This window comes from Heteronotia binoei, chromosome 2 (assembly GCF_032191835.1).
Source record: "Heteronotia binoei isolate CCM8104 ecotype False Entrance Well chromosome 2, APGP_CSIRO_Hbin_v1, whole genome shotgun sequence".
Classification (NCBI taxonomy): domain Eukaryota; kingdom Metazoa; phylum Chordata; class Lepidosauria; order Squamata; family Gekkonidae; genus Heteronotia; species Heteronotia binoei.
In genome coordinates, this window is record NC_083224.1 from 141930995 (window position 1) to 142075173 (window position 144179).

Consider the following 144179-nt stretch of genomic DNA (forward strand, 5'->3'; position numbering starts at 1 on the left):
AACGTGGAAAAGAAAGGGAAACAAAATCACCTGCAGTGGAAATGGAGTTTCTGGTTAATGTAGCTTTCACATTCATGTTATAAATTGATTGGATTCCCACAGGTGCAGGAAAATGGAGGGTGGCTATTTTTTTTTTGCTGATATTTTAGAGTAGAGGAATGGGTAAAGGCTGTTTGGCCCCTTTCTTCCAAACATTTCCCCACTCAAAAGCCTTCCCCAAGCTGGCTGGGGACCATACTTCCCCTTGCCATGGATGGTGATTGCTGGCTACAGAGGAATGAAGCAAGCAGCCCTTTCCTGATATTCCCCTATTCATATCTAGATCTTCTTGCGACAGTTTTGCACTAAGGAAAAAAAGAGATTTAGTTGGCAGCTCTTGCTCATCAATACCAGGCATACAAGACAGGTACATCCAACACAAAGGAATGGAGGAAGCCCTTGTAGAAGTATTATAAACTTCCTGTGACATCATCTTCATCAGCAGAAGCAGCAAATTAAGCACTCTCTACCATTAGACCCTAGCACCTGCATTATCCTGGAATATTAGGCACAAAGGTGCAGGTAAGCATAGACCTGCTGGGTTCAACACTGGTTTGTGGAAGATGGTCAAGAAAAATTACACCTTCTATAAGAGCAGGTCATAAGGCCTTAGGGAGACTTGCATACACAAAATTAATATGCACCTAACCACTGTAAAGTCTTAAGATCTGGGTCAATCAAAAGGAATGCTAGAAGTGGCCCACACTTCTAGTTTCTAGATCAGTTTCACATCAATTATATAAACCACTAAACATCATAATGATCTTCTGTTAGGCCAGACAAACATGCTGCAGAGTCCTTTTACTTCAGAAAAACAAACAAACCCATATGCACACTTTAATTACCATCTAAAGGGGCACCATTGTAAACAAAGGTTAGTAGCACAGTGGCACAGTAGATTGTCAAGAAAACCAATAAAAGTGGATACAGATTCATCTACCTTGCAGGTACATTATTGCCAGTTACAAGGGAGGGAGTCTGTAAATTCATAATTCTGAAGTTTTGTTAATAAGGACAGAAGTACAAGTGAGTGATCCATCTATTTTTTCTAGCTCTGTACAGGCTATAGGGATCATCATGTGGTCCTTCAGTTTTTCAAAGACCTATTTAGGAAAAGAAGAAAAAAAAGGAATTATAGATGTGAATAAATGTTTTAAAATAGATTGCACTAGTACAATTTTGCTTTTGCCTCAGATTAATTAGTAACTCGCCAGTGATCTTATTTTGGAAGTCCATATGTGCAGGCATGAATGCATACACAAATATACCCCTACCTACAATATATTTCAGTCTGAAAAGAGGCCTTTGGAAGTATCTTTAGCAGACACAGGGATGTGCAATTTGTTTTAATTTGGTATTTTTCAGTCCAGGTCTATTGGATCTGTGGGGAAAAAATAGTATTTCCAAAAAATCCTGAATCCCAATACCGGTATGGTGTTCAGATCTGGGATTCTTTTTTAATCCCAAAATGTTGGGGGTCCAATAGACTCAAGAAGAAAAATACCAGATTAAAAAAAAGCCAGCTCAATCCTGAGGTTGGCTTGGCTTCTCCTCCAGCCTGGTTTAAACCACACCGCAAGAGAAGCCAGATCCAGGATCTGCAGCCGTCATGGGGAGATCATTCTCTGAGGCACATGGATGCTGGCTGGGACAGCTTCTCTTTCAGCCTGGTTTAAACTATGCTGCAGAAGGATCCAAACTCAGGATCTGTGTGCCTTGGGGGATCACTTCCTGAGGCACACAGATCCAGGTGGAGATGGCTTCTCCTGCAGCCAGCTCTTGGATCTATGTGCTGCAGGGAGATCGCTCCCCAAGGCATGCAGATCCTGGTTGGGATAGCTTCTCCTGCAGTGATGTTTAAAGTATGCTGCAGAAGGAGCCAGACTCAGGATCTGCATGCCTCAGGGAGATAGCTCCCTAGGGCATGCAGATTCTGGCTGGGATGGCTTCTTGTACAGCCTGGCTTAAATCATGCTGCAGAAGGAGCCAGATCCAGGATCTTCATGCCTGGGGAAGATTGTTCCTTGAGTCATGTAGATCCTGGCTGGGACAGCTTCTCCTGCAGCCTGGTTTAAACAGGACTGCATAAGCTGGCTATCTTCTGCAGTCCCTTTAAACAGCAGGCTGTCTTCTGGACTGCACTAGAAACCCAACAAACAGAAAACCTATTTTCAGATCTACCCTGATCTATATATCAGGGATTTGGAGTGGGATTTTTTTTTCTAAAAAAACCCAAATACATTTGGGATGCCAAAATATACTCAAAAATACCAATTAGATGTTTTTTGGTTTTGTTTTGTTTCATGCCCCTAGAAATTGGTATGGGCAGAAAATTAGCAAAATTATTCCACATTCAGATAAAAGGCACACACACACACACATGCTGTGGAGTAGACTTGACAGAGAAAATTATAAGTCACCATCCAATCTAGAACAGGCTCAAAAGACTGAAAATTCTACAGCAGCAACCAGTATTCCAGCATATGATGTGAATCCCCCGATCTAGAGAAATGCAGAATTCTAGCAAAGAACTAGAAAAAGTATGCCTGTTTTCTGTGCTGTAACTATACAGCCAAATGAATGGGACTGCCTTTTTAAGATCAGCAGCCGAGGGACCTTTACATGAAGCAGCTTAGGTTCCTCAACAAACAGCATAAGCTCCATCAACTAGAACGCTAGCTGCACATACGTTCCCGCATCACTAGGCTTCATCTGATTTCTCCTTTTCTCATTTGTACATAACAGTAGTGTTATATACTGCTGTCAGTGTTTGAATAGCAGGATGATAATAAATTCTCTCCTATCCCTCATATCTCTTCTGAAATGTAGAATAGATTGGTACCTTATAGAAACAATGTCTCATTAGTGTTGCTTATACCTTTGCACTTTCTGGATACTCCTCAGGGGCTCGGTGCAACAAAATATGGCCTTTGCTGGGAATGTTTAAATATACACAGTTCGCTGCACTGTCATCGGGAATTGTAAGCTTATCATAGCGGTGATCGCTCATCTGCTGCATGGTCTGTAATGGAATTTAAATCAGAGAAATCCGTATGGTTAAAAATAAAATCACACAAAAAGAATACTTGCTCAATAGAGGTTGTTAATTCAAACTAGGAAGCCTCTCACCTTTCAGCAGCATTTCAAATGGAGGACATCTTAGTACACAGTGAAATAGCAATCAGTAGTACAATTTAGGACAATGTGTAAGATATCTATATGATATTGGATGATAAAATAACAAGAATAACTGTTTTTCCTCCTTGAAGATGATCTCAAAATGCTAAGCATCTCTGAAAATCAACTGTGTTAGGCTCTGGAACAAGTCAATGCTCATTCATGAGTTTAAAAAGAAAAAAACCCTGAATTTTTAGAAGTTTAAAGTAGGAAGGTTGCTTTAAATCTAAGTATTTTTTGAATTGTTTATCTGAACTATTAAAGTACATGCTAATAAAGTCACTCTGCAATTTAAAAACACTCTGTACAGTTGCTTGAAATGGGAAACTTTGGAGTGCTTTGTTTAACCTTCCCCAGCTGCAGGAAGATGAAGAGTCACAGGCGGCAATGAATGGAGACGCACGGAGGGGAACATGTCTGAGGGCTTGAACCAGGTTTTCATTGGCTAGTGTGTTCATACCTTATTTGAGTAGTGAAGGAAGGCTTGCTATGCAGCTGAAGTATACGTACATCTTTTTATATTACATTTCTCTTTACCCTGAATGTACTTGTGAAATTATGTCAGCATATGTGTATGCAAATGAATCATAAAATCACAGAGTTGGAAGGAGCCAACACCCTGCCCAGTGCAAGACAGATGTATGTATTCTAAGAAATCATCTAAAACCAGTTTGCCTTGCTATATGAGGTTATTATTATTATTTATTATTATTTATTTATTATTTATTTATTTTATTCGATTTATATCCCGCCCTACCCCACCGAGGCGGGCTCAGGGGTTCATTATCAGGCCTCAGATTCAGCAGGAGCTCACAAGAGCACAGCTCCTGAACCTTTCTGAGGGTTCCCCCTCTTCCTCCCCACCTACCTTGTCCATTGAATAATAGGTGCAGCTACATAACAATCCTGGGATCAGGAGAGTGGGCAGCCAGCCAGCCACCAGGAGTTTTGCCATACCTTCAGCAGCCCTCATTAACCCCTGGAGAAGCCTGCACCACCCTTTCTCCACTTCTTATGTGATTTTGGGCAGTGGATGGCTTGCTAGCCTTTTGACTGGGGGGGAGGGACGGCCAAGGAAAGTCCCAAGTGAGCAAGACCTGCTTGGGCTGGCTGGATCTCTAGCCAGCCCAAGCAGGCCTCGCTTGCCAGGGGTTCTCCTTTCTTGCATCGGGTTGCTTTTGGCTGGGGTGGGGCGGCATATGCTAATGAATTATGCTAATAAGCTCCACCACCTATTTTTATACAAAACGACTCCTGTTCATTACGAACATATTATAGGATTATGATTTTTCTTCTGCATCCTTAACAGGGTTTTATCTGTAGAAAAAGCCCAGCAGGAACTTATTTGCATATTAGACCACACTCTCTGACATCACGATTGTTTCACACAGGGCTTTTTTGTATATTAGGCCACATACACCTGATGCCAAGCCAGCTGGAACTGCGTTCCTGTGAGTTTCCGCTAAAAAATGTTTTTTTGGAGGAAAAAAGCTCTGATCCTCAACCAAAAGAACAAAGTTTTCTTCTTTTTAAAAACATAATCACCGGACCCAAACTATAGCTGTTCAGGATTTTTGGCTATTAAAACAGTAAATGCCACTGCTTTGGGTTTTTTCTTCAGTATTTTGGAATAGTAGTTGTTATAATGAGCACAATCAGACCCATTGTGAGAGTTAACATACTAGTTTTCAAAATAGAAACGATTGTATCAATTTATTAATACATGTGGTTTAGTCACTGGCTTTCCCCCACAAGTGCAGAGCAAAAGGTTGGAACCCCTTATGCTACTGCAAATAACTTCTGCTTGTACTGAGGGGATTCCATCCCCCAAATGTACCCCCACAAGCCTCATCCCACACCATTCACAAGGATTGGGAGGGAATGCAGCAGGAAGAAGTTCTGCAAGTGGAACTCTACTATGGTTCTCCAAGTCCTGCCCGCTATTAGCATACTTCTTGCTATTTATTTCTTCAATAATAAGTGTTTCATGTTACATAGAGCTGCTTTATACTGAAACAGACCGCTGATCTACTTACATCAATACTGCCTGCTTGGACTAGCAGTGGCTCTTCAGGGTTTCAAGTCTAGGTCTTTCACATCACTTACCTGACCCTTTTAACTGGTGATGCCAGGGACTGAACCTGGGATTTTCTGCATATAAAGCAGATGCTCTACCACTGAGTCATGTCTCCCCTGAGCTCTTGCATATTTTTTGTTCACTTAAAAATGTGTCGCCCCTAATCAAAAGAATAAATATACTCAGCTTAATCTCCTAATTTACAGAATACATAGTTTAGAGATCAGCAGCTGAACACTGTCTCTTTACTCATTACTTGTCTCTAAAGCTAAACAATTGGCCTGCATAATGGAGCACTGAAAAAGAATCTAACTGACAGCAGGGTCCCCCAAAGCAGTGCACACATCTCTCAATAGTTCTTTGGTATGTCTGACTACAAGAGACATTGTACAGCTGACTCATAAATATGAGTATAAATATTAAGTGAGTAAAGAATGTCATGCATTTGTAGGGAAATGTCGTCATTGTTCTTTGAAGAAGACCCTATGGCTGTCTGGGGTCATTTTTGTTTCCTTCGTAGAACAAATAGCTATTGCTAGAATACAAGACTACTTTGTAGGAAAGCATGTACAGATATAAATGCAAAAAGATTTAAAATATCCCTATTTATTTGATTTATAATTTTCTCTTCCAAATCTTTGTTGAAAGCATTTACCAATACATCCGTATATAGTTAAAAGCACAAATCCTAAAAATAAAAGTTTCAGAGCAATGGATAGCTAATGCAAATGTTAAAATACTATAAATAAAGATGCTTCAGATAATTTCAGTACCAAAGAACTGGAAAGTAGCTAATGTTATACCAATTTTTTAAACAGGATCCAGAGATGATAATTGTTTTGGGTAAATTATTCCAAATGTTTATTAAAGACCGAATTATTAAACTTATTTATTGTATTTATAATTTAGATTTATAATTTGCTCAATCCCTGAATATTCAGGGCTCTGAGCGATGAACAACAATAGTAAAACATATCATCCAAAAACTAAAACAATTTCACAAATAATAGTATTCATATGGCACTAAATACATCTAATTTCAACTGTGTCCTCCTCTCATGGGTGGGTGGTGGGGGTAGAAGGGAGGTAATGGGGGGAGAGCCAGCCAACTTGTTGAAGAATAAAGCCTGCTAAAGAAAAATGAGTATGGCTTCTGCAAATGAAAACCCTTCCTACCTAACCCTTTGGAGTTCTTTAAGAAGGTTGACAAACATGTTAAGAAAGCAATTCCTAAGACGATATAACTGGATATAAATTGCTGAGCAGACAGGTTAAAACGGATAAACGGAAGTACTTCTTCACCCAAAGGGTGATTAACATGTGGAATTCACTGCCACAGGAGGTGGTGGCGGCCACAAGTATAGCCACCTTCAAGAGGGGTTTAGATAAAAATATGGAGCACAGGTCCATCAGTGGCTATTAGCCACAGTGTGTGTGTATATATAAAATTTTTTGCCACTGTGTGACACAGAGTGTTGGATTGGATGGGCCGTTGGCCTGATCCAACATGGCTTCTCTTATGTTCTTATGATTTCCAAAGGCTTCTAATAAGGTACTTCACCAAAGACTCCAAAATAAATTTTGCAGTCATGGAAGAAAAAGATGGGTCCTCTTATTGATGAAAAATTGGTTAAACAACAAAAGTAGGAATGATGCATAATTTTCACAGTGAATGGAAATAAACAGCAGGGTCTCACAAGAATTAGCACAGCGACCAGTGCTATTTAATCTTTTCATTAATTAGCTGGAATTAGGGGTGAGCATGAACAGATGAAGCTACTTTACATTGACACAGACTGTTGATCTGTCAAGGTTAGTACTGTCTACTCAGGCTGGCTGGCAATGGTTTCCAGGGTCGCTACTGCCAACGCCAGATCCTTTTTCTTGGAGATGCTGGGGATTGAACCTGGTACCTTCTGCATGGCACATAGATGCTCTTCCATAGAGCCAAGTTTACAGAGGATACCAAATTATTCAGGAAAGTGAAGACAGCCAACATCCTTCGGTAAACTGGGAGATGTGGCAACATAATGAAAAAGTTCGCATTCTTAGTCCAATATCAATCATCTTGAAAGCAAGATGATTGACATTGGACTAAGAATGCGAACTTTAAATATATTTTAATAGGGTCAAAATTGGTGGTTACTCAGAGGTTAAGAGATCATAGAGTAGTTGTGGTACCTTGGCGAAAATGTTGACTCAGTGTGCTGCAGTGGTGGAAAACGCAAATGCCATGTTCGGGATTATTAGGAAAGAAAATGAAAATAAAATGGCTGATACTGGAATGCCCTTGTATAGATATATATTTACTTATTAAAAACATTGATATGCCTGCTTTTCTTCTGAACATCTCAGATAGCTATATGCATTTTTAAAAAGATGTTGCATGTCTGAAGAAAATACATCACCTTGTTCTCATATATACTAAACTTCATTCATTCAGGAAGAATCTGGGACTTTTCACTAAGGGAGAAAATGGGATTTCTTAAATTCTGCAGGGGATGGAGAAATTGGACAAAGAGAAGCTCTCTTCTAAGATTACAAGTAAGGGGGGGTGTCATCCAGTGAAGTTAAGATTCAGGAGGGACAAAACATCCTGAATACAATAACTGAGTACATAAATTATGACATTCAATGTCAGTGGATGGAGAGTTAGCCATAAGCATAGAAAATTTAAAAGTGGAGGATATTCATGGAGGATAGGCCCATCTATGGCTACTACATCATGGGATAGCCTTAGTTTCTATGTTCTGCTTGTTGGCTCTGCAGACAACTACAGGATAAGAACATAAGAGAAGCCATGTTGGATCAGGCCAACGGCCCATCCAGTCCAACACTCTGTGTCACACAGTGGCAAAAAAAATTATATATACACACACACTGTGGCTAATAGCCACTGATGGACCTGTGCTCCATATTTTTATCTAAACCTCTCTTGAAGGTGGCTATACTTGTGGCCGCCACCACCTCCTGTGGCAGTGAATTCCACATGTTAATCACCCTTTGGGTGAAGAAGTACTTCCTTTTATCCGTTTTAACCTGTCTGCTCAGCAATTTCATCAAATGCCCACAAGTTCTTGTATTGTGAGAAAGGGAGAAAAGTACTTCTTTCTCTACTTTCTCCATCCCATGCATTATCTTGTAAACCTCTATCATGTCACCCCGCAGTCGACGTTTCTCCAAGCTAAAGAGTCCCAAGCGTTTCAACCTTTCTTCATAGGGAAAGTGGACTATTATGTGTATTATTTGTCTAATCCAGAAGGGCACCTCTTTTGTTCTTATTATATTCATCCATGTTCCCCAAGGCAGTATTCTTTTAATTTTCAGGGTATATGGCACATTACATAGGGGGGATATTTCTATTATATCCTGCATGTGAAACATCTGGCTGCCCACTATGGGAATCAGCATATTGGACTTTATATACCTTGAATCTGGTCCTGAAATGCTGTTTCATATCCAATAACATTTAACACTAGTAAAACAATCACATAATTCAAATAATCTGCAGAAGATGAAGTTACATACAAATTTGCAAATGAATACAAATGTTTTTCATTTGCATAATTTATCAGCTATTTTAATTCTCCTTGGCACAGAATGTGGGTTACCTTAGTGAAGTGTTATTCCAAATTACATTAGCTCTATTCACAATGAATTAATTCATCTAGCTTCCATCTTTATGTATATCAAATAATTATAGTAGCATAAAACTACTGGTATTCGTGAAGAAAGAACTAAGGACTAGTCCAGTCTAACGCAGTAGGACTTCTCAATCTTGTTGGAAAAAAGTAAATCAAACCTGCTATTGTAATTTTTATGGAAGCAGTTGCTCAGCTCTCAGGAATGTATTTTGATTCAGTTGCAAAAGATCATTTAAACAGAAGGCACAGAAACCAAACACCTTTTGCTTTTGTTTACAGTATTCAGTGCTTCTTTGGAAAATATAACCCTGTATTAAGCAATATCTTCCATGGTACGTAAGGCCCCAAGTGCAACAGCAACTTAAACCAAGACCAAACACAGGAACAAAGGATGGCAATAATTAGAAAGCAAATTTAGACCTATAAAATGTGTAGATTATGCTCATGTTAATCCAAGCAGAAAGAACAGTTGAGTGCTATCCCAGTGGACAGGATGTGGATCTATGTGTCTTTGGAAGAATATTAAGCCAACAAGTTTGAAAACTGTTTACTATCTTAATTACTACATTCAATGGAGGTTGGGGAAAGGAATCAAAATTTTCTTGGAACACATGATCTGAAGAATATCTGATCTATTTAACCTGTGAAGTATCACAGTTCTGGCTAAAAGGGTAAAAAGAAGGAAATAAACCTCACTGGTCAACAAAACCTCCTTGCACTAATAAGTCAAAACAGATGAGATGTTACCAGCTGAACTTAAAAGTCTGCTAGCAATCAAGAGATCTGCTCTTATTGCATTCAGACTCACGTTTGCTTCTTACATGGCTGTGCAGGAACTTGATACAACACAAAGAAAAAATTGTAAATTGTCTATGAAGATGCCCACATCATACCACATGATAACTTGTAGGTTTGTGAAAACATTAAGCACTCACATTTCCCAGCCATACCAATGGAGGGAGGCAAAACACATCAGCTCAGCCTTCCTAAAATATAAATTTCCACAATCTTTTGCCCTAATCTGCCTCTTCAAAATCTTGGGATTGGGCTGCGGTTTAGCAGTTGAACCTCAGCTTTGTATGCAGAAGATCCCAGTTTAAATCCCTGGCATCTCCGATAAAAAGAATCAGATAGTAGGTGTTGGAAAGATCTCCATTTGAGATCCTGCTTGGCTTCTTCCAGTCAGAGTAGACAATACTGACTTTGACAGTCCAATAGTCTGATTCAGTATAAGGCAGCTTTATGCATTATGTCCCTTGTCTACATTTATAGCTTTCTCAGTGTTTCAACCACTGTGAAACAACAATCTTTTAAATATGTGCTTGTTGTAGAATAAAAAATAGCAACAAAACAGAAAACTATTCAGAATTTTTGCTAATATTCACATAATACTTTTTGAATGAGTAGCTAACTATCTATGCTTGCAACAGTACTTGAGGGACCACATGACAGGAAGATAATATATTATAGTTTGTTTGTTTTAGCCACTATTTTGAGCCTTCAAAATAGAAAATAATATACACTGAAGAAAAATACTATATTTGCAGTTATTACACAATAGTCCAAAGGAAGGTAGCCTCCTCTATTCATCTGTATGGTAACTGTCTAGCAAAGACTGCTTGGCTAGCTACCTGCTCTTTCTTTTCCTGCCAAGCAAATGGAGACAGAAAAAGGCAAACACTTAACAGCAAACAGCAGTACCTTAAATGTACTATGACAACCCACAAGTCTATGCAAGAGGAGCCATGGCCACATGGTACAGCAATGGCTCTATATATGGAATAATAATAACACTGTCATCCCAACCTGATAGCACATCAAGCTGCAGGACAGATATGGGTCACTGCCAGTGTTCCCTCTAAGCTGAGTTAGTGTGAGCTAGCTCACAGACTTTTAGCCTCCAGCTCACACATTTTTGTCTTAGCTCAGGAAGGATGACCCCAGAGCACACTAATATATGCAGTAGCTCACAACTTTAATGCCAGTAGCTCACAACTTTAATGCCAGTAGTTCACAAAGTAAATTTTTACTCACAAGACTCTGCAGCTTAGAGGGAACATTGGTCACTGCATAGAAAGCATGGGCCAGATGTGCAGGTAGACTTGAGAACAATCTGCTAAAAATTAAGTGCAGCCAAGATTACAAACAACATGACCATTTGGGGGGCTACTAGGGCGAGGAGCCTCTTTTTTTCTGCTGTGGGTATAATCCAGTTTTCCCAAAACTGTACCACAAAAATCCTCCTGTCCTCCAACAGGAAATTCTATTTATCTTCCCTGAAACCTTTCTCCTACTGCCAATAACTTTATTCACTATAATCTTCCTCTTCTACTTCCTGCAGATGGATTTTAGAGGCAGATGATGGTACAGTACCACTGCTTAATTCAGTTTTGTAAAACAGATACAATGGACATTGATTTTGCCAGGCTACATTATGTAAGATGTACTACTGAGAAAGCTTCCTTGTTTATTAAGATTCTAGCAGTCATAAATTCAATTTGTCTGAGTCTGGTTTCCTGCCCAGAAAACCTTTGCCTGACCAGTTATACCAGCGACCTGGCATTTCCTGTATGCCTGATTTTTCTGGGAATTTTGTCCCTCCTGGACAGGGTGATTTTTGCTAGACATTCTCTTAGTCCTTAGTCATGCTTTCTTGATGTCAAACAAAATGATTTCCAAAGGCCACAATCTCCACACACTCCCCCCCCCCCCAATTGCGTTTTACAAAATATACTTCGCCAAATGATGTCTATGGTAACAAGTAATACATTTGAGACTGATTGAAGGCCCAGGACTTAGTAAGGAGAGGTTATGTGGAGAAACACAACAACACAACCACAATATTTTGGCATAAAAACAGGCTACAGCTTTTACTGATTATAGCCCAAGGAGCATTGGTGAAGCATGGGGGCAGCCGATCTTGGCCAACCAAGTGACTTGTCTGCCACTCAATAAAAACATCCCTCAACCCATTTGTGGGGAAAACCCAAGAGTAATAAATATTATTGGTATCACAAGGGCAGCTGCCACTGGGATGAGCCTGGGCATAGCTCCTGAACTGCCCATACTACATGACGGCTCAAAACCCCAGACCCCATAAGGGAGTCCTCAGAGGGAGGGAGGATACAGACACACAGGCCCTTCTCCCCCAAAAGGATCTGCCCAGATGCGCAAAACTGCCCAGCTGTGACAGTTAAAGTACACACACAGAGAAACCCAAAATCTCAGTAAGGATGGAGACGGATCCAGGCAAAAAGAGCCTGCCAAAACTTCTCACGCTTCAGCATACGTTATCCAGGCCCATGGATAACGTATGATGGCCAGTGTGGTGGCCTGAGGCTCCTGCCTTTGCTGCTGATGGACTAAGGGTGGAAAAGCCTCCTCCAGATCCCTCCTGGGTCTGTGCTGCAAACCAGCCATGTTAGGTGAGTCACAGCCATGCTTAGCAAAGACCAGGGCCAGTGCCAAGATTTTTGGTGCCCTAGGCCAGGTTTATTGGCGTTGCAACTGGCCTGGGGTGGAGCGAGGAGAGGTGGGGATCCTTGCAGCTCAGCCACAGGGGGAGGGGTAGGTTCGGTTAGCGCGCCCCTGGCACAGGCAGGCCCCCCACCCTCGGCTGCCTGTCTGCCTCCCTTCGCCTCTGGCCCAAGTCACATCCTGCTTTGCACAACCCCAGTCAAAAGCAGGAAGGTCCTGGCCATGCTCCTCCCCACCCCCTGTGCCCAATCCAACCTCTCCTTCCCCCTCAGGCATGGCACCATCCAGCCTCACCAAACACCCAAATGTGCTAGCTGCCCAAGACCGACCCTGGAGCTAGGGTTGCCAAGTCCAATTCAAGAAATATCTGGGGACTTTGGGAGTGGAGCCAGGAGACTTTGGGAGTGGAGCCAGGAGACATCGGGGCAGAGCCAGGAACAAGGGTGTGACAAGCATAATTGAACTCCAAGGGAGTTCTGGCCATCACATTTAAAGGGACCGCACACCTTTTTAAATGTCTTCCTTCCATAGGAAATAATGAAGGATAGGGGCACCTTCTTTTGAGGCTCATAGAATTGGATCCCATGGTCCAATCGTTTTGAAACTTGGAAGATACTTTGGGGAGAGTCACTAGATACTATACTGAAAATTTGGTGCCTCTACCTCAAAAAAACAGAGAGGTTGAGAATCGATCTCCATATAGAGAATAATGAAGTACTCAGCAGACTTCCCCCCCCCATTTCTGGCAATACTGAAGGGGGAGTGGCCTCTCTACTCACGAGTTGCTGCTAACTTCTTCAAAGTAACACAGACACCCCATCCCAAGAGGAAGCCTTTCAATCAGCGACTGAAGCCTCCGGAGGTAGAAACGCACATGGTCCTCTGGGGGCGGAGCTCCCCCCCCTCCGCCGGTCAGACTCCCCGAGGAGATGCCTATAGCAGCTGGAGAGGATGCAAGGACTACGAGTCCCAGCATGCACCTCGCGAAGGGAGGCCGCGCCGTTTCCCCCCACCCACCCCTCCCGCTTCCACATTTTTGGAGATCGAGGGAAAAGGCTGCTAATTCAGGGGTCCCCCGGCGGGGCGGGGGGGTTGGGAAGCCTACCTGGAGCACCCATGGCCCCCTGCTGCAACTCATCAGCAGAGGCATTGGTGCGGCCTGCAATTTAGGTCCATTGATGCATTGGAGTTTTAACAGCCTCCTTTTCTCTCTGCCAGTGTTTTGTATAGCTAAATTGTCTTTTCAGGGGGATTCAAAGGGTATTATGAATGCCACTGGTCTCAAAGGTGAGGATGGTCTGATTAAACCAAGCATGGGGAAGAAGTCAAAGAGGCACCTGCTGAAGATGTGCCAGCAGTCAGCAGCCTTGGGATATCACTTGGCTCCCCCCCCCCCGCCCGCTTTGGCATTTGAACATAAATCACTGGGTCTGCAGAGTGGTGAGGCACATTTCTGTGCACAGAAGGGGAGGAGCCACCAGGCAAAGGCAGTGGCAGGCAAGGCACACAGAAGCTGTGACCAGCATCCTAACCAGGCTTGGTTTGAAGCAGCTGAGCTCCACAAGAAGAAAGGGAGCAGAAGCAGAAAAGAGTGGAATTATTTGTCATAATCCTGCCTTTCTGCCGCCAAGCAGAGGTTCCTGCCAGTCTGGGGGATGCTTTGCAAAAGCTTTTGGGACCCTGCAGATCTGGTATTCTTTGTCAATGCCAAGATCGTGGTCATTTTCTTAACCCCAAATTCTTTGCCTGGGTTGTTTTAAGAGTAGAAAAGGGTGATGCAGGCCTTTTCTCTTTTTTCCATTCTAGTTCACTCTCAACCAATGAGACTGCAGAGATGGAGAGGGGTGGGAGGAAAGATGCATAATTTATTGCTGTGTAACCCATGAGCCTGAAGGGAGGGAGGGAGCTGATCTATGAATTGTATTATTGTTGTGCACCACATGCCACCCATCCCATTCCATCCCTGCCATGGCTGTCATCACCACCACCTTCTTGGCTGGGCACCAGAACTGCTGCTCCAGTGCCTGGCCTGTGCTCCGCACTGCCTCTCCTCCTTCCCCCACAGGTGGCTGTGCCAGGAGCTTCTGCCACCACCACTCCTGCTCACTGAATCCCCCCTTCCTTGCTGGGCCAGCAGCAGACTGGAGGGGCCAGAGGATGACTGAGGAGGCAAGGAGGGAAAGCAGGCAGTATGAAGGAAGGGAGGCGGGCAAGGGAAGGAGGGAGGCAAGGCTGGCCCAGAGGGAAGGAGAAAGGGGAGGGAACCAGAGCTACACCCACCTACATGCCTCTCCCCACTTTGTGCTTTCTTCCTCCTGCATAGCCAGGTGACTCTGTGCCACCTGCCTACCTGGCCGACTTAGTAGTTCCGGCCCTGGCAAAGACTATAGACAAGACTGAATATTCTTCACTCCTGTGATGTTTTCCTTAGCTGTGATTTGCTCCCTTGCATCATGATCTTTCATCTAGTCCAGCAGTGGGGAACAGTGGCTCTCCAGATGTTTTTTGCCTACAACTCCCATCAGCCCCAGCCATTGGTCATGCTGGCTGGGGCTGATGGGAGTTGTAGGCAAAAATAATCTGGAAAGCCACTGTTCCCCACCCCTGATCTAGTCCAATCACTTCAGAAACTGTAGTCAAGTCATCTGATACTTGGGAGTTGTGTTTGTTTTAATTATCTATGAGAGCCAGTGTGGTATGGTTCTCATAGATAATTAATGAGTAGAGTGTTGGACTATAGTCTAAGAAATTCAGGTTCAAATCCCCACCGCTGAGCAAAGTCTGCTGGCTAACCTTGGGTCAGTCACTCTCTATTTTCCTAATCTACTTCACAGGGTTGTTGTGAAGATATGCAGGAAGAAACCCATATGTGCCATCTTGAGCTCCTTGGACAACTTGATTTGAATAACCTAAGAACTCAACTGAAGTCTTCAGTTCATTTGAAAATATATGCAGGCAAATCTGTAGGAAACCACTCATACATACAAAATATGGATGGATCAGGTGTAGTTCATTAAATACCTCCTTCCAATATGAACTGAACTGAACTCGAACTAACCGTTTTCGAGCTGTTTTAGTAAGAGCATATTTGCAGTCAGTATTTCCACAACACTAATGGATTTTTTAAAAGCACATCAGTGTTTCTTAAAGGCAAAGACCTTTTTCATCTGGCGTTAAACTGGTAACATACCCTGTGCACATATGTACATAATTTGTGCTGTGTATACTTTTAACACGTGCCCATGCTGTGCTACCTCATCTATGACTATATCTCATACTGTGACTGTAGTAGTTATATATTGTTGATAGTAGTTTGTATTACTGTGGTTCTCCCTATATTCCTGTGTCTTGTAGTAGTGATTCAGCATCAGTGTTTGCACAGGAACTTTTACAGATTGCAAAAGCACATATAAGAAAGAGCTCAAGGAAATGGCTCAAATTGTTGCTGCATTGAATAAATGTCTAAGAATTAACATCCTGCCCTCTGGAACATGAACATGGGAATAGAAACTAGTTATGGGGAAAAGCAAGGAAATCAAACAAGAACAATAGCTAAAGAAGCAAAATTCTTCATGTAAATCAGATGGACAACCTTTTCAGTCACAAGCTCTAACTCCTGGAAGTGGACAAAGACTGGATAGTCAAGTGTGTTATTACAGAGGAACCTAGATTTTGTGTAACTCACATTTTTCTTCATTAATTTCTTTCAACTTCCCTTTGCTATCTTTAATGTTATATTTGAAGTGCTTTGGTAAGTAACTAATGTAGCACACCTACAGTCTCCTCATTTAAAATGCAGCAGCAAATTTTCTTTTAAAAATCTCAGAAATCTTTCTAAATTGTGAAGCAATGAAACTGGGTAAGACAACAGCTAAAAACAAACAAACAAAAACCAGGTTTATCCAGCAAACAGCTACTTAAGATAGACCATTCCAAACCAACATATCAAAATATGATGCAAGGATGATGTTGCAGGGAGATGTGCTGAAATGAATAGCCTTTTTAACTTCCTAAATTGTTCTTAATAAAAACCACACCTCAGATTAAGCAGGAGCTAACAGGAGCATAGGTACCTCCTCTTCCTCCCCACTTACCTTGTCCATAGGTACAGCTGCATAACAATCCCTCGATTAGGAGAGCGGCAGCCAGCCAGCCACCAGGGTCTTTGCCACACCCCCAGCAGCCCTTATTAACCCCTGGAAAAGCCTGCATCACTTTCTCCACTTCTTATGTGATTTTGGGCAGCAGATGGCTTGCTGGCCTTTTGACTGGGGGGAAGACCAGGAGAGCCCCAGGCGAGCAAGGCCTGCTTGGACTGGCTGGATCTCTAGCAAGCCCAGGCAGGCCTTGCTCGCCTGGGGCTTTCCTTTCTTGCATCAGGTTGCTTTTGGCTGGGGGGGGGGCAGCATATGCTAATGAGTTATGCTAATGAGCTCTGCTACCTATGTTTCTACAAAACGACCCCTGATAAAAACTAACATGTTGGTCAGGTACAGAAAGGAATACATTTGTCTGCCATTAGAGAGAACTATCAGAAAGAGGAGAGGAAGCCAACACCCAAGCATCCTTCTATTATTTGCTGGTCCAAGTGAAACTGAGAGGCCCCACTGCCCCTGCCTGCATCAGAAGGAGGAGAGGAAGAAGCACCCTCCCCTGCCATTTCAGATGAGAATTACCCCCAGCCCACCCAAAAACGTATATACTGAACTTTAATCTCATTTTAATTATTTTTCATTTCTGTAAGCCTAAGCCTTGTTGGGAAGCAGACTTGTCCAAAAAGTATGACAAAAATAATAAATAAATTCAGTGCAATATACATAAGATGTAATCTTTTGTAGTAGCAAGTGAATGCCATTTACTTGGAAACAAATTCTGAAAGCACTGTGCATTACAGATTCCAATGATAGTTGCCTTCCTGCCAAAGATATCAGAACAGGCTAATAAGAACAGAATATTAAAGAGGAATCACAGAAGACCAAATACAAACAGTGTAATTTTTCAGAGGTTTAAACTGACAGGAGCAAATTTTAATCAGTGACTCTGAAATTCAGTAGAATACATATGCTATTTCTGAGACATTTTAGCTATGGTGGATTAACCCTGATAAGAAATACATATTTCTCTCTCATTGATTACTGCTTGACGTGTGACTTGTGCCTTTACTGATTAATCACTATAGACAGCACTTTCACATCAACATTAAAATATCACTTTAAACATAATACTTTCTAATCAAGACAAAGGCCCACATATATCAAAATGAAAAGTGAACCTACTAAATACATCTGTTAATGTATTTAGTCTGTATTCAGTTAGACTTATAATTGTACTTAAGTTTCCATTATAAGGAACAATAAGCTGCTGCAAACAACTATTAGAACATTAGATGGCATGCATAACTTCTAATATATAATGCTGGGAAATGAGGATGCAGTTTCATGGAAAGCTCTCATTAAAAAACCATTTATCATGTCCTGAAGATTGCTTCCCCCCCCCCTCACTTTTTGTAGCTTGGCTTAAACAGAAATCAGCAGTCACCTCTATCTGCTGATTCTCTATCTGAAGTAATTATTTTTAGCTTGTTAATATCTGAGTATGTGATCATTACAACAGTAACCTACTGTAGTATCATAAATTGAGGAATTATAACTTCTCATAGGGAGTAAGTGGACTCATAAATAACAAGTTCTTAGGGGACTATGAATTCTTGACATCTAGTTATGCAAGAGTATTATGAACAATGATGCTGCAATACTCACAAATAATGTGCTTAAAAATGAATGCACCTTATTCACAGGGAGATCATACTCTAAAATGGATTTGGTCACTATGTGGATGAAAAGGTGTGGATTTTGCCCCTCCCCCACATCAGTACCATTTCTCTCCCACATCTCCTTGCACCACCTACCCACCCCTACACCACCAGTGGTGCCAGCTTTTATTTAAAAAAATGATAGTAGGTATAGCACTGCAGTGTCATAACACTTTAGCAATATTTCTACTGCCAACTTTTAAAAAGGCATATAATTGGGGGTGGGGGAGTGAGGGGATACACAGGGAATAGGACAACCTAGAATCATTACCATGTGGAAGTCGCCTAGGAGGGCGATGTGCCAGTACCAGTACCAGTATTCATTAACTACGGTTAACATACCCTCTGCCTCTAAAAGAAGCTGCAACAGCTTCCAAAATTAATACAGCAACGTGTTAATGAAGTATCTGCTGCTGTCCCAGGATGAAAAGCCTTTGCATGAAGCACAGATCACAATGACAAGCATTTCAAAAACTCGTTTGTCAAAGACCATGTTCAGATGTCTATGTAGCGGCTGTCCTCTTATCTATTCAGGAGATGTTCCCAGCCCTAGTTATCCTTCTCCATATTGCCCCTACTTGTCTTACACTTTTATTGACAAACGCCCTTTTGTGCTAGAGAAACTAGCAACTACAATTTCACCAAACCTTTTGATCATGACCATCTACTCAAAGCTCAATTAAATCCTGTTCCACCTCCCAAACCCCACAAGCAAATGGAGTTATGACTAGTGCACCTCTTGTGTAACACAAGCTTCTAATGCTCTTAGGGCTGCCAATTCCCAGTTGGGGGAAGGAGATCCCCTGGTATGAAGGCCCTCCACATGCTTCAAGGTTATCAATAAGGGAGGGGGATGTCTGCTAAGCACTCCATTATACCTTGTGGAGATTGGAGAATTGATTCATGGGTATCTGGGGCTTGTTTTTTGAGATAGAGGCACCAAATTTTCAGACTAGCATCTGGTGCTTCTCCTCAATCACCCATCCAGGTTTCAAAAAGATTGGACAAGGGGGTCTAATTCTATGAGCCCCAAAAGAAGGTACCCCCGTTCTCCATTATTTCCTGGCATTTAAAAGGAATGCGGTCCCTTTAAATATGATGGCCAGAACTGCCTTCAGAGTTCAATCATGTTTGTTACAACTTTGCTCCTGGCCCCACCCCCAAAGTTCCCAGATATTTCCTAAATTAGATCTGGCAACCCTAAATACTCAGCACTGGAAAAAAGACCACAGGATAAAGGATGTCACTTCTTGATTTCTCTATACAGAAAGTATCTAGGGAACTGGAAATATTTGCTAAGAATTAGCCCAATGAACAGGCATTAATATATATATATAAGATGGCTTGACCCACAAGAAATGCTTCTTTGGCTAGTGGATTCAATATTGAATAAGCCAGTCCCTAGTGCCTACAATAAGCAACACTAAAATATGCTGCCTTCTGCCTGGTAATGCTGATACAAGTTCTACAGGATTATACACAGCCTAGTAGCTGGCCAGCTAAGTAAACAAGTAGAATCTGCAGATCTACACATGAAGGAAAGGATGAGAAGGAGGACTGCATAATAAGAATAAAGTAGGGTTTTGTTCCTTCAGTAATTCCTGGTGGTGATGTTGTCTAGCCTGTGTCCCCAGGGCTAATGAAACTTCAACTGAATTACATCAGAAATAGGCATCATTTCAACTATTGCATCAGCTGGACTCTAAGGGCTGCTAAAAAGTGACTCTAAAAACAAAACACAGGATAGGGAAGCCATTTTAAAGTGTAATGAGGAGATAGACATCTGTTGGCTGAGATAAAATCTATTACACTGAGCATGCTCAAAATTTCAGAGAGCTCAAATTTCAGATGTAACTCAGGAGCACTGTTGGCCAACTGGAATAATATCCAGGAAGACAGTGTGAATTATTGTTATTTTTTCCAGATTAAGTCACATGTGAAGCTGCCTCACACTGAATCAGACTACTGGTCCATCAAAATCAGTATTGTCTATTCAGATCAGCTCTCCAAGGTCTCAGGCAGAGGTATTTCATATCACCTACTACCTGGTCTTTTAAACTGAGATGCTGGGGACTGAACCTGGGACCTTCTGCATTCAAAGCAGATGTTCTCTCACACAGCTACAGTCTTTCCCTGTAGTCAATACAAGTGGAATAGCATCAGTCACTAGAACAGAGCTGGGAGCAAAGACCCCATTAAAGACTCTGCAGAGACAGCAGAGTGCAGTCATTAAAAACACTTTGCTGTGGGTAAGCCTCATTTAATAGACCTGAGCAGGAGTCTGAGTAGAACTACTTAGGATTGTTCTGATAGATTCCTATCTCTTGTAACCCTTCCATTTTCCAACTACAACTAAGGAACATAAGAATCACCACAATGTTTTTTTAAGCTGTAGAGTTGAAGATCTATTAGTTCCATGAACAAACTATTCTGGAAGCCTAATATTAATATAAAGGCTATGGAATCTTAAGAGTCTGTCTTCACAATATGTAGATTGAGTTGGCTGCTTCAGGCAATAAAAGCCTGAACAGTACTAATTTAGACTACAAAGGTTGGTCAATACTTCTGAATACTTCTCTCTGTTCCTCCACTCCCAAAAAAACAATTTTCTTATGCAATGTACTAATAAATCCAAAAGAAAAACACAACAATTTGAACAACAGAACGTCTAAATAATTATAAACAGGAATAAAATGCAGGAACAAAGTAAAAAAAATGCAGCAAACTATTGTCAGCATTCACAATAGACTTATTCAGTTTTATGTGGCTAAGAACATCTGCTCTTCTTAATAGAAACCATTTTATTTTCTGTTCTCAAAGAGAAAAAGGGGGGAAATCTTTATATATTTTTTCCCTGGGAAGTCACTAGATGGAGCTGTAAGTAGTAGTTCTGAGTTCAGTAAATGGCAGATATGCAACCTTTTCATCCTGAGGACCAGAGACCATTATTCAAGCCCTTGCATCGGAGTTTCTGCTAAACATCAAATGCAGAAAAAGCAGAACAGAATCTACCATGCTTGCAGGAAGTGAGATTTCTCAGCCTACATTTCCTTCAGGCACCCTAGACATACTATGTGCATGGGGATCTCCTCCCCATACAATACAGAAAAAATGGAGAAGTCTAGAGATAACATATTAATATATTTAAAACAGAAAAGAGATTTATTTCTGTCTATTTGGGTGTCCCTCAAAATATGACATACTAGGCAACTGCTTAAATTGGCTATATCAGGGGTATCAAACTCATTTGTTATAAGGGCCAAATCTGACATAAATGAGACCTTGTTGGGCTGGGCCACGTATGTCATAAAATGTAATGGCAGGTAGCAGAGATATAAACTTTATAAAGGACAGACAAACACAATTGAAGATTTTTTTTAAAAAAACAACACACCCTAAAATAAAACATGCAATATTGGTCAATATCAAAGTAAGCTCTCCCCTCACCACACTTTCTCCCCAAGAGAGGAGCCTCAGCCAAAGGCTTTGCTCTGTAGCTTCTGTGAAATTGAGAAATCCTGGCAAAGCAAGCTATGACACAGAAAGAAGGGTGTTTGGTAACAGCCTTGCTAACCTAATAAGGAGGGCTTTAAACTAAATTGTAGGGGGAGTGAGACAATAATTCAAAGCCTCGTATGATGCCAGTAACTGGGGATAAGAACATTAAAGATTTGCAAAGAGTGGCGCATATGCTAGGTAATGTGAACTTGCAGGCTTGTGCAGAAACTAAACCCTCGGGATGCATAAAACCTGGATTCCGATGTCTCTACACTAATACACAGAGTATGGGAAACAAACAAGAGGAACTGGAAGTCCTAATAAAGGAAAGATACTATGATATAGATAGATAGATAGATAGATAGATAGATAGATAGATAGATAGATAGATAGATGAATTTATTGTCATTGTTCTCAACAAAAAGAGAGCAACGAAATGAGGTGCTCTTCCACAAACATACCAACACATCAAACACACATATTCATAAACCATTTAAATACATCTAAAACCATTAAACCATTTAAACCATTAAAACCATTTAAATACATCTAAAACGGATAAACATTCATAAAACCATTAAAACCATTTAAACCATTAAATAAACATTCATAAAACCATTAAACATTCATAAAACCATTAAAACCATTTAAACCATTAAATACATCTAAAAGAGATAATCCTTCATAACCCTGCATTTAACCTAACCACAGCACTTGGATAGAAACTGTCCTTAAATCTGTTTGTCCTAGCCTTCAACACTCTATATCGTCTACCTGACGGTAAGATCTCAAAAAGCAAATAGCCCAGATGTGTATGGTCCCTTAGGATCATTTGTATCTTCCTTTTACATGCCATATTATACAGATCCACCAATGAGGGGAGAGAACATCCACAAATCTTTTGTGCTCTTCTCGTCACTCTTTGGAGCACCCTTCTCTCTGCTTCCGTGCAGCTCCCAAACCACGCGCAGAGGCAATAAGATAAAATGCTCTCAATGGAACTACGATAAAAGGCAACCAGCAGACTCCCTGACAGTTGTAGTGATCTTAAGAGTCTTAAGTAGTATAGTCGTTGCTGGGCCTTCTTCTCTAGAGCTAAAGTATTTGCCCCCCATGTTAGATCCTGTTTCATGGTAATTCCCAGAAACTTCCATTCTGTCACCTGTTCTACCATAACACCATCAATATAACACCATAACACCATCAATATAACAGGCCTTACTGAAACTTGGTGGGATGACACAACTGGAATATTAGGATTCAGGGGTACAACTTATTTAAAAGGGACAGGCAAATGAGAAAGGGCGGAGGTGTAGCAGTATATGTGAAGGAGGTATATACTTGTTAGGAAATAAGTGAATCTGAGCATGGCAGCTCAGCTGAGAGTCTCTGGGTAAAAATAAAAGGAGTAAGAAATAACAGTGATATTATTGTGGAGGTCTGCTATAGATCACCAAGTCAGGCAGAGTACTTGGATGAGATACTTCTACAGCAGATTGCAAAGTTCTCCAACAGAAGGGATACAGTGATCATGGGAAATTTCAATTACCCGGACATCTGTTGGAAGTCCAACTCTGCTAAAAATGAAAAGTCAAATAGATTCCTGACTTGTCTTGCTGACAACTTCCTTTTCCAGAAAGTGAAGAAGGAAACAAGGGGATCTGCTATCTTGAATTTGATTCTCACCAACAAGGAAGAATTGATTGAAAAAGTGGAAATAGTAGGCACCCTGGGCAGTAGTGACCATGTGATTTTGGAATTTACAGTCTTAGGGAAGGGAAAAGCTATATGTAGTCAGACTTATAGGTTGGACTTCAGAAAGGCAAACTTAGATAAATTTAGAACTATGCTGGGTAAAATCCCATGGTCAGAAATACTTAGGAGGAAGAGGGTTCAGGAGGGGTGAGAGTTTCTTAAAAGCGAAATACTGAAAGCAATCACAGACGATTCCTATGAGAAGAAAAAATGGAAAAAGCCTAAAGAACCCGAAGTGGCTCCATAAACAGCTCTCTAAAGACTTGAGAAATAAAAAAGACTCCTTTAGGAATTGGAAGGAGGGCCTTATAACCAAGGATGAATATAAACAAATCACCAGCAATGTTCCCTCTAAGCTGCAGAGTCTTGTGAGCAAAAATTCTACTTTGTGAACTACCAGAATTAACGTTGTGAGCTACTGCATACATTACTGTGCTCTGGGGTTATCCTTCCTGAGATAAGACAAGAATGTGTGAGCTGGAGGCTAAAAATCTGTGAGTTAGCTCACACTCCCTCAGCTTAGAAGGAACAATGATCACCAGTGCTTGTAGAGAAAAAGTTAGGAAAGCTAAATCTCAGTACAAGGTTAGGCTGGCCAAAGATGCTAAAAACAACAAAAAAGAACTCTTTTCTTATGTTCAGAGTAAGAAAAAGAGCAAGGACATGGTAGGCCCATTGCGAGGGCAAGACAGTGCAATTGTAACAGGTAATGAAGAGAGGGCGGAACTGCTCAATTCCTACTTTTCCTCAGTCTTCTCTTCTGAAGGAAACAGAGCTCAACATGGCAAAAACAGAACATATAAGGAGGTTATGAAGTTCCAACCTAGGATCAGCATAGGGGTAGTATATAAACATCTCGTTTCTTTAAATGAAACTAAGTCCTCAGGGCCAGATTAATTGCATCCAAGGGTTCTAAACGAGCTTGTGTATGTAATCTCTGAGCCTCTGGCTATTATTTTTGAGAATTCTTGGAGAACAGGAGAGGTGTCGGAAGATTGAAGAACAAATCATGTCAGACTAACCCGATCTCTTTTTTTGAGAAAGTGACTACCTTGCTGGATCAGAGAATGCTCTAGACACCGTTTATCTTGATTTCAGTAAGGCCTTTGATAAGGTTTCACATACTATCCTTGTTGACAAGTTGGTAAAATGTGGTTTGGATCCTGTTACCGTTAGGTGGATCTGTAACTGATTGACAGATCGCATCCAAAGAGTGCTTGTGAATGGTTCCTCATCCTCTTGGAGAGGAGTGACAAGTGGAGTGCCTCAAGGATCTGTCCTGGGACCTGTTTTGTTCAACATCTTTATCAATGATTTGGATGAAGGCCTAGAGGAAATGGTTATTAAATTTGCATATGATACTAAATTGGGAGGGGTTGCAAACACAGAAGAAGACAGAAACAGGATACAGATGACCTTGACAGGCTGGAAAACTGAGCTAAAATCAATAAAATGAATTTTAACAGGGATAAATGTAAAGTTCTGCATTTAGGTAGGAAAAATCCAATGCATGGTTATAGGATGGGGGAGATTTGTCTTAGCAGTAGTATGTGCAAAAAGGATCTAGGGGTCTTAGTGGATCATACGCTGAACATGAGTCAACAGTGTGATGCGGTGGCTAAAAAGGCAAATGCAATTTTGGGCTGTATCAACAGAGGTATAGTGTCTAGATCACGTGATGTGATGGTATCGCTTTACTCTGCTCTGGTAAGACCTCACCTGGAGTATTGTGTTCAGTTTTGGGCACCACATTTTAAGAAGGACATAGACAAGCTGGAAAGGGTCCAGAAGAGGGTGATGAAGATGGTGAGGGGTCTGGAGACCAAGTCCTATGAGGAAAGGTTGAAGGAGCTGGGGATGTTTAGCCTGGAGAAGAGGCGGCTGAGAGGTGATATGATCACCATCTTCAAGTACTTGAAGGGCTGTCATACAGAGGATGGTGTGGAATTGTTTTCTGTGGCCCCAGAAGGTAGGACCAGAACCAGTGGGTTGAAATTAAATCAAAAGAGTTTCCGGCTCAACATTAGGAAGAACTTCCTGACTGTTAGAGCGATTCCTCAGTGGAACAGGCTTCCTCGGGAGTTGGTGTGCCGGGTCAGGCAAAGTCCAGGGGCAGTCCAAGGTCTATAGCCGGTGAGCAAAGAGGGTCCAAGGCGCCAAAACCAAAACCAAATCACAGTCCAGGTATCGCAGGTCAGAGGTTCAGAAGCCGAAGTCAGGGGGTCCAGAAGTCAAAGCCAAAGTCAGGGGGTCCAGAAGCCAAAGTCAAAAGCCGAAGCCGAAGTGGATGCTAGAACGTCAGGTAAGTGACTAGTTGCTTCCACAAAGCCTCCTCCCAAAGCCCACAGCTATATAGCCCTCTGCTGTCTGTTGACCATCTGGGCTAATTGCTGGCTCAGAGAAGCAGCCAGGATCTGCTGAGACTCAAGCATCCTCACTCCTAGAAGGGCCAGAATCCTTTCAAAACTCAGGGCTCAGGGAGCGTCTTGCTCGTGAGCGTGCCGCCCTCCTCCGATCCCTGAGGTCCTGACGAAGGCGGTCACACACACGAGCCACCCGAGAGGGCGAGGCAGGGGGGCTTGGATCTTCTCCAGCAGGAGGCAGGGGCACTGGTGCAGGTGGCAGGGGCACAGTTTCTTCCACAGGCTCAGCTTCTTCTGCAGGGTCCCCAGTACCCATGACACCTTGGAGGTTTTTAAACAGAGGCTAGATGGCCATCAGAATACTGCATCAAAACGTGGAATGTAAGATCTATGAATCAAGGTAAGCTAGATGTGGTCAAACAAGAGATGGCAAGACTGAACATCGACATCTTGGGAATCAGTGAACTAAAATGGACAGGAATGGGTGAATTTAACTCAGAGGATCATAACATCTATTATTGTGGCCAAGAGTTCCATAGAAGAAATGATGTGGCCTTTATAGTTAACAAGAGAGTGAGGAAGGCAGTAATGGGATACAATCGCAAAAATGACGGAATGATCTCGGTCCATATGCAAGGCAACCATTCAATATCACAGTAATCTATGCCCCAACCACTGATTCAATATCACAGTAATCTATGCCCCAACCACTGATGCAGAAGAGGCTGAAGTGGACCAGTTCTATGAAGATCTACAACTTCTAGAATTAACACCAAAAAAAGATGTCCTCCTCATCACAGGGGACTGGAATGCCAAAGTAGGAAGTCAAAAGGTGACCGGAACAACTGACAAGTTTGGTCTTGGAGAACAAAATGAAGCCGAGCAAAGGCTAATAGAGTTTTGTCAAGAGAACAAGCTGGTCATAGTGAACACCCTCTTCCAACAGCCAAAAAAGGCGACTCTACACGTGGACATCACCTGATCAAAGATGGAGAAGCTCCTTACAGTCAGCAAAAACAAGACCTGGAGCTGACTGCGGCTCAGATCATGAGCTACTCATCACAAAATTCAGGCTAAAACTGAAGAAAACTGGGGAAGCCATTAGGCCGTTCAGGTTTGACCTTGATCACATCTCTTATGAATATACAGTGGAGGTGAAGAATAGGTTTAAGAAACTAGAGTTGATAGAGTGCCTGAAGAACTATGGATGGAGGTTTGTGACATAGAAGGCAGCAATCAGCACCATCCCAAACAAAAAGAAATGAAAGAAAGCAAAGAGGCTGTCTGATGAGGCTTTACAAATAGCTGAGGAAAGAAGGAAAGCGAAAGGCAAAGGTGAAAAGGAAAGATTCACCCAATTGAATGCAGATTTCCAGAGAACAGCAAGGAGAGATAAGGAGGCCTTCCTGAAGGAACAATGCAAAGCAATAGAGGAAAATAATAGAATGGGAAGGACAAGAGATCTCTTCAAGAAAATTGGAGGAATCAAGGGAATGTTTCGTGCAAAGATGGCCATGATAAAGGACAAAAATGGTAGGGACCTAACAGAAGCAGGTGAGATCAGGAAGAGATGGCAAGAATACAGAGAAGAATTTATACAAGAAGGATCTCAATGTTCCGGACAACCATGACAGTGAAATCGATGACCTTGAGCCAGACATCCTGGAGTGTGAAGTCAAATGGGCTTTAGAAAGCATTACTAACAACAAAGCGAGCGGAGATAATGGTACCTCAGCTGAGCTATTCAAAGTCCTAAAAGATGATGCTGTTAAAGCGATGCACACATTATGTCAACAACTTTGGAAAACACAACAGTGGCCACAGGATTGGAAAAGATCAGTTTATATTCCAATCCCAAAGAAGGGTAATGCCAAGGAATGTTCAAACTATCGCACCATTCCACTCATTTCACATGACAGCAAGGTCATATTAAAGATCCTACAAGCTAGGCTTCAGCAGTATGTCGCTCGGGAACTACCAGAAGTTCAAGCTGGGTTTCGGAGAGGTAGAGGAACTAGTGATCAAATTGCCAACATTTGCTGGATTATGGAGAAAGCACGGGGGTATCAGAAAAAAGTCTATTTCTGCTTCATTGACTATGCTAAAGCCTTTGATTGTGTGGATCACAACAAACTGTGGCAAGCCCTTAAAGAGATGGGAGTACCAGGCCACCTCACATGCCTCCTGAGAAACCTGTATAAGGGTCAAGAAGCAACCGTCAGAACAGGATATGGAACAACTGATTGGTTTAGAATAGGAAAAGAAGTTCAACAAGGATGTATATTGTCACCCTGCTCATTTAATTTATATGCAGAATACATCATGCGGAATGCTGGCCTGGATGAAGCACAAACCGGAATTAAGATTGCTGAGAAAAACATCAACAACCTCAGATATGCAGATGACACTACTCTAATGGCAGAAAGTGAGGAAGACCTAAAGAACTTCTTGTTGAGGGTGAAAGAGGAGAGCACAAAAGTAGGCTTGAAACTCAACATCAAAAAAACTAAGATCATGGCATCTGGCCCCATCATACCTTGGCAAATAGAAGGGGAAGACTTGAAAGTAGTGACAGACTTCACGTTTCTGGGATCCAAGATCACTGCAGATGGTGACTGTAGCAATGAAATCAAAAGACGTTTGCTCCTTGGGAGGACAGATATGGCGAACATGGGCAGTATAATAAAAAGTAGAGACATCACCCTGCCAACAAAAGTCCGTATAGTCAAAGTGACTGTATTCCCAGTAGTAATGTATGGCTGTGAGAGCTGGACCATAAGGAAGGCCGAGCGCAAAAGAATACATGCTTTTGAGCTGTGGTGCTGGAGAAGAATCTTGAGAGTCCCTTGGACTGCAAGAAGATCAAATCAGTCAGTCCTAAGGGAAATCAACCCAGACTGTTCCCTGGAAGGTCAGATGCTGAAGCTGAAGCTCAAATACTTTGGCCACCAAATGAGAAGGGAGCACTCCCTGGAGAAGATCCTGATGCTAGGAAAGACAGAAGGCAAAAGAAGAAGGGGACAGCAAAAGATGAGATGGCTGGACAGCATAACTGATGTAACAAACACGAATTTGAGCAGACTTCGGAGGATGGTGGAAGACAGGAGGGCTTGGCATGACTTTGTCCATGGGGTTGCAAAGAGTCGGAATCGACTGTGCGACTGAACAACAACAAAGATGGCCATCTGACAGCAATGAAGATCCTGTGAATTTTGGGGGAGGTGTTTGTGAGTTTCCTGCACTGTGCAGAAGGTTGGACTAGATCACCCTAGAGGTCCCTTCCAACTCTATGATTCTAAGCAAGAGAGAGGGAGAAGGAAGCAGACTTGCTTGTGGGCCTGATAGGAGCCCTCTGAGAGCCTGATCTGCCCTCGGACTGCATGTTTGACAAGCCCATGAAATTGTTCCCCACAACAGCAAATTAGCGAACCAAAATGTATTTTAACTGTTCTTCATCTTCTCTCCTCTCATATTTGGCTGAGCTTAGAGCTCCCTAAATTTCAGCTAATTTAAGCTTTCATCTTGCATGACAAGGGCATGCTACAATTCATTAGAAAATTAGTACTTGGGTTTCCCTTTCTACTAAGGCAACTTTAGGTTAAAATAAGAAGGACCAGCCATATTGTTCAGCCCAGCAGTTAAGATCTGGCTTACAAAATCCTGCAGGCTCCCTGAGTCCTTATCTTCAGATGTGAGCTAGGTAACACCACAGAAAGGGCTTTTCAGTAGTGCCACCTCTCCTATGCAATGGCTTTCCCTTTGAAGCTTGCCTGGCACCTATATTTGTCTCTTTCGTCAGGGCAAAATTTTATCAGGTTACCCAGAGCATGCCTTTTGTGCTTTTAATTAAGGGCTTGATGTTTTATCACCAATTTAATCATATGTTTAATCTGAAAACTGGTATTCACTTTATGCTGCTTAATTATCTATGTTTTAATGATCTTTTTAAAATGCTGGCTTTCAATTAGGAATTTTTAATGTTTTTCCATACTTCACCTTGTAAGCTGTATTGGGTTTACAAAAACACAGGATAAAAATTCTTTAAAGAAATAAACAAGAAGGGTTCTGAGCAATTCAAATTGATCTCTCCAGCCACAGTTTACAAAGTTTGCTCTGGAGGAGGGCTGGCCAAACTGCGGCTTGGGAGCCACATGTGGCTCCTTCACACATACTGTGTGGCTTTCAAAGCTCCCACCAGCCAGCTTGGAGAAGGCATTTGTCTCTTTAAACCACTTCTCCAAGCCAAGCCAGCTGGCAGCTTGGAGAATGCATCTGAAGTTAAAGTTGCTTTCTTTCCATCTCTCCAGCCAACCATTTCCCTTCCTTCCTGCCCACCTGCCCCCAAACATCTGATGTTCATGTCTTGCAGCTCTCAAACATTTATCATTTATTCGGTGTGGCTCTTACATTAAGCAAGTTTGGCCACCCCTGCTCTGAAGCTTCCTCCTCCTCTCTCAAAGAATGTGAATGGTGGAGGGGGGAGAGAGAAAGAGAGAGGTCAAAAGTGCACTTATAAACTACCTATAAGCTTGCTTTTTATCTTAAGTATCTTCAAACACAGAAAGTTCAACATCACAGTCATAGTCTGACACATAGAGACAAATGCATACGCAGAATATTGGAAATGGTCTGAGACTACTATAGGGGTGAAAGCATCAAATTAGGGCTGAGGAGCACTAGGTTCAAATCATCCCTCCATCATAGCTTTAAAAATTTCTATAGAATGTTGTTCTTTTTACATTTGATAGGATTTTGTCATTAAGAGAGGATAGGCTGTATTAATAAGATTTATACAAAAGGAAAAATAGCATTTGCTTTGCTATGTATAAATAGCCCCTTTCCTTCAGCCAATCTGGTATTTTTCGTGTTATTAGACGGCAAGGCTAAAAGCTATCCTAGACAAAGAGAATCCTCATAAATAAGTGTATAACATAAACAAATTAATGATCCTGATTATACTTCCTTCCCTTTCAGATCAATTTTATTTTGCTGTATACCATTAAGCAGCACCATTCTATCTGCAGGGCAAAATGAGATAAATTCTTTTACAGTTATATTTGTTTTATGCAGGTATATTTGTTTTATGTTTTCCAGTTCGAAATATATTCTGGTCCAACTTCCTAGCCCACTGAATTTAAGCATGTAAATTGAACAGCAAGAAGGAGGGGCGGGAATGAAAGACGATAACATCAAAGAAAAATATCTACTAGGCAGTGGTTTCTGCAGACAAGATTGATAGTGACATGGGAAATCCAGGATTAGGATCTCCTGAAGTTTTTGATTTTTCTTTTTCAAAGCAGCAATGTGTGGTTATTTATCTGATTTTAGAACCAGTAGTGAGGGAGAAAGAATGTAGAGTTCTCTTGTGTAATTTCCCCCTGTGCAATTTAAATTTGTCCTCCCAGATTAGTATAATCTCCATGGTAGGAGAAGAGGAGCACTTGCTGAAACAGTTAATCATTATTTACTTGATAGTTCAAAATTTACCTTTAATCACAAGGACTGCAAGGACAAATGTTTTAATAAATAATAAAATATTGAATAGGTATGGGGCACTGGGAGGCCTACACAAACAGGTATGGGGTATAAGGCTATTAGTTTCTTCTTTTGGACAAGTCTGTTCTTTGGATGAAACTGCCACCACCCTGCAGTAATCTGCCTTCCCCTTCCAAGGAGGACTCACCTGTGGAAACTTCACTATGAGAATCCTCAGGAGCCTGCCACTGAGTAAGCTTTCTTGCTCCCCGGTCCTTTGGCCATTGAACTAAACCTAGGGTGTGTACTATGTGGCTCATAGTTCTCATCCAAGCAGTAGCACAAGGCTCTTCTAGCTCCTGCTCCATTGAAGCCCCCTTTAATGGACTCAGGCACTTAGCCTGGAAGCTGGGATAGGGTTGCCAATCCCCAGGTGGGGACGGGGGATCCCCCGGTTTGGAGGCCCTCCCCCCGCTTCAGGGTCATCAGAAAGTGGTGGGGGGGGGAGGGAAATGTCTGCTCTAAACTCTATTATTCCCTATGGAGATTTATTCCCATAGAAAATCATGGAGAATTGATCCGCGGGTATCTAGGGCTCGGGGGGGGGCTTTTTTGGGGGTAGAGGCACTGAATTTTCAGTAGAGCATCTAGTGCCTCTTCCCAAAATACTCCCCAAGTTTCAAAAAGATTGGACCAGGGGGTCCAATTCTGTGAGCCCCAAAAGAAGGTGCTCCTATCTTTCATTATTTCCTATGGAAGGAAGGAATTGAAAAGGTGTGCCGTCCCTTTAAATGTGATGGTCAGAACTCCCTTTGGAGTTCAATTATGCTTGTCGCAGCCTTGATCTTGGCTCCACCCCTAATGTCTCCTGGCTCCACCCCCAAAGTCCCCAGATATTTATTGAATTGGACTTGGCAACCCTTAGCTGGGAACATCTTGCAACAATTGGCTTGGACGCAGCCATGGTAACTAAAATGCAGCCAATTGAAGAGGCTTGCAGAAGAAAAAAAAACACCTCAGAGTTTTAGTCTGGAGTTGGAGCTTGAGTACAGAACAGTGTGAAGTTTGGTACCTAAACTGGTCAGTTGTGGTGTGAAGCAACTGGACAAGGAGCTGAGAACAGCCAGTGGGGCTGAGTTTCTTGGTAGACAGAACTGGGTTAAGCTTTTGTCTGAGTGAGAGAGTTACTGAGTGAGGATGTGGCCATCATGGCTGCCCATTGCCCTGCTGGCTCTCCCTGTCATGTGGGACTACAAGCGGGAGACTTCAGGGGCCCCACTTCTAGCACTACAGGCAGACTAACATGGCTACTCATCTTGATCTATTTTAACTGCAACATAGCTTGAAGTGGCTTCAGCCTTATCAGCTGACAAATGTGTTGAATTAGGGCCTAGTCACCACAGAAGGCCAACTTCCAGACTTCTGCAGAGCGCAAGCTTATGCAAATGCTCAGAAAAGTATACTGTAAGTGCACTGAACAGGATTGCACCTGCTGGCTTTGCCTGTACCATCTACACCAGGGGTGGGACTTTGTGGGGCCAGGCCATGTGTGTCATAAAATGTAACATGAGGTAGTGGAGATACAAACTTTATACAGGAAACAGACAAACTTAATTAAAGATATTATTTTTAACCTTAAAATACAAACATGCTTAAAACTCTTGCAATATTTTGTTTAAAATGGAAAGGTGGGGAGATAGGGGGATTTGGCAATGCAATTTTAAAAATAAAACATCAAGAAAAAGCAAAAGTATCACAGCAGAAACTAAAAATATAAAATGCTCTGAGCCTGGGAATTCAATGAAATGGCATTGCAAGCTTCTTCCCTTCCCCCAGGATCTACTCAGATTGGCAATGGCTTTCCAGTGTAATATCCTCCTTTGGCTGTGGGTTCCCAGGTTAGAGTACTCACTAGATGTGAGCAGAGGTCATTCAATTTAATGTCCAACATGTCTTTGAAAATGCCAGGCTTCAGATATTCCCTTTGGCAAAACATGTCTCTATCATTACTGGTCTTTCTACTGATCTGCTACTGAACACCTCTTATTAAAAAGATGAATTGCATATTTTTAAAAAGTAGATGTTTTAAAATCACATCCATCAACTGTAAAAGATCTATGTTTCTGAGGACAATGTACAGTATATATTTATATTTTGATTTTGGGAATAATTTTTTTGCAGTCAATATTCACAGATTTGTCTGTTGATTAAAAATGTTTCATTAATTAAATATCTTCAAAATGTCATTGTTTTTGATATACCAAAAGATTTACTTTAATCAGTTAATTAATCTGTTAAGTAAAAGAGAATTAATTGAGTTAGAAAGCCTTATAATTGATTGATAACTCTAGCAAGTACATATTCTTAAATTCATTACCTGGCTTTATTCCCTGAGTTACTGTTCTCTCTGAGTAGCTTTCCTTTTTGGATATTATGATAACTCTGGTACAGAGCAGCAAAAAAGGTTTATGTATTTGATACTACTACATTAGGCTAGACAGTTTAAAAATTGGTTTCTGTCTCTTTATTCCTTTTCAGGCTTGACATATAAAGATTATTTCACATTCAGCCTACTTACCCTTACGTAAAATAAGTATACTATGATTTATGTGCAAACATTAAACTATATTTTAAATTGCAAAAATGTTCTTGAAAGCAAGGAAAGTAAAAAGCAAAGTGCTACAATTGCAACCGCCAAAATAGATCAGGTAAGAAAACTGCAGGGGGGGGGGGACTCAGAAGCAGGGTTACCAAAAGCAACCATGGGTCCCCAGACTTGCATCCCCCATGTAACCCTGATCCAAACCAAATATCGTAACAAACCAAATAATTTGGTTTGCTGTTACCATGAATCTATAGTAATATGAAAATTGGCTTGTCTGTCCATCTTTTATTGTTTGGTTGATTTACTTTATTTGTTTCCTGCCTTTCTACTCACTGGGAACCCCAAAGCGGCTTACATCATTCTTCTCATCTCCATTTTATCCTCACAACAACCTTGTGAGGTAGGTTAGACTGTGAGTGTGTGACTGGCCCAAGGTCAGCCAGCAAGCTTCCATGGCATAGGGAGGCTTTGAACCCTGCAGAACTGAATCAGATTCCACAGGGCCTGGATCTCATCTTGGAAGGGCATTCCACCAGACTGGGACCATAGCCAAGAAGGCTCTGGCCCGGGTTGAAGCAATATGAATACTTTTGGGGCCAAAAGGTTGTTATTCATAGATAGCAATGCTCTCGGGGGGGGGGGCATACCAGAAGAGACAGTGAAGAAGATTCCTTCATGATAGGCAACATGTAATATAAGAGAGCTTTTAAGCAACCTGTCACATGTCTCTAATACTAAGATTCCCAACCCACCATGAAAGGTTGCTGGATGACACACTCTCAACTAACCCAGACCTACCTCACAGGGCTGTTGTGAGGATCAAATGGAGGCCAGGAGGTCCAAGGGAGTCCAATCTCATCAGATCTTAGAAGCTAAGCAGGACCAACCCTGGCAAATGGGAGACCTCCTTGGAATAGCAGAAGTAGAAGTTATATGAAGAAAGTCTCAAGTCATTTCTCTGAATGTCCTCCCTGACCCAGTAGGGGTTGCCAGAAGTCGCCATGGCTTTCAGACATGCACAATCAGAGACACACACACAAATACAACAACAACAACAACAAATTGAAGGCCAGGAGAATAATGCAGCTTTGGACCCCTACTGGGGAGAAAGACTGCGTATGGTATTTTTTATACTTTTAACTTTTAATGATACTTAAAAGATCACATCATTTGTCACAGAAAAATAGCCTTTACAAAGGGGAAGTATTGGAGCATGTAAAACCAGTCATGCCATGTGAAGGAAAAATCACAAAACTGTGGCTGACTTATTTCACTAGAACTCACTAGAAAAAGCAATTATGCTTGGATTGGTTAGTGGCAAAAGGAAACCAGGCTAGACACCATAAAAGTCGACACTGGCCTGAGCACAGAACAACTGTGAATAGTACAAGACAGGAAAATGTGAAGAGAGTTGGCCCACAGAATCACCAAGAGTCGAACAAAACTGAGTAGTTAACAACATACATACATTAGATCTTCTGCCAGCACAGTTACAAATAACTCAGTGTCTGAATTGGGAGTTCTAACTTCTGTTCAGCATGTTTAACCACTACAGCAAATTAATGTTCCATCACCACACATGATGGAGGGGGTTGGGGGAAGCATCCTTTTACTATTTTGTTAGATCATAAGGAAATATAATTGCTCCCCTCTTCTGGTCATAGTATTAACCAAGGTTTGCTACTATTAAGTACATTCTGTTGCCAAGTAGGGCAGGGACGAGAAGGACTTGAGAGCAAAAACTGAAAATAAATGGGGGGGGGCACAGAAAAAATAGGTGGAGGGTGAGAAAAATGAATCAGGAAAGTGTGAAAAAGTGGGTGTCACAAGCAGGGAAGACCTCTACTGGCTGCCACCACTCTGTTACGGGTCTGTCTGCAAGGGCCCAGAGCACCCACCTGACCTTTGCATCTTCTTTCTTAACCAATACATTTTAATTGTGACCGAAGAGACATGAGGACCCAAGCAGTATAACAATAATAAGTTTATTGTAAGTGCTCAAGACAAACAAATGGGTTTTAATCATTTAGTGCAACAGTGAACAAGGAAAGGTCAGTGAAGGTGCTACAAAGCAGCTAATTAAATATTCCGATTCCAACTGACTCACCCCTTTTTGGATGAGGGAACCCTCCTGCTGCAGCCTCTCTCCAACCCAGCCTTTCCAGAGCAGGCACACTTCCCTCTCTAGCTAGTCCTTTTATTGTTTCTTCCCAGGTCCCACCCCTCTTTTCTTCAATGGGCAAGTTTTCTCTCCAAAACTTCTGCCCGCCCAATCAGAGAGACAGAAGGGATCCTGGGAAATGTAAGCCTGGTTGCTACTTTAACACATGCTTCTAGGGTTGCCAAGTCCAATTCAAGAAATATCTGGGGACTTTGGGGGTGGAGCCAGGAGACTTTGGGGGTGGAGCCAGGAGACATTGGGGCGGAGCCAAGAACAAGGGTGTGACAAGCATAATTGAACTCCAAGAGAGTTCTGGCCATCACATTTAAAGGGACAGCACACTTTTTAAAATGTCTTCCTTCTATAGGAAATAACAAAGAATAGGGGCACCTTCTTTTGGGGCTCATAGAATTGGACCCCCTGGTCCAATCGTTTTGAAACTTGGAGGGTACTTTGGGGAGAGGCACTAGATACTATATTGAAAATTTGGTGCCTCTACCTCAAAAAACAGCTCCCCCAGAGCCCCCAAAACCTCCAGATTAATTCCCCATTATACCCTATGAGAATTGATCTCCACATAGGGAATAATGAAGACGTTTCCCTCTCCTCCTCTCTCCCCCCCCCCCCCTTTCTGGCAACTGAAGCGAGGGACTGGCCTTTCTACTCACGAGTTGCTGCCAGCTTCTTTACAGCAGCAGTCACACCATCCCAAAGTGGAGCCTTGCAATCAAGCCTCCGGAGGTGCAAAGGCACATGGTCCTTTGCAGGCGGGGCTTCTCTCCTCCCCCCCCCCCAGCCAGCTGACTGGGCGCGGGAAGCAGCTTGCGAAAAGGAAGAACGGCTGCTGCAACGGGGCTGGGTGGGAAGGGAAGGGAGGAGGAGAAGCATCGGGCATTGGAGTCCGTCAAGACCCGCCTGCGTTCGGCAGCCACCTCCACCCGCTCGCTGGCGAGCCAGCCTCCCTTCTCAAGATTCCCTTGCCAGGCTCAGCACCTCCTCCCCGGACGACGCAAATGCTCCTTGGCGCCATTCCCCCCTCCTCCCCCCGCTTCCAGAGTTATGGAAAGCGGGAAAAGAGGCTGAAAATCCAGTATTCTCCCGCCAGGGCGGGAGGCTTGGGAAGGCTACATGCTTCCCTGGAGCCTGTAGGCTGCACTAGGCCTAGGATCATGACAGGGGGACAGAAATTAAGGAAAAGAGAGGGGAAAGTTGTTTTATCTTGCTGCAACATCCTACCACTTCAATTGGATGAGCTGAATACAAGGAAAAGAAGAAAGAAAGGCTAGGCTATTACAGAAAATGACCTTGTTCCTCTCTCTTTGTTAGCAGGCTGACAATTACTGTAGCAGCTCTCAGTGCGCTGTCTTGTTTTGCTCCAGTGCTGGCTTGGTTGATGGGCTTGGCATAGGGTTGCCAAACTTCAGGCGGTGGATAGAGATCTCCAGGGCTTTTTTTGTAGCAGGAACTCTGCATATTAGGCAACACACCCCTGATGGAACCAATCCTCCAAGAACTTACACGGCTATTATTACCGGGCCTACTGTAAGCTCTTGGAGGATTGGCTATATCAGAGGTGTGTGGCCTAATATGCAAAGGAGTTCCTGCTACAAAGCAAGCCCTGGAGATCTCCCACTATTACAACTGATCGCCAGGTGGCAGAGATCAGTTTCCCTGGAGAAAATGGCTGCTTTGGAAGGTGAGCTCTATGACAGTATACCCCACTGAAGTCTCTCCCCTCCCCAAACCCTGCCCTCCTCAGGTTCTACCTCCAAAATCTCCAAGTATTTTCCATCCATGAGCTGGCAACCCTTGCATATTAGGCAAGTTTGCTTCAATCTTGGAGAAAGAAAAGTCTAGCCAACAGTAGAGTGCTTTTTCCAGTGCTCAGATTTCCCACCCCTAGTGGCAGCAGCCAGATCTGCATTAAAAATGGGAAGACATTCAGCTGGATGCTTTGGGCCGCTGAATTTTGTCCACCCAGTCTCCCCCTGTCAGCAGCCCTGCTCAGAGTGGAGGCTATGGCTCATATGTTGAGCATCTGTTTTGTATATAGAAGGTCATCCCTAGTTAAAAGAATCAGATAATGGGGAATATGAAAGACCTGTGGTGAGCTGAACTCAACAGATCAGTGGTCTGACTCAATTATAAAGCAGCTTCGTATGTATATAGAGGTTTTCCCTTACAGCGATTCTATAAGAGAACAACTGGGTTTGAAAGAAACATTTTTCAGCACAAAAGATTTCCAGCATGTTTTACCTTGAGGGCTTTCTGTGCAGCTTCACTTGACCCAATAGCAATGAGGTTTGGCCCAGCCATGCTACAAAAACTCTTCAGATGCAAAGCACCATGAACAGGGACTGTAGAGACAGCATAATCCTATATGGAAATTAGGTATTTGCAAAGGAAGTATATTAGACTAGCAATTTCAGATTACCACATTGATAAAACTGTAGTTTCTTGGTAAAGGAATACATGTGTATATCTTAACAACATAAATAGCCTAGATAGGGTTGCCAGCCTCCAGTTGGGGCCTGGAGATCTCCTGCTTTTACAACTGATATCCAGTTGACAGAGATCAGCGTCCCTGGAGAAAATGGCTGCTTTGAAGGGTAGACTCTGGCATTGTGCCATGCTGATGCTCTACCCCTCCCTAAACCTCACCCTCTCCCAGCTCCCACCTCCACTCCAAAGTCTCCAGGTATTTTCCAACACAGATTTGCCAACCCTATAAACAGGGCAGCATCAACTCTAACATAATATTTTTCTCTGCACTTAATTCAATAATACAAATTTTAGAACTATCATTATTTTAGAAGAGAAACAACAGCAATAAATTAATAATGTTTATGGAAAATAAGCCTGAAATCTACTTTAATCTTCACAACAATCCTGTGAGGTGAGTTAGTCTGAGAGACAGTGATAAGCACAAGGTCCAGGATCTGAACCCAGGTATTTCCAGTCTTAATCCAGGATTGTAGCCACTAAACACTGGCACTGCAAGGGTTCTGGGAATTTTACTTTATAGTGTGTGTTCACATGGATGCAAAGTAGTAATTCAGATCAAAATCCACCCCACCCCTGATTTCCCAGTGTTCCCAAAAGTCAGCTGGGACTCTTGATCTACTAGGCACTTCAAGGTAAGAAGCTGCCTCAACGGATTGAAAGTGGCTGAAAGCATACAGAGTTGTAGTAATTTCCTTCATGGGTGTCAGTTGCCTTGAAATGGTTACTAAACAGGTTGCATAGCTGCTCCTTATTCTTGGCTCTTTCTCATGAACACTGTGTAAATACCTAACTGTTTTAACTACTCAGTATGGAGAACAGCTACACATCTACTAACCTTGAAGGTATCTGCCAGAATTTCTGCACCACGACGATTGGTCCGATTTGAAAGACCCACAAAAAATTCTCTTCCTAAGAAATGAAAGGATGGTCAAATTTATGTTCTGGATAAATTTATATATATATTGCACACACACACACTACTGTTGAGTTCACTTACGTCTAAATAATTGAACCAAGTATGGAGATGACCAATAGAAAACACACGATTGTCCAACACTAAGTTTAACTATAGTTTTAAAATGTTACGAATAGCACCTTGCAACATAAACTGTATCACCCTTCCCATTTAAAATTCTGTACTAATCACATCACAACAATACTAGTTGCCCTGCTTTTCTGTATAACTTCCCATTTGAATTTAACTGCTGATACTTTACAGTATTCTTATAAAAAGGCTTTGGATTTTGTAGTTTTAGAAAGGCATGACAAAACATACAGACAGCAAAACCCAGTTCTGAGAAGTTTAAACATTTGTTTGTACGTTCTAATTCAAAAAAGGTAAAGGTAGTCCCCTGTGCAAGCACCAGTCATTTCTGACTCTGGGGTGACGTCGCATAACGATGCTTTCACGGCATACTTTTTACGGGGTGGTTTGCCATTGCCTTCCCCAGTCATCTACACTTTCCCCCCAGCAAGCTGGGAACTCATTTTACCGACCTACCTTGGAAGGATGGAAGGCTGAGTCAACCTTGAGCTGGCTACCTGAACCCAGCTTCTGCTGGGATTTAACTCAGGTCATGAGCAGAGAGTTCGGACTGCAGTACTGCAGCTTTACTACTCTGCACCACGGGGCTCCTTTGAATTCAAAACCGATACATTAAAATTATCATTTCTATTTATTTGGCTTTCTCTGGAATCAACACTATGAAATTGCTCCAGAAACTCTAAACTAAGGATGGCAGGTTGCCCCCACCCATACATAATGGCCTATACCATTGGCAAATTGGGCCTGGACTATGAGTCGTGGATGCTGATGCAGGAAATATCTGGCATTCTAAGTAACTCATGTGTCAGTAGTCAGCATTTTTATACATTCATAATGCAACTGGAGCTTGACCATAGATGAGTATTATTTCCAGAGTTGCTATATTACATACAAAGGGCCCCTGCTTCTTTAACAACCTCTTATCACTGCAGCTTTGTTGCTTGGACTGGACTCCTATTTTATGTATCACTTTGAGTGGCATGGTTATTGCCTCCTCCATGGCTCCTTTCACACGTCTCAGAGCAATGTTTATAAGCCACTGATGTGACTAGAGCAGTTTATAGGTTGGATCCAAACAGTTTCTCTCCTGGTAAGAAGTGTGTGTGTGTGGCGGTGGGGAGCTCTTTGGCCATTAGAAACATTATGTCAGGAATCTGGAGACCTGTACATTCAAAAGTCATGCGGTATGGGGGCTGTAGCTATGAGGGGAATTAGGTAAGATTGAGTGAAGGTGCTGGTTAGATCCAACCATGTGTGATGATTTACCTAATTCTGAAAAATTATCTGTGCACACATGGCTGTTTGCAAGTATCATATTATACCAAGTATAGCAGGGCACTTGTCTACCAAGAGAATAATTTCTTCTTAACTAGCATGTCACACTACAGAATACATTTATACTATGACAACTGATTAAAAGCTAAAGTAAAATAAGCCATGAGTATTAGTTTAACTTTGTTTACTTCTTGTACTTCACTTGTGATTCTGGCCTTAGGGAATTTTTGCATTAGAGCAATATTTCCCATACTGAAAGGCTGTCTGGCAAACAAACAAGCTCATAAAAGTATTATCTCAATAAAAACTGCAGGCAGAAGTTAAACAGTTTCCTATCACAGTGTTTTTCCACAGCCAAACATTAAATGGCAGAGTTGTTTTTTATTACCTGTAAATAAAACATCTCCTCCATCTAAGGTTGCATTTTCATCTGTCATCTCTACAATATTCAGGTTAAGACTTTCAAGTGCTCTCTTCATTGCATCAACCTGTGTGAAAAATATACAATTTTAACTTCCATCGAAGGCTGTCATCGTTAAGCGATGCTTACTTGGGAGCAAGTCACATTATATAATCAAGTCATAACTCATTCTCTGAAATTATTTTTAAAGGTAACAATTTTTCAGATTTTATGAGGTTAGTTTTTTCCCATTTAGTGGATATCACTAAAGATGCTCAAATACCTGCTGGTTTAGTTTACTTCCTGTTTGCCAGTTGTAAGCGCAGAGAGCCAATTGTTTGGTAAGTTGTCTGGATATGTCTGAACAAATTCAGAAGTGCCCATTTCATGCAATTACACTTCTGTCTTGCACATACCAGAAAGTATCATGGCAGTTGTCAACCTCTATCTATATTGCTTGCTGTGTCACCTTTTTTTAAAAAAATGAAATTGCCACTATTCCACCATTCCACTATTTCTACATTAAGCAATTATCCTAGAGGCATGGTATAATCAACCCCACCTGGCTCAAATAGAAGAGGAGGAGAAGGAGAAGAAAGAGTGGGAAGGTATATTCTGCTGGTGTTTACTTACTGAGGGAGAAGTGCTTTTAGCTAACAATCACAGTGCTTTTTTAATGCAGCTGCCCCTCCCCTCCAAATTTTAGAAATACATATTTAAAACATTCAATTTGAATTGAAACTTACTATTTAGGTGTTTCTTATTATTATCAAAAATCTACTGCCCACTTTGTTTTACTGATATTTGTGGAATCTGTGGAATCTCTGCAATTTTTTTTTGTAGCTTGAGTTGATTAGTACTATTATTTTTTTTCATTATAATTATATAATATTATGCCACCTTGGCTGCTGCAAAGTAGAAATGTGGTTAATAAATGTTTTAAATACATACAATAAATAATATCACAACACCATGGGAAACATAGTGGGAGATTTGCCAGAAGAAGGTACTAACGGTCACAGGTTTTTCCCACTTTCTCCTCCTTCCAGCAGTACTGCTGACACCAAGATAGTTAATTCTTGGTGTCAGAGGACCTGCAAGGAGCAATAATGGCGTGGAACAGCAGATGGCAGGGAGGAAGGAGCAAAATCACTCTTCTTGCATCTTCCATTCCATCCCTGCATCTTCCATTACCAATCTACTATGTTGGTATAATAGCCACAATTTTTAAAAAATTATAAAAATTATGACTGTACCAGAACTGTAAGAGCCAAAGAAGCAATTAACTCCTTTAGAATAAGTAGTTATTTCAGGGTTCAAAGCTGTCTGACCTCACCTCACATCTGTTTGAGGAGAAGCAATTTCAACTCCCTCACTCTATCCCCCACCCACCTGTGCCTCCCAATGGGTTCCGGAGCCCTGGGATTGATATCTGCAGGGGTCTTAGAGTGCCACTGCAATGGAGTCCTGCACATTTTGCGCATAGAGTGGAAGGATAATTCCCACTATGCCTTAAACACTGTGCCTTAAACAGTAACCCATATCTCTTTAGTTTAGACAAGGTTTTTGCTGCAGATCTTTCAAAAGGCAACATTAAATTTCAGAATATCTGCCTAATGTTTGTTTCTTATGGATCTCTGAGCAAAAACTTTGAGTATTCTTATGCTACCATACCATTATGCCAGTCCTGACCTAGAAAAAAATGTGACCAAGCCATCATTTTTCTCTCTCTCTGTTAAAAGATGACAGGTACAACAAATAAGTGAGGATACAAAATATACAATAAATGTAATAATCACTCCATTGTTCCAAACTGCCCTCTTCTTGATAAGTAAGGAACTATTCTAATACAGTTTTGTACTATATGAAAGCACTTACTTCTTGATAAACATGAGATACTGAATTTGGTCAATCCCATTGTAAAAAATGTTGAGTCATTGCCCAAGGACAATAAAATAACCATGATGTGTTTATGAAAGATTAAGTGTTTTCAAATGGCAAAGCACCCTGCAAACTTCAGTGAGTATTTATGATCACAGATGTTGCTACAGCTTCACCATGCACATTTAAGATTCTTTGCTATGTGAGTCAATCACTGTGAAAGGACCAGGGAGAAGAAATAAGTGACAAAAGTTTCCACCAGTTTCTTTGGATTATATCCAGTATGTCACAGCTATGGGGATGTGGTAATGGCAACAAGATAAGCAGCTGAGAGGGAAGTAAAAGGGAAGTTTCTGGAATATCAAGATTTATACCAGCACAAAGAGAGCATGTGTATGTGTTGGAAGAGTAATACTACATGAATGAGCTGGGGCTGAGAACAGGTTAGTTTATCTTCCTGGTGCAGAAGAAATAGGGTAAGTTTAACAACCTGATTCAAAGGTAAGAATTGGGGTCAGGAATTAGAAGTGAGGAAGCATGATTTCTTAAACATTTTGTTTTAACCATGAGATGTCAAAGTTTTGTCATCCAGACCCTTTTTTCACTTAACTACACTGTTTAAGATTTTTGTGTAATATGTTAAACAAAAATGTTTCAATATATTGAACATATTTAAAGCAGGCTACACTGAGATGATTTGTTTGGTGCCTATCAGCGATTTGGTGAACACAGATATGTGTGTTTTTTCTAAAATGACTTAAATGGACTCAGAAGGGTGTAATTCTGCTTAGGCTTGCACTGTTGGTCTATAAATGCTCCCTGATCTTCTTTGTAATGTTTTATATCTCAGGAAATGGCTGAATAAAGTTAAGGGGGAGAGTTAGGCAGTCAAAAGCTTTCTAATCTCCAAAATGCTGCACAAAGAAAATTCAGCACAAAATATGCTGATTTAATCAGTTATCAGGGGATTCAATGCTTGCTTCCATATGATGAACTTTACACTGCATTGTAAGCACTCAGGGGGAAAAGTATCAGCTTCTCCTTCTGCTGGCACTGTGTTACCTCCTTTTTAAAATTCTTAAAGCACATACATACTAATCCTTTCACTTCATTAACCAACAAACTTTTTATAGAGAACCTCCAATCTGCTCAAGGGATTTTGAAGGGTGAGGAAAGAGAGATGAAAACAAAAACAGAAGAGAGAACCATCATAGGAAAGAGAGAAACATCATAGGATCTAACCAACAGGCCTATGTTGCCATCTTTGCCCACTCAAACTACATTAGGCTGAAAACCTGCACAACCTTTTTTCTGTTCAAGGGCTGACATTGGTCAGACATGTTGATAAAAGCAGATAAATTGCTTCTACCACTCTTATAGTGGTACATTTTTATGTACAATTCATCTTTCTCAATAATTCCAATTCTCTTCATATATATATTCAAATTTAGATCTGAGAATATAACACTTTTATATTAACTTGTAATCACCAACATATCAAACATAAGCCTTTGTTGCACTGTGCAGCGATTCCTACCCCCCCCCCCCCCAATAAGCACATTCCTGTTGTGAGATGGAATGTATCTAATCCATAATAAATCTGGTTGAAAGACTCTGGGTTTAAGCCAGCTGAGCCATGTTTGAAGGAAAAAGACATTAAATGTGTTTGATGGCATTTATAAAAATCTAGTTTCTTCAGCCTCCAAACTTTAAAAGTAGAACTCATTAGTCTCAATACTAGAGCTGTAGCTCATCAGTTGTCACCGCTGCTCTATGCAAAATAGCCATCCTCTCCATATTCATACCAATGTGCTTTAAATTAAAACCATTTCTTAAAAAGTTATTTATTGGCACTAAGTTATCTTGGCTCTGGCAACAAAACAAATGTTTTTGAAATGAGAACAAGAATGACAGACTGATGAGCAAAAAAGAGGGGAAAGAGACAGAGAAATTGATACTTTGTTTTCTTATCTGTCCAGTGCAAACAGCATGCAACATTTTACATAATAGGCCTGAAGCGAAAATGTTGAAAAAATGTCTTTGATAAAATCCATCTCAAAATATTATAGTTCTGCTTGCTTTGTATGCATCCTTTAAGACGGCCAGTACAACAGCTATATGTAACTTAAACCCACACATAAGCTAAAATGTCATTCAGTGGGGGATAAATTTCTCCCTTCATGTTACTTTGTTTAGCACTTGCTGCAATGTAATCTTTAGAGACAAGTAGGTAAATTTATGCCCTCCCTCCAAACAACCTCCTTTTTTACAGAAACAAATAGTAATGTAGGCAAACATTACTGCCTCTGACAAGAAGAAGATGCTGATACTGGATTCATATCCCGCCCTCCACTCTGAATTTCAGAGTCTCAGAGCGGCTCACAATCTCCTTTATCGTCCTCCCCCACAACAGACACCCTGCGAGGTGAGTGGGGCTGAAAGGACTTTCACAGCAGCTGCCCTTTCAAGGACAACTTCTGCCAGAGCTATGGCTAACCCAAGGCCATTCCAGCAGGTGCAAATGGAGGAGTGGTGAATCAAACCCAGTTCTCCTAGATAAGAGTCTGCACACTTAACCACTACACCAAACAGGCTCTAAATATGTCAAATTATTACTGGAGTAAACAAACTGTAAGAAAAAGCCCCTACTTTTCATACACATGGACATCATGATCACCAGTATGGTTGCCAAGGTGCCTGGAGTTTTCACTCACACACATCTGTTCTAAGAAGTGGACTTTGCCCACGGTTTCTAAGGCTTATGTGGATACTATAAGTCTCAGCTTTGCAGAAGCATTCTACATCTCTGGATGGGTTAGCCAGAACTACAGACGCTTCCAGCCGCTGCTTGCATGCACAATCTCGGCCATTGCAGTGGAAGAAGCCACGCTACCATGAACTGTACAGGCAAACAGTTTCCAATCTGTTTCCATGAACCAAAGGCTAACACCACCAGAATCCATCTTGTTTTCCTGACTCCATTACAGCAAAGCAAGAGACTCATGTATCCAACAGCTGCTTCAACTTCTGCATAAGGCAATCAAGCTTATCTTAGGCGGGGATCCTGCCAGACTGCCTAAGCTTTTGTCCAACGGAACCCGAGACAAAGGATGGTGCTAGCAGAGGAGTAAAGAAGAGGAAGAACAGCTTCACTCAGAGCCATAGTTATTGTATAAATTGGGTGTCACCTTAGTTATCAATCTGGCTACCTATTGTCACTTTTAGATAAGTTTGTATAGCTTGTTTTAATCCCCTCAACTGTCACACTGGAGCCTCCTCCTGCCCATTGTTACCTGGAAACCCAATCAGGTAACCAGGGCCAGGTCCGCTCATTGGCTGGATATGGGCATCCAATCAGGTACCCAGAATAGACTGGCCACTGCCCACCACACAAGTCCAGCCCCTATGGTCACTTCGGAGCCTCCCCTTTTCTGAGGTAATGTACCCTGTGGGTCAGCATCATAAGAACATAAGAGAAGCCATGTTGGATCAGGCCAACGGCCCATCAAGTCCAACACTCTGTGTCACACAGTGGCAAAAAATTTTATATACACACATACACTGTGGCTAATAGCCACTGATGGACCTGTGCTCCATATTTTTATCTAAACCCTTCTTGAAGGTGGCTATACTTGTGGCCGCCACCACCTCCTGTGGCAGTGAATTCCACATGTTAATCACCCTTTGGGTGAAGAAGTACTTCCTTTTATCCGTTTTAACCTCTCTGCTCAGCAATTTCATCGAATGCCCACGAGTTCTTGTATTGTGAGAAAGGGAGAAAAGTACTTTCTCTACTTTCTCCATCCCATGCATTATCTTGTAAACCTCTATCATGTCACCCCGCAGTTGACATTTCTCCAAGCTAAAGAGCCCCAAGCGTTTCAACCTTTCTTCATAGGGAAAGTGCTCCAGCCCTTTAATCATTCTAGTTGCCCTTCTCTGGACTTTCTCCAATGCTATAATATCCTTTTTGAGGTGCGGCGACCAGAACTGCACACAGTACTCCAAATGAGACCGCACCATCGATTTATACAGGGGCATTATGATACTGGCTGATTTGTTTTCAATTCCCTTCCTAATAATTCCCAGCATGGTGTTGGCCTTTTTTATTGCAAACGCACACTGTCTTGACATTTTCAGTGAATTATCTACCATGACCCCAAGATCTCTCTCTTGGTCTGTCTCTGCCAGTTCACACCCCATCAACTTGTATTTGTAGCTGGGATTCTTGGCCCCAATGTGCATTACTTTGCACTTGGCCACATTGAACCGCATCTGCCACGTTGACGCCCATTCACCCAGCCTCAACAGATCCCTTTGGAGTTCCTCACAATCCTCTCTGGTTCTCACCACCCTGAACAATTTAGTGTCATCCGCAAACTTGGCCACTTCACTGCTCACTCCCAACTCTAAATCATTTATGAACAAGTTAAAGAGCATGGGACCCAGTACCGAGCCCTGCGGCACCCCACTGCTTACCGTCCTCCACTGCGAAGACTGCCCATTTATACTCACTCTCTGCTTCCTATTACTCAGCCAGTTTTTGATCCACAAGAGGACCTGTCCTTTTACTCCATGACTCTCAAGCTTTCTAAGGAGCCTTTGATGAGGAACTTTATCAAAAGCTTTCTGGAAGTCAAGGTCTCCTTTGTCCACATGTTTGTTCACCCCCTCAAAGAAATGTAACAGGTTAGTGAGGCAAGATCTTCCCTTGCAGAACCCATGCTGAGTCTTCCTCAATAACCCGTGTTCATCAATGTGCCTACTCATTCTGTCCTTGATAATGGTTTCTACCAACTTTCCCGGTATTGAAGTCAGACTGACTGGCCTGTAATTTCCCGGGTCTCCTCTGGAACCTTTTTTAAAGATGGGGGTGACATTTGCTACCTTCCAGTCCTCAGGAACGGAATGGTCAGATCATGTACCATCTGACCACTTGTCATCCACCCCTGAACCTCCTACCCTCTTAGGGGTCAAGGTAGACTTTATAACCTCTGACCCAACATTCTGCACGTGTGCATCTGACAGTACCCCAGATGTTTAGATACGCCCCCGATACCTTATCAGTTGAGGGTCCCTTCCTACATCTCCCTCATTCGTCACCATTGGAGCCTTCCTCAAAGACTACTATTGGTAATTATCACCCTGTTTGTCCATCCTTGTGTTACCTCTCTATATGTCTCTCTATTTTTATTATTAGGTCTGTACGTGTGTTGTATGTATCCATTATAGGCTTCCCAATCCCCAGGTCCCAGCGGGGGATCCCCCGGTTTTACAGGCTTCCCCCCTCCCCCAGCCAGCTGGCTGGCGGGGGAAGCCCCTCCCCCATAGCCATTATGCACCTCCATGAACAATTCCCATAGGGAATGATGGGGAATTGATCTGTGGGTATCGGGGGCTCGGGGGGGCTGTTTTTTGAGGTAGAGGCGCCAAATTTTCAGTATAGCATCTAGTGCCTCTCCCCAAAGTATCCCCCAAGTTTCAAAAGGATTGGACCAGGGGGTCCAATTCTACGAGCCCCAAAAGAAGGTGCCCCTATCTTTCATTATTTTCTATGGAAGGAAGGCATTTTAAAAGGTGTGCTGTCCCTTTAAATGTGATGGCCAGAACTCTCTTGGAGTTCAATTCTGCTTGTCACACCCTTGCTCCTGGCTCCGCCCCCAATGTCTCCTGGCTCCACCCCCAAAGTCCCCAGATATTTCTTGAATTGGACTTGGCAACCCTAATCCATTACCTTGTATGTGTGTTCTATAGTCTTCTTTAATAAAAGCATAATTATTTTACTTAATTAGTGTCCTTGGTCGATTTAGTAAGGATTTCTGGAAGTAGAATCCTGTATACATAGATTCTAGATCCTTTTGAGCCATAGTTGCCCACCTGTTAATTCCCCAACCTCGTTTGAGGGCATTTTGGCTTACAAAACAGGTCAGACTATCACATTTCTTGCTTCTGTTGCTATGCCTATCCTGATGAACTTCTTCAATACTCTTGGTCAGAACTTTTTTTTTACTGGAAAAGAGGTGCTGGAACTCTCAAGAGGGAAATGAAGGAGGAACACATGGGTGCTCTTCATGAACTTTTAAATATTTTGAAGAAGAAGATGATATTGGATTTATATCCCACCCTCCACTCCGAAGAGTCTCAGAGCGGCTCACAATCTCCTTTACCTTCCTCCCCCACAACAGTCACCCTGTGAGATATGTGGGGCTGGAGAGGGCTCTCACAGCAGCTGCCCTTTCAAGGACAACCTCTGCCAGAGCTGTGGCTGACCCAAGGCCATGCTAGCAGGTGCAAGTGGAGGAGTGGGGAATCAAACCCGGTTCTCCAGATAAGAGTCCGCACACTTAACCACTACACCAAACCGGCTCTCTCTGTTTCCATGAAGATATTCCAGAACTTCATTCTGCCATGTTCTCCTAGCAAAAAAGCCCTGCTCTTGGTCAAATGGGTGCTAAATCAATTGCATGGGCTACAGTTCTGGTCTTTACAAGGAAGATATATATAAAATTCGTACTGTTTTGCAAGAAACAGTAAAACAGGATTCCAGTGGCAATCTGAAGAGTAACAACATTTATTCTAGGATAATTTTGTTAATAAAGTTTGTTAATCTTCAAGGTGTCAAACTAGGATTGCCAATCCTCAATTGGGGGCAGAGGATCCTCTGACTGAGACACCCTCAGGGTTATCAGAAAGTGGGTGGGATGTCCACTGGGCACTCTATTATACCCTACGGAGACTGGCCCTCAAAGGGTATAATGGAGAATCGATCCATGGGTATCTGGGGCTCAAGGGGGCTTCTGGTGCTTATTCTGAAACATGCCCCACCCCCAGTTTCAAAAAGATTGGACTGGGGTCCAATTCTATGAGCCCCAAAAGAAGGTGCCCACATCCTCCATTATTTCCAATGGGGGAAGGCATTTAAAAGGCACACAGTCCCTTTAAATGTGATGACCCGAACTCCTTACAGAATTCAATCATACTTGTCACAACCTTGCTCCTGGCTCCACCCCAAAGTCTCCTGGCTTTTCCCTCAAAGTCTCCAGATATTTCCTGAGTTGAACCTAGCAACCATCTGCTAAAATGCCAATGGACTCCTGTTGTTGCTGCTACAAGCTAACATGACTACCTGAAAATAAATCCAGGTGGGTAGCCATGTTGGTCTGAAGCAATAGAACAAAGTTAGAGACCAATGGTCTTAAAGGTGCCATTGGACTACTTTGCTCTATGATTATCTGAAGTTATTCTCATCTATAAACTTATATCTCTGTCTTATTTGCAACTGAAAGCTCACCTTTCCCCCTAAGGCTGTACAAATGTAGGTTTATCTCTCTGTATACCAACATCATTCATTATTATATATTTTTTCATATATACCACACTTTTCCTCCCAAATTTGTCCCAAAGCAGCTTACTACATTCTCCCTTTCTCCATTTTATCCTCACAACTACTGTGCAAAACAGGTTATGCTGAGAGTGTCACCTATTGAGCTTCCATGGCAGAGTGGGTATTCAAAATCTTGGGTCTCCCAGGCAGTAGCCCAGCATTCTAGCCACTATACCCTACTGGCTAAGCAATTACTATGTCTCTCTCCTTTAATAAAAAAATAAGTATGAAACAATAAAAAAAATCCACATCATTTCTATTCATTTCAATTAGAGCAGAGTTCCTCACTGCTTCCTAAATTACTTTTGAAATTCACCCCCCAGTGTGTAAAGCACCTGACACACAAAAAAGGTGTGAATTTAAAAAGAGTTGCTGATTTAAAAAACAAACAAACTTTGGAATGTATGTGTTGTTATTTGCTGGTGTGCCTATTACACCGATGGACTACAGCAGGGGTGGGGAAACTTTTTTCTGCCAAGGGCGATATGGATATTTATAACATCATTCACGGGCCATAAAAAATTATCAACTTAAAAAACAGTGCTCCACCGAGAGAGAATGATTCAGGCCAGCAAAATTAATGCAAACAATTGTTTTTCTATTTAATGTCATGTGGTGAGAGCCTAATCTGGTGCACACACACACACACCCTGCTCGAGGCCCTAGGCAAATGCCTAGATCCAGGGCTTTTTGGTAGAAAAAGCCCAGCAGGAACTCAGTAGCATATTAGACCACATATGCTGATATTAGGTCACACTAGGCTTCCCAAATCCCCCGCCTGGGCGGGGGACCCCTGATTTGAGCCTCCCCCCCGCTTGGCAAAAATCCAGAAAGTGGGGGGAATGGCGGCCCTTCCCACGCAGCCTAGATCCCAGCAGCTTCTCCTCTCCCCTTCCCACCGATCCCTGATGCTTCTCCTCCTCCCTTCCCTTCTCACCTCGGATCGCAGCAGCTTCTCCTTGCCCCTCCCCTTCCCACCCAGCTCCATCGCAGCAGCCGGAGCTTTCCCAGGCTGCTTTCTGCCCCGCCCCAAAGGACCATGTGCCTTTGCACCTTAGGAGTTGGTGAAAGGCTTCAACTTTCTGTGTCTGTGTCTTTGTTGCAGTGAAGAAGCTGGCTGGTGAGTAGAGAGGCCAATCCCCTACATCAGATTTGCGAGAAGGGGGGGGGGGTGTGGAGGAGAGGGAAACGTCTTCATTATTCCCTATGTGGAATATTTCTCATAGGGTATAATGGGGAATTGATCTAAAGGTTTCGGGGGCTCTGGGGGAGCTATTTTTTGAGGTAGAGGCACCAGATTTTCAGTATAGTATCTAGTGCCTCTCCCCAAAATACCCTCCAAGTTTCAAAACGATTGGACCAGGGGGTCCAGTTCTATGAGCCCCAAAAGAAGGTGCCCCTATCCTTCATTATTTCCTATGGAAGAAAGACATTTAAAAAGGTGTGCTGTCCCTTTAAATGTGATGACCAGAACTCCCTTGGAGTTCAATTATGCTTGTCACACCCTTGTTCCTGGCTCCGCCTCCAATGTCTCCTGGCTCCACCCCCAAAGTCTCCTGGCTCCACCCCCAAAGTCCTCAGATATTTCTTGAATTGGACTTGGCAACCCTAGGTCACACACTCATTAGTATATTAGGCGACACCATCTGGGATAATCAAGTGCAAACTGAATCATGACAGTAACTTTTCCAGGCCCTGCAGCAATTCTGGCCGGCCAGCCAGACCCCAAGGAGGCTGCCGTACAGTATATCCGGGCCCTGTGATCCCTGCCTGGCCCTGGGGAGGCTGATGCACAATGTGACTGGGCCCCATGATCCTCGCTGACCAGTCAGGCCCCAGGAAGGCTGCCACATGGCTGAGTTTGGCTCAGCAATCCCCGAGGGCCACACCAAGTGACTTCAAGGGCCACATAATTTAATCCACCCCTGGATTAAAGAATCATACAGTCACTCAGTGCTTGGAATAAAAAACCCAGTTCCCTTAAAAAAATGTGTCTTGGTTGATGAAAGGGTAGGGGGAATTGCTACAGAAGGCAGAATGCTAAGACATGGGAGAAGGTTGTAAAGCTATAGAAAACTTTTGCTGGCATTGGTTAGCTTGCTACAAAATACCAGTAAAGATTTTGTTGGATAGAGATGATGATGGAGAATTTAAATCTTACACAAGTATGCTGAGAGAGCTGCATTCTAAATACTTCTCTGCTCACAACGACAAAATGGCCAATTGTTAGATGCTGGACACAGAGAGGCACAGTCTATTCTGCCTGGACATGCACGGTGGGCCAAGAATGCACCTGCATAAGCCAAGCATTCATTATCTCTGAGACACCTAATATCCCATAATACCCAAAGTGACTGCTAGCTCCAAGTTCATCACTGACCACACGCCATGTGCCTTTTTTTGTGAGTGCAATGAAAAGTATTTAAAATTCATGAAGCTTGCTGAAAGCTCAGCTGTCACATTCTACTCATTCCAAAGGGTATGGGAAAGAGAGAGCATAATAGACATTTCAACTGGAGCCATTATTGCTCCTGAATAACCAATATTCCATTAAATGGCTAATAAACCCACTAGATGATGCTGATAACAAACAAGCCATACAGGAGCATTTCTTCCCCTAACATGAAGATGTCAGATTTCACTTTGTACAGTACTACTGTTTCTGTTGTGTTTGTTTAGACTTTGACACCTGGTATTCAGAACATTCCATTTCAGAGAATGGTATAAAGCTGCTCAGGATGAAACAGTGCAATCCTATACAGTTACTGAAATCAATCAGCTTAGGTTGGAGTAATCCTGCAAAGGATTGCACTAAAACTAGCTGAAATACCACTTGCTAGTAATGATTATAATTTAATGATTATAATGATAATACTTTTAATTAAACACCAAAAGTTAACAAGCTACTATACATAAATAGTTATAAACACAAATGGCCCCAGTCAAAAGCTTTCAATTTAATCAATTAAGAAAATAAACATATTTCCGCGCCATGCTTAGTGATAATTATGCATTTAGTATATCATCTTGTTTGGGTCTAAAATAATCCTGACAACCACCCAAATGAGTTACTGCATCATAAACGTAATATCTTAAACTGCAAAATAACTGAATGATTTTCTGCAGGAATTTAGCACACATATGCATAGGGGGGGAAGTGCTTTACAAATTCAGTGTTTGGGATTGAAAACCCTGAGTCCATCACAGATTTTTTTTTTTAAAGGCCAAAAACTTTGGAGATTTCATTCACTTCTCTGAAGGAAGAATTGACACCGGGTTGAAAACTTCTACCATTTTGAGAAGCAAAATAGTAACATCAGAGAGACTGTTTTAGCTATTTATTCTTAAGTATTACTTACGAGCCAGTTTGGTGTAGTTGTTAAGTGTGCGGACTCTTATCTGGGAAAACCGGGTTTGATTCCCCACTCCTCCACTTACAGCTGCTGGAATGGCCTTGGGTTAGCCATAGCTATCGCAGGAGTTGTCCTCGAAAGGGCAGCTGCTGTGAGAGCCCTCTCAGCCAACCCACCTCACAGGGTGTCTGTTGTGAGGGCAGAAGATATAGGAGATTGTAAGCCACTCTGAGTCTCTGATTCAGAGAGAAGGGTGGGGTATAAATCTGCAGTTTTCTTCCTCTTCTTAAACTGTTTTATTATTATTTATGTTTTTAGTCATTTATACGTACTGTCCTGAGCCCTGTGTACACTAGGGTTGCCAAGTCCAATTCCAGAAATATCTGGGGACTTTGGGGGTGGAGCCAGGATACTTTGGGAGTGGAGCCAGGAGACACTGGGGTGGAGCTAGGAGCAAGGGTGTGACAAGCACAATTGAACTCCAAAGGGAGTTCTGTCCATCACAATTAAAGGGACCTCACAACTTTTTAAATGCCTTCCTTCCTTCCCTCCACGCTCCCCTTTTCTGATTTCTTTCCCCACAGCAAGCTGGGGACACATTTTACTGACCTCAGAAGGATGGAAGGCTGAGTCAACCTGGAACCGACTACCTGAACGAGCTTCCGCTGGGATCAAACTCAGGTTGTGAGCAGAGGGCTCCAGCTGCAGTACTGCAGCTTTACTGTGTGGTCCCCTTTAAATGTGATGGCCAGAACTCTTGTGCTTGCCACACCCTTGCTCCTCGCTCCACCCCCAAAGTCTCCTGGCTCCACCCTCAAAGTTCCCAGATATTTCTTGAGTGGGACCTGATGTGGGAGGGAGAAGCCTTGTGTTTCTTTACTGCTGCTGAATTCAGCAAGGAGGGGCAGACCTGTGGAATGGGGCAGAGAGAGAGGGAGGACCAAGGGTGCCTTTTGAGGAAGGAGAGGGAGGCTAAGGAGATGGGGGGGGGGGCAGCGGAGATGCCTGGGCTCGTGCAGAATGGAAAGGGAGCTCAGAATTCAAAGTCTGGCACAACAGCCTTTCTGCAGCCCAGGGAGGGAGTGGATGTGCCTGCCAAGTGCATGCGGGGGGGGGGGGGGGCTCTTCTCTACTTCACCGTAGCTGCTCCTCCAAGATGGGCTAAGGCTGAGCCCATCTCAGAGGAGCAGCTAAGATGAAGCGGATAAAAGGTGGCAGCAGCGCAGCAGCGTCGCCCGCTCCGCTTCTGAGGTGAAATCAGAGAAGAGGAGGGTGGAGGCAGGCCAGGAGCATGGCGAGCCGCGAGTCCGGGTCCTAGAAGGACCCAGATTCGCAGCTCGCCATGCTCCTGGCCTGCCTCCACCCTCCCCTTCTCTGATTTTACCTCAGAGGCGGAGCGGAGCGGGTGATGCCGCTGCACTGCTGCCGCCTCTTCTCCGCTTCATCTTAGCTGCTCCTCCGAGATGGGCTCAGGCTGAGCCCATCTCGAAGGAGCAGCTACGGTGCAGCGGAGAAGAGGCAGCAGCTGCACAATGGCGTCGCCCGCTCCGAGATGGGGTGGCTCGCCATGCTCCTTGGCGCCGTTTCCCCCCCTCCCCCAGCTTCCATTTTTTTGGGGAGCAGGGGAAGAGGCTGGAAATCCTGGGGTCCCCCGCCAGGGCGGGAGGGTTGGGAAGCCTAGTGTACACACGGGAGGATGGTTTATAAATGTAAATGATAAATAAGTATTATAATAAACATTATAAATATTATTATAAATTATTATAAACATTAATATTTTCCTTTGTCTACATAGTAAGTAGGGATACCAAAGAGAAACTATAAGAATAAAATTTTGTCAATTCCATCCTACATGCACATTTCATTTTCCCATTCAGTATATTTGGGGCAAATACAACCCTAACACCATCAGCATATACATTGCTATTTGGGGGGGGGGGGAGTGGGGAGGGCATAATATATGTAGGCTTCCCAATCCCCAGGTCCCAGCGGGGGATCCCCGGTTTTACAGGCTCCGGCAGGTTTAGAAACCTGCAAACAGGTCTGTTTTAAAAATGTGTGCCTTTAAAGTTGAGCAGGAAACAGGAAGCACTTCATGGGGAAGGGTCAGCAGCAGCTTCATCACAGCACAGACCTTCCATTTGTTTTGCTTTCATTTTCAGAGCAAGTAAAGTTGTGGAGGAACCAGACTGAGTAAGTGTGAGAAAGAGAGAGGGAGGGAGGGGGCAGGGGTTTCCCCAGTTTGGAGGCCCTCCCCCCGCTTTAGAGAGTCGGAGGGGGGGAATGTCTACTGGGCACTCTGTTATTTGCTTTGGCAAACGATTCCCATAGGGAATAATGGAGAATTGATCCACGGGTATCTGGGGCTTTGTGGTGGGGGATGTTATTTGAGGTAGAGGCACCAAATTTGCAGCATAGCATTTGATGCCTTTCCTTAAAACACCCTCCATGTTTCAAAAGGATTGGACCAGGGGACCAATTCTAGGAGCCCCCAAAGAAGGTGCCCCTATCCTTCATTATTTCTAATGGAGGGAAGGCATTGAAAAGGTGTGCAGTCCCTTTCAATGTGATGGCCAGAACTCCCTTTGGAGTTCAATAGTACTTGTTCCAACCTTGCTCCTGGCCCCATTCTCAAAGTCTCCTGGCACCATCCCCAAAGTCTCCTGGCTCCATCTCCAAAGTCCCCAGATATTTCTTGAATTGGACTTGGGAACCCTAAATATATGAGATAATTAGCATTTAGATGGAGGAACGCTGAGAGTAGGGAATCAGAGAAGACTGAAAACAAAGTTTTGTTAGCTCACCTTACCCCAGCTTCTGGGGCTCAGTCAGATCCAACTCTTTTGTTAAGGAATTTATATACTGAAGGACATTTGCCAGTCACGTGTATTCTGCTAATGAAATTCAATGACCTACATTTCTTAATTGTGCCTCCTGCATCAAGATGCCAAATGTTAACCTTTCCTTGCATGTAAATTAGAGCTTTACAGAAGTTAGCTGGTGACTATTCCCTGCTAGTTTACATTTTACATCAATTTAATGTGCACTTCCTGGGACTGTATGCTATCAAACAGCAATAAAATAAATCTGCTTTCAAATTCCTTTGCAAATCTTTCAACATGTTTCAGATAGTCTTCAACATAGACTTTCAATGAATACTTCACATTCTGTTCTTGACTGAAGTGAGAAGACGTTAGACTTTTTCTTAAAAGTTCAGCTTCCCCCCCCCCCTCCTTAAAGTTTCACTCCCTACAACAGGAAGAAATGTAGCCCGACCTTTCCCAATTGCATAATAAAAATAGTGGTACCAGGGCTTTTTTTGAGCAGGAATGCACAGGAACGCAGTTCTGGCTGGCTTAGTATCAGGGGGTGTAGCCTAATATGCAAATGAGTTCCTGCTGGGCTTTTTCTACCAAAAAAGCCCTGAGTGTTACTAATAACTTAGACAGTTTCAAAGAGTAGCTGTGTTGGTAAGCAGCAGAACAGCTAGATCTGAGTCCAGCAGCACTTTAAAGACCAGCAAGGGTTTTTTTTAATTTTTTTTTTTTGGGGGGGGGGGGGTATCCAGGACTTTTTTTGTAAAAAAAAGCCCAGCAGGAATTTTTTTGCATATTAAGCCACACCCCTGACATAACTGGAAGTGGTGTCACTTGTTCAGTAGTTTATTTTCCAAATATTGACACAAAACAGTACAGTGCCATCAGCTGCATTTCATGTATGTGTGTTCTCACACAGCTGAATAAGAGACCTTGTTTCACTCCCCTTCAAACATGGCCTGAGAGAGAGAGCCATGTGAGGCGGAGTGGGAAGCAGAAGACCCAGCTTCTCCCAGGAGGGGATACTTGTGGGCAACTCCATCTCTCTCTCTCTCTCTGTTGGAGGCTGGAGTTAGCAGAGAGGATGGAGCATACAGTCTGTGAGCGTTTGGCTGCCTAGTGCCTTTCCTCTGCCAGAGATCTTTTCTTGGGCTGGAGCCCTGGCCAAGCTAGCCGGAACTGTGATCCTGTGTGTTCCTGCTAAAAAAGCCCTGGGAATGAGCTTTCAAGAGTCAAAAAGCTCCCAGATCTGATGAAGCAGAAAAGAAAAAAAGTCCAGTAGCAGCTTAAAGACTAACAACATTTGTGGTAGGGTATGAGCTTTCCTGAGTCACTGCTCACTTCTTCACATTGAGCAGTGACTCATGAAAGCTCAAACCATACCACACATGTTGTTAGTACTTAAAAGTGCTACTGAATTCTTGTTCTTTTCTACTCTTACTCTTTTCTACTGCTACAGACAGACTAACACAGCTACCCATCTTGATCTGGTGAAGAGGGCTTTGACTCTTAAAAGCTCATGCCTTGAAAATTCTGGTGATCTCTATGGTGCTTCTGGCCCAGAGGACAGAAATTATTATATTGTGTTATTTGGGTATAGGAGGAATGTCTATTGAAAACCTATCCAGAAAGCAAAGATACCATGGAATTAAGCAGTACGTTGTTAATTGATCCAATGCTATCTTTTTTCTTTCTTGACTCTTTATTTTGATGCTGAATACAAAAGAAGAAAAATAGGTTTTTATAACCCACTTTTCTCTACCTCAAGAAGTCTCAAAGTGTAGCCCAGTTTCCATTATAACAAAAATTGATCCTCAGATATTTGAAAGATTTAACCAGCTCAATGGCATTTCCTTGAATTGTCCATGCAAGCTGTTTCCAAGATTTAGTGAAGACTAAAATCCTAAACAGTGCTGACCCACCACAAGTAGCAGAACTGCAGTCCACAGCACAGCTTGTGCTCCATGACATTACATCTTGAGGCCAAGCAGCAACATGAGTATAGAAGAAATCATACCTGCTCTCATGCACTCTCACTGACTCTGAGCACCAGTGGCACAAGTGAGGTGGGAACAAGTGCTTCCTCCTTGCTTACACTGCTTTGCCTCCAAGGGGCTGCCAGTGTTTGGAGCTGGGCAGGCTTAGAGTGACAGAAGGCATAAACCATGATTGTTGCCTCCTTCCCTGTAGTGCCCCAAGTAACTGCTTCGGTTACTTCAGCAGCCAAGTGACCCCAGGTGAACCTCCCAACCAGAACCTCCCAAGACATGGCAGAAGGTTTTCGGAATGGTTTCCATAGGAAACAGTCATTATAGAAGCATGTGTTTGGACTTGTATTCTGCTGCTGGGGTGGATGACCTCCCTTGAACTGTCAGGTGGCCTACATATAACTGCATAGTCAAGTTACCCCTCAGGACTGGAAAACCTCTACATCAGGGGTGGCCAAACTTGCTTCAGATAAGAGACACATAGAATAAACATTAGATGTTTGAGAGCTGCAAGGAAGAAAGGAAGGAACTTTAAACGCATTTCCAAGCCACTGGCTGGCTTGAATTGGATAAGTGATTTAAATAGACAAATGTCTTCTTCAAGTCAGCCAATGGGGCGCGGGTGGCTTAAGAGCCACACAATATGTATGAAAGAGCCACATGTGGCTCCCAAGCTGCAGTTTGGCCACCTCTGCTCTAAATAATAATCTATGTAGTATAGATGCAATGGACAGCCCACAGCAGAAAGCCACAGATGCAAGGGCAGGACACAGAACTAAGTGTGCAGTGTACTTTCTCTATTTAGCAAAGACTTTTTCACCCTTCAAACTCAGTGACTACTGAGAAACTTCATAGGGGAACAAAAAGCCATAAAAACAATTGAATGGAAACAGCAAAACTACAGAAATGCCATGAAGTTTCTATAATACATCCCAACAAATGATTGTGCTAATCCAGATCTATTCACCATAAAGCAAAATGTGGTTCAAATAAGCACACAGTGGAGATCAATAATCATACTTGGAAAGTGCTTCAGTACTGTCAATTTAAACCCTACCCCAGGGGTGTCAAATGTGTAGCCCAGAGGCCAGATCAGGCTCCTGGAGGGTTTCTATCAGGTCCACGAGCAAATCTGCTTCCTTCTCCCTCTCTCTTGCTTCCTTCTGTGTTACAGCTTACTTTGCCATGCTCTTTCAATCACACAGGAGCTATAGAGCAAAATCTCTGTTTTCTCCATTGGCTGAGGCTCCTCCCTTGGGGAGGAAGGGGTGGAAGGGACAGCTTGCTTTGCCAGGCTCTCTCAACTGCACAGGAGAGCACAGGAGCAAACTACGGAGGTGCTCAGGGGCTCTAGCCCCTGTTGGATTTTTCCAGGGGGCCTGAGATCTCCCCCAGCAACCAATACAGGACTTGGGGACTTAGAAGCTCAGGCCTCCCCTGGGCAACCAATGCCAGGCATACTGACAAACTCCTTTACTTATATGAAAATGTTGTCCAATCCATTTTAGATTTTCAGGCAGGTGAGAATGATCTTCAAAGGCATTAATGGGGTAGCGGATCCTGTGAAGAAATGCATTTTTCTCCTGGGACAGTCTTATCATCCTACCTCATGGGTGTCAAATATGTGGCCCGGGGGCCAAATCAGCCCCCTGGAGGGCTCCTATCAGGCCCCTGAACAACTAGCTATCATCTGCTCCCTTTTCCCTCTCTCTTGCTTCTTTCTGCATCACAGCTCGCTCTGCCAGGCCTGCTCACTTGCACAGCAGAGCTACTGAGCCAAGCCTCCCTTCTATTGGCTGAGGATCCTTCCCCTCTTGGTCCCCTAGGGAAAGAAGGAAAGAGCCAGAGCTTCCTTTGCCCAGTTCCCTGGATTGCACATGGGAGAAACAAAGAAAGCACCTTTAAGTCCAACAAGTGTTCACGTTTTGAATATAAGTTTTTAAAAAATCTTTGTGTTTGTCTATGTCCTTTATAAAGTTTATATCTCTGCTACCAGGCATTGCATTTTATAACACACATGGCCTGGCCCAACAAGGTCTCATTTATGTCAGATCTGGCGCTCATAACAAATGAGTTTGACACCCCTGGCCTACCTATTGAGGGATCTTATACTTCAGCTTGATCAGAGGCCCTTTTGTCCAAACTTAAACCAATTAGGGTTGGCTGCTGATGTCTTGTCTACTTTTGATGAATCATATATCATCAGTTGTATTATGAAAAAATTACTTGATTTTGAGAAATTTAAATTATGCCCAGCTAACCCTAATATTTGCTCTCCAGCCACCTTAGGTTTGGACATTTGTTGCGGTAAGATGCCCCAATATTTTCTGTGGCGGCCCCCTCCTGGTGGAACCAGTTGCCGGAGGAGGTGAGGGCCCTGCGGGACCTTGCCCAGTTCCGCAGGGCCTGTAAGACAACCCTCTTCCAGCTGGCCTATGACTAGCTGGTACAAGAAATCCAGGTGTAGTTATATTAGAGGTTGCTGTCCCTAATGTTTTAAATGTTTTAAATGTCTTATAATTTTAAATATTTTATAATTGTAAATGTATTAATTAATTTTAACTGTTTTATGTTTAAATGTTATTATGTGGAATTCTATGCTGTGAGCCGCCCTGAGCCACTTGTTGGGAAGGGAGGGATATAAATTAATAAATAATAATTAATAATAATAATAATATTTAACTGATTTAGTGATCCCTACCTATCATATGGTTTTTATGCTGGCCAGATTGAATGCATTTTCTTCCAAGGTTCTGCAGGGGAGATATCTCCAAACTCCTTTTCATGAAAGACTCTGTTCCTGCAGTGCGAACTGCCCTGATACAATTTTCCAGTTATTGAATAATTGCCATTAGGGGTCGTTTTGTAGAAAAATAGGTGGTGAGCTCATCCAGGGATTGTTATGCAGCTGCTCCTACTATTCAATGGACAAGGTGGGGAGGAGGAGGGGGAACCCTCAGAAAGGTTCAGGTGCTGCGGTCCTGTGAGCTCCCACTGGATCCAAGGCCTGATTGCCATCTATTTAAAAAAACCCGTCAGGAATTGTTTCGCATCAATCAGAACTATTTATCTTTCTGTCGGTTTTTCCTGAGCAACTTTAATTCAGAAACTACTTGTGCTGCAGCAAAATTCTTGGCTGCTATTCTTCAACACAACTCTGGCTATGCTTGATTATATATTTAACCTACATTTAATTTTGATTTATTTTGCCCATTTAAATCTTTTTATGTATCTTATGTTATGCGATTAAAGGTCTGAAATGGAAACTGAAATTGTATAATTCTAGGTATAAGCTTTCGTGTACATGTATGCTATTTTTTTTAAATCCAACTGGGTAGCCATGTTGTTCTGAAGCAATAAAGTTTCAGTCCAGTGGCACCAACAAAATTTTATTCTGGGTATAAGCTTTTGTGTGCAAGCACACTTCATCAGATACTGGCAAAACAGAATTTAAAGCCAAGATGCATAAGTACTAGGTGGTTATAGATGAGATTGGATGTGAGAGAGATCTGTTAATGGCAGTAAATTAGCAAGCAAATACAAAAGTTAACAAGCAGGTGTGGGAACAAGGTTTAAATCCAATAGTGCCTACAAGTCAAGTAAAGTTCATTATGGGTATAAGCAAGAACTCAGAGACTTAGTATGTTCACTCCCTAAGATTTCTTCAAATATTACATATAGGTAAGGGGGGGCGGTTAAATTGCCAGGAAGAGCTAATTGGAGTAAAAATGTCTAAGTACCTGAGCAATACATACAGCTAAGATTGGAATAACACATTAGGTAAGATGTGAAAATTGAAGCAAATTGGTATACACATAATAAAGCAATTAACAACAGATGTGAGAACTAAGTTTGAGTCCAGTAGCACCATTTAGAACAACATAGTTTGATTTCTGGGTATAAGTGAGAACTGAGTGACTTAGCATGTGTAGTGAGAGAAGAGGCTGATATCTCTGTCAGGTTCTGGGGTTCCACTGTCCTGAGTGTTGTAATAGCTTGCAATTCAGCAGTCTCCTATTCCCATCTGTTTCTGAAGTTCCTTTGCAATAAGCAGCTACTTTAAGGCCCCCATTGAGTGTCCTGGAAGTATAAAGTGTACTTCTGTTCCTGCATATGTTGAATTACTCCTTCAGGCATAGATGGCAGAAAAAGTATTTCAGATCCCCAGACAAATGGACACAAATCTGACATCAAGAATCACAAGATTGGAGAAACCTGCAGGATAACACCTGAACCTTCTAGGACACTCAATGAGGACCTCAGAGTAGCTGTTTTATTGCACAGTTGCTTTGAATGCACAGCAACTGTTTTCTATTCTGCCCTAGTTCAGAGATTCCAGCCATGCATTTACCAAACGAAGGTATATGTGATGCCATAATTTTGTAAATTTCAGTACAATGTTACCCTTATAAATATGGCAGAATCAAAACACCTGTAAATGAATATCCAGGGAAACTTTTCAAAAAGTTCCCCTAAAGGGTTTCTTGTGTTGCCTTTTACTGTCAAATTTGTGACCATTAGTTTATCCTATGCAATGATATGCATATTTGCAGATATTAAAGTGACTATTCTAAAAGTGAATTTCAAAAACAGGACACAGCAGGAGACTGCTGAGATACCACTATAACCAACTGGTCAACTCCCACCTTTCCCTGGGTTTGGCCCAGCCCAGGGGCATTGTTAGGGGGGTTCCCACTAAATTTCTGGGGAATTTCTCCCTAAATCCCCCATTGCCCCACCTCCATAGGTAGTGATAATGGAGGCCCTCCCTGTGATGTCACTGACTTCTTCTTATGATATCATTGCATCCCAGTTCTTTTAGAAGCCTTTGGCTGAGCCCCAGTGTCCCCCCTCCCGGGAAATTAGAAAGTCTATATCCCTGCAGGAGAGCTACTGAGCAAAGCTTGTTTTTGTTCTATTGGTTGAGGCTCTGCCCTCTCCTCATCCCCTGGGGGGGGGGGAAGAGCCAGAGCTTCCTTTGCCCAGTTCCCTCGATCACATGACAGAAATACACAATCTTTAATTGTGCTTGTCTGTGTATTTGATAAAGTTTATGTCTTGCTACCTGGCATTGCATTTTATGACACACATGGCATGGCCCAACAAGGTCTCTTTTATTTCAGATCTGGCCCTCATAAGAAATGAGTTCAATACCCCTGCCCTACCCTAACTTATGCTGCCTTATACAGAATGAAAAGCAATCCTGGCATCCAGCGCCGGCCTGTGTGCATGTGGTGCCCCAGGCAGGCTCCCTGCCCACCGCCCCCACTGTCGCCCTCCCTCTCAGGCAGGCTCCAGTGCCACCCCCCACCAACCAGCCATGCTGCACTGCACCGAGGCTGGTCCTTACTGGCTTCGATGCGGCTGGTGCGGCTTCTACTTCTTTGAACAGCCCGCAATGCGAAAGGAGACTTCGCTCCCCCTCCTTCCCGAAACCAGATGTGAGGGGGAGTGAAGTTTCCTCTCATGTCATGGGCTGTTCAAAGAAGTAGAAATCTATCATTTAGCGTGTTTGACTCTATGGTTAAAGGATTGGGTAACCTTAGAAGACAGACGTATCCTAGCATTAGAAGGATTCGACCTGCAGACAGGTTGGCATTCTAATCTTTGGTATACAAAGAAACCACAAACCTATTTTAGAAATCATCTGATTAGGAAATCCCTGTATGAAGGGTGGAATAAGATTAAGGATAAGATATATGGGGGTAAAACCCCAAGATAGATTTCACCTGAAGAGGCTGTTGTTTTACCACAACTTTGGGAATCATCAAGAGTGATTAGGTATAATGATTTACTGGATGATAAGGATAAACTGAGGAAAAAAGAGGAACTAGAGACCCGGGGAGTGAAGTTAGATTGGTGGGGTATGCTTCTGATCACATCAAAAATATAATAAAGATAAAGTACTAGGCTTCACAAAACATAATTTTGATTTTGATAAAATTTTAATGGGTGAAAAGATAATTAAGAAGGTCTATAATTACTTCCTACAAATTAAATTGGAGGATGAAATAATTAAAGAAACAATGTTGAAATGGGCAAATAATTTGAAAAAATCTATTACGTTAGATCAATGGTCTCTATTTTGGAGAAATAATTATAAGGTTATCAAACCGATTAACTTCAGAGAAAACGTTTTTAAACTTTTCCACAGGTGGTATGTCACACCGGTACAACTGAATAAAATAAACCCATCTATCCCCCCGAAATGCTGGAAGTGTAATTTGGGGATAGGTTCATTTTTTCATTTGTGGTGGAGTTGTGAGCAATCTAGAAGATATTGGATTATGGTACATAAGCTATTAACTGAGGTTTTAAAAGTGAATATTAAATTTAAACCAGAGATAATGTTACTTTCGATGGTTCGAAATGAACTCCCACGTGAGGATGAGTATATAACAATGTATATTGTGACGGCGGCTAGAATCCTTTATGCCTCAGTTTGGAGACAGAAAGGTGTCCCACAGCAGGATGACTTAATACAAAAAACTTTGAATGTAGCGGAAATGGATATTCTCTCAAATATGGTAAGAGGGATATCGAAATGCGATGCCACAAAGAAGTGGGAAAAATTTTACTTATGGTTAGGAAATAAATGATGTGTATGGAAATATATGGTTGTAGGGAAATATGGACTAGTTTTCTTTATTTTTTTTATTAGTTATTGGTATTGTTGTAATTATAATTTAAGTTGAGTTATTAGAGGGTGTATGTAGCTAGGTAAATCAATGTAACCTCAATCACTCTCTACTTGGATACTTTTTTCGTTTTTTTTCTGTAATAAGTTTTATTTTTGATTGAAAACTTATAATAATAAAAAAAAAAGAAGTAGAAGCTGTGTCAGCCGAATTGAAGCCAGTAAGGACCAGCCTCGGTGCAGCAACACTGGAGCATGGCACTGCCTGGCAGCACCACAAAGGGAAGGAGCGGGGGGGGGGTGCGGTGGCAGGAAGGGAGGCAAACTAGGTGTTTGCCATGGGCACCAGGAAAGGGGGGGTGCCCAATTCGGTGCCCCTTACCTCCTGGTGCCCTAGGCAACTGCCTAGTTTGCCTAGCGGGCAAGTCGGCCCTGCTCACATCTGAAATAGCTCTTTGGGATCATCCATAACACTGATGCAAAATCTTCTGGGCTGGATTTAAAACGGGGGGATACACAATACATCCTTAATATGCACATATATTTTCCATCTATATGTTCCAGCTATTTTAAGAGCAGAAAAACTAGAATGTACATATATTTAAAAACTTGCCATTAGAGAGCGGTTCTTTCTACCTTATGTAAACTTTTAACAGTGAGCTTAACAGACTTTTCACTGTGACTCTGATGGACCTTTTGGTTTCAATCAATGGAAGCCAAGATTAAACTCAAATAGCTTATTGCTAGTTTAAATACACAAGAGCAGTAAGGCTGCCAAAAACATGGCTCAAGAAAGGAAGGAAGCACAGAGGGCAGGAAGCCTAAGGGTAGAGAATACTTTTCTTTCCTAACATATACTACAATATTAACAAGCCCAAACCAGGATATTCGTTCAAGCCTTGATTAAAGAAAACATAGCATATTGTAAAGAATAAACATAGACTTCTCCATGGAAAATATCTCAGACATAGTTTAGAGAAAGAGAACCTAATCTGCTATTTGGTAAATTTCTGTTTGCATATGTTGCTGTGGAGTACCTTACAAATTAATGATAAATTCTTATCTGCTTTTCAACAACTGGTTGACTTATAAAGAGGTTGAAAGGGCACAAGGTTGGATAAGGTCAGGAAAAAAATACAGCCATGTGGCACACTACATATTAACAGAAAGGAGCAAGATCCACTGTTTGCTGACACCTTCAATAAATGAAGGGCATATAACCAATTACATTGTGTAAGGGAGGGGTTGGCATTCTCTGATGTCCAAACAAACTGGATTTGAGGAGCGTTCAGGAAGAAAACAAGCAACTGTTAATGAATATGTTATATTAGGAGTAAAACGCATTGTGTAATTTTATGTAATTTTATGTAATTATGTAACAGATTTTATGTAAGGCAGGAAGGCTGTACCTACATTTGTGTGTGGCTCGGGATTAGGTGTGGATGGTCTCTTGGGATGGAGGACTCTTCTAATTTCTTGTAGGGAGTATCCATTGGCCTGCAGTGACTGGTTGAGGTGGTGTAGTTCCTGCTGGAGTTGGCTTGGTACACAGGTGCGTGATGCTCGGTGGATGAGGGTTTTTACAACTGTACGTTTTTGGCGAGGATGATGAATCATCACCATCATCACCAATCATCATCCTTGCCAAAAATGTATAGTTGTAAAAACCCTCATCCACCGAGCATCACGCATCTGTGAACCAAGCCAACTCCAGCAGCAACTACACATAAAATCTGTCACCGACCGCATTGGCAAAATTCTCAAACGCCACAATGTTGACACAGTCTTCAAACCCACACAACAGATCCGCCACATGTTGCACTCGGCCAAAGATATGAGAGATCCACTTTCAGCCCCTGGGGTCTACAAAATACCCTGCTCCTGTGGTGCAGTCTACCTTGGCACTACCCAACGCAGTATCAACACCCGCCTCACCGAACACAAGAGACACTGTCGCTTGTTTCAGCTAGAAAAATCAGCTGTAGCTGAACATGCACTTCAAGAAGGAGACCACATCATCCACTTTGAAAGAACTGAAGTCCTTTCTACGGCCTCACATTATCATACCTGCCTGAACAGAGAAGCTATTGAGATTTACAAACACCAGCGCAACTTTAACAGAAAGGAAGAAGGCATTCCCATCCACCAATCTTGGTACCCAGCTCTGCAAAACACCCTACAGACTAAAAATTGCAGAAATTCACAGAACAACCAGCACATTCCGCAGAACAATTAGCACAGTCAACAACCATCTTCCTTATCGTCACACCCCTTCCAACCCTCCTAGCAATTAACACAGAACAATGGTCACATTCAACAGCCAGTTTCCTTATCGGTACCCTTCCAGGAAGCCCCACCAAACAATGGGCACATCCACAAACCTATTGCCCTTTCACCACACCCCCTCCACCCTAGAAATAGCAGCTCTCCAGCAGCCCTGGCCTCACTCAATGCACAGCAGCCAAGAATGTCAGAGCGCCTGCTCCGGCTGCAACGCCACTGAGGATGTTCTCCGCAGCCGAGAACAAAACGTCTGGAAGAAAAACTTTCTCCAGTAGAACACAACACTTGAGCCCGAAAGATTCTACAAACCCTAATGTTTTTTTTTTCTGTTGGAGCCCACAGGAGTGGAGCTTCACCTGGAATGGCTAAGGCTCATGCAGCAGCCACATGCTTCTAGTCCAGTTTGGTGTAGTGGTTAAGTATGTGGACTCTTATCTTGGAGAACCGGGTTTGATTCCCACTACTCCACTTGCAGCTGCTGGAATGGCCTTGGGTTAGCCATAGCTATCTCAGGAGTTGTCCTTGAAAGGGCAGCTTCTGTGAGAGCCCTCTCAGCCCCACCCACCTCACAGAGTGTCCGTTGTGTGTGGGGGGAAGATACAGGAGATTAGGATTTGTAGACTCTTTCGGGATCAAGTGCCGTGTTCTACTGGAGAAAGTTTTCCTTCCAGACGTTTCGTTCTCAGCTGCGGAGAACATCCTCAGTGGCATTGCAGCCAGAGCAGGCGCTCAGACCTTCTTGGCTGCTGTGCAGGTCTGTGCAGGTCTGAGCGCCTGCTCCGGCTGCAACGCCACTGAGGATGTTCTCCGCAGCTGAGAACGAAACGTCTGGAAGGAAAACTTTCTCCAGTAGAACACGGCACTTGATCCCGAAAGAGTCTACAAACCCTAATTATGTTACCAGTCGTGAAAACCTGAAATCTTTGATACAGGAGATTGTAAGCTGCTCTGAGTTTCTGACTCAGAGAGAAGGGCAGGGTATAAATCTGCAGTCTTCTTCTTCAGGTGGTGTGGTCTGATATGCAAATGAGCTCCTGCTGGGCTTTTTATACAAAAAAGCACCGGTTCACAGGATTTTAAGGAGCATCATAAAGAAAAGGACATCAGGGATAAAAATCAGATTATACAAAGATCCTTCTCTCTTCATTTCCTACCACTGTACATTTGGTTGTAAAAACTATAACAATATTTCTCTACATAAGAAAAATCTGAAGTCATCCTCAGAGGCATGGCTGTATGGAGACAGGTGGCATGAGCCTGGCTACACAACAAAATAGCGATGCAAGAAAATGTTGCCATTATTAGAAAAATGTTTCTAATTGTATCTTTGGATAACCTAATTTACAATGACTTTGCTGCACCTAAAGGCAACACTAATGGCACTTAAGGCACTTAAAAGCAACATTCTGATGGCACCAGTACAATCCACAAATGTATTTTGCCTAGACCAGAGCCTCTCCACTGGTATATATTGTTATCATACTGGCAAAACATTCGTTCAAAAATGGATGCCCTGGAAATGCCATAGGATTTATTACTTTTAAAATGGAAAAGAGACAAAACTATTAAGAAAAGAATTCTAGGGTCTCCCATATCATCACTGCCCCTGCCCCCCAAGTCTGGCTGCAGCAATTATTAACTTTTCTCTCAGACCAAGCATAACCAAAATGAAATAACTAATTCTGCCATCTTCTATCAGGGCCTACATGTTTCTTCCTACATTACATCATTGTTTGTTGGACACTGACATAAGACTCTGTCAGGTTTCTTAAAGAAATCTTATTTTCCATGGATTTACAAAAAATAAGCCAAGATTTTAACAGGGATAAGACTTTACATGCATTTAACTGCTTGAATGCTCCACTATGTTTTGGGGTGCTTTATATTTCTTTCTGTATCTTTGCCACATTCTATTTTTATGACCACTAATTTTAAGGAATTTTTAAAAGTTTTTTTTCTTCCTCTCTGAGCCTGATTTCAATTGTAGTAACTTTAAACACTCAGCTTTTTCAATCTGCACAGGCTTGACTGCTGCTATTCTTTTTTTTTGGGGGGGGGGGTATGTTTCATATTTTTTATGTGTGTGCATTTGCACCTGGAAGTCATGTTGACCTCTAGTGACTGACCCGTACTGGGAGCCTGGAGGATATACAGCGAGGTGGCTGAATAAGCCTGTCCCTGCTTCCCGCCCCAACTGGGTATTTCAAGGACAGTCTCCCATCCAAGTGCTAACCACAGTCAATCCTGCTTAACTTCTGAGGTCTGATGAGATCACGCTTGTCAGGGTGACTGCTGCTGTTCTTATACGTTTTAGGAAAGGAAAGGAAAGATCCCCTGTGCAAGCACCAGTCATTTCCGACTCTGGGGTGACGTTGCTTTCACAACGTTTTCACGGCAGACTTTTTACGGGGTGGTTTGCCATTGCCTTCCCCTGTCATCTACACTTTCCCCGCAGCAAGCTGGGTACTCATTTTACCGACCTCAGAAGGATGGAAGGCTGAGTCAACCTTGAGCCGGCTACCTGAAAAACCAGCTACCGCCGAGGATCAAACTCAGGTCGTGAGCAGAGCTTAGGACTGCAGTACTGCAGCTTTAACTTATTTTAACCTGTATAATGTGGGAGATACTGTAAGCCAGAGGCTCCTAACATGGTGCCTGTGGAAATCATGGTACCTACCCACCATCACCTTTCCTGGTGCCCACCAAGTGTTTTCCCAAAGTGGGTGGGGCCGGGGGGGATGTTCCTGCCAAACTCTGCTTTTGACTGGCCATTAGAGATCTGTTTGGCTGTGCAGATTAAAATAACATTGTTTCAGCAGCAGTTGCCACCACAGTATTGGATCCCACACTCCTCTTTCCTAATCCTTTTTTTTAATTAATAATAATAATAATAATAATAATAATAATATTTTATTTTTATATCCCGCCCTCCCCGCCGGGGCGGGCTCAGGGCGGCTGACAGACATGGGAATCCCATGAATCATAAAACAACATAAACAATTTTAAATATCAGTTACAGTAAAAATTATTTAAAAGTTAAATATATAATAAAATAGGTGCTAAATGCTGTAGTCGTGATATCCACAAGATGACTAGTTGTCCATTCATCAAATTAGTCGGGTTCCATCTCAAAGGCCAGCTGAAAGAGACATTCCTCTTCCCTGCACTTGGGCTTCCCCTGTGTGTTTGGTTCCACTTCCCACCATGCTGTGTCAGAGTTCCAAAGGTGCCCAGGGGCTCAGAAAGGTTGGGGGCTCCTGCTGCAAGAATTCGAAAATCCTCTGTGAATGTGATCTAAACAGAAGGATGTATTTTCATATCTAGATAAAAAAGGTGCCTCAAGCCAAAATGCAGTCTTTCATTCAACCACCCTAAAATATTAACATTACAGTTTAAAAGAGCACTGCGATATGATATTTTGGCTTCAAAGTATAGCAACAGCATGAACTCTTTATATTCAGTTCTATTCTAAGCATCACTACTGCCTGTGCTAGACACGGACCTAGACACAGATTACACAATTCATGAAATGTACTGCAAAAATGGTTAACATGAAATGCCAGTGAAGTACCAGGCAATAAAGAATATTGTACAGAGTGGGAGATTTGCTTTTTTTTTAAAAAAAATCACCTTTTAAGGGCATCCGAGAATAATTCTATCAACCTGTATCTTTGCACATATTTTTTGCAGCTGCTGAGATGACTTCATAGCCAAACTCTGAATTTGGATTCCTACATGCTGTGATAATCAGCTGGGGTTTGAAAAATCCTTCAAAAATCAAAATGGCCTGGCAACTTAACAAGGCTTCTGAAAAAACAACAGTTTAACATCTGGAACTAACATACTTCATGGAAGCAAAAACTTACCCAGCACAGAACATTTTCTCCTACAATTAACTTTTAGTCTAACAAACCTAATTTATCTTAAAGAAAAAAAGGACTGGTTGTATACAGATGTTGAAATGTTTCAATTAAAGTAAAATATGAAACACAGGAACTCAAGACTCATTAAATAATTTGGGTGGGCAGGGATAGTGAAAGAAAGTTTATTTCCTGCATGTTTAGTTTTGCCTCATGAGTTTCTTCAAGCAATTCCTTAATATTAGAAGCCTGTAGCCAAAGAAGTGGCGGTTAGTTCAAATCAGTTGCAAAATACATCCCATACTTCCTTCATCTCCTCTGACTTTTTCCTCACTTAACCTAAACTTCCCTTTCTTTTGGGATCACTTTCAAGTTTGCAGCTACTTTCCCTATCCTTATTTTCCTATCCCTAATTTTGTGATCTCATAGTGGTTATGAAATAAACTGCAGTACTCACATGACTTGCTGAATGTGCTAGGATGCCAACCTCCAGGTGGGGCCTGGGGATCCCCTGGAATTATAGCTCATGTCCAGATTACAGAGATCAGTTCCCCTGGAAAAAATGAATGCTTTGGAGGATGTACTCCACTGAGGTCCCTGTCCTCCCGAGGCTCTAGCCCCAAAACTCCAGGAATTTCCGAGCCTGGATCTGGCAACCCTACCTCCCACCCCCTGCAAATGGCCAGGGGGGACCTGGCAACTCTAAATGTAACACAACTGTTTTGCAATACGAGGCCTTGCTTTGTACCCTTGTTGCCAATTTTGTGATCTTACGGTGGTTATGAAATAAATTGCGGTACACACATGAGCTGCTGAATGTAACACAATTGTTTTATTGCAACTGACATCAGGTTCTTCTAGGAGAAATGGAAATCTGTGAGTGGCTAAAGAGGGTGAAAACTCTAGGATGGGGTGTTGAACTCATTTATTATGAGGGCTGGATCTGACATAAATGAGACCTTGTTGGGCCGAGCCATGTTGGGCTGGGCCATGTGTATTTTTAAGCCATGTTGGGCTGGGCCATGTGTACCTATTTAAGATTAGGTAGCAGAGATGTAAACTTTATAAAGATACAGACAAACACAATTAAAGGTGTTTTTAAAAAAAAAAAAACCTTAAAACAAAACATGCTTAAAACATTAGCACATTGGTCTTAAAGGTGCTTTCTTTGCAGCTCTCCCATGGGACCCAGGGAACTGGCAAAGGAAGCTCTGACTCTTTCCTTCCTTTCCCTGGGGATGAGGAGAGAGAGGAGCCTCAGCCAATAGAAGGACGAGAGGCTTGGCTCAGCAGCTCTGCTGTGCAATTGAGAGAGCCTGGAAAAGTAAGCTCTCCCTCCCCCCCTCCACTTCCTCCTCAAGGGAGAAGCCTCAGCCCATGGAGAAAATAGAGGTATTGCTCTGTAGCTCCAGGGCAATTGAGTATACCTGGCAAAGCAAGCTGTGATGCAGAAAGAAGCAAGAGAGGGAGAAGGAAGCAGACAACATCCAGTTGCTTGGGGGCCTGATTCAGCTCCTGGGTGGCTTGTTTAATACCCCTGCTCTAGGACTTCCACATCTATGGCATACCATGCAGACTAGGATAAATTGAAAGTCACTTGTTGCACCTTTTTTGTTTTTGTTGTTTCTTTGTTTTAAAAAAGTATACAATGGGTAAATTTTGGTGAAAGGAAGTAACCTCATAGGAAGGTGAGGAATTGGAGGTGCTGACCTGGACATGGTATAACATCATACTCACAGTAAGTTCCCTCCTCAAACTCCTCCATCCTTGGGCACTGGCACTAAGTGTTTTCCAGACCAGAGTTGGCATTCTTAATATGGATCAGGGCTATAGCACTAGGCAAAAGAAGGCTTGGTGTAGTGGTTAGTGTTGGATTAGGATCTGCGAAGCTCAAGTTAAAATTTTCAGTGTGCCATTAAGCTTGCTAAATATTTCTCTCCATACTATTTACTCAGTTATAATGATCTCAGTTATATGATTTACTCAGTTATAACGATATTTACAAAGGAACAATCAAGAGGTACCCACATGATGCCTGTCCCCCCTCCTCCATGCCAGGGCTTAAAGCAGTTTGGGGAGGGATTCAGTCAGAGAAATGGCACAGGGAAGAAAAAATACCTTCCCCAGTTCATATTGCCTCCATGGGTACTTTTTTGCAGCTACACATATACATCCATAGTGTAGGTCCCTGAAAACGTTGTGAAAGCAACGTCACCCCAGAGTTGAAAACGACTGGTGCTTGCACAGGGGACTACCTTTACCTTTTTAATGTCACATGTAGTTAGACTTTAGGTGTAACTATCCTTTAACTGAGGGACTGAGGGTCACTTTATTTTCCCTCTTCATTGCTATATTGATGGGTAAAAGTATCATAAAGGTAAGTAAAGGGTAAAGGTAAGTAATTTGTGAGAGGAAGCAAGAATCTGCTATGATATAACTTTGCATTCCTCTGGCATAAGATGGGGCATGAGATCACCCTAATGTAAATATCACAAAAATGTATTAAGCCCCTCAGTATTTTCCTTTTTTATTAGAAGACCAGGAGGGGAAAGTAGGAAAAAATAAATCCTGTCATCTAAGTGCTGTAACTATCCTTTCCCTACAAAGTATCACAATTAAGTGAGGTGATTATGTTTCTGCTGAGAGCCTATTTCTGTAGTCCTGACTAATACTGGTATAAGCACTAAAAATGGCTATCAACAGACACATCAGTCTGTACAACCTCACCAAACAAGGTTATATTTTAGGAATTTGACAACAGTATTGCTGGCGGGTCACCAACACTAATGTACATGTAGCAAAGTGCTCACAATGGGTTCTTACCATTGTGCTTATATTTGAGTCTGTTTTAGGACCCTTTTGAAGAACCAATCATCCTTTTTCTAAACAACTTCATGACAAGGACGCAGAAACTACAAGGCATTCTCAGAAACTACAAGGCATATAGCAGCTGCTGCCAACGAGGAATGGCCGGCCCAGGGATTCCAGTGCTCCTGGGGAGGGGGAGGTATGGTGGTGGGAGCAGATGTTATAAGGGAAGAGGACAGAGACAGGACAGTGCTCGGTCCTCTTCCAACCTGCGTCCCATCCCAAGGGTGACAGGTAGTAGGGCCAGGCTGAATAACCCGCCTCCGTCATTGGTGTTATGCAATGCCAGGTCCATTAATAATAAGACCTCAATCCTTCGAGAGTTCCTGCTCGAACAGAACATGGACCTGGCTTGCGTGACTGAGACCTGGATACGGGAGGGTGATACAGTAGCCCTCTCGCAAACAGCTCCCCCGGGTTACTCAGTCTTCCACCAATCGCGGACTAGCGGGTGGGGGGGAGGAGTGGCATTATTTGTACGGGAGGCTTACTCCTTCAGGGCGCTCCCGGCCCCAAAGATCGAGGGTATTGAATGTGCCGGTCTGGCGTGGGAGGCTGGAGAGGGGTTGGCGATCTGGCTGGTGTACTGTACGCCTAACGCACCAGCCAGCGCCTTACCGTCCCTGCTCGAGGCGGCGACGGGCTGGGCGCTGGAGCACCCAAGGCTGATAATCCTGGGTGACTTCAACGTCCATGCTGATGACCCGTCCTCTAATCAGGCGACGGACCTAGTGTCTTCCATGGTGACACTGGAACTCTCTCAATTTGTTGTAACCCCCACTCACCAGGCTGGACACATGTTGGACTTGATCTTTGCGGCCGGGGTTGCAGTGAGCGATATAACCGCAGAGGCGGTGCCGTGGTTGGATCACTTCACCCTCAAGGCCCGTGTAGATATGCCTCCCCAAACCTGTTTAGGCGAGGAGCCTATTATGGCTCGCCCACAGAGCCAAATGGACCCGGAACGGTTCCAAATGGCCCTGCGGGATCCCTGGCCCTCTGGCGATTCTCTCGATGGCCTAGTTGAGACCTGGAATAGCCGGCTCTCTAGGGCCATCGAAGAGATCGCACCTCGACGCCCTCTGCGACCTCGGATTAGGCTGGCTCCGTGGTATACCCCGGAATTACGCCAGCTGAAACAAGGTCTTAGACGGCTAGAGAGGCAATGGCGGCGTACCCGCGACGAAGTGATTAGAACATCTTATAGGAAGTTTATGAAGTCCTATGAGATGGCAATCAAGACCGCAAAGAAAACATACTTTGCGGCTAAGATTGCATCTGCAAATTCGCGCCCGGCTCAACTATTTAGAATAATTCGGAATCTTACTACATTGCCACAGGGCAATTCAAAGGCTAAGGAATTGGAGATTGGCTGTGAGGCTTTTGCGAAATTTTTTGCAGATAAGGTCCAATCGCTCCGCCACGACTGCCCTGCCAACTTAGATGCAGTAAGTGAACTCGAGGCCCAATGCGTGTCTTCTGATTTAACTCTGGACTGCTTCGACCCGCTCAGCTTGGAGGAAGTCGACAGAATTCTTGGCACTGCACGATCCACAACTTGTGATCTGGACCCATGTCCCTCCTGGCTAATTAAGGCCTGCCAGGAGGAACTAAGGTGTCCTATACGGGACATCATAAATCGATCCCTTTCAGAGGGTACTTTTCCAACACCCCTGAAAGAGGCAGTGGTCCGCCCTCTCCTGAAAAAAGCTACTCCTGAAAAAAAGACCGGTCTCAAATTTGCCCTTTTGGGGCAAAATTATCGAGAGGGCTGTGGCGTTGCAGTTACAGGACTTTTTGGAGGACGCTTCCATCCTGGACCCGTGCCAGTCCGGCTTTCGCCCGGGCCATGGGACAGAAACAGTCTTGGTAGCCCTCATGGATGACCTCCGGCGGCAACTGGACAGAGGCGGCTCGGCAGTATTGCTACTGCTAGACCTATTGGCTGCGTTCGATATGGTCGATCATCGGCTGCTGTCCCGCCACCTCGCCGACGCAGGAATTCGGGGGCTAGCCTTACAGTGGCTCTCCTCCTTCCTTGAAGGTCGGGGACAAAGGGTAGCAATTGGGGGGGAGCTGTCCCAGAGACACCCACTTCACTGTGGGGTGCCTCAGGGGGCAGTTCTCTCCCCGATGTTGTTCAACATCTTTATGCGCCCCCTTGCCCAGATTGCACGGAGGTACGGGCTTGGCTGTCATCAGTACGCTGATGATACCCAGCTCTATCTATTGATGGATGACCGGACTGGTGATGTCCCTATAAATCTGGACCGAGCGTTACAAGCCGTGGCTGACTGGCTCAGGCTGAGCGGGCTGAAGTTGAATCCGGCGAAGACTGAGGTCCTTTGCATGGGCCGCGGCGGACCAGGAGGGGAGATCACCCTACCGGCTTTTGACGGTGCGCCACTGATACCAGTGCGCAGGGTCAAGAGCCTGGAAGTGCTACTGGAATCCTCTTTATCAATGGAGGCCCAGATAGCTGCCACTGCTAGAGCCGCCTTCTTCCACCTCAAGAGGGCGAGGCAGTTGGCTCCCTTCTTGGAACGCGGCGACCTAGCAACTGTGATCCACGCAACGGTCACCTCGAGACTAGACTACTGCAATGCCCTCTACATGGGGCTGCCCTTATACCGAACACGGAAACTCCAGGTAGTGCAGAACGCGGCGGCCAGGCTGCTGGTGGGACTACCTCAGTGGGAACACGTGCAGCCTGGGCTGCGGGACCTGCACTGGCTGCCGGTTATGTACCGTGTTCGCTATAAGGTGCTGGTTATTACCTTTAAAGCCCTATATGACCGAGGACCTGCCTACCTTAGGGACCGCCTCTCCCCAAGCAAGCTTTTTCAGCAATGGCCCCTCGATGGTGGAATCAACTTCCAGAGACGATGCGAGCCCTGCGGGACCTGAATCAATTCCGCAGGGCTTGCAAAACTTTTCTCTTCCAGCTTGCTTTTAAGATAGAACCTGACTAAATTGAAATTGGAACTGACCTATAACCATCTAGCCATCTTATGTATGATTGTGACCTATAGCACCTTATAGTACCTGTTTTTTATCTATTTTAATTAATTTATGTAATTGAATTGTATTTTAAAATTCTTGTTTACATTGTATTTTATCTAAATCATGGTTTCCATGTCTGTGAGCCGCCCTGAGCCTGTCTTTGGCGGGGGAGGGCGGGATATAAAAATAAACTTACTTACTTACTTCTCAGAACCACTGGCTATCAAAGCTGCCAAAGCAACCTATGGCAACAGTCCAGGACTGGGTGACAAATCAAGGATTTTCAGAGTACATGCATGATAAAGGGACACAGGATAACAGGATAATTTTGAGGGAAAAACCTGGAAAAAATTAGGAATATACCTGTACCAAACATCTATCAAGCACCTATGAACGTTCTAGTTGCAACCACATGACCACTTTAGGATCAGTATTTATATGTGCTTTGATAACTAACCCATTAATATTTTTTTAAACTCCAGATTCATGCATGATTGGACAAAAAATGGTTTATTCAATGGCATGTAATGCAATTACCAAGGTAGATTTAGGGCTATCAACTCCAGGATGGGAAATTTCAGAAGATTCGGGGTTGGAGCCCAGGGGGAAGGCAAGTTTGGAGAAGGGAGGGACTTCAGTAGGATAACATGGAATCCACCTTCCAAAGCATCTATGTTCTCCAGAGGGACTAGGGTTGACAACTTCCATGTGGGAGAGATCTCTTGCTTTTACAACTGATCTCAAACAGCAGAGACCAGTGTTCCTGCAGAAAATGGCTGTTTTAAAGAGGTGGACTCTATGGCATTATACCATGCTGAGGTCCTTTCCCTCCTCAAGCCTCTCTGACTTCAAGCTGCACTCCCAAAATCTCTAGGTATTTCCCAACCCAGAGCTGCCAAACGAAATTGATCTCTGTAGTCTGGAGATTACCTGTAATTCTGGGAGATCTCCAGGGCTAGAGTTGCCTAGAGTTCTCCTGGAATTAAAACTGATCTCCAGGCTACAGAGTAGGTTTGCCAAGTCCAATTCAAGAAATAACTGGGGACTTTGGGGGTAGAGCCAGGAGACATTGGGGCGGAACCAGGAGCAAGGGTGTGACAAGCATAATAGAACTCCAAGGGAGTTCTGGCCATCACATTTAAAGGGACAGCACACCTTTTTAAATCCCTTCCTTCCATAGGAAATAATGGATAGGGGTGCCTTCTTTGGGGGCTCATAGAATTGGACCCCCTGGTCCAATCGTTTTGAAACTTGGGAGGTATTTTGGGGAGAGGCACTAGATGCTATACTAAAAATTTAGTGCCTCTACCTCAAAAAACAGCCCCCCCCAGAGCCTCAATACCTCCAGATCAATTCCCTGTTATACCCTATGAGAATTGATCTCCACATAGGGAATAATGAAGTGCCCAGCAATCATTTCCCTCCCCACCCCCACCCCATTTTCTGGCAACTCTGAAGCGAGGGATTGGCATCTCTACTCATGAGTTGCTGCCAACTTCTTCAAAGTAACACAGAAACACCATTCCAAGAGGAAGCCTTTCCAATTGGAGACTGAAGCCTCTGGAGGTGGAAAGTCACATTGTGGCTGTGGGAGCGGGGCTTCCCCCGCTGGCCAGCTGATTGGGGGCTGGAAGGAGCCTGGGAAAGTGGGAGAACCCCCGCTGGGACCTGGGGATTGGCAAGCCTATACAGAGATCAGTTCACTTGAAAAAAATGGTAGCTTTAGAGTGAGGACTATATGGCATCACATCCTTGCTGAGCTCTGTCCTATGTTCAAACTCTGCCCTCCCCAAATCCACCTTGTTCCTACCCCAGTATCTCTATCCTGTGTGTAACTCAGAGTTTTTTCTCTACCAATTGGTGAGACTTGCTATGAAATGCCCAGAAAAATGCTCAGGAAAGTTTCCCACTGGGCAATTCTGCCATTACTGTGCTTTTAGTCACTCTAGTGTAATTTTAAATCCTTCTGCTAATGTAAGTGTTCTCAGGCCAGAAATACAATTTCAACCTCCTTTGCTGTCTTCCCCAGGAGGGCTTTAGGTGCACTGCAAGATGAGCAGCAAAGCTTAGCAAAACAAAGCCAGATGGCTCAGCGCAAGCTAATTGTACCACATGCTAGAGGAGAAAGCAAAAACCCTATGGGCCGTTCCCTTAACAATGCAAAAAAGATGTCTAGCTACCCATTACTTTTCACATTTTCATAGATGCTGCATTCAGCTACATTCCTTGCTCTCTAGTAACTAGCAACAGGCAAGCCTCAGAGCTGGCTGACAATCTCAGGAGACAGGATCTCACAAGAATTTCCTGCTTCTGGTTGGGCCAGACAACAGCAGACACTCTTGTGGTATTTTGGCACTTTCGTTCCATTTTTTGTTTATCCTAGCCAAAACCCAGTTTCTGTGGAAAATTAAATAACTCAATTTTTAGGATATCTGAATTTACTTTCTTCCGTTCTGTGTCTCATTGGCTTAAAATGTTATTAAAGGCTACTCTAATATTAAATTTATGATTTCTGTTTATTTGTTAAAGACCAAGGAGATGTGTCACCCAGAATGCTATTCAAGTAAACAGTTTAAATGTTTCATAACTCTTTGGTCCGGGAGTTCACGAGGGTAGAGTGTACAGCTATCTTTGTGAAGTAATATTTCTAAAAAGGCTGCAGCCCCAATTCTGCTAAAATTAATGTCCAGCAGAATTTACAACCAATTTAACCCCTGCTGAAAGCAAAGTAGCTTAAGGTGCAATCCTAAACAGAGTCACATCCTTCTGAAAGTAATGGGACCAAAAATCAATAACCTTTTTTGGGATTGCACTGTGAGTTTCACTTAACTTTAGCTGGACTGGGACCCAAGACCCATTTCAGTTCATGGTATTCTTAACAAACCATTAGTAAATTCAGGTAGAGACCAGAACTCATGCTAAAAACAAGTCAATAAAAGACAAAAAACTTTGTAAAAGCATTAAAACTAAAAAAAAAAAAAAAACTCTCACCCCCATATTTGCTAACGAGACCTGGCATCAGGATTCAGTTACAGGGCTGCCAATCACCAGGTGGGGCATGGAGACTTCCGGGAATGATAAATTATCTCCAGATCACATCAGTTTCAAAGAGGAAATGACTGTATTGGAGGACAGACTCTAGCACTACACCCACTGAAGACCTCCCTCCTAAGCCAGTTTGAGAGCCAGTTTGGTGTAATGGTTAAGTGTGCGGACTCTTATCTGGGAGAACCGGGTTTGATTCCCCACTCCTCCACTTGCACCTGCTGGCATGGCCTTGGGTCAGCCATAGCTCTGGCAGGGGTTGTCCTTGAAAGGGCAGCTGCTGTGAGAGCCCTCTCCAGCCCCACCCACCTCACAGGGTGTCTGTTGTGGGGGAGGAAGGTAAAGGAGATTGTGAGCCGCTCTGAGACTCTTCGGAGTGGAGGGCGGGATATAAATCCAATATCTTCATCTTCTAAGCCTGCCTCCCCAAGGTCCAACCCAGGAAATCATCAGGAATTTCACAGCCTGAAGTTGGCAACCCTAGGACTCAGTATTGAAGACCCACAGCTTACCCCTGATGTGCTTCTGTACATCCACAAAAACCACTACCAGTCCTCTCTATTTGGACAGTGATAACTCCAATAGGACTGGCACCCTTTCTCCTATACCAGAGATATTTCCTCTTAACAGGGAGCACTGAGATGAATGGTGGCAAATGCACCAAGAAAGGAAGAAGGCTCAATCCCTGTAGTCAGGGATGGTCCCAATGTCAGTCCTTCTCAAGGAGACAGGTGAGTGGGCATGATACAATAGCTGTTCCTCTTTACTGCTCTTGCCACTTTTTCTTCTGGCCAAATGAATATGTGAACAGCAACAATGCCCTGAAGGAGCCACTTCTCACTTACTTACTTGCCTGCCTACTTCCCTCCAAGCAGTAGCACATATTTACTAGAAGATGTATCCCAGAAGAAGCAGCTGCAGATAAAGAAGCTGACTGCAGTTTTATACCCCGCCCTTCTCTCTGAATCAGAGACTCAGAGTGGCTTAAAATCTTATAGCTTCTCTCCCACAACAGACACCCTGTGAGGTGGGTGGGACTGAGAGGGCGCTCACAGCAGCTGCCCTTTCAAGGACAATTCCTGTGATAGCTATGGCTAACTCAAGGCCATTCCAGCAACTGCAAGTGGAGGAGTGGGGATTCAAAGCCAGTTATCCCAGATAATAGTCCATGCACTTAACCATTACACCAAATTGGCTCTCTTAAAAACACTAAGTCGCTGGGCTGATATACAGCAAGCAGTGGCAAAGAGGAGCCTTACTGGCTGTCTCACTCAATTACCCAGGCTGCTTGTAAAGCTATGTGTGGTGGTGAGGAGGATGGGCAGCATACACAGTGAGGAGAAGTTGCATAGGCTCTTGTTCGGTTCCCTCAAATCATCTATCCTCCCCAAAGCCCAGCAACTGCTTCAGCCAGCTGTGCTGCTCCTGCCTGATCCTTACAGCTGCCAGTCAAGGCCACCTGCTGCATTCACTTGCCATCTTGGAGCCAAGGCTGAAAGAAAAAGTAGAAGAAGAATGTCCTGTAGATTATAGGCACAGAGTCAAGTCAGCCAGCAACAGCAGAAGATGAGAAACAGGCAGAAATGGGGGGGGGGGCAGTGTTCTGTGGGAGAAAGGGGTGTGTGTGCATGAGAGAAAGAATGTGCTTTGTGTGTGAGAGAGAGAAAAAATGCAGTTGTGTATTATAAAGAGGTGGAGAAATTATTTTTTGGGTACCTTTAGGGAGTAATGTACAATGGGTAAATGTTTTCTGTATATTTTAATTTCTCATTTAGTTTGTCAATCTATAGTTTGGTGGGTAGCCGTGTTGCAGAACAAAGTTTGAGTCCAGTGGCATCCCAACAGAGTTTTATTCAAGATACAAACTTTCACGGGCATGCACACTTCTTCAGGTACACAAAAGCTTAAACTTTGAATAAAGCTTTGAATAAGACCAAAAAGGTGCCACTGGGTTCCAACTTTGTTGATCTGTAGTTTGTGACTGTTGGTTTACTTTCTTTAAGAAGAAGAGGAGATTGGATTTATACTTCACCCTTCACTCAGAGTGGTTTACAATCTCCTTTCCCTTCCTCTCCCCACAACAAACATCCTGTGAGGTAGTTTGGGTTGAGAGAGCTCTTTCAAGAACTGTTCTTGAGAGAGCAACTTTTTCAAGACCGGAGGCTGATCCAAGGTCACTCAGCAAATGCTTGTGAAGGAGCGGGGAATTAAACCCAGTTCTCCCAGATTAGAGTCCGCGCACTTAACCACTACACCAAAATAGCTGCTGTACCAGCATTTTGAGATCTGTGCCACTGATACTCTGATTATCCTTTGGACAGATTCAGCCTTGTTTTTACCCACCTATAAAAATGAGTAAACCTTTTCAGGAAGCATTCTAATATGTAATTCCTGATTAATATAACATACATCAAACATGCAATGTGATCTGAATTGTGTAATTGGATTCATCTGACTGAGTTATCTGCTGTACATGAAGTTCTAAGTCCTTGCTGTCATGCCACAGTTGCAGGAAGGTCTGTGTTAAGACTATCTGTGGTGGCCTGGCATTGTGTGCGGCTGGTACTGCTTGATGTGAAGGGACAGTGTAAGTTTATGCAACTGCTGAATATGAACAAATAACTCTTCATGGGATCCTCTTCTTCAGACAGTGGAAATACCATAAATGTGTCTTCCAAGAGACAGTAACCCTGTTCTAATCATAGCACAACTAATAAGGTAGAGAAGAGAAGGGGTGGATTGACAGCAGAGAGAAGGAAGAGTGTGTATACATTTCTATGAGAGGCCAATAGCTTGCAAACAACCATTTTTACAGAGCAACAGTTTTTTCTGCACCACCAAATGGTCAGTAAACTTCAAATAAACAAGAGAACATACTCACAGATGTCCAGTACAGCAAGTGTGTGTGTGTGTCAAAGGAGGGAATAGTCACACACAGAATTAAGTCAGGTTGCCAACTGTTTGGAGAAAAGTGTTCTGACTCCTTAATAAAGGTTTAATAGGATATTATTTACCACATGGTGATAGTTATCTCTATGCCATGAAAAGCTTCAGCTGCCATTTCCACACATTAAACATTTATTTAAAAGGACACCAACTCTAAGATCAAGAAGTCTCAGTATGGCAGCCAAGCCAACATGAAGAAAAGCCTTCTGCACAGAACTGAGTTTCATAAAAACAAAATAAGACCTGAAATAACTGATTCATGTTAGTTTGTTCCTTGGCTTGTGTGCATTTTAAGAAACCTGATGTGGATCAAGAGAGAATCTTCAGATAGTACAAAGCAAGAGGAGGCAGAGATTGAGTTGTACAAAGGTCTTGCCATCATATTGTGGTAGTAATGTGCTTGGCAGACTCTCAATCTGGTCTAATTGCCTGAAGATGCTTTGTATTCTGCAGCTTTTGAAAGTGCTTTACAATACTGAATTCTAACAGTGTTGTTAGGTTAATAATTCAAATAAACTATCATTGTTATTACTCCTTTTCAATTTTGGATCTGTGGTAAAAGTAAATAACGTTTTGGCCCAAGGGCTGGAAAAAAAATGTGTTATCTTCTGGCAAAGGTGTGCTAGCAAATAAAGGGAAGGGGAGAGATAAGAATTGTACTGCACTGGTAGCACCTCAAGGAGTCACCTCAAACACCAATGATGGTTTCGGAGGTGATGATGGGCAAACACTATACACATTGCTTCCTACTACAACACTATTCCCAGCAGCATTGCCAGCACCTTGGAGGCTTGCCTCAGTTGTCTGGGTAGAGAACCAATCCTGTTTGTCAAGTAAAAGGATTTGGTGGCCCGGGACTTTTGCAGCAGTTTTAAACATAGTTTTTAAAAGCAGTCACTCTGTCTGAGAAATGTTGTATGAGAGTGTTAAATAAGTATTGAATTAAATATCCTTCTCTTTTCATTTCAAACACTAGAATAAAATATTTTTAAAAATCAATTTTGCCCCTGATTTCTTTTGGGTCTTGACATTTTTAGTTCCTTTGTGTTTTTTAAGAGAGTGCTATTACACAGAGTTTTACAATGTATTACTCCATATACTCATTCCGCTGTCTTAGGACACCCTCTCAAATGTTCCATGACTCTATACATAATTTACTTCAATCAAGGCTTTATAGGGAAAACCCTCAAATATCTGAACTTTATGCCAGACGGCATACCTAGCTCAGTTACTATTACATATTATTTTCCTTTTTTCTGCTCCAAACTGACTGACATGATCTCATTTCTTGGTCAGGTTTTTAAGAAGGTTCTGGCTCAGGCAGCTACACCATTGGCATAATCCATCCATCTCATGCATGCTGATCTTTGCTTCATGCCAAAGCAGCACCATAAACTAGGCATGGTATCTGATGACACATTTTCTTACGCAAATAACTTTGAGTGCCCACAGCATTGATAATCTTGATTGTTCTATTCACATTATATCATTAGAATGTCTTGGTACTGCTTATATTGCCAGATAAATAAATGTAGGTTATATCACAGAGCTAAACTGCTATTATGGAGGTACAGAGATAATCATTTGTTAATAGGGTTGCCAGTCCCCAGGTCCAAGTGGGGATCTCCCAGTTTCAGAGGCTTCTCCCCACTGCGGACCAGCTGGCAGGCAGGGGAAATCCCACCCCTAAGCAGGGATATCACCGTGCAACATCCCTGGTGTCATGCCATCACCCGGAAATTATGTCATTGTGCTGAGGATGTCACATGGGGATGCTCTGGTTTTTGGGCAAAACTCTATGGTTTAAGGGCAAATTTACCATAGAGTTTTGCATTGTCCCTGGTGTTGGTATGATGACATCACTGCTGGGTGATGTCATCATATGTGACTCCCAGCCAGCCCCTGGAATGCACCCCCAAATCCTCCTACCAGAATGACAAAGAGACCCAGCAACCCTCTCTGTTAACAATATTCTTTTTATTTGGTGTTTTTTCTTCTTTTCCACAAGATTTTCAAAATGCATTTTTGACACACAATAATCAGTTACTTTTAATTCACATTCGGCTAAAGAGCTTAGACTCTTCAAAACAAAATTAAACATATGCTCACTTTTTTTTCACTTCACCTGCCTTATCACATGGCACCACCTGCCTACAATATCTCTTTGTACCACACAAAACTATTACACAGTATTCAGTCAATCAAATATATGATTAATCAAATGCAGATGAAATTAAAGATGAAAAATGGCTTTTTCCTTTCCCACCACCAAATAATAATTGGTGCTGGCAACAAGACAAAGATCATCGGAATTGAGGCTGTTAAATTGTCTAAGAAGAGGAGATTGGATTTATACCCTGCCTTTCACTCGGAGTCTCAGAGCAGTTTACAATCTCCTTACCCCTTTCCACAACAGACACCCTGTGAGGTAGGTGAGGATGAGAGAGCTCTCCAAGAACTACTCTTGAGAGGAACAGCTCTGAGTTATGACTGACCCAAGGTCATACCAACAGCTGCATGTGGAGGAGTGGGGAATCAAACCTGGTTCTCTCAGATTAGAGTCCACACACTTAACCACTACACCAGACTGGCTCTCTAAGATCGTGTAGGTCACATACATGCCTTTTGTCTCAAATTTACTTCATTTATATCTCACCTTTGCCCTGTATGTGGGATCCAAAGCTGCTTACATCATTCTCTTCTCCTCTGCCCTGAGCCACTTGTCGGGATATAAATCATAAAACAAACAAACAAACAAACAAATAAATAAATAAATCTTCACAACAACTTTGTGAGGTGGATTAGGTTTAGTGTATGATTGGCCCAACAACTTTGTGAGGTGGATTAGGTTTAGTGTATGATTGGCTCAAGGTCAACTGGGGCCCTTGCATGGCAGAGTGGGTATCTGAACCAGGGTCCCCCAGATCCCAATCTGATATTCTAACTACTTGCCATATGGAAGTAGTGCTAAAAGCAGCAGTCTCTGGTGCTGTGGCTGCAGAAGAATAAACACCTGGGTTGGGAACCTACGGTTCTTGAGCCCAATTAAGCTAGAGGACCACAGCAAATACACTAAGCTTCTCACAGGCCTGACGATTACCACTTTGGTTAGTCTGGATGTGATGACACACCCTTTTTTTTCAAGAAAGTGAACAATGCAGTGGTAGTGCTGAGGCTTGAGAGAACTATATTTCCCAGTAGTTCTTGATGATGAGAAAAAAAGTTACTCTTGGAGTGTGAGGCAGAGAAGAAAGAGGCTGGTCAAAGGTGAGAAACAGAAAGTTTTGACAGGCCCATCAGAGCACAAGAACTATTAGTGGGGATTCTGAAAGTGGAGTAAAAAAGTGTTACCAGATTGAAATCAAAGGCTGAGATAGGTTGTGCTGAGGAGGCCTGAGGGGGAAAGTGTCTAAAACATTGCAGAACCTGTATGTGGCTGTTACTGAATTGACAAGCACAGAAGCCTACAAACCTGACACTTTTCAAGTTATTCACTCCCCCCATCATTCATTGCAGCTTGCCCATATTGCCTATATAATTAAAACTACTGTGTTTACCCACAAAGAGACAGTTTTTTTCTCCCCAGTCACAGTGGCTGGAAAAAGAAGGGGTGTCAGTTTGTGCTGCACCAGGAGGGGTGTGCATGAAAATGGCATGATCAAGCAGGTTGAAGAAGACTGCAGGTTTATACCCTGCCCTTCTCTCTGAATCAGAGACTCAGAGCGGCTTACATAGGGTTGCCAAGTGAAATTCAAGAAATAGCTGGGGACTTTGGGGGTGGAGCCAGGAGACTTTGGGGGTGGAGCCAAGATCAAGGCTGTGACATGCATAATTGAACTCCAAAGGGAGTTCTGGCCATCACATTGAAAGGGACAGCACACCTTTTCAATTCCTTCCTTCCATAGGAAATCATGAAGGATAGGGGCACCTTCTTTTGGGGCTCATAGAATTGGACCCCCTGGTCCAATCTTTTTGAAACTTGGGGGGTATTTTGGGGAGAGGGGAAGTGTAGATTAATTGGGAAGGCAATGGCAAACCACCCCGTAAAAAAGTCTGCCGTGAAAACGTCATGATGCGATGTCACTCCAGAGTTGGGAACGACTGGTGCTTGCACAGGGGACCTTTCCTCCCTTTCCTTTTCCATACCATAATTAAGGATCCACCTTTATTCAAATCAGCACTTGGAAGAAGCCGTCACTGCACCTAGCTCTAAATGTGCCAAGAGTCGTGACCAGAATTCCATATGTAGAGAAATGTAGAACTGCTTCAGCCTGCCTAAAAGGGAGTCTGTTGCTTGAAATGCACTTGGTGTAATTAGTCAACTGATCAAAGCCATCAAGTATTACACCATCTTTCAGTTTGCAAAAATTTATTATAAGGATTGTGTACAACACATAATAGAATACAATAATGATAGAGGCCAGCAGTGCTAGGGCCTTTTAAAGTAACAGAAAACCCCAAGGGGCCAAAAAAATGAATGAAGCTGTAGCAGCCTGAATATGTTAGACTGGAAGCTAAGCAGGGGTTGGCCATAGTAGGTAGTTGGACAGAAGGCCACCAAGAAAGACCAGGTTTGTTATGCAGAAGAAGGCCTTGGCACACCAACTCTGCTCATCTTTTATTTGAAAATTCTATGAGGGATTGCCAGAAGTTGGTTATGACTTGATAGAAGCAGGGTCAGCCCTGCTTAATACTCAAATGGGAGACCACCAAGAAAGTTCAAGATTGCTATTCAGAGGCAGGTAACAGCAAGCCACTACTGCTCATCTCTTGCCTTGAAAATGCAACGGGGTCACCATATGTCTATTGGATGGCACTTTCTACCAGCAAATGAAACTGGTTGAAAGAGACTGCTATTTTGATGTGTTTAACCTTTTCCCACATGCTGCTTTCCAATCCTAAGCTTAGTGTATGACCACAGAATTGCTGAGGATGCAAAGATGAACATATGAAGCTGCCTTATACTGAATCAGACCTTTGGTCCATCAAAGTCAGTCTTGTCTTCTCAGACTGGCAGCGGCTCTCCAGGGCCTCAAGCTGAGGTTTTTCACACCTATTTGCCTGGACCCTTTTTTGGAGATGCCGGGGATTGAACCTGGGACCTTCTGCTTCCCAAGCAGATGCTCTGCCACTGAGCCACCGTCCCTCCCCTATGATATGAAGCACAGGTATTCAGTATTATCTTGACAGTCATAATTCAATTTCTCTATCCATATTTTTCAGCATGCAGGAATTCAAATTGGTGATAGCTCACCTTACACCCAAGCTTAGGAGGAGAAGACCCATTTCCAAGCTCAGTATGAAAAGTAAGTAGAAGCACTTTTTTGGAATTTCTGTCCAGCAGGTCATGCACTTTCCATTCTAAAACTACACCAACAACAGATACAACTGTGATGGAGAACCAGGAACATATTCCATTTTGCCAAGGCCACTTCTACATAAAAAGCCAGATAGGTTTAAAATTATTGCCTTATATTAATAGACTATTAATAGATATTAATAGTTTTGTTTACAGAAACCTGTATATTGGTTTCCTTTTTGAATGTTGCAATTCCTGTATCCTTATAATTATCGCCTCCCTTTCATATTGTAACCTTGTTAAATTTTCTAAATAAAGAACTTTAAAAAAAAACTGAGAAGAAATATAACTAACTGAAGATGTTATGGTTAAATGAGATTCATCTGATAAATAAGTAGAGGTGTGAGAGAATATACTTAATTTTCAGAATATATTCAACACTATGTCTTTTTATTAAATATATCATATCATTATATTAATATATTTTCCTTTTTATATAAACATTAATGAAGTATAGTTATAGTTTTGTTAACATTATATATTTTATATCTAGAAATCACTACTTAATTAAGATTATCTAATAATAATTAATATTTGTTTTATTATTATCTTTCTTATATATATGATAGGACAGACTTAAAATTTATTTCATTCTCACATTTTTTTTGCCTCCCTCTTCACTACAGTAGCAATCACAATGGAAATGTTAAAAATTATAATAATGGAGTTGATGAACAAAGCACCACAGAATACTGCATATTTTATTTATATATTATATAATATGTGAATGTCCTTGTTAAATATAAATATTTTCATATGTTTAAAGCTTCTTTACCACATTTCCCTTTTTCTTGTTGTATACCCTACAATTTAAAAAAAAAAAAAAATTAAAGCAGAAAGCCAACTTGGTTAACAGCACAGTATATCCTGTAATGGTCCCTACAACAGCTTTGAGACTAGACCAAGACCCGCTTCGATTGATGACACATATCTATCTCCCAGATAAAAGCCATTAAAATGATATTTGACAACAATGTATTAAGCAACACAATTCCTTTCATAAAGCCCTTTCATGTCTTAGAGCAGCATCCAAGTTGGACAGCTATTCTGCATACTGTTTAGTTCAAGTTAAGTTTCATCATCTTTGCAACATTAATTTGTTGAGCAAACACAGATGACCATCCAGCACACTTCAAAAAGAGAATAATAAGAGAGATCTAACAGGAAAAAGTAATTGTTCTACTCTTCATGTATATTTGCACACCTATATATGTGCTCAAGAACTAATAATTTAGCAAACATGCCCTACACCACTGAATCAGGAGCATTTGGAAGCATAACATAAAATTTAGCAATGACAGGGCTAAAGAGCATGCTCCCCCAGCAGATCTGTATACATATTCCCAGGGCTTTTCTATAGAAAAAGCCCAGTGGGAACTCATTTCCATATTAGGCCACAGACCCCTGATGTCACTAATGTTTCACACAGGGCTTTTTGTAGAAAAAGCCAGAAGGAACTCTTTGCATATTTGGCCATGCTTCCTGATGCCAAACCAGCCAGAACTGCTTTCCTGTGCATTGTTACTCAAAAAAAGCCCTACATACCCCTAGATACACATGGATGTTCATTATTGTTGAAATTAGTGGGAAATATTGTACAGGGAGGCATCAGTACAGACGGGGCTCAAGATGTTTAAAAATGTATCAAACTTTACCATTCCTTGTTTGAAGACACTAATTGGAAGCATCACCTCTCAATGATTAAGAATAATGACTAGGCTGTACAATGGCATATATGCATATACAGATATGCATATACAGGGCTTTTTTGTAGGGAAAACCCCCAGCAGGAACTCATTTGCATATTAAGCCACACACCCCGGTTGCCACCATTGTTTTGCATAAGGCTTTCTTGTTGAAAAAGCCCACCAAGAACTAGTGTGCATATTAGGCCACACCCCCTGATGCCAAGCCAGCTGGAACTGCATTTCTGTGTGTTCCTGCTCAAAAAAAGTCATGCATATACCCTGACTATATACCAGAGCCAAGCTGCATTGGGCTAGTGTAATTCCAGCAACAGTACAGAATTGAGACATTGGTATTTGGTTTATTAATTAGTTGGTTTATTAATCAGTAGAGTTGGAGAGGCCAAGACTGGGTGGGACAGTGCTCCCATTATTCTCGGCTGTTAGGACAAATTTCCCCTTGCTAATTGCATTGGGTTTGTAATTAATTGGATCAAAACTTGGTAATTAATAGGAAACATATAAATGGACAATTTTCACAGTGGAGGGTGGTAAGCAGTGGGGTACCACAGGGCTTTTTAACTTGTTCATTAATGATTTGGAGTTGGGTGTAAGCAATGAAGTGGCTAAGTCTGCAGATGACACTAAATTGTCCAGGGTGGTAAGAACCAGGGAGGATTGTGAGGCACTCCAACAGAGCTGATTAACAATTAGGCCAAGTAGACTTATGGGCTCCCACACCTTTAGGGGCCCCGGGCTGGCTCCCCCCCATTTCCCCCCTGCCTGCAGCCCTCCCAGCCTGCACACACAGCCAGCAATTGAGCCACTCTTTGTCCAACTTGCCTGGTGTGACTGCTGCTATCAGCATTGCCAGCTTTGCCTCTTTCTGCCTGTCCCCCACAGCTTTGTCAAAGGAGCTTTTGAGAAGGTGGCTGCAGCAGGGGTTGCAGACAGCAGGGAGGGCACTCTAACTCTAAGATAATTTGCAAGGGGCCCCCCAAGATTTTGACTGCCTAGGGGCCTCCACAGGGTTTAATCCAGTGCTGCACTCCAAAAGGATCCGTCAAGCATGGGCAAGCAGGCATCAACATGACAAATGAGGTTCAATGTGGCCAAGTGCAAAGTAATGCACATTGGGGCCAAAAATCCTAACTATAAATACACGTTGATGGGGTACACACTGGCAGAGACTGACCAAGAGAGAGATCTTGGAGTCATGGTAGATAACTCACTGAAAATGTCAAGACAGTGTGCTACTGCAATAAAAAAGGCCAGCTGGGAATTATTAGGAAGGGAATTGAAAACAAATCAGCCAGTATAATAATGCCCCTGTATAAATTGATAGTGCGGTCTCATTTGGAATACTGTGTACAGAATTTTTGAGGTTACCACACCACAAAAAAGATATTATTGCATTGGAAATAGTGCAAAAAAGGGCAACTAGTATGATTAAAGTGTTGGAACACTTTCCCTATGAAGAAAGGTTGGGACTCTTTAGCTTGGAGAGCAATGATTGATGGGTGACATAATAGAGGTTTACAAGATTATGCATGAGATAGAGAAGACAGAGAAAGAAGTATTTAATAAAATGTATCCTTTCCCTTCTACCTTTTAAGGAGTCTGTTAATGTGTGTTAGTGATACGTGTGATTGCTTTACAGTGATTTAGTTTTATCTTTTTAGAAGTGTTAAAATGTTTTCTAAAGCAATACTGCAGAAAGGATGCTTAAGGAAATTTGCTTTTTCAGTTTAAGGATTATGAATACCAACTCCCGCCCCCCTAATCTTAACCAAAGAGTTCTACACATTTACTACAATTCTATATTTGGAAGTCAGCAGGTATGCAAGATCTTCTTGATGCATTTGTGAAACTCAAAATGCTACAAGCATCTCTATCCAAGAAATGTTGGCCACCATGCCTTGGTTCTTAATGGCTCCTAGATTCCTCAGGTGTTTAAATACCACATTGAAAGAGCCTTGACCAATTCAAAACTAAAAACATTATGCTATGAACTGTTGCTTTCTAGGTTGCACCCCACAGCATCAGAAGAAAAGTCAAAGGGAGGAAATCACACAAGTGAAAAGTACATACCACTATAGGTGGTGAACTCTTAGCAATTCTAAGAATACTTTCCAGAGAGCAAGCCCAACTGAATAGATCTGATAAGGATTCCATGTAGATCTGCTCAGGATGGTTCTGTGAGTATTCAAATAAGATTCTGCTATCATAACACAGAGAAGCAGGCTCACCAGTGAAGAATTATTGAGGTAAAAAGGTGAGGAAAATTCTGGTGCCAGTGTCAGTCACAGCCCCAGAATCAGCTCAGCACAAAACAGGAAAACTGTGAAAGAAAGCTAAAAACAGGTTAGCTTTGCCAAACAGCACTTTCTTTCTTGAGGAAAAAGCAGGAAGATTGCTGGGTTTCATTACAAAATGAGTAGTTCCTACCACTCCAAGAATTTCAGGGTTCTGTTGCAAAAGAAAAAAAAAACAAGGTCTGCAAATACAATGCCTGGAGAGGAGTGGCGCCTAAAATTAACTGGAATGAAAGAAAAGCACAATCATATGCATAGCTGGGTACATGTAGTGTTTTGTATGCAACGTACACCACCACATGAAGGAATTTAGTTGTATGAACTGGCATTGTATAAATGCTACAAAACAATAATAAAATATTTATCATTTTAAAATTTGTATTTGCATCTCCCACTAACAAGGGCTAATCCCCAAGGTAATGTAGATGGATTATTACCAAGCCTGCAAAAAGACTATCATAAATGATTCCCCAGTAACTAGAGATACTGCTGGTACTAATGTGCAATGTAAAGAAGTCAATTCACCTAATTAATGGCAGGGAGGCAGTATATGGCTGACATTCATTAACTTCCATTATTAAGAACCCTACAATTTATCATCTTTTGGCACTGAGCTTTTCAGTCATATGTTATTCTTCTGGTGTGTTTTTTTTTAACTGCATTACAGTTAAATACATTCTTGATAGTATTACAATCTCTTCAATGATCCTGAGTGAAGCTGCTTGATGGTCCTCCTACTACATCTGAATATGGGCAGCAAAGTCTAGGTAGGGAATCCCTGCAGTATATCAAATTTATACTTAGAGTAGCAAAAAGGCTTGGGGAAAATGCTCTGTGTTTTTAATAGGGGCTAAATGTATAGAGATGTGCAGCTGAAGCTTTTCAGGATGTAAGGGTAAATAACATACAATTAAGCCTCTATTAAAGGGACAGAGGAAACCCACCCCCCCCTCAACCCCAGGTAGTTGCTATTCTATTGGTACTACTTCACCCTTCCTTGCTGGACTCTGGATTGCCTATTCTCACTTAAAAAATTAAACAGTGAAAGTACATCAAACTGCCAGATTTTACTGGTTATCTATTTGTTTCAAGACCTAATCCAAAGTGCTGGTTATTACCTCTTAAGTACTTCATGGCCTTGGCTCTTTATACACATTAAACAGCAGCTCTTTGTGTACAGCTCTAATTTACCAGCTACAGTCTTCAGACAGCCTTCTTTTCGTTCACATGGCAACAGTTAAATCATGGACTTTTTCTTGGATAGGTCTGCCCCTCTGGAATGGCCTACTAGAGTGGGTATGGAGGACCCCCTTCACTCAAGAAGGCACACAGATGGTTTTATTTCAGAAGGCATTCGGTGGAAGGTATCCAGATAAGTTAACTTTTGCTTCCTCTCCGCAAACCTGTATTTAACAATTTAGTATCCTGACTGGAAAGAGAAAACCCCGGCACTAGATACCTGCACTGAGACATCTCAATCAGATAGAGTTTGACTAAAGGATTAGAAAATCAGGAAGTTTTCAATCATGCTTTGTACTTGAGGGGAGGAGGGGGGCATGTGTAAGCATGGTGACAGTTCATGTTTGTGTCCATCACGGCCTAAGTTTGTTGTGACATCTGAATGAAGTCCTACTCAATATAACTTGTCATATCATTAACCATTAAAGCCCTTTGATACAGTTAAGTCTGACTGAATTAATTGAGGCTTGTTCTTTAAAAAAAATTGCCTCAAACTGTAAAAACTGTAAACTTCCCCCCCAAAATCTATTTAGATTATGGAATCAGAGGATTATAAATAAGAACATAAATAGCATATCCTGTCACCTTTTCAAGCTGTTAGAAGGACCAAGTATGAACACAATTACTGATGAACACAATTACTGATAACCAGACTATAACAGTCTTATCAAAACTCATTAAAATTTAGATACAGTATTCAAACATCAATCACATCATTCACAGAATTGGTGATTTATCTAAACATGATGCAATGTAATAAAATGCTTGTGCAAAAATTAATATTAATATTTGGAGACCTTGGTGCTGGTTGTGCATTTAGACAGCTTTATAAGTGGCTTAGATTGTGGGTGATATCCAACCCCTTCAGAAGCTGTCTGAAATGGACTTACAAGATAGCAAGTTCAGTAGAAGTGGTTCTGAGATGTCCATTTATTGATTCCTCATTGGCACTTTTGAAAATAGTGGACTAATATTAATTTTTGCACAAGCACTTTATTATATTGCATCGTGTTTAGAGAAATTACCAGTTCTGTGAATATGTGATTGACTTGTTTGAATACTGTATATAAATTTTAATGAATTTTGATAAAACTGTTATAATCTGGTTATCAATAACTGTGTTTACAATCTATACTTGGGCCTTCCAACTTCTATTCCATGTTCTTCTTTGTTACCTTTTCAAGTAGGCCTGCTCAGATGAACAGACAGTAAACCTGTACACCAATTTTAGGACTATTGAACAACTCATCTTTAGCTTCACTGTCTTCCTTTTAATAGATTTAAGTATGTTTACATAACCAAATCTGAATACCAGGGCAGCAATGTGAACTACTATCTGAAAAGGCATTGGTCTTTTTCAGATAGTAGTTTACATTGCTACCCTGATCAGTTAAGAAATAAAGCTTAATCAACAGTTATATCACAGTCAAGAAACATTTCTTGCCATATACAATTCTGAGTAGAATCATCCTGAATATGAAATTCTAATTATAGTTTCATACATTTGAACAGTTACTAAGCTTATTAAGAAGACTTTTAGGCTTAGTTAACAGGGGGGGGCGGGGAGAGACATCTGCTAGTATTTAAAACAGGCATAATACAATCAATCTCACTACTTTAATTTGTGATTTAAATACTAGGAGAAAGTTAGAAGTATTTTTAAAATATGTGCCTCATTCCATTTTTGGTGATGTGCCCTATACAGAAACAAATTTTCATCAAAACTTTACCGCACTTCAGCTGATTATTTTTGCTCCTAATAAAGAAAGTTAAAAAGAAAAACTAAGGAAAACGGATTCATTTGAAACATGGTATTTAAAAGAAAAAAACCCTTATTCATATAAAATGTGGTGTTGGAAGAGAGTTATATGGATATAATGCCTGGCCAAAAGCATAAATAAGTGGATTCTAGATCAAATCAAGCCTGAATTCTCTCTAACTAAAACAACTAAACCAGGGCTATTATATTATGGTTATATTACAAGAAGACAAGATTCACTGGAAAAGACAATAAGGCTAGAAAAAGTTTAAGGAAGAAGGAAAAGAGGGAGCCCTACCATGACATGGATTAGCTCAATTAAGGAAGCCAATATATACATAAGCAACGAACCAGCTATACATCTTCAGAGCACTGAAAATTATATCCAGTGGATCTTAATCTCTGCATATCTAACCCTTCTCAGGACTTTAATAAGTATGTAGATCCACTTTTGATTTTAAGTCATTTTGGATCAGTTGAATTAGTCTCAGTCTGCATATATCAATGAGCCTCAGATACACAGTCAAAGCGTAAGATTGATCCAGGACTGGATGGAGACAAAGGCTGTCCATCTTCATGATACATGAAACTTCAAAACTTTAAACTGCTAACCCTTTGGTATCTCAGTCCCAAGCATCTGGCTACATTTTCAACATCCAACTCCTCTATGCATTGGAAAGGGTGTGGGGACACTGGTTCTTTCACACATTGTTGGTGGTAATGTCTATTCATTGCGGCTTTCTGGAACACAGTTCTTGAACAAATTGCTAAAATGACTGGCTATAAAATCTCATTCCAACCTTCAATACTTTTTCTCCAGCATTGACAAGGTACAGCAATTCCTACAATCAGATGCTCTTTAATTGATAGCTTACTAATGGTAGCAAAGATTTCCATAGCTTCACTTTGGAAATCCAACTTGATGCCCTCAATCTCACTATGGTCCACAAAAATATGGGACCAACTGATTAAATTACAGTCCGAATAGCCCAAATTCACAGACTGAATAGCCCAATTGGACATTTTTCCTAAATCTACTTCTTTTCAAGAAAAATGGTTCTCATTTTTAAAGTATATCTCAACTCAAGATATCCTGCAAGGCAACCCAACTTACAGAAGAATTCTTTCTCTCTGAATCTTTGACTCGGATTTAGTATTAATCTTATTTATATACTACTTACCTCATATATGTGTCCTCTGTATTATTCTTATTTTCTCTCTTTCTCATTTCACTTTATTATCGTTGTTGTTACCATTAATTGTTGTTGTTGTTATTTTATCAGGATTAGTACTTCCATGTTAATTTTTGAATAATATTATGAACATCTTCTTTCTCATGGATTGCTGCCTTGATGTGGTGAGAGGGCTTGCATGGTTCAGTGAGGCCATGGGCTATGCCATGCAGGGCCACCCATGATGGACAGGCCACAGCTGAGAACCCAGACAAAATGTGATCCACTGGAGAAGGAAATGGCAACTCACTCCAGTATCTCAGCCAAGAAAACTCCATGGACAGTAACAAATGGCTAAAAGATATGGTGCTGGAAGGCAATCCCCTCAGGTTGGGAGATGCCCAATATGCTACTGGGGAAGAGTGGAGGACAAGTACAAGTAACCACAGAAAGAATACAGCAGCTGGGCCAAAGCCAAAAGGACTCTCAGCTGTGGACGTGTCTGATGGCGAAAAGGAAGTCTGATGCTGCAAAGAACAATACTGCATTGGAATGTGGAATGTAAGATCTATGAATCAAGGTAAACTGGATGTGATCAAACAAGTGATGGCAAGACTGAACATCAACATGTTTAAAAGCATTTCGAGTCAAAGGTGCTGGACGTCCTGGGAGGAGCCAGCATCTTTGACTCAAAATGTTTTTGAATGGAGTGTAAATATATGAAGATTTAAACAACCCCAGTATGAATGTCTGACAAAGCTTCCATGTGAAATGGCCAGCTCCAGCTTGCGGCCCCGTGATTAATTTAGAGAATTGGGGGTTCAGCCTTGATGCCACTGACAATCTCTGAAAAGCACTGGTTTTGCTTCTGAATCACTGAAATGGTTGCAATGGAGTTGAACTTGTTTTGAACTGCTGTTTTACTGTCTACTGGTTTCACCGGGAGCTTGTCAGATCAAAGTGAAGACAAAAAGAACAACATGTATGAAATTGCTTATATTGTTTATTCTGCATTTGGAATTTCTGAATAATTACATAATAATTAAAATTGTTTGCCAGCAATTTTCAGCCATGAGCCTTTGGTTTTCTTTGCATGTGTCTTTCCTACGGCTTCCTCTTGTTGCTTGTGGTTAAAGTGATGCATACATTATGTCAGCAGATTTGGAAAATGCAACAGTGGCCACAGGATTGGAAAAGGTCAGTTTATATTCCAATTCCAAAGAAGGGTAATGCCAAGGAATGTTCAAACTATCACAACATTGCACTCATTTCACATGCCAGCAAGGTCATGTTAAAGATCCTACAAGCTAGGCTTCAACACTATGTAGATCGGGAACTACCAGAAGCTCAAGCTGGGTTTCAGAGAGGTAGAGGAACTAGAGATCAAATTGCCAACATTCACTGGTTTATGGAGAAAGCACGGGAGTACTAGAAAAACATCTATTTCTGCATCCTTGACTACACTAAAGCCTTTCATAGTGTGGATCACAACAAACTGTGGCAAGTCCTTAAAGAGATGGGAGTACCAGACCACCTCACATGTCTCCTGAGAAGCCTTATTAAGGGTCAAGAAGCAACTGTCAGAACGGGATATGGAACAACTGATTGATTTAGAATAGGAAAAGGAGTTTGACAAGGATGCATATTGTCACCCTGCTTATTTAATTTATTTGCGGAGTACATCATGCAGAATGCCAGCCTGGATGAAGCACAAGCAGGAATTAAGATTGCTGGGAAAAACATCAGCAACCTCAGATATGCAGACGACACCACTCTAAATGGCAGAAAGTGAAGAGGACCTGAAGAACCTCTTGTTGAGGGTGAAAGAGGAGAGTGCAAAAGTAGGCTTGAAACTCAACATCAAAAAAACTAAGATAATGGCATCTGGTGCCATCACTCCTTGGCAAATATAAGGGGAAGATATGGAAGTTGTGACAGACTTCACATTCCTGGGATCCAGGATCACTGCAGATGGTGACTGTAGCCATGGAATTAAAAAGACGTTTGCTCCTTGGGAGGACAGCTATGGCAAACCTAGGCTGTATAATAAAAAGTAGAGACATCAGCCTGCCAACAAAAGCCCATATAGTCAAAGCGATGGTATTCCCTCTAGTAATGTATGGCTGTGAGAAGGGAGCACTCCCTGGAGAAGATCCTGATGCTGGGAAAGACAGAAGGCAAAAGAAGGGGACGGCAAAAGATGAGATGGCTGGACAGTGTAATTGATGTAACTGATGTAACTAACATGAATTTGAGCAGATTTCGGAGGATGGTGGAAGACAGGAGGGCCTGGCGGGACTTTGTCCATGGGGTCGCAAAGAGTTGGACTTGACTGTGTGACTGAACAACAAAAATGAACATCTTACCTTGGGTAGTACTCATGTATACATGAAGTAGACTCTTACTCTTAACAATATTGTTATATTGACTTCTCTGGTCATATTATATAAGAGTTATTATGGTTATATGCTCAGTATTTCCTACTGGATGTTGCTTAACTAATTCTTCATATGTCTGTTCTGTAACGTTAATAGAACTAATAATAAAGTATTTGAAAAGTTTTTTAAAAATGGAGACAAAGTCATCCTTAGGGTGTGGTCAGATGGGTCAGTTGCTGTGTCAGTATCTTGGATTTTTAAAAGCCGCTTGAGTTTGGGACTTGTTGCATCAATCACACAGCATGGGCTAAGTCAGCATCATAGCACCATGGGCCTGTGGTTGGTCATTCACATTGCTAACGTGCCACAAACATGGACCCATGGCTGGATTGTATTTTTTCCCCTTAAGTTCTGCTGTGTGGTGCTCAGAAACACACAAGCACACATGTGGGGCACGAAGCACACATCAGAGTGGGATTTGGGGGGGGAAGGATGCACTGGAAATGGAGTGAAACCAGGGCTTTTTTGGTAGAAAAAGCCTAGCAGGAGTTCATTTGCATATTAATCAACACCCTCTGATGCCTTGCCAGCCAGAACTGTGTTCCTGCTCAAAAAAGCCCTGAGTGAAACTATCACTCCATCCATGCATTTCCATGGTGTATCCAGTCATCCAGACACCCACCATGGAGGTGCTTAGTTGAATTAGTCACTGGAATTTTCTGGTGGCGATTTAATCCATATGAGATTCATTTTGGTGCGACATAAGGACAAGTGGGGCATGGGAGCCAGATGTGCCCATTTGATCCAGAAGAAAGGGTGGCTATGTTGGGTCAAACTGCTTGTGTGATCACACCCCCTGTTTAAGTCCAGCTGCACTCAATCTACTATACTATACTGCCTCTCTATAGCAACTGAAATTCAGTGACTATGTGCTTGACAGTAAAATATCAGCTTAAATATTTTTAAAATATAAGAAATATAATAAAATATCAAGGCAGGAAAGAAATAACTTCTTGTATTAGCAGTTTTCTCTTGGTCTGTAATTCTTGAACTACAAATTACAACTACAATGGCAAGATGATCAAGAATTCTTTAAATTACACTGCTATATCCAGTTTTTAACATAAAGTGAGATCAAACTGACCCTGAGAGATGGGAAATAGGCAAAATTTTGTTTTAAATCTTCTGTAACTCCATACTTTAAGTATACTTCAGCCTTACTGAGGTCTCTGGGGTCATGATGTCAATGTGGTGTTACCTCCCATACACCTCTAAAAATTTGCAAATTGCAAAGTACATGGTCGAATAGTATTGGATCATTCCCCACTCCCAAGCACTGAATGGGAAACTGGAATGAACATATTTTCTTAATTATCTGATATTCTCATCACAGTGACTTTGCTGCTGTTCTGTTTCTCTATTACCACAGGAAAATACTTAATGAAGTTTAGATTCTGCCCCCTTTTGCATCTGGGGTCATAATCAATGGAAACCCACAACTTAAAAAAAATTCTATTACTTGCTGTGAGGTCTATTCAGCTCCCTCTCTTGAACTAGTAAAGTACATTTTTTGTTCAGTCAAGGGCCAGTCAAACAGCACGCTCATCCTGTGCATTTCTTGTGGATTCAGACAAATCTCCTTCCTCTTCAAGTGAGCACTGACTAATACTTTGTCCAAAAGTTATGGCCATGGGTTTCACAGGTAACTGGACTGTTCAGACAACTTGGTCTTACCTGATAATTGCAAACCTCATTTATTTATTTTATTTTGTACATTTATAGTCCGCCCTTTCCCATAAGGGCTCAGGGCAGATTCCGACATGCTAAAACAGTAAAATCAACCATAAAAAATCAGAATAGTTAAAACAATTAAGCCAATAAATTAAAATTAATTATTTAAGATGGCATGGATGGTTTGAGCACATGGGGCCTAATTATCATGGGCACCCTTAAGTTGCCCTAAGATGTCAACAGTATTGACCCCAGTTGAAATGGCAGTCATTGCTGGGAGGCCAGCAGAAAGCCCTGGCCTTGGTTGAGGCAAGCCGATGTCCTTTGGGCCAGGGATGGTCGGTTGGCTGGCCGATTGTAATGTCCTTCGGGGCTCATATAGGGAGAGACGGTCCTGCAGGTATGCTAGTCCCAGGCCGTGCAAGGCTTTAAACATCAATACTAAAACCTTGAAGCGGATCTGGTACTCAATTGGTAGCCAGTGCAGACTGCGCAGCATCGGCCTACTGCTTGCCCGTACAGGCAATTCAGTTAGCAACCGTGCTGCTGCATTCTGCACCAGCTGGAGTTTCTGGATCAGTCTCAAGGGCATAGAGCGAGTTACAGTAGTCCAACCTGGAAGTGACTGTTGCATGGATCACTGTAGCTAAGTCCCAGATAGGAGCCAGATAGGGTGCTAGTTGTTTGATCTGTCGAAGATGGTGAAAAGCAGATCATGCAGCAGCTGTGACTTGGGCCTCCATAGAAAGGGTGGGATCCAGTATCACACCCAGACTCCTCACCTTCTGAACTGGCACAAGAGATGCACCATCCAGGGTGAGGAGCCGGATACCCAATCTTGGCCCCCCATGACTCAGGTACAGGACCTCCATCTTAGTTGGATTAAGCTGCAGCTGGCTCAGCTATAGCCAACCGGCCACTGCTTCCAGTGCCCTGGTCAGATGGTCTGGGGCAGAGTCTGACTGGCCGTCCATCGTCAGATAGAGTTGGGTGTCATCTCCATATTGGTGACAACCCAGCCCAAAACCTCTGGCAACCTGGGCAAGGGGGCGCATGTAGATGTTAAACATCATTGGCGAGAGAATAGCTCCCTGCGGTACACCACATTCTAGTGGATTACACAGGAAGGTCTGCTCGCCAATCGTCACCCTTTGTCCCCAACCATGAAGAAAGGAGGAAAACCACTGTAAGGCTATCCCCTGAACTCCAATGTCAGCAAGGTGGTAGGTCTTAGATCGTAATCGACCGTATCAAACACTGCTGAAAGATCTAAAAGCATTAGCAGCGCTGATCCATCTTGATCCAGATGCCTTCTAAGGTCATCTGTGAGGGCAGCCAGAGCAGTCTCTGTCCCATGACCAGGACGGAAGCCGGACTGGAAGGGGTCAAGGACAGATGCATCCTCCAGGAAAGCTTGGAACTGCTCAGCCACCACTTTCTCAATTATCTTGCCCAGAAACGGCAAGTTCGAAACTGGTCGATAATTGGAACTAATTATCACCACTGACAAAAAACTCAATTACTCAGGTCAGTTGCATCCTTAGGACATTTGGCTGGGTGCTTATTTCCTTTCTATCTGGATAGGTTGCAATGTGCACATGGGGAAATTATTTGAGTGTTCCATCACAGGGAGAAATTCAAATTCTGAGTTAGGGTTACCAATTCAAGAAATATTTGGGGACTTTGGGAGTGCAGCCAGAAGACTTCGGGGGTGGAGCCAAGTTGTGACAAGCATAATTGAACTCAAAAGGGAGTTCTAGCCATCATATTTAAAGGGACAGCACACCTTTTAAATGCCTTCCCTCCATTGGAAATAATGAATAGGGGTGCCTTATTTGGGGCTCATAGAATTGGAACCCCTCGTCCAATCTTTTTGGAACTTGGAGGGTGTTTTGAGGAGAGGCACTGGATGCTATGCTGAAAATGTGGTGCCTCTACCTCAAGAAACAGCCCCTCCTGAGCCCCAGAAATCCATGGATCAATTCTCCATTATATACCCCATGGAAATTGTTCTCCATAGGGAATAATGGAGTGCTCAGCAGACATTTCTCTCCCACCCCCACTTTCTCATGACCCTGAAGTGGGGGAGCGCCTCCAAACCGGGGGATCCCATCCCCACCTGGGGATTGGCAACCCTATTCAGAGTACATTTAACTTATTTTGTATTGCAAATTGTGATGATTTCAAAGCAGAAAAAGTGAAATGTCTATAATGACTTCTCCAGGTTTCCCTGACCCAAGGTAATAATTAAATAAACATTTTAGAATATCTTCTACATGCAAGTTCACAAGTCCATCGAAGTCATGCTAGTAGCTCTCAGATACAACTTATTCCTTTAATATTTCACATACCAGTTAGGCATTTGCTTTTCAGTAACTAAGTTTGTTCCACTTCGAATTCTGCATATGGAACTATGTAATGTTATGTTTAATTCCTTAACAAACAGCTTCCCCTCATCTCACATGCAGAACAGCAGATGGAAAGTTTTAGCTGAGATTTAAAAATGTGGGGAGAGGTGTACTGTCATACAGTTTTAGTGAAAGCTCTGGCATGATTTTAAGCTTTTAAGCTTCAATTTAGCATGTTCTAAACATAAGCATCACACAGTTAATAAATCAATCATTTGTACCTGTTTCTAAAATACCAGTCTGCATTCCTTAAGCATGAAGTTTTGTAAGATTTCATTGTTTATGAAGAGGAAATGGTTTAAATGGATTTTGTATTCTATCTTGAAATTAACAGACCAAAATTTTGAATTTATTTTGATTAAAGCAACCAGGGTATTTTAATGCAGTGTTAAATGACCAACAGGTAGACTGGCTGATGCTGGGATCCATTGTCCCATGGTGCACCAAGGCTCTGTCAGTTGTAACCAATAAAGTTGTGGCCGTTCTACCCCAACATGGTGTCTGCTTGTCTTGTATTAAGGTTTGCTTTGCTGCCACCCCACCCTTTTTGAACATTCTTATTGGATCCCCAATAAGAACAGCATTTTCTTAACCTGAGTTCTGTCCTTTAGTTGTGCTGTACTATGTATAATTTAATATTCATATTTCCTCTCACAAATTTCCAATTTATTTTAACATACAGCATTGGTGAAATGTACTGTCCTGTCAGATTAAGAAGAGTACTAAAATGTTATTTGCTCAAGGGGTAGGTATCTTTGAGTTCTTGTTTGAAGAAGAAGGGAAGGCCACATATTTTAAAAATAATCTGTTTCATATAAACACCTCAATGAACTAAAAACAATTAGACCAGTATCTTAGGATAACATACATTTTATAGCTTCAGCAGTTGTTTATGGTTAAGAAGAAAGCATTCTTCTTCACATTTGCCTCCAACTACCAAGCCTTGCATCTTTTCACTCCAGTCGCTCCCCTTCTCTCCCCTCCTTTTTCACTTTTTGTCAGTCCTCCTCTTTTCCTGTTGATAGCAATATGTAATGAAAAATGATATATGAAATTGCTTCTCTGTAATGTATGCTTCTTATGGCTTCTGGATGACCTACTCTTCCTTGACTTACTCAGGTACATGTATCATCTCCAGTGATGCTTGAGATATCTGTTTTCTGGTAAGAAGAAGAAAAGGAGAAAGAGTTGCAATTGGCAAAGGTATGTTGTACCCATTAGGGTAGTGGTCCCCAACCTTTTTGGCACCAAGGACCAGTTTTGTGGAAGACAATTTTTCCACGGGGCGCGGGATGGTTTCTGGATGATACAGTTGTGCACTTTATTTCTATTAGTTTGGTGTGGTGGTTAAGTGTGTGGACTCTTATCTAGGAGAACCGGGTTTGATTTCCCACTCCTCCACTGGCAGCTGCTGGGATGGCCTTGGGTCAGCAACAGCTCTCTCACAGCTGTCCTTGAAAGGGCAGCTTCTGGGGAAAGCTCTCTCAGCCCCATCCACCTCACAAGGCGTCTGTTGTGGGAGAGAAAGGTAAAGGAGTCTGTGAGTCACTCTGAGACTATGAAATTCAGAGTGGAGGGCAGGGTATAAATCCAATGTCGTCGTCTTATTATTATTACTACATTGTAATATATAATGAAATAATTATACAACTCATGGCTCAGTTGCTAAGAGGCCATGGACCGTACTATTGGGGACCCCTGCATTAGAACTTACTTCAACTAGAAAGCAAAAGATGACCACATCTAACACAGGGTATAACCCAGCTATTCCCCAAACACACTTTTTCTGACTTGTAATTTAAGCACACCACTCATGCATGTTTTACATTTAGCTTATGTGTAGAATTGTGAGGCCTGCACAGAGCCCAACTTTATAGGTCTGTATGAGTTTCTGTTCTGAGTGCGCCTTTTCACTGGAAGGAAGCAAAACAAGAGCTTGACTAATGCAGAATAGTATAGGAAACCTCCTATGAGTTTCACTGATTCTGCCATCTCTCTTCATCAGCAGCAACCAAATAATCTTAGCACACTGATATTCATTGTTGACATATGGGAAATTACCTGGTCATGGCAGAGGTTGTCTGGAAGGGTGCAAAGCCAGAGCACTGAACTATTCAAAAATGTAGTACTTTGTGGTACAGTCTGAATTAACAGGTTTCAGTGTATTTCTTACAGCTGTATGGGGATGAACACAGTTCTGTCATTTCTGATGTAACTACATCATATTTAAGTCAAGGCATGTTTAATGTATGTGAAATGCTGTATTTCTGGACAGTGTCCATGCAATGAACATTTTTTGCTAATTTTCAGGAGCTGGTACTGCATGGCCAATGTTTGTTATATTTTGCTGTTGTATCATTGAACAGCCCAGTTTTTCTTAGCTGCTAATCTGCTTCAGTCATTTCCCAAATCAGACTCTGCTGACTGCTTTTATTTCATTTTCTGGCTGGCTGATCTCCTCCCTGCCTGTCTGAACCGATTGCTTAGGTGGTTCCTGACATGACCGTCTTATGCCCTGGAAACCAATTACAGCTCATGGGGCACATCAGCACACTGAAACTGAATGATGCAAAATATACTTGGATTTGCTCCAACTTATATGTGGGAAGATTAATAAAAACTGCACCAAACTACAGCACACTAAAGCAAACTTTGGAAAATTCATATGGCAATCTAAAATGAAAAATATATCATAACGTGACATTAAAAAAATTAGCTCTCAGGTTTCCACAAAGAAATCTACTTCAGTGATTCTCCAACCTGGTGTTTAAAAATTACCCAGGAATTACACAAAATTACTCAAGGAAGGAAAGAACTCTTAAAATATATGTTCTGACCTACCAGACTCGTAAGTGAAGTCTGTATTTATGTAAGATACATAAATATTTATGTATCTTATATTCATTGTAAGATATTTATACATCCTAGATACAAAATGTAAGATACAAAAATATTGTATATTTCTTAATTTTAGCCATTACAATGTGTATATATAATATGACAACTACACCTGCCTGAAGCCATGTTTAGTTAAGAATATTATATTTATGAAGAAAACATGAATTACTGGTTTTGCATGAATTCAGGACACATGGGTTTCATATCTGTGCCTGAATAATCCTTTTTATGCAGAAAGATATATACGAACCTATGCCTCATTTAAAGACAGCACAGCTGGGCAAATTAATTCTCATTACAAGTTGTCAGAAGATTAAAAGCTGTTAAAATAATGAACAAGTGACAGATTTTTGTAAAACCAAATAGCAATCTATACTTGTTTGGCTGATAAGGCATCTTTAAACTTTTTGTAGTTGTGTGCAGAAATGCAATATGACTGCAATGAGCTAGCATACTAATAAAGTGAATATATGCACTTTTTCAAAGACAAACTATATAATGATTAATTAAAATGGCTGGTTCCTGTACTTTCAAAGATATATCCATCTGTGTTTTGAAGAACCTTATTTAAAATTTGCAGGAAATGTGTCTGTTCAGTAATATCTATGCCCAGTTTTCCTACTATGCATGCAAGTGTAGAATTAAAAAAAAATCTTGTGAAGATTCCTGAGGTTTTTAATTATTTGTGATGAATGTGATGTGCATCACCCTTGATCTGGCTTCATTAAAAAGAAACCTGCTGTGATTTACTCTGAAGCAAACACAAGCCACTGATGCTTCCTAAAAGCAGATGTGCAAGATCTTGTTCCGACCCACTTTTTTTTAAAATAAAAACTAATCACTTCTAAAATAGGAGAATGTAAGATGCAAAGAAAAAAGCCAAATTATCTTTTCAGACCAGTAGAATTGCAGTCATTTCTAAAACAAACCCATCACAAGGCATCGGGGCTCAGCATCTCTTCTCCCCCCCCCCTCCCCCATGAAAGCTGAATGTGATTTAGGCAAGACAATGCTAGTTTCAGAAATATTTTCCCCCACCCTCATCCCAATTTGCAGATATTGTGCAAGTCTGAAGAAAGATGAGTGATGGGAGGACTTCTGAGTTCATGAGGAACATGAGAGAGACTGTACTTGCACTGAGCATCTTCTTCCTCTGCTCTGCTATTCTCTCTTCCGCCTCCCCTCCTTCCAGCCGGCCACGCCTTACAGTACCGCACTCCACACCCAAGGCACCCAAAGAAGTCTGCCTCCGGGAGAGAGCCGCTCAGGCTCCTTGCAACCCCCCACCCCACCCCACCCCGCCGCCACACATTATACTCCACAAGCCTTCCTTTCAAGTCTAATCAATGTAACTGAGAGGAAACGGCCGCCTCCTTAGCTGTGCTTGGCAATGAACCGACCCATCCCAAGATGCAGCGGCAGAGGCTAGTGTGGTGCTGCTGACAAGACGCTTCCCCCACCCGACCTGCCCTCCCGGTCTCAACAGTCCACACCTTCCGCTGGGATGAGAAGTTGTCTCGCTCATCACAGAGGATGCGGGGCGGGAGGATCAACTCTTTCCCTCAGTTCTTGCACACCCCGCGCACCCCATACCACAGCCTGCGCGCCACGGTACCTCTTTCCTCCTGCTGGGCGCCCCCGGGCGCGTGAGGAGGGCTGTCTCCTCGCACACGACAGCCACATCCTCCACAAAGACACAGTCCGGCAGGCTCTCGTCGGCGGGCAGCTCCAGCACCTGCAGCCCCAGCTTGGTCTTCAGCACGCCGACCAGGAGCTGGTACTCCCGCTCGGCGCGCGCGAAGTCCACCTCCTTGCCCTTCTCTCGCCTCAGTGCGTGCTGGCACAGGGACTCGGGCAGAGCCCGCACCACGGCGTGGGTGCACCTCCCGAAGCTCGAGATGCTGCTGCTCAGCCCTGCCATGTTGCCAGAGGGACAGTGAGAGGGAGAAGGGCAGCGGCGGCAGGAGAGCAGGAGCCACCACAGCCCGCCTTTTCGTCTGGTTCCGCGCGCTGAGCAGCACACGAACAGGCGCAACGGCTCCCAGGCGTCTCCCTCCCCCCTTTCCCACTGAAGCGTCCTCCTCCCCTCTGAATAGGAGGAGGTGGGCGCACGCGAGAGGCTGAAGCTGCTTTGGATTGGCCAAGTGACACCAATATTTCCAGTAGTCCACCGTTCAAGGAAGCTCCCATTGGCTTGCTCTTTTGGTAGAGGGATCTGATTGGTTGAAATTGGCAAAGAAAAAAATTACCTGTGCTCTAGTCTGCAACCTTGCAGAACCTTGTAGATACCTGCCAACTGCACTTTGTTCAATAGATCAGCTTTACACAATTGCTGGTGCAGATTGCATTCATTACCTAATATCAGATATAGAATAAAGACAATATTCGGATACATGAATTCTGGGCAAACCATTTCTAGTTTTGAAAGCTTTCAGACCCACACATGTTCTTCATCATAATGATATTTTGGCACTGATAAATTTTAGATGGTATCTGCTGTCTCCCCCTTATGTTTTTAATTATAATGTTATTGTATTATTTTAATTTTTTTTGTTTTGCAAAATTCCAAGAAATAACAAGTTTTAAAATGACATTCTGCCAGGATCTAGACCATAGTTTAGATAACATCAGTCTTATAATTCTGGGCTCAACCAGTTGTTCATCTTTCAGTTTAATATATGTCAGAAATGCCGTTCTACTCTGTATTGAAAAAGCAGGGCACCACTACATAAAAAGAATAAATGGAAGGGTGATATTTCAGTCTTCCAGGGCATTCTGTTGCTGGTCTAAAGATTAGCAATTTTTCTTTAAAGGAAGGATAGAATGAGCAAAAGTGCTGAACTGGAATTACTATATTCAAAACAATGTATCTGAGGCTTGAATGTGCTTCCTCACTCAGTACTAGTGAAAAGTTATTGACTGTTTGGATTTTTTCCAATCTGAAAATAGGCTGGTTATGGAACTGAAACAGCTTTGGTCACCCTGACCTACACCAGGAAATAAACAAAGTGGGTTTAACTCTTTTGATTCTCCTGCGCCTTTCCATGGTTTTCAGTTCCATCAATCATGGTATCAGCCTGTACTACCTTTCCCTGCTGTTGTAGAATGCTGCTGTCAAAATAGTGACTAGAATAGGTCATAGGGAACGTATCACTCTAGTCTTGGCCCATCTGTACTTGGCTCCCAATCTGTTTTCAGGCATCATTCAAGGTTCTGTTTTTCATCTTTAAAGCTTGGGACCATCATACCTGAAATGAGCAGACTATCTAATCCAGGGGTGTTGAACTCATTTGTTATGAGGGTCAGATCTGACATAAATGGAACCTTGTTAGGCTGGGCCATGTGTGTAATGCCAGGTAATGGGAGACATAAACTTTATACAAGACCCAGACAAACACAATTAAAGGGTTTTTTTTTAAAAAAAAACCCTGCAAATAAAACATGCTTAAAAGATTAGCATTCTTGCAATATTTTATTTAACAATCTCTGATAACTGAAGGAAGCGAGAGAGGGAAACGGAAGCAGACTTGCTCTCTGGGGGTTGATTCCGCCCCTGGGCTGTACATTTGACACTCCTGACCGAATCCCTTATGACCACAGTGGTCAAAGTCCTGCTCTGAGTACTGCTGCCTTGACTGAACCCCAAACTCTTTTCCTGGGAAGACTTGTCTGAATCCTTTTGTTGCTATTTTCTGCCAGTGTGTGAAGAGTTGTTTTGTTTTGTTTGGCATTCCGTAAGTTATCCATCTTTATGCCTGCCATTTGCCCACTTGTGGTGGGAGATTTTATGCTCCCAGCTCCTGTCACCTGCTGCTACTCAAGCAGTCAGAAGGAAGAAAAAAATTAAAAAATCAGTTGTGTAACAGTGTTATGTCAGTTCCTGGGAAAATCTGGAAGTGATGCCATACATCACTAGGAAAAGTGAGAAACTGAAAATCTACAGCAACATGTCTCATTTTATCCAAAAGGGCTTAGTCTCAGAAAAATGTTTTTAGGCTTGCAGACTGTGTTGACATGTTATCTGTTATCCTTCCAGCAAAAATTCTTGAGGTTTCCCATTTATCGCCTTTTTATGGGCCACTTAACACAATATATTTTAAATGCATACTTCTGATAATACAAAGCAGGCCTCAGATTCAGTGGGAGCTCACTGGAGCACAGCTCCTGAACCTTTCTGAGAGTTCCACCTCCTCTTGAGAGTTCCACCTCCTTGTCCATTGAATAGTGTGTGCAGCTGCATAATAATCCCTGGATGAGCTCCACCACCTATTTTTCTACAAATGACCCCTGATACAAAGTATGAATGCAACAAGCACATGTTTGAAAACCGGTTTATGGAGAAGATGTATTTCTGGTTGGCTACGGTTCCCTGCGGCATATTATTGATCAGTGGCAAATGTGTATGTTTGTCTCTGTATAATAGGGGAAATAGGACCACAAAGGCCTAATGCTATGAATCTACAGTATATTACATAGTTGCGTCTCTTATTTTAACAATCCTACCTTTACTAAAATGTTCTGACCCGAATAGCCAAGGCCAGTAGTTGGATGGGAGACCTCCTTGAAATACCAAGGTCATGATGCAGAGGCAAGCAATGGCAAACCACCTCTGAATGTCTCTTGCCTTGAACCTCCTACAGGGTCACCATAAGTCAGCTGTGACTTGACACTTTTCACCAGGGCTTTTTTTGTTGAAAAAGCCCAGCATAAACATTTGCATATTAGGCCACACCCCTCACATCACCATTGTTTTGCACAGGACTTTTTGTAGAAAAAGCCAGGAGGAGCTCATTTGCATATTAGGCCACACCCTGTCACCACGTCAGCTGGAACTACATTCTTGTACATTCCTGATTTTACAAAAAAGGCCTGCTTTCCACCACCTTTACCCAAATACTTGGATTTATATAGTTTAGTACTTGCAGTCATTCTCCAACTTTTGAAGTACAGAAAAGACTTTGCCAATACTTGCACCTTAAGATCTTCAGCTGGAAATGTCAGGGATAAAATCTGGGGTCTTTTGCATAGAAAGCACAAGTTGTACCATTCAGTCATGGCCTATATTGAGATATGCAGCCCTTGCTTCAGGTAGCAGATTTCATAACAGTACATTTTTCCTGGTTCCAATGTTATCTGTGTATGGCATTTCTTAAGATGCTTTATTCAAGAGCCCAGAAGTACCATTTTTATGTTACTATAAACTGGCTAAGATAAACACTGGTCATTCTGTCAAATCCCAGTAATGCCAAATGCTAGTATAACAATGATTTAACTGGCAAATTAAAAGACAACATTTTTTTCTTACCTTAGACTACAGCACCTTCTTCATTCATTGCTCTATTTGGGCTGATTCAAACAAAAATTTGTACTTGGGGATGATCCCCATATATAATAAATAAACACATCTACTAAAATTACTTTCCCAGTTAATATAAGGACTACCGTGTTTTTTTCCGCCATGTGCTCTCGGTCTTCTAAGAGAGATGTATGTTTCATATGATATCAGAGAGCCATTTGATCAATTGATGGTCTTTGCGCTTTCGGTTGGATTATGCCCAATGTTTTGCTTCTTCTTCCCAGAATGTCATGGCTTCAGCCATACCCTACATCCATTGAGAATCAATAAAAGATTCTATCCATTATTCAGAGGCCTTAAGATCATGGCCAAATATCTCCCCACCACCACCACCCCTGCCGCCTTTATAACCTGACAAAGTGATCCGGAGAACCTGAAAGCTTCCATACTATGATGTGCTACTTAAGATGGTCTTAATAAAAGGTATTATATGGCTTTTGCAGATCCTGCAGCCCAAGGTGCTTCATGACAACTCTCTCCAACTATTCCAGCTGTTGCTTATCAGACACCATTTATATTAAGTATCTGGGCTGATTCAAAGCACCCTTGCAGATGAATTGCCCATTCAGGAAAGATAATTATAGAGCATTAAACTTTACTTGTGACAAATCCCTGACTCCTGTTTAGAGTAATTTTAGGCAAACCATAGTGAGACCCATTCACAATAATCAGACAGAAAGAGTAATATTCTTTCAAATCTTTGCAAAAGTGTATGAATTCTGGCCCACAGTTCTCCCAAGTGGAATATGACCAATATCAAAGAAGCGGAAAACCTTAGGATGACTCCTTTAAGCTGTTGCCAAGCAACATCTGTTAAGATACTGCTAAGCATTCACTTTAGAGATGCACTGTCCACTCAATAATAATGCCATATTACTCCTGAGCTATTTCAAGTCCTAGAAGTCTTATTGTCAGATCTCTAAGCTTGGGTCTACATTTGCAGAGAAATGAAATGATATGCCTGTATCACATAGAGTGTAGATGAGGAGTTACATTTTGAATGTTTTCACTTTTAAAAAATGTAAGTAGAAAACAAGTGTAGCAAAGAGAATACCTTTTATTTTGCTTTTTCTAGGTTTCATTTGCTGGGAGTCTCTTTTAAAGCATGCTAGAGCACTAAAAATGTGATCCTTCCACCTGTATGCTGAAATAGTACAATCTCCACTATTACCTTGCTCTGTTTCAGGTGCACTTGGCCTAATCCTGGTCCTGAGCTGACAGCATTTTGCTTTTAAATGTGTGCAGCTAGCTCAAGGAACTCCCTTTAGTAGTACAGTTTATTCTGCTATAACAGTAGGCAGTCACAGTGATTGACAATTTTGTCTATTCCTTCTAGTTTGACTGTATACATATACACAGCAACTATGTCAAAAGCTGCTTTCTAAAGAATCATTTTTACAGCAGGGATTTTCCCTTCCCATCCAACATGTTCCTTGCTGTCAGTTTTGCAGAAGCTACTGTTCCTTCTGAATGTAAGAAATAGCAGCAAAAAGAGTCATATTCTTCATACTGCATCAAGTGAAATAAGTATCTGTGCTTCTTCTAAGGACTGTTCCAAATGGCAGCTTCTCCAACACCAGAAGTATCAGAGAAGGAAGACAAATGAGCAGGAGGGCAAGGTTGATTGACTTGATCGTACTGCAAACTATTGCCCTTTTGATTCTGCTTTTTCACTTGGACTAGAAGCAGTCCAAGCTGAATTCGAAGGTGTTAAGCATGCCAATGCAGTTCACCTGACACTTGCAGTTTATTTCAGTCTGGAAGTACCCCAAAATAGCTACAAAATGACTTTAGTATATAATCATGGAGCTGCTAAGTGACAATTTAACATCCAAGGAGATGTTTGTAACATTTATGCTTTCTGAAGGGTCATCCAGCTGAATAATTTTAATTTGCAACATTGGTGGGCTGGTTCACGCCATCCAAAATCTGTTCACATAACCAATATGAACTGTCAATGGGTGTTTATTCATGTGGGCAGTTGTCACGTGACAACTGTGCTGTTGCACTACAGAACATAACTTGAAAGAAAACAGCGAAGTCCCTTAGCCAAACTGTGTACTTTCAGTCCAGTTGAAGGCACCAAACCTCATGTTTAGGATATTCTAGAATGTGTGTCTAATTAAATGAGGCCAGGACCAACTGTTAAATATAAATGCTTGTTTCACACAGGACTTTTTTCTAGAAAAAGCCCGACAGAGGCTTAGTTGCATATTAGGCCACACCCTCTGTCACTAAGCCAGCTGGAACTGTGTTCTTGTGCGTTCCTGCTTTAAAAAAAAAAAGCCCTGTTCAATACTATCTGTGGATGCTATAGTTTACAGCAAACTTTCAGCCCTTCTGATTTTTATGGATTCTGCACTTTGGTTCATCATACTTCTTTCATTTAGTCAACACCACAGTGGTCAGATCTTTTTTGCCCAGGAAAGGCTTTGGTCAGGAATGTAAATAATTTTCTGCTTCATGTTTAAGAACCAAGTTAATATTTCAGGAGTTCAACAGAGAACTGGTAAAAAATGATAAACATGGAATACTGAGATAGTGAAATAAAGATATACTATAATAGAGATAATCAGATATACTTTTTTGAAAAGAGAGATAACCACAAAGCTCAGAAAGAGGTTTGAGAAAGCAGATATTGTCAATCTTAAAGTGGTATTAAATTATATGACAGATTTCTTATATTGTTAGTAGTGTATGTGTTGTATCATCTGCATTAAAATTCAAAACACACATATAGTCTGTGAAGTTTAAAGTTCACAAAGACATTGATGTATGTCTTTCTGAAACACTCCTTAGCATCAAATACTGAAAAAGAGAGAGTGGGAATGAGAAGAATAAGAAAGATGTACTTATATTTAAAATACACACATGCACACAGACACTGAAATTAGAACTGAGCTTTTTTACTACTTAATTAGCACTGTCACAGATTACCAAAATGATGAGGGTAGTAAGAAGTACCTTCTAGTAAGTATCTTACATCCAGATAGTAATTTTAAATTAAAAAAAAGTAGCCAGGTATTTTCTGCTATATAACTCTGAGGGTGAATTAACACATCTCTTAAATATAATAAAACACCTATAAGAAGTAATTCATTAATTACCTCTGTGATATGACTGCAGACAAAAAACCATTTTTGTGTGTCTAGTTCCCACACTACACTAATAGCATTAGTAACTAGCCACTTTGGATACCCACTGCAGAAGAAGGCAAAGTATAAATGAAGTAAAAAAACAGAGAGATGATCAGAGATGCAGAGCTTCTTCATAACGAGCTAGACATTTGGTGCATCTAGGTCAGTTATTTCTACTTTAACTGATAGCAGGAAAATATCTTTATCTCTATACCTGTTACCTGAGTGTCAAGAGTGCCTCATGCCATGAATGGCTTTCCTAATTCCCGTAACTGTGACCTGTAGTAACCTCTAGGGTCCAGCTTGCCTGCTAGCGCTTTGTTCTCAGACACTATATTATTGTGTGTGTAACTCATTGGCCCTGTTCAGACGCACAGTATAATCAGATGCCGCTGCTGTTTCGGATTTAAAGTGGCAATATCTGCCTCCCGGTATTAACTCGTGATAGCCCCCCCCCCCAATCCTTCTTGGAACTGGATATTTTGTTACCTGCTCCTTTGCGGTGTTTTTTGAGTTGTCTGGTTTCACCTCATAGTTTTCTCCATCTGGATAGTTCTGCTGCGATATTAACCAACTTCCAGATATCTGAAGGCTGTCCCAGAAAAAAAAGGAGCCTCAGACATCTGGTTTGCGGTTGCCATTTTTTTTACTACTTAGTGATATGTGCATAACCGCATAACCACATAATGTTTTATTTTACTGCATGGTGTGGACAGCAGAAGATGGTTTCACTGCAGAGTGATTTGAACTGCAGTATGGCAGTCTGATTGATAATATCTGGAACAAAGATATTTGGAATAGAACCGGGTCAGCTTAACACGGACTCAACACACTGTGTGAACAGGGCCATCATGTATCTTCCACCCTGCAGCTAGACTCTGGCCAAGGTCATCTTATCAAGCCTGCGGAGACGCATGGAGCTTGCTTTGAGAAACTGGATAATGAAATGAAATAACAGGGGGGGGATGGTGATTGGTGGGTCTTGGCGCTTATGCATTTGGACCATGTAATGGATGGACCCTAGGCAAATGTAGGTGGGCATTGCCTGCGCAAATTAGTTTTAGCAAGGACCTGCCTGACTGCCATGCCTTGGTCATCAATAAAAGCCTTTGAAGAAACTCAGGTGTGTTGATTGGCAAAGGACTTGCGGTACTTGACACTGAGATTCTTTCATAACCTAAAGATGCCAGGATTGAACCTGGGTCTTTCTGCTTGCAAAGCATTGGCTCTGCTACTGAATTTTACATGTGCGAAGTTTTAGCCTCTATCCCTGTGATCTCTAGTATGGGGAAAGGGCTATGGCTCTGTGATAGAGCTACTGCTGATCAGAACAGGCAATAATAATCCAGTGATCTGGCTCACTCCAATCTGGTAATTTGAGGTACATTGCAAGCAACAATACAAAGACTATTCTTCTCTCCCATTCTCCATTAATTTGTTTAATTATTTAAAAACTATGCAAGTGAACACTGAACATTCTACAGTCATGATTCTATAAGTTGATTATGCATCACTTGAAGAACTACTTTCTTTCATTTATTCTGAACCTATCACAATCATTTTCACTGGATAACCTGAATTGTAAAGAAATAAAATACTCTCTCTTTATTCATTTATAATTTCATATCTTTGCTGTCCCTCTGCATCTTCATTTTTCTAAACTAAAAGTCCCATCCTTTGAATCCTTTTTTAGTAAGGAAGATATCCCTCCATCCTGGATATTGTTAGGTTCCCCTTTAGGGTTCCCAGGTGCCCCTTGGCCATCGTAAGGCAGTGGGGGTAGGGATGCCTGCTCCATGTTGGGAAACTTCTGGAGATTTGTGAATGGAACCTGGGAGGGCAAGGACCTCAGTGGGGTACAATGCCATAGAGTCCACCCTCCAAAGCATCCATTTTTCTCCAGGGAAACTGATGACTGTCGTCTAGAGATGAGCTGTAATTATGGGGGATCCCCCGGTCCCACCTGGAGACTGGCATCCCTATAATCTTCTGTCCCATTTCTAGCTTTACTTTTGAGATGGAAAGACCAGAACTGAATACAATATTCCAGATGCCAAACAGATTTTCCCTGGATTATTTCAAAAATATTTCTACAAATTTCTATAATTACATAGCAATACCTCATGTTTTATTTTCAGTTCCTTTCCTAAATATTCCCAAGTGTGGCTTTGACATTTGCACTGCAGCAGCAAATTGCATAGATGTTGTTGGTAGGCTCTCTATACAGAATTCATCTGATGCCTGAGGAAAAAGTAATATTTACTCCTCCTAATAGTCCACCTAGGAAAATGTTGATTTATTTCCTGAACATGTTAAATGAGTAATCCCAACCAAACACCCTACAACAGTAAATCCAACCTTTTTTGTGGGGAAAGTAGTTAGGAAAAACCTCGTTAAGAGCATGATGCTGGCCAATTCTGAAACACTGCTTTGCTTGTGTTTGCTTGCCATGACAAATACTAAGGTCTAATGTGCAGTATGAGCTATTTTGGCCATTTGGCAAAACACAGAATCAGAATCAAGCTATTATTTATTTACTTTAATACTTACATTTCACTTCAGTGTACAGCTCAAAGTAGCTTACAATCATCGTTCACAACATAATCATCACTACAAAACAATTTTAAACAAATGTAGAAATATGAGGAATCAAGTATGGTGGTCAACTGACACCAAATTATTGTTCCAAGTTCCAAATTATTTTTTGAATTATGAAGACCATCACAGATGGCCCCTAATAAAAAGCCCTTCTTGTTAAGGTCAATTAGACAAGGATGCAAATGCAAATTATTTTCATGCATATCTTATCTTTCCTCCAAGAGGGTCAGACTAGTATACATGAGATTAACCTATTTTATTATCGAAACAACTTTATTTCAGGCTGAAAAAAAGATTGTGGCCCTCCCCTTAAGATTGCGATGAAAATGCTCTATTTCTGATAAGCTATAAGCACCCCATTACAACTTCGAGCTGGTCAATAATTTCTTTCTGAGGCTTTTTTTTAAAGAAAAAGCCCAATAGGAACTCATTTGCATATTAGGACACATCCCCTGATGTCACCATTTGTTCACACAGGGCTTTTTTGTAGAAAAGCCAGCAGGAACTTATTTGCATATTAGGCCACACCCCCTGATGTCACCATTGTTTCTCACAGGGCTTTTTTTGTAGAAAAGCCAGCAGGAACCTATTTGCATATTAGGTCACACACCCTGATACCAAACTGCCCAAAACTGCATTTGTGTTCATTCTTGCTCAAAAAAAGCCTTGTTCCTTTCTAACTTTCTATGCATGTAATTAATTGATTAGCAAATACCAATGACTGTACACAGGTCACAGTCTCAAAGAACATTCCTCTTCTCCTAGTAAACAATAATTCTTAGATTACATTTCAGTAGGAGCTGGTGAGAAAGTTGTACTTTTCTCTTTTCTCCCTAGGGTTCCCCGCCCCTAAGGTTTTAAATGATCACATTTATGAAGCAGGCAATGGTCTAATCTTTTTTTTTTAAAGGTAAAGATAGTCCCTGTGCAAGCAACAGTCGTTTCTGACTCTAGGGTGACGTCGCATCACAATGTTTTCACGGCAGACTTTTTACGGGGTGGTTTCCATTGCCTTCCCCAGTCATCTACACTTCACCCCCAGCAAGTTGGGTACTCATTTTACCGACTTCAGAAGGATGGAAGGCTGAGTCAACCTTGAGCCAGCTACCTGAACCCAGCTTCTGCTGGGATTGAACTCAGGCCATGAGCAGAGCTTGGACTGCAGTACTACAGCTTACCACTCTGTGCCACGGAGCTCCTAGTCTTCTTAGGTTTGTTTAGTTTCTGAAATAACTATTTTTTATTAAAACATGTTAAAAAAAATTAGACCCACCTTTCCTCGTGGTTCAAAGCAGCTTACAATAATAGTTACAAATAGTTTCTATTTAAAACTAGAATAAAATAATGAACTTCAAATCTCTCTCTCCTTTACCCCCTTATAAGATGCCTAGTATTCAAATCCACTCAAAAGCCCTGGCAGATAAGAAAGGTTTGCAGTGCTGCCTGAAGATCTCTAAGGAGAGCCCCTTATGAAGAAACTCACTCCACAAAACAGGAGCCACAATGGAAAAGGCTCAGACTTTGGTTGATACTAGATAGGCCACTGTAATTGATGGGATAGCAAACAGATGGCTGCCTAAGTTCCCAGTAGCCACACAGGGACATATGGAGCGAGATGGAGAAAATGGTCCTTTAAACATTTGGGTCACAGGTTGTGAAGGGCTTTAAGGGTCATAAAGGTGACTGTCTTTGTCCACTTCCCAACCTCAGAGGCAAGATTTTCCATCCATTTTTTTCCCTTTTGTGACTGAGCCACTCTAGTTGTCAGTTTTCTTATTTCTTGACTTATTTTGGCTGTCCCACCCTGTCGCAGTGTAATATTTTAACTGTTTGCTCAGCCCAGGAACCTGAAGGAAGGAATGGGAGCCCACTTTAACTTTTATGACTTAAATGGCATTTGAGAAATTCCAAATTAACAAAATATTTTATTCCACATAGAAAGGTCAGGTGATATCAGGGGTAAAATTTGAGGTAATTATATATATAAATATATAATCAATATATAAATATATATATCAGGGGTGGCCAACGGTAGCTCTCCAGATGTTTTTTGCCTACAACCCCAGGTTGTAGGCAAAAAACATCTGGAGAGCTACCGTTGGCCACCCCGATATATATAAACAGTACATGCATAAACTTTGCTTCTTAAGTTTCAGGCTAATGAGAGTTTCTTAAGAGCTATTCAGAGTTATATAAAACCTATATGCTGAGAGACTTTTGTTCCAGTGTTTTCCAACTGTGTTTCCAGTGTCTGAATATTCTCTAACTCTGGTTTCCAATACTAGTCTTGAGTTTTTAACTGACTCTTAAGGTCTCTAAAAGCAGTTTCTAACCACACCAGACCAGGGATCTCTTCACTCTTCAAAGCTAACTTGCTGTTTGACTAGGTAGGGAAATTCTCCTCTCACTAGAAGATCTATCCCCTTTCTTTGGCCTGAATGGGAGGCTCTGTCTAAGTACCCACTTGTCCTTGCCAACTTTCCCCAGTTCTCCTGTCTGTTTTAAACTGCTGTTGGTCAGGGTTGAATTTTTAAACTGTCAGTACTCAACTCTTCTCAGCTTGGGCTGACATCAAACTCAAGGCAGAAATCTGACTGGCACTCTCCTCAGCATGCAGCTCTTGTCTTTCTCTGCTCAGCTGATGCTAACCAATCAGACTGCTGGCAGTCACTCAAGGTTTTCCATTTCTGTGAAGAATTAACCCTTCACTGTCCTTTAGCTGTTTGTAAAGCACTTCTGAGCCTTTAAAAAGTGCAGACCATCACAACAGCATCTTGAATTTAACTCAGAAATAGACTGGCAGCTGATGCAGCTGTTTCAAAATAGGCAACATATGTCCCCTGTGGCTAGCCCCTTACAAGTCAGGCCACTGCATTCTGGACCAGTTGTAGTTTCCGAGTTGTATTTTACTTGTTTGCAGAGTGTAAATGAAGAAAGTATACGAATAAATACATATTAGTTTTCTGTTTTGGTTCCACATTCCTTTGTGTAAGAGGCTACTTTGTAAAGTTAATGTTCATTGATGCTTTATTTATTGATATGTTTTGATATGTTTACTTGATGCCTTATTTATTGTTATTGTAATGTTTTAATGTTGTAAACTGCCATGAGCCTGCTTTGTGGGATAGGGCGGGGTATAAATTGCAAATTAAATTAAATTAATTGGTAAATCATTTCCCCAGTTATGTTTAGTACCTATTAAATGGACAGATTATAGCCTGGTACTGTTCACATTTACTCAGAGGTAAATCCCATTGAGCAATTGGATTTACTCTGGTAAGTGTGTTTGGGATAATTTATAATGCAAGTATAATCTACTGAAGCCCTACTTCAGTCCTACTTTTCATGCCAATATGTTTAAGACTGAACTTGCTTGCTTTTAAGCCCAGTGAGACTCAAATCAAAATGTGTTTATGACAGAGGAGTAAGTCCATGGGTTTCCTAGAAGAAAGTTTATTTTTCAAATATTTCATACCACACTTCCCAACTAAGCTGTTTTACACGGCAGGTGCTATATTTGGGCACCCGCCCGAAATAAATGGCTCAGATGTGCTTATATTGGCTAGTTTTGCATAAATAGTTCTGATTGGTTTTCTTTCCCCACTTGTGCAGTTTGGAATAGGGATTCCAGTTTTCCCCTTGACCATGGACAGAGGATGGGGGTAAGGTTGCCGTCTCCAGGTTGGGAAATTCCTGAAGATTTGGGGGTGAAACATGGGAGGACAAGGACCTCAGTGGGGTACAATGCCATTGAGTCCACCCTCCAAAGCATCCATTTTCTCCAGAGAAACTGATCTCTGTAGTTTGGAGATGAGCGGTACTTCTAAGTGGTTCCCCAAGTCTCATCTGGAGGCTGGCATCCCTAGTTTGGGATCATTAGGCATGGACTGATTTGATAGAGGAAAAGAGGAAGCTCTACAGGAAAAGAAGAACATCAGGTCTACAGCTTCAGGATTTACTAGGATCTGTACAAATGCTGAGATGCTTCTAGAAATGGCTATCCTACTTTTTTAAAAAATGGTAAAAAGTAAAGGTAAAGGTGTGCAAGCACCAGTTGTTTTCGACTCTGGGGTGACGTTTTCACGGCAGACTTTTTACGGGGTGGTTTGCCATTGCTTTCCCCAGTCATCTACACTGGGTATTCATTTTACCGACCTCGGAAGGATGGAAGGCTGAGTCAACCTGGAGCTGGCTACCTGAACCAGCTTCCGCTGGGATCGAACTCAGGTTGTGAGCAGAGGGCTCTGACTGCAGTACTGCAGCTTTACCACTCTGTGCATTCAGATACATTTGTGAAGGATAAGATTGGGACAGGGTGGGATCCAGCAAGCTCTTTCCACTTACTCTCACCCAATTCATCTCCTTACCACAGCCTCCATCCCATATAATTTTTGTCCTCCAAAGAGTTCAGAGTAGTGCATATCATTCTACCCTTTTCCATTGATCATCACAACAACCCAGTGGGGTAGGTTAGAGAGTGCTACTAGTTCAAGGTCATAGCAAGCTTTGTGCTACTGTGGGGATTGAATCTGCATCTCTTGAATCCTAGTCTGACTACTACACTATGTTGGATCTCTCCAATCCCTCTCACCTTCATTAATGTGTCGATCTGAACATTGAACACATGGGATTTACATTAACAGGGCTTCTGCTTCCTGCACAAAAATTCCTGTGTAGCCTCATGATTTTCTTTGGAACACAATAAAGAGTAAAGTACTTTTATTTGATTTATTCTTGTCTCCATAATGGCACATTTCAAACTGGCTGGAAGTATCTTCCATTCCTGTTACCATCATTTCACATTCACATAATGTGAGCCTCTATTACTATACAAAAAATTCACCCATCATCTATTAGAGGTATGGAATTCCTTTCATGTTGCACTGACATTATCAGAAGGCCCCCATTCCTGTCCTGGTCTTCAAAAATAATTGGAGAATAACATGGCTGTGAACACCATTACAAGCATTAGGACTGATTATGAAGCTTTTGGGAGAAAGCTAAAGAGAATGGGGGCACAGGTGGTATACTCTTTAATTCTGCGTGTTAGAGGAAGAGGAATGCAATGGGAACAGAAGATAATGGGAATGAACCACTGGTTATGTGGGTGGTGCCAATAGGAACTATGGGACCACAGTCTAGGTTTTCCAGAAGATGGCCTACTAGCACATGATGGACTTCACCTATCAAGGTTGGGGACGAATCTGTTTGCCAGGAACCTGTGGAAATTCATCAGCAGGGATTTAAACAGACACCACAAGAGGAAGAAGACAACCAACATAGGGGTTTCAATGAAGGAGAGCAAACAGCATAGGTCTACCTAAGAAGGTCAAATGGAACCAAAGGTGTGGGGCTTCAGGTGTCCATGTACCAATGTCCAAAGTTTAGGCAATAAGAAGAGCTTGAGATTCTAATGCAGACAGAGAGATATGATTTAGTAGGTATTACAGAGACATGGAATGCAGTAGTGGATGGATAGAATTGTTCAAGAAAAACGAAGTCAAAGAGGATGTAGAGTGGTGCAGTATTTGAGGAGAGGATTTCTTGTCAGGAGTTACTGGAGAAGGAGCATGGATAGTGGAAAGGATAAGGGAAGGAAGAGCAAACAGTATTGTGGTTGGAGGGTAAGAAGGTGGATGCTGCCTTCCTTGATCAGCTTGAGAGAGTTTCCAAGCAATATGACCTTGTAGTTTTGGGGGACTTGTGTCTGGGAGACAAACTCTGCTAAGCATTCACAGAAAAGTGTAAGAGGAACACTTTTCTGGGTAAGCAGAGTGTGTGAACAAGATCTTGGGGTACATACAGGTGGATTGCTCCGTATGAGCAGTCAGTGTGATGCAGGAGCAAAAAAGGCTAATGCCTTTTTATTGGATCAACAGAGGCATAACATCCAAACCACAAGATATCATAGTGTTGTCGTACACTGCATTGGTCAGGCCACACCTATGGTTTTGTGTGCAGTTCTAGAGGCCTTAATTCAAAAGGATGTGGATAGAACGGAGCAGGTATAGAACAGAGCAGGGGTGGCCAACGGTAGCTCTCCAAATGTTTTTTGCCTACAACTCCCATCACCCCCAGCCATTGGCCATGCTGGCTGGGGCTGATGTGAGTTGTAGGCAAAAAACATCTGGAGAGCTACCGTTGGCCATCCCTGGAATAGAGCAATGAAGAGGATCAGGGGCCTAGAGACCATGCCCTGTGAGGAAAAACTGAGGGACTTGGGAATGTTGCCCCCCCAAGTCGGAATAAAGAGGCGGACACAATTATATTGGTGAAAATATGGGCCACTTTTATTGAATAACACTGCAAACGGCAAGGGCAACCGAACTGCGGCCAGGTCAGGGCCAGGGGTCTCCTCAGACCACTCCCCTGCCTTTTTCAGCGGGCGAGAGACCCGGCCCCCCAGCCGGAGCTGTGTGCCACAGCTCCCGTCAGGCAGGCCCAGCAGGGAGGCTCGCACCAGAGGGCCCAAACACCAGATGCGAGTCTCAGCGAAAGGCACCCATCCAATCGAGTCTCCAGGACAGTCTGCATTCACACACCTCGGGCCACACCAAAGGTTGATCCTGCCAGACCCCCAACTCCCCAAACGGGGGAGGCTAACCAGTCCTCCCCAGGCTGCATGGTGCCATAAACCCCGTAAAACCTGCCACAACTAAGGCCAAGTCTCTACTTAGGGCTTAGCACCCACCCAAAGGCACAACGCCAACACAACCCCTTGCCGCAAATCCCTCAGGAAAAGCATATTACCCTTTTCCGAGAGATGTACCCCATCCCCTCTGCAGAGGTCAGGACATTCCTTAGAAATATCCGGATGGGGCAAATAGTGGCCCAACCACCCTCCAAAACCTTGCGAACCTCCTTATTCACTCTGTAAAGAGCCCTTACTAACCCAGCTGAATTCCAAGGTGCCAGCAGGAGCTCAGACTCACGCTCCCTCTTGCTCCAAGCACCCGAAGAGGACTGCCAGGACAGAGGCGGAGGCTTCCAAGCAAGCGCGGAAGCCCCGGCCCTCCCAGATGTGCCTAAAGCGCGCCTCGCAGTCCGCTCTCCCTCCGGGGGGGGGGGCAAAATCTCCCCGGCAGCCACGCCGCGATGCGGCGGGCTGCCGGAGGCTCCGTTCAGTCTAGAGAAGAAGACATTGAGGAGGGATATAATTGTTCTCTTTAAGTATTTGTCACTTAGAGGAGGACTGTTCCTGTTGGCAACAGAGGATAGGACTTGCAATAATGGATTTAAATTACAGGCAGAAGGATACTGACTGGATATTAAGACACCCCCCCGCCCCCCCCCCCCCACTTTAAGAGCAGTGTCACAGTGGAAATAGCTGCCAAGGGAGATGGTGAGCTCTCCCTCACTGGCAGTCTTCAAGCATCAGCTGGATGAACATTTGTTAGGGATGCTTTAGGCTGATATTTCATTGAGCGGAGGGGGGTGGTTCTACTAGATGGCCTGTATGATCCCTTCCAACTTAATGGTTCTATGATTTGAACTCCTGCTTTAACAAACTGTGACACAGCACTTTCAGTGGGTGCTGGTGTCCTGGTGCAGGGTGCTCAGCTTACAGCACTAGAACATGGAGATGAAGTTTCCCCTTGTGACAGTGCCAGGAACATAGCAGCAAAACGCACTACAGTAAGTGAACGGGAGGTTATCAGCTCCTGCATACTGTTTCAGAAAGGCTGATTACATGATTTCTTAGAATGAACACAATTTTAGTTTTGAACAATGTACAGATTTATGAGGACAGACAGGCAGTCTCTATGTGTGTGACTGCCTCTTGTTGACTTTAAAACTGTGTCTAAAATATTCATCACAGACTGAAATATAAGGATCAATATAACCACTCTTTCAACATTTATCTGACTGTACTCCAAAAAATAGCATAATGATTTATAATTTCTACTCAAAAACAACGATGGGTTGAATTCAGCGGAAAAGTTTTAAAAAACGTTTTATTTAAAGTATTTTCAGAATAGGTATAGAATAACATATGCATAATATCACAACAATTGTGTGGATGTGTTTTGTAAAAAAAAAAATGTTTGATTAATACAGTACATGAGATTTCAAGTTTTCTTTTAATATTTTCAAATAGTGCTACAAAACTGTAGTTGGTTGGTAATTGCATATTTGAATTGTTTCTATGAGCCACATGGTCTAGAAAAGATAGCCATTGAATTAGAAATGTAGATTAATAAAATGGATTTTCCATAGCTAACAACTGATCTTTTTTTTTCATAATAAAGTAATCCTAGATTTCTTTGTACCACTGCAACTTGCAGTCTGCAAGAGTGTTGATATTTCTTTTGTTTTCCATTTGGTTGCAATCAAGGCTTTGGCTCTAGCAAGAAGAAACATAATCAAATCCTTTCTTATTGTTGGGACCTCTGGATCTTCCCATAAACTTAAAAGGATTACTTCAGGGGGCATAGGTAGGCTATATCCTGTAATGTCTGAATTAATATTTTTTCCCAGAAGCTCTTTATGATGGGACATGTCCACCAACAATGTATGTAATAACCCCTTTATCCACATTGTTTCTAGCATGTTGGACAGTTCTTGGGATCAATATGGTATAGTCTTATGAATGTCATACATCGTCTTGTTAGTAATTTAAAAGATTGGATTTTGTTATTGTTTGCTTTTGTTAAAAGGAGTCTAGATTTTTATATTTCCGCCCCCCCCCCCCTGGGGTTTTGAAAGATCGATTTCACAGTCTATCCAGCATAAAAGTTAATAGAAGTTGGTAGAGTGGATCAGGTTTAGTTTTCTCCATCTTCTGCTAGTGCAGGAGTCTCCAGCCTTTTTGAAAAAGAGGGCAACTCTGGAATTCTAACACAGGGTGGTGGGTGTAATCACAAAATGGCTGCTGCAGGAGATGGAGCTACACACACAGAGCAAGCCCAAGCACAAGAAGAAGAGGAGTAATTTTAAAAATATACCACAAAAGAGCAATGGGAGAGACTAAAACCGACACTGTGGTGGAACTGCCACTGAAACATTATTTCAATCTGCACACCCAATCAGATCTCCAGTGGTCAGTTAGAAGCTCTGCTGGGCAACATCCTCATGTGGCCCTATCCACTTTCTGAAAACACTTGCCGGGAACCAGGAAAAGTGTCAGTGGGCACTGTACTGCACACAGGTGCCACATTGTTGCATCAATTGCATCAATGGAGGCAAGAGGGGGACAATTTACCTGATCCCTCCTCATTGCTGCAACTTCCTGTACTGTCATATATTTAATTTGCAAGTTTCTCCTGACTCTCTAAGACTAAGAGTCTAAGTGAATTTTCAGAACCAACAGACAGCTGCTTGGGGAAAGTAGGGAAATGTCTACTCTATGAACTCCCTCCATGAACGTTCTCAATGAATTTAACACAGAATGGAATCTGACATTTAGGATTCTGACCAAGTCCCCCATTTCCTCAGTACAATGTTACAAGCCAGACTCCACACCGCAAGTTCATCTTCTAGTTCTTTACATTTTTGGATCTCTTGACTAAATCCTTTGAAATTACCTCTCTAGGTCACGAAGGTTGCTGTATTTATCTGACTTAATAACAGCAACAAAAATGGTATGTTTGGCAGAGATCTACAATTTGGTTTTATATATTCTCCAAAGAATATAGTAATTTTTAGTGAGACAGAAGAAAAAATAAATTATGTCTGTTTCAGATAAATGGCTTCCAGTAATGCTTCTACAATGACATTGGCCAAGGAGATACAGTTATCAATAGGCCTTGAATCTATTATGAATTAGTTAATTAGTCCACTGTTCTCTGAAGATTGAAGTTACTAAAAGCCGGGAATTATTACAGATATTTGAAATATGAGAAATTAAAGCTGCACACTCAATGAAAATAAAAAAGAAAAACCAACATCTGGGTTCAGAGAATTATGTTTTGATGCCATGCTGTCTATTAATATATGAAGCTGCCTAACACAAAGTCAAACCATTGGCTCATCTAGCTCAGTAGTATTTATTTTGATTGGCAGCAACTCTCCAGAGTCTCAGACAAAGAGCTCTCTTCCCCAACCCCTGCTGTCTGAGATCCTTTTACCTGAAGACTTTTGACATGCAGGTCCTAGATTTCATTGCTATAAAAATGATCTCAGGCTTCTGGTGCTGGGAAAGATCTTCCTCTGCGCCTGGGGACTTTTCATAACAGTATGTAAAACACTGCCATTATTGCTGCCTGAAACCCATTGGTACTTAGATTCCTGAGTCATATTGATCATATTCATGTGCACCACAGGCAAGAGGCATTGATTATCCACTCAGTTTTAAGGGGGTCTGGGGAAGGAGGTAAACCCTGAACCATGACCACTTGTATGTATCATGATTCTAACTAGTTTCAGTAGCTGGAAAAAAATCAGGAGCAGAATTTGTAGAGTTTGGGAGTTTATAGATTAGCTGACTTTATTCTTCTCTTAAATATATTTGGACTCTGCATAAAAACAAGCTTATCCCTTGCATTGCATATACTTTCCATCTCACTATTTAGAGACTTTTTATCACTGCACTCATTTGTGCATTTTGGAATATACATCTAAGAGTCCAGGACACAATTTGCATAATACCTTCTATTAGGACCAGCCAAATGGCACATAACAGTATGCATACTTTCAAGTTCTCAAGCACTCTTCAACAAAAAAGGATAGGAAAGATTCTGGAACATGATGAAAAGTCCTGGGGTAATCTGTGGTGTGCTTAAATGTCAGGTGCAGGTCTGATGCTGGTATCTAGTGACACCCAGCTTTTTATGCATAAGAGGTCATAAAATACGGTAGTTACATTCCACATTAACAGTAAATGACCTTTACGTTTCTCTGCTTGAATATACATCTGCCAACTAATGCTTTATCTAGCAATGTGGGCTCTTGTTCACAGAAGCATATGTAAATTTAAAAAAACACAACAAAACACCATCCCTATCTCACCAGGTGAGTCCTTACTTTCTGATCCCTGACCTAGGTCAATCATTGTCCCTATTTTCACATTTTGCCAGGATACCTTGTTAGAAATATGTGTGAATTGCTCCAGTTGTCATTCTTCAGGGTTCCTGGATTCTGTCTGACTATAATTAGTGTAGTGCACATACCCATGTAAGCATATGCACATGATCACTAAGGCATCCTACTCAGTGCAGGTATATTTTGAGCTCCTGCTAATATATTTTGGGGCAATTATATGTTTCTGCTAGATCTTGAACAAAAAACATAAAAGCATTCTGCAGTGCAGTGGTAGAGGGGCTGGGACTAAGTAAGTGACCCTGACTATGAGACTCAGGGAGCTACAAGCATGTCTCTATTTGCCACTGTGAAATGTTAGAGTGTGTGTTTGCCTTTAGGACACTGTACAACTGTGTGTATCATTTTTCTATAACTCATTAACATGCATATATTTATAGATTAAAAAGAATGGAGTTAAGCTTCTCTTCCTATAACAAAAGCTTATAAATAGCAAATACAGCATTGACTAGGCATTAATTTCATATCTATGCTGTCACATTCAAAACAATGCATTTTCTGCTTTGTAGATCATGCTAGGCAAATATACTTTTGGCTACCTCACAAATATCATATTCAGAGGGCACGATATAAAGGCTTAAGGGAAGCAAGCCAAAACAAAAGCTTCACATTATGGAATAAGCTATTCTCTGTATGTGAGATGACCAAACTAAGAGTCCAAAATACAGATGGTTCATTTTCTTATGCCAAAAAGAATGGCTAATGAGTCTACAAAACAAAAGATAAAGTCCTTGTAAATGGGCAATTTCCAAGGCATGGCTGTGAAGTATGAGCTCATTAAAATTCCATTTTTAAAAAAATCAGGTTTCCAGATGTAGTGATTGTTGAGATATGTCTGTAAACGTGAAGACAATATGCACAAAATGTTCAGAAATAAGGCAGCAAGATGGAAATTAACAGAAATAAACTGTGCCTTTATAAACTATGATTTTCAAATCACAGAAAGGGACAGCTCCCCATATCTGACATCAGAAATTCCAGAATCTGTATCACAGACTGTGTGCCGTACCTCTGCCAGTTTTGACCTGGCATCTATCTCACATGCAAATTATGTGAAGCACATCATCAAAAGAGGATGCTACCTAAACATCATTATACCCAGCTAAATCCTCAGGTCATAATACACTTCCCCTGTGACCTTCAGTACTGAAAAAACAGTCCATCCCTGTATGGCTGTCACGTGAGAGCAAGTTTCTGTCAGACACTGTGAGGCTTCAGTCAGCAATCTTAAAGATCCCCCTGCAAAACTAGGTCTATAGATCAGAGAAGTAAACAACAGAAGCCCCCTGGCTTGGGGAATCAAGTGACACCAGAGAACCAATAAAGAATAGTTCTGCCATGGTGCCAGTGGTCCTACCCAGTACTGCCTGCCTGCCAACCTATTGGGCCAAAAGCCCACCAGCTAAGGATGCCAACTCCAGCTGGAAATTCCTGGAGATATAGGGAAGCAGGCTGAGGAAGGAGGGGCTTAGAGAGGGGAGGGACTTCAGTGGAGTATAATGTCACAGAGGTCACTCTCCAGGGGGCCTATCTCTAGTTTAGTGATGAATTGCAATTATGGGATTACAGAAGGGAGAAAACTGGTACCCTTTGCAGGATCACAGAGAGGTGTAGCCTCCAATCTTGCCTCTTCCCATCTGCTGCCAATTGGCCAAATATTCTGAGCTTTGCATTCTGGCCAGCACCCCTCCAGTGGGATCTGAACCGGGAATGTTTTTTGTGACATGTACTCCCTTTGTTGCTGCCTGAGCCTGCATCTCCCTTGCCTAGAAAAAGGATGATGTTCCTCAGCACTCAGCCCAAGACCTAAAGTGGTAATCTTGTACATTTTATTGGAGTTGCCTCTGCCAAGTAAACTACTCAGGCATAAGGAATATGTGGTCAGAGTTGCCAAGTTTCCTTCTCTGGGTGTCTGCCTAGCAGAAGGGAATCAAATCCACCTTTGCAAAGCTCCATGGAGCATGTTCCTTCCATGGCTCCTATGGTCATGCAATGGTCCACCTTATATTGGGAACGGAGGATGCTGTGCTTCCTTTGTTAACTTCATGTCCTGCACCTAACTGTTGGCTGCATGATGTCAGAAAGACAGGCATGTACAGGTCACTGCTTCCATCTATGGTTACCATGGCAGCATTGCTGGCATGGTGCATTAGTCTACTGGGTTGGGTTGCTGTGATCTCTAGTGCAAGTTCTATGCCTGCCATATCTCTCCTCTAAGTGAATATACACCACCAGGAAGGAAGGAGGGAGGGAGGGAGACCTGTGCATATGATCCAAGTTTTGCTTCAGAGGAGATAAGCTACTGTTCAATTTATAACTTGGATTGCTGGGGCAAAAACAACTGCAGATGTGGTTCTCACCTACATGTTTATACCCTTTCTTTGAATCCTAGCCCTCTGGGAATAAGCTTTTAAGGTAAATCAGGATCATTACTGACAAAAAAAGAAAGGCAGAAAGAATATCGAAATCTTTGTAAGATTCTCAGTTTTAAAAATAGGGATTGTCAAGCAGAAAGATTCAGTTATACTTACAAAACAGTACTAATTGCAACAAAAATAACTAAGGTGGGGGGGAAGTCATGTGCAAGGGCTTATTCAAATAAAACATGTGGGAATTCATATCCAAAGATAATGATGCCATCTGTTCTACACCATCATCTCTTAAATGTTCTCCCTTAATGACACCTCTCAAAATAGGTGTGGAAGATTACCTTTCACAGTACACAGTGTGTCTTCATCTGTGTTGGGGAAGAGCTGCAGGATTTAATATGTGATGTTTTAGAAATGTTTGCAATCACTTCCAAGGGAAGGGGGGGAACTATTACAGTTGCAAAGCAAATAGAAGCCCCAGGGTAGGGCACCCAGTAAATCCTAATTATTAACAATATGGAAACACATCAAAGAAAAAAATATTTTTAGACCTTGCAAATAAAATGAGCTTTTACAATAACAGCACTGGTAATATTAGTAAGTAGAAATGAGAGGATAAAACCAAACAAAAAGCCAGCAATATTAATAAGAACGTGGTTTGTGGTAAAATGGGAGGGGGGGTTCTGTTTCTTTTTAAAGGTCCTAATGAAATATAGACTGGGTAGGTGGATAACAGTGGAGAGGATGGGAAGGACAGAGAGAGAGGGAAGATGTAAATGTGACATCAAAGAGATAGCTGAGGTCTTTTATTTAGATTTCACACCTAGAAAAATCCAAAGACATGTCATCTTAGCAAACACATCAAAGGATATTTGTTATCAACTTGAACAAAGTTACAATTTCTGACATAAATTTAAATATATTTTACTTGCAACTGAAATCAGGTATTTTTATAGCATGCAATATTGCCCCTATACAATCTATTCATGCTCAGGACTAAACTTCTTTGGGAAGTTTTTGTGCGTGAGCATCCTTGAAATGAATGAATGCCACCTAAGAACACACAGTGCACCCAGACAAGATTTTATTTAATATATTCAAGTGGAATGGATCCAAAGCTCAGAAGCCCCATGGACTTCTGTGAGATTTATTTCAAGGGAATGCATTTCAGATCAGAGTATTAGGCTCTAAAGAAAGATGATTCAATCATGAGATTCAGCAACTTTGCTAAAGGTTCTATCTGGGTCTTGGTCCTTCCAGCAGTAGCTGGTCTCCTGGGATCCATATAAATGCTGCCTTGAATTCTATGGAAGGAAGTCAGGATATAACTACATCCAGTAATTTCAGAGTATTATTTTCTGAGACCAAGGTGACTTCTGATGATAGGATGGAGTACTGAAGTAGGATCTATTGAAACAATTGCATGGCTTTCTGGAGGTTGTGACGGTAATGAACGGGTTAACAAGAAAACTAAGGACGCATAGAGCCTGGGTCAGGTGACCTGAGGGTGGGGGCCAGAGTGCTCGGAACTCTCAGAGGTGATTGACAGCTAAAGGCTGAGGGCAGTTAGTGACAGACGGAGTCTGAGGGAGACTGCTAAAGAGAGCAGTTGGTCTGAGAAGGAGCTGAGGAGAGTCTTCGAGAGAAGCAAAGCTCACTGTTCACTCTATAAAGACAGCCACGGGGCTGTGTGTGACTAGAGAAGAGTCACAGTAAAAGACCTGAGAGGTCACAGACACAGAGACACTTCTCTTAAGAGCTAAAGAAATGGTTGAGGGAAAGATGTGGGTCTAGAAGTCTGAAGGGCTGGGAGAAGAGACACCAATCGACTTAAGGGTCTTGGCACATTATACCCAAGAGGCCAACCCAGAATACTGTTGGAGAGTGGAAGCTGTATGATCTGTGAAACCTGAGAGACCTAAGTGAATTTGATATTATAAAGCCTGAACTATGAAGAAACTGTTAACTGCATGAGATACAATATAGCCCATGTATATAATTCCCATTCCCCAGTTGAAGACGGTTTGTGTACGTTAATAAATTTCTGTGGTTTACTTTAAAGTTCTCTGGTGCCAGTATATTGGGAAAACTATCAAAGCTGCTGTGGTCCCCTACAAACTGAGTTTATATCCATCTGAAAGCAAAAACAAAAACCCTGAAGAGACTAGTAGTGAGAAATCCATATTATACCCACCCCTTGAGTTTCATAGCCGTGAGGTAAAATTCAAAAGGAAGAACTGAGGCGGAAGAGGGGCTGGGGTAGCCATAAGCCACATATAGAAGCGATCCAGTGAGACCGCGAGGCGCGCTGCTATAGAGGTTCATACAACTTCTTCTTTCCAAAGAGATTTTAACTGAATGCTCTTGACCTATGTGAGTGTACAGGGCAGCCACTCAAGAAAGAAGGCTAGTAAGAGCTGCGTGGCAGGGGAGTCAGCTGGGGTAATTTATCCATTAACCTTGCAAAATGAGCACCCCCATTCACCTTCAATTCTCTTCACCCACACCTAAGTGCAGCAAATATTTCTGGTTGTTTCTCTTTTCATTTTGTTCCTGACTAATACTAGAAGTTACAAACTTTTAATGTCATTCTGTTAATGTCATTTTATCTTAGTAACTTTTTTTCTTGAGGTAAACTCCTTTTGCTTATCTTTCTTGGCTGCAGAAATAAGTGGAGAAACATGCTTGTCTTCAGAGCAATGGATGAGAAAATCCTTGCATGTAGTTTTATGCATACAAGAATTCTTATATGTGGTTGTCACAGTCCTGGATACTCTACTCCTGGGGATGAAGGGACAGAGTAGGGGCAGAGCACTAAGGGAAACAGCAGCTCCATAATAAATATACACTCCTACTCTGAGAAAAAAAATCTTGACCCAATAAGAGAATCATAACAAGAGCTCGCTTTGGCCTCAACCCAGAAAGATATGCCAGTTTTTTGGTACATACTTGTAACTTTGAAAGGGTAGGGTACACCATGAGCTGGATTTTTACATATCTAAGGATTGCTGGGAAGAACACTTTAAAAAATAATTTAATGATCCAACTGAGAAGCACAACAGAGCTGACATTCCTGCAATAAAGCTATCAACTAAGACACCAGACTGGCCACCTCTATCTATTAGTGAAATAAAACCTCTAATTTCTGGAATCTGGAATAATAAAGCCGCAGATGAAAATTTTCTTCTCCCTGACTTGCTGAAAGGGTTTCAGGAGTGGTGGACATATGTACATATTTGTGACATCACTAGCCCACAGACTGCTCAGCTCCTTATTTCCTGCTCACATGTTTGGACAGTTGTTGACACGATCTGCTGATATATCAAACTCTTCATCTGAACTCTCCAACATAATTTATGAACAAAGAACCATAGTCTAGGACCAAGGTACAGGACACATGAATATATTAGCTATGCAGTTTGCACTAACATGCCATGGGTGTTAGGTAACAGAGAGGAAGGAGTTTTAAAAATAAGAGACGACAGTAACAAGAGAAAGAAATGGGGAAATCTAACTGGGAAAGGAAGATAAGGCTGAACCAGTAATTCAACTCCAGACCGATCTGATGTTTGGTACAATTTGTGGACATCTCTCCACCCCAACACAGCAAACAGATGAGTGATAGCTGAAGAGGACTAAAGGTGGTCACTGGACAGACAGGAGGTTGTCCTGCCTATGAAGGGGAAAATAGCTACTCAGCCATTTCATCCCTGAATCTATGGGAGTGCTGCTCCCATATCCAATCACCTTCCAGAGGGGAGATGGAATGTTGGCAGGAAGCACAGCAGTAGTTAGTTTAGGTCTGCTTCAAGGAGAAGGCAGCCATAGTTTTGGGAGAGGGCAGAGTACCCAGTTGTGAGGCCTGTCTCTGGTGATGAGCAGGCCTGGTACCATTTAGTCTGACTCCTAAGAAAGGGCAGGCCAGTATGGATGGAATCCTGCACATCTAATTAAGTGGCTAGTCAATGAAAGCCTGTTTGTACCTGCAAGCATTACAGAGAATTCAAACTACACTCTGAAGCCACGACTAACTTAAATGTATATGCGTCAGCTAGGTTTCTCCTTTGACTATCTGGAGACTTGTGCTGCTGATCTAGTCTTTAAAACCAACCTGTTAATCAATACATCCTTGTTGTTATTTGCAACAATGCTTGTTTCAGTGATCCCCACATTCTTCTTGCTTACCACAAAACTTACCTCACTCCAGTGAACCCACTGGCCTTTATACTTGTTACCAGGACTTTTTTTGGAGCAGGAATGCACAGGATTGCAGTTTCGGCTGGCTTGGCATCAGGCGGTGTGGCCTAATATGCAAATCAGTTCCTGCTGGGCTTTTCCTACAAAAAAACCCCCTGCTTGTTACCCTAAGAACCTAAGAACTTGCTACCCTAAAAACATTTCTGTAAGAACACAGAAAAGGTTTACAGTTTAAAACAAGCCTGGAACTCAAAAATAGTAAGAGGCTATATGATTCCCTTCAGATGGTAGAAAAGGCCTATGCATCTTTGTGAATACGTTCCTGTACTCGATCCCACTCTGGCGAGTATCTTGCTAGTCTCAAATAGTTATCTGGGCAAATCTTAGAACAAAACTTTTCATGAATTGCTATGCATGTCCACACTCTCCCTGGAAATCTTTTCACAGTATAAAATGCCCATTTGTAGATTCACAAACAAAAGCATGTACTACTTGAAGAGAAGAATTTAAAAAGGAAAAAGAGTATTCTACACTGTCCACCTTTAACTTTTCATCAAAAAATGGGTTTCCTTTGGTTATGTACATGAAGGCATAGAATAGGACAAAGATTTTGTATCTTACTCGAGGGAATGTACCTTCATAAGTGTCAGCAAAACTGCAAAGTTTCACATCAATTATGTCACAATGATTTACTTTGCACACTGTTCAGTATACAAAACACTTTCAACATTAGAGTCAAATTCACTTGCTTCATCTGCAATGTACATAAGTGTTCCCTTCAGAACAGCCTCATTACAGTTACTGGGTCTGATCCAAAGTTAATGGGATGTGATTCTATTTCTGCTTTTAAACTTGTAAACACATTGCATTTATGCAGTAGTCATGCCATTGTAAATTGGGTAATTGCTATCTGCACCTGGATACATTACAGGTAGGCTGCAGTAAGGCCCTGGCAGATTATTTCATTGTATCTGATGTAGTTGGCTAAAGCCCAGAAAAGCTTACGGTAGAATAAATTTGTTAGTCTTTAGGTGCAACAGACTGGTCAATAGTGAAATATTTCCAGCTACTACCTAGAGTTAGGCATGGCAGATATTGAGAGACAAAAGGAGCAGTTATTATGTTATTTTTTTACAGCATTCAAGGAAGCATACACCAAAGGAGTGCACATGCATAGGATTCACATTGTAGGTGAACCTCATATAAACAAAGGTAAGATCTCTGACAGTGGGGATAATTGCACAGGCATTCCCTTTGCTGAACTAGAGCAATGCATACGGATACATCTGGCCTAGCATAAATGATACAAGAAAAATAGTTGTTGCTAAAATAATCACAGGCTGGTAAACACAATGTATCCAAGCAGTGTTGCAGCAGTTTACCATAAACGACAATGAAAAAGAATGCACACGCACACACACATTATGTCAAAGAGTCTTGCAAGGTCATTTTATTTAAAAAAAAAAAAAAGACTGACACAGCTGAATATGAGAAAAGCCAGAGAATGTCTGAAACAGAAGCTCAGCTAGAAAGGGAAAAGAAATTACCTCAGCTACAAGCAAATGAGAGAGAATCAGCTGATATGTGAGCTGCTGGCATTAAAAGGACAAGGGCTAATTGTAGAACCATCTAATGAAAAAGTCTTGCAAAGGCTGTTTCTAAAGCAAGAAAGGAAACATCAAATTCCTTCAGAGACTTAAGAATATTTGCATATAAATGGTCTCACTTTAACCCTTCCACAACAGAGAGAGAGTATATTGCAAAAACACACACATGTAAACTTACTTTTATTCAAGAAGATTCAGTTCACTTTCAGGCTGCAGTCAAAGGAAGAGAAAGAAGCCTAATTTAAAGGGTACCTTCCCTATGACAAATGGCCAGCTTATCCGGCATCATGTGTGTAGGAGTATAAGGGGGTACTCTTTCTACAGCAAAGACATGTGTCTCCATGAAAGGCTATGTGCAGTGAGTGAAAGGACAAAGCAAGAGAGAAGAAGGGGCCAGATGACACCTTGCAGGTTAAGACAAAAAGAGGCATCTCATTCAACAGCTATACACACTTAGAGTGATGTGGCAAACCCTCCCCCCCATGTCCAGGCATGCTGAGTTGCTCACTCCAGCACTTTTCACCCATTTTAAAATTGTTAGATTCATTGATATCAGAACTACCTGAACTTAAAAAAACCCCAACCCAATAGTTACTTCCACTCATTTTAAAGGGAAACAAATATGCAAGTGTACCTCTTCCCCCAAGATTTTTGGGACAAAATTGTCAGATGATATATTCCTCAATCAAAGGATTCTTCCCACTAATTTTGACAGCAGATTACCATTAGGCAATGTGGAGTGCGCATGTGGAGGCATGAATTGGTGTGTGAATAAGGTTTTCCCCCAAGACTGGATGGGAAGGCCTGTTTTTTGTTTTTTAACAGAAAGGGAACATGTAGGAAGACAAAGGAGAGCTGGCTTTAATACCTATTTTTCTCTACCTTGAACCATCTCAAAGTGGCTTACAGTTGTCTTCCCCTCCTCTCTCCACAACAGGCACCTTGTGGGGTAGGTGGGGCTGAGAGAGTTCTGAGAGAACTGTGATTGGCCCAAGGTCATCCAGCTGGCTTCCTTTGAAGGAGTAAGGAATCAAACCCAGTTCTCTAAATTAGAGTCCGCTGTGCTTATGCATCACACCATACTGGCTGTCCCTGGGAGGAGCTAAACTTTGTTTCATTTGCATCTTACTTTGCTGTATTCTGGTGTTTTTCCACAACCCATTATCAATATCAGAAGTTAGAGAAGCTGAGGGGAAATGCTATAAACAGCAGAATAAGATAGGATACCCTGGACGTTCTGATAAAGAAATCACAGCGAGTCTTCTGAAAGGGACTAACTCTCGAACAACTATTAACTGTGCAAAATTCTTTGCAGCTGCTTATAGAATACCCAGAGATCCACAGCAACAAGTTGATTTGTTTTATTACAGGGTAAAATTGAATTTTTATCTAGTTTTATATTATTTCCGTCAACTGATACTTTTTTGTTTTCTTCTGATCGATGATTGTAATAAATATATTGATTGATTGATTGAGATAGGATACATCTTATCACCCTTCTCCTGCACAGCCTCATTTTGTTTGGATCTTTCTTAACTATCTCTTGCCTTGAAAATCCAATGGAGTTGCCATAAGTTTGCAGTGACTTGACCGCAAGCCAGCACGCAACTTCCAAATCGGTTACATGCAGGGGTGCCAAATGTCTGGCCATGGGTCAGAACCCAACCACCCAGGGCTTTAATCAGGCCCCTGGGGCTCTCTTCTCCCCCCCTCGCCCCCTCACCATTTGAAGCTCTGAGGCTGATGAAGTTCCTTCTCTTTCAGTTCCTTGTCTTTTCTACCTTGTCTTTGCAGGTTGAAGGCTTGTCTTTGCAGGATGTAGCACAGATAAAGCTGCAAGGAAAATGTGGAACGGACCCTCCATCAAAGCTGTAGGGAGAACATGGAGTGGATTTTCCATTAAGATGGATAGGGCTCAGAGACCTCGATGGAAGATCCATTCCATGTTTTCTTTGCAGCTTTGTCTGTGCTGCAATGCATTTCAAGTTCCTATACAGACAGTTGAAGCTCAGGCTTCCTGGAGTTGTCTCTTTGTAAAAAAGGGGTTGATACTTTGAGCCAGCTTGTCTCTGCTGAATGGACCTGACCTAGTAAGTACTTTAAACTGGGAACCTACAGCCAAAATGGGATATTATATCGGAGAGCAATTGCCAATTTTAGTAGACCCCAGGGGGGAGTGGAAGAAGCTTGCAATGCTATTTCATTGTTTTGCCAGACTCAGAGCATGTTATATTTTTAGTTTCTGCTGTGATCCTTGTGCTTTTCCTTGATGTTTTATTTTGAAAGATGCATTGACAAATCCCACTATTCCCCCACCTATCATATTTTCCCAGACTCACAGCATTCATATTTTTACTTTCTGCTGTGACTCTGGTACTTTTTCTTTTCATTCTCTTTTTTAAATTAAACTTAAAAACAACAATAATATACAACAAGTGCAGTAAAATATTCACAAAATTTAACCCTTTAAATTCTCCCTCCCCGCAGACAAAAACCTATAATAACACATCTATACCATTATCTCTTACTGTAGTAAGTGAAGCAGATACAATATGATCAACATAAAGCTGCAAAATAAACTCCTTACATAGAGAATTCATATTGACACGTTCAAAAGAGGCTCAGTTTATGGAATGCATGGAATGCACAGGGTGAACTAACTTCCCAGAAAAGGAAGAAGAGGAAAGTGGAAAAAAAAATACACGAAGACAAAATGCAGTAAAGGAGTGTCACTGCTTTTAGAAAAATATTTGAGACTATTTAATACCTGGTACTTTTTCTTGATGTTTTATTTTAAAAATTGCATTGCCAAATCCCACTATTCCCCTACCTTTCTATTAAAAAAATTGCAAGTTTTAAGCATGTTTGTACTTTTAAGTTAAAAAACAATATCCTTAATTGTGTTTGTGTCCTTCATAAAGTTTATATCTCTGCTACCTCACATTACATTTTATGACACACATGGCCTAGCCCCACAAAATCCCATTTGTGTCAGATCTGGCCCTCCTGAGTTTGACACCCCTAGAGAAGATCTAACATGATCTCTCACATCTTGTCTGCTAGGGTGTGTGTTTTTACTGTTAAGTGGGCAAAACTAACTACTGCCTGCTTCCAGTCTATCTACATAGTTTTTCCTCTGTGATTGTGTTCCTCATATGCCATGTATGTCTCTCAGCAGATACAATCAAAATCTCTTGATATAGCCTTTGTCCCTGTCTCCACCCTAGGACAGTGGCATACCAGGAGGAGAGTGGGAGCTGCCTTTGCAACTTTCTCCCATCCTTCCCTGTTTTGCTTCTAGTGAACAAAAGCAAAACCTTTCCCCACGTCACAAGAAGAATTGGAGAAGGTGATTGGATTCATACCCCCCTTGACTTGAGTCTCAGAATGGCTTACAATCTCCTTTCCCTTCCCTCCCCACAACAGACATCCTGTGAGGTAGGTGGGACTGAGAGAGCTCTTTTGAGAACTGCTCTTGAGAGAATATGTAACTGACCCATGGTCACACCAGCAGCTGCATGTGGAGGAGTGGGGAATCAAACCCAGTTCTCCCAGATTAGAGTCTTCACTCTTGACCACTACCCAAACTGGCTCTCAACCATCCCAGATAAAGGGACAGCTGAGGTAAACAAGATCCAAGACTTATATATAATATGAACACACTCTCAAAGGCATAATGCTAGTGAAATAAGTGGCAGAAGGTGAAAATTATGGGCAAAGAAATGTCTATCAGGATAGGCTGTTTGGCTGGAAGACGCGTCAGCTGTTCTGGGCAGATGACTTCCCTGTCACTTAATTATCTATTGTCACGCTCACCTCTCTTTCCCACTTCCCAGGAAACATGGAATCCAGGAGCTAGAATGGTTTGAATTGGATCGTGCTTAGTAGATATCCAACTGCAGACCTCCAGATCCCTGTCTGTAAAGTGTCCCTGTCTTTCTTTTTCATGGCTTGCTACAACTGAAATAGTTGTGAAATAGCATAGGAGCTGCTCCAAAGAGCTGGGCATAGGCCTGCATAAGCAGTAGCTTGCCCAGTTCCTGGTGAGAATGCATATTCGGAGCCTCTCTGCACCTGGCTGGCCATGAACAACTGGCTTGAACAAGATGATACCTCATGTCATGAAACAAGGTAATTACAATTGCATTATATAAACAGATACACCCATGTCAGGTGTTTAGGATCATAGAGCTCGCATGACACTATAGGTTCCTACAATTTAAAATGTATTACTTCTCTTGTGCATATTTTTGCCATCCTCCCAAATTCTAGCCGTCTATGGTCCATTGTGCAAAGACAGCTTACTTATTTTTACTGAAGTCAAGTCGGTTGGGTTTACTTCGAATGCTGTGCCTGCATTCTACATCTTTTTCTATCTCTCCAATTTCTATTGAGAGTTGCGGTGTATATATTCTACATACCAATGAGAAAAGCTGGGTAGTGTTCTGGGATTGGTTTCTCCTGATTGGTTAGTTTTACACTGGGTGTGCCTTTTGAAATAGGAGACTCTTCCAGCTGAATTTACTGTGGGGTAGCTATTAGTGTCCCCCCCATCAGTAGTCAAGGAGTTTGCTGGAGGAAAAAAACCCACTGCCATGCACTGCTTTAAAAATTTAGTGAGAGAGTCAATGCTGACCACTTGGTTGGAGGAGAGGCATAGACATAAGTGCTTTCCAGCCTGAGTTCCCCCCATTGTTATTTAGAAATAACAAAAGGAGATACTGAGATGGTAAAGTAAACAAAGTAAGTTCTACAGCATTATTCTCACAAGAATCCCAGCTACAAATACAAGTTGATGGGTTGTGAACTGGCAGAGACTGACCAAGAGAGAGATCTTGGGGTCATGGTAGATAACTCATTGAAAATGTCAAGACAGTGTGCGATTACAATAAAAAAGGCCAACACCATGCTGGGAATTATTAGGAAGGGGACTGAAAACAAATCAGCCAGTATCATAATGCCCCTGTATAAATCGATGGTGCAGTCTCATTTGGAATACTGTGTACAATTCTGGTCACCGCACCTCAAAAAGGATATTATAGCATTGGAAAAAGTGCAGAAAAGGGCAACTAGAATGATTAAAGGTTTGGAACACTTTCCCTATGAAGAAAGATTAAAACGGTTGGGGCTTTTTAGCTTGGAGAAACATCGACTGCGGGGTGACATGATAGAAGTTTACAAGATTATGCATGAGATGGAGAAAGTAGAGAAAGAAGTCCTTTTCTCCCTTTCTCACAATACAAGAACTCGTGGGCATTCAATGAAATTGCTGAGCAGTCAGGTTAAAACGGATGAAAGGAAGTACTTCTTCACCCAAAGGGTGATTAACATGTGGAATTCACTGCCAACAGGAGGTGGTGGCGGCGGCAACAAGCATAGCCAGCTTTTAGAGGGGATTGGATAAAAATATGGAGCAGAGATCCATCAGTGGCTATTAGCCACAGTGTGTGTGTGTGTATATATGTGTGTGTGTATGACAGCAGAATTGCTGGGAAAATGCTGTGGAAGGAATTTCAAAATCCGATGGGAGCGTGAGGTGAGCGTGCAAGTGAATATGGAAGCAGGTTTTTAAAGTGACAGAGGTGGGAGGTGAGAGCTGTAGTAAACACAAAAGCAGAAAGGGCCTAAATCTCTTCCAGTAAATGCCTTCCTCATCCAAACCTAAACTCTTCACCATCTAGAATCCATAATTTCCCTGGGCATTATCAAAACAGCAGCTGAAATGGGAGTGGAGAATTAAGATTTGTATCTAGAAGTGATTGAGGTGTGTGTTTTTTTCACTCTAGTGATGTAAAAATAATTACACATTTATACTTTTAAGATTTTGCTCATGTTTACAAATACAGATGAGAAATTATAGTTTTTGTAAGCATTAATGATCACTGCTGCTTGTTGCTGAACAACACACTCAGTAATATGCAATTTCAGTTTGATGACTCAGAGCCCTGTTTTTGCAGCTCTATAGAGTACAACAGTACTGCACCACAGGTGAATAATTATCATAATTAGGAAACTGCAAATAAAACAAATGGCTGTAAATCCCACAAGTGTTTGCAGATTTCCATTACATGCCTTTCTGTATTAAAATGCCAAATTGCAGGGAGCAGAACTGACTCAATCATTCTGTTTGTGTTCATGGAAAGAGGTGCTACAGTGCAAAGTGTCATGGCTGTGACATTTCAAAGCTTGTTAGAATGCGTTCTTGTAACCTCTGCTGCCTCTGTATTAGCAAAATATATATTTCAAGTCATCTAGGAGAAATCAGTCTCACAGTGTAATTCTAAGCAGAGTTATTCCCTTCTAAAACCATTAATTTCTATGGACTTAGTGGGGTATAACTGTTTCGGATTTCACTGTCAGGTGCCATTCATAGAAAGCCTAAGTTTACAGCTAATATTTTCACACTTCAGTCAGATGAATAAAGCTTTATTGTTACTTCTGAAAACTATTGTCACATCATAGTGACATAAATGGGTATGTCTGAAAATTGTATATTAACTTTACATTTTCTCTATATAAAAAGTGGGAGTGTACATTTTTGTTCATGAAGCTGTACAGCAATAAAAAGCTTGATACCAGCTCTAGAATTTTGAAGGGCCCTGGCCAACGGAACTTTTGTCAGCTCCAATAATCTGTGAAAACTGGAGAGCGTGAACATACAAAGCATTCTAGAATTCCAATTCCAATAACCTTTAATGGCATAACAATAGTTTACAGAAAGGAATGAGCATTCAATTTGCCCATATATCAAGATAAAACAATATAGACATTCTAGAATTCTCTACTTAGCTAACTCTCATATGTCCTGTATGAATAACAAGATCCATGGGCTAAACTATAAGTTTCTGCAAATACAGGATAACCCCAAATTTGCAGAAATATATGAAAAGCAAAAATAAGTAGTACTCAACAAATTAAAAAAAAAAAAAACTTTAACACCTTGTGAGATCTTGGTTGATGTTTTGAGTTACCAAAAAAATCCAAATCCGTTTTGCTGAAGCCCAGAGCAAGAGGAATAAGGGGTCAGGAATGGGAGGCCTTTGTGAGTCCCCCTCCTGTTCAGTATTAATCTCAAACTTTATCCTAGATTCATCCTCACTATTGCAGAAGAGTTTAAAATACAAATTCATTCAAAGTTATCACTGATATTTTAAAAATCCAGCTGTTTTGTCAGCCCAATTCTATGACATGATTCATAGTTAAGACCAAAGGGAAAACAAAGCAAACATCATGTGGCCCCTTTGCTTGACATTTTTGTTTAACTTTCTACAACCTTCTCAAAGGAACCCTGAAAGCCTTAGAGCCTTGCTGCTGTCTGAGTATGACTGAGAGTATGTAGTATGACCAACCACTTTCTTTTCTAGTGGACAGCTACCCTTTTGTTTTGTCTGTATTTGGCATCCACTAGAATTCTGAAAGTTAATTTTGCCCTTCCCCTGAAAGGATGGAAACAGGTTGAAGGGCCTGAATAGCATCATATTCCCATTTGCCAACTTGAGTTTCCAAATGAGTTCAGGAAAAGATAGGTTAATTCTCTGGGTAGCAGGCTGCTCTAGGAGTGG

General features: G+C 42.0%; 1 protein-coding gene across 1 annotated transcript; it reads right to left on the bottom strand.

The window, feature by feature from the left end:
* Nucleotides 1–863: 863 nt before the first annotated feature.
* Nucleotides 864–108376, bottom strand: DDAH1 (dimethylarginine dimethylaminohydrolase 1). Its single transcript, XM_060232137.1, has 6 exons — nt 107932–108376; nt 41297–41396; nt 39424–39497; nt 38340–38459; nt 2918–3061; nt 864–1142 (listed from the first exon to the last, which is right to left on the bottom strand). Exons 1-6 carry the CDS (start codon nt 108235–108237, stop codon nt 1026–1028), a joined length of 861 nt encoding a protein of 286 aa, XP_060088120.1. The 5' UTR covers nt 108238–108376; the 3' UTR covers nt 864–1025.
* Between the last annotated feature and the right edge of the window lie 35803 nt (nt 108377–144179).

Coding starts and splice junctions, on each gene's coding strand:
- DDAH1 (XM_060232137.1), bottom strand. CDS start 108,237: ATGGCAGGGCTGAGCAGCAGCATCTCGAGCTTCGGGAGGTGCACCCAC. Junction 41,397..107,931: donor CGCCCAGCAGGAGGAAAGAG/GTACCGTGGCGC, acceptor TTTTTCACACAG/GTTGATGCAATGAAGAGAGC. Junction 3,062..38,339: donor CTGCACAGAAAGCCCTCAAG/GTAAAACATGCT, acceptor ATTCCATTACAG/ACCATGCAGCAGATGAGCGA.